We start from the raw sequence: 144,179 nt of genomic DNA on the forward strand, positions 1-144,179 counted from the left end.
AATTTTTACATAAAACCATGTGAATATATTTTTTTAGTCAGTACTTGATTTTTTTCAAGGGCTTGACAGTATGTATTGAAAACCTAATAGTTACAATAAGCGTAGAGTACATGCAAAACAAAACGCAACATGGAAATAGTCAAAGTCTTCTTGTTTTGTAAATATATGTATATTTTTTTGTTTTCTTTATTTCTTGGACTTCATACAGTCTGTGAGTTGTTTCTGGGGGAGTGCAAGCCTCTGGGGTTAGCATCCCACTATCAGTGACTGCATATTATGTCTGTTCTTTTGTGACTGGGTTATCTCACTCAGGATGATATTCTCTAGATGCAGCCATTTTCTTAAGAATTTGGTTAAGTCATTGTTTCTGGTGGCTGAGTAGTATTCCATTGTGTATATGTACCACAATTTTTGTATCCATTCATCTTCTGAAGGACATCTGGGTTCCTTCCAGCTTCTGGCTATTATAAATAGAGCTGCTATGAACATTGTGGTGCATGTATCTTTGTTGTGTATTAAAGTGTCTCTGGGGTATATGCCCAGAAGTGGAATAGCTGGGTCTTCAGGTAGTACTATATCCAATTTTCTGAGGTATTGCCAGACAGATTTCCAGAGTGGTTGTATTAGCTTGCAACCCCACCAACAGTGGAGAAGTGTTCCTCTTTCTCCGCAGCCTCGCCAGCATCTGCTGTCATCTGAGTTTTGGATCTTGGCCAATTTGACTGGTGTGAGGTGGAATCTCAGGGTTGTTTTGATTTGCATTTCCCTGATGGCTAAAAATGTCGAGCACTTCCTCAGATGTTTCTCAGCCATTCGGTGTTCCTCAACTGAAAACATTTTGTTTAGCTCTGTACCCCATTTTTTAATAGGGTTATTGATTCTCTGGTGTCTAGCTTTTTGAGTTCCTTGTACACCTTGGATATTAGGCCTCTATCTGATGTGGTGTTGGTAAAGATCTTTTCCCATTCTGTTGGTTGCCATTTTGTTTTCTTGACGATGTCTTTAGCCTTACAGAAACTTTGCAATCTCATTAAGTCCCATTTGTTAATCTTTGACCTTAGAGCTTGAGCCATTGGTGTTTTGTTCAGGAAATTTTCTCCTGTACCTATGTGTTCTAAGGTTTTCCCTACTTTCTCATCTAATAGTTTCAGTGTATCTGGTTTAATGTGGAGATCTTTGATCCACTTACACTTGCGCTTTGTACAAGGAGATAAGAACGGGTCTATTTTCATTCTTTTGCATGCTGAGTGCCAGTTGGACCAGCACCATTTGTTGAATAGGCTGTCCTTTTTCCATTGAATGTTTACTGCTCCTTTGTCAAAAATCAGGTGACCATATACATGAGGGCTCATTTCTGGATCTTCTATTCTATTCCATTGATCCACATGCCTATTTCTGTACCAGTACCATGCAGTTTTCAGCACAATTGCCTTGTAATAAAGCTTGAGGTCAGGGATAGTGATTCCCACAGATGTTTTTTTGTTGTTGAGGATGGATTTCGCTATTCTAGGTCTTTTGTTATTCCATATGAAATTGCACATTGATCTTTCCAATTCCATGAAGAACTGGGTTGGAATTTTGATGGGGATTGCATTGAATCTGTAGATTGCTTTTGGTAGGATGGCCATTTTTAAGATGTTGATTTTTCCAATCCATGAGCATGGGAGATCTTTCCATTTTCTGAGATCCTCCTCAATTTCTTTCTTTAGAGGTTTGAAGTTCTTGTCATATAGGTCCTTCACTTGCTTAGTTAGAGTCACACCAAGGTATTTCATAGTTTTTGTAACGATTGTGAAGGGTACGTTTTTCCTAATTTCTTTCTCCACATGTTTGTCCTTTGAGTACAGGAAGGCTACTGATTTGTTTGAGTTAATTTTGTTTCCAGCCACTTTGCTGAACTTGTTTATCAGCTGTAGGAGTTCTCTGGTGGAATTTTTGGGGTCACTCAAGTACACTATCATGTCATCGGTAAAGAGTGATGTTTTTATCTCTTCCTTTCCGATTTGTATCCCCTTGATCTCCTTTTGCTGTCTAATTGCTCCAGCCAGGACTTCCAGTACTATGTTGAATAGGTAGGGGGAGAGTGGGCAGCCTTGTCGAGTCCCTGATTTTAGTGGGATTGCTTCAAGTTTCTCGCCATTAAGTTTGATGTTGGCTGTTGGTTTGCTGTATATTGCTTTTATTATGTTTAAGTATGGGCCATGGATTCCTGTCCTTTCCAGGACTTTTAATATGAAGGGGTGTTGAATTTTGTCGAATGCTTTCTCAGCGTCTAGTGATATGACCATGTGATTTTGGTCTTTGAGTTTGTTTATATGGTGGATTACGTTGATGGATTTCCTTATGTTAAACCATGCCTGCATCCCAGGGATGAAGCCTACTTGGTCATGATGAATGATCGTTTTGATGTGTTCTTGGATTCTGTTTGCAAGGATTTTGTTGAGTATTTTTGCATCAATGTTCATAAGTGAGATTGGTCTGAAGTTCTCTTTCCTTGTAGGGTCTTTGTGTGGCTTAGGTACGAGGGTTATTGTAGTCTCAAAAAATGAGTTGGGTAATATTCCATCTGATTCTATCTTTTGGAATAGTTTGGCGAGTATTGGTGTTATATCCTCAATAAAAGTCTGATAAAATTCTGCACTGAACCCGTCTGGACCTGGGCTTTTTTTGGTTGGGAGGCTTTTGATGACTTCTTCTATTTCTTTAGGTGTTATAGGGTTATTTAGATGGTTTACTTGGTCTTGGTTTAACTTTGGGACCTTGTATCTTTCTAGGAATTCATCCATTTCCTCCAGATTTTCCAATTTTGTGGAGTATAAGTTTTTGTAGTAGGATCTGATGATTCCTTGAATTTCCTCAGTTTCAGTTGTTATGTCACCACTTTCCTTTCTGATTTTGTTAATTTGGATACTCTCTCTTTGCCCTCTAGTTAGTCTGGCTAGGGGTTTATCAATCTTGTTGATTTTCTCAAAGAACCAACTCTTGGTTTTGTTGATTTTTTCAATGGTTCTTTTTGTTTCTATTTGGTCTATTTCTGCCCTAATTTTGATTATTTCTTGCCGTCTACTCTTTTTGGGTATATCTGCTTCCTTTTGTTCTAGGGCTTTTAGCTGTGCTGTCAGGTTGCTGATGTGAGCTCTCTCCAGTTTCTTTTTGGAAGCCCTTAGGGCTATGAGTTTTCCTCTCAATACTGCTTTCATTGCATCCCATAGGTTTGGGTATGTTGTGTTTTCGTTTTCGTTGAATTCTAGAAAATCCTTAATTTCTTTCTTTATTTCTTCTTTGACCCTGCTATCCTTTAACAGAGCATTGTTTAGTTTCCATGTGTATGTGGGCTTTTTGTTGTCTTTGTTGTTGTTAAAGACCAGCCGTAGACCATGGTGATCTGAGAGGATGCATGGGAGTATTTCAATCTTCTTATATCGATGGAGGCTCGTTCTGTGTCCAATTATGTGGTCAATTTTCGAGAAGGTGCCTTGGGGTGGTGAGAAGAAGGTGTATTCTTTTACTTTGGGATAGTATGTTCTGTATATATCTATTAATTCTAGTTGGTTCAAAGTCTCTGCTAGTTTTGCAGTGTCCTTGTTCAGTTTCTGTTTCCCTGATCTGTCCATTGGTGAGAGTGGGGTATTAAAGTCTCCCACTATTATTGTGTGAGGTGAAATGTATTTTTTGAGCTTTAGTAGGGTTTTTTTTATGAATGTGGGTGATTTTTTATTTGGAGCATATATGTTAAGGATTGAGAGTTCCTCCTGACAGATTTCCCCAGTAATGAGTAAAAAGTGTCCTTCCTTATCTTTTTTGATAACTTTTGGTTGGAAATTTACTTTATTCGATATTAGAATAGCCACTCCAGCTTGCTTCTTGGAGCTGTTTGCTTGGAAGTTTTTTTCCCACCCTTTTACTCTGAGATAGTGTCTGTCTCTGTCTCTGAGATGAGTTTCCTGTATGCAGCAAAAGGCTGGATTTTGTTTATGTATCCAGTCTGATAGTCTATGTCTCTTTATTGGGGAGTTGAGACCATTTATGTTAATAGATATCAAGGAATAGTTGTTTCTGTTTCCTGCCATTATTGCTTTTTTGGGTTGAGTTGTGTCTGTGTTTTTTTCTTCTTTTAGTTTTCTTGTTTAGGAGTTTCCTTGTTCTTACTAGGCTGTATTTTCCCTCATTGTATTGGGTTTTCCACCTATAATTCGTTAGGATACCTGTTCCTCCCCCCGCCGCCAAGTTAGGTCTCGGTGGAACCATAGCTTTAGGTTCCAGAACTACACCCGCCCCGTGTCATGATTTCTTAGAGCATGTGCTGTGGTTTGAACGAGCAATGCCCCCATATCCTCAAGCCTTTGGACACTTAGTCCCCAGTAGGTGGCTCTGTTTGGGAAGGTTATGGAACCTTTGGGACGTAGTTCCTCGCCAGGGGAAGTACATCACTGTGAGGCAGGCTTTGAACGCTCATAGCTTTGCCTCTCTTCCAGGTGGATGGACATGTGATCTCTCTGCCACCTACATCCTGCCTCCTCTACCGTGACTGACCTTCACTGTCAGGGTCTTTATCACAGTAACAAGAAAATTAACTAATACAACATATCTGGCAGTCAAATATTAAAATGAGAAATCTCTGCCAACCCCCCCCCCCTTGTTTGTTTTGGACAGGATCTCATGTAACCCAGGTTGGTTTCAAACTTCTTATGGTGTAGACGAGGCTATCACTCCTGACTGTTCTGCCTTCTCTCTCAAGTGCTGGAGTTACTATCAGACTTGCTTGGTTTTATGATTAAAATAAAGAACATTTAAAAAGTTCCTTTAAAAAAATTTAAGTATTTGTATGTGTGTGCAAGTGGCCGAGGTGGCTGGGAAAGAATGTCACCTTCCCCGGAGCCACCTGACATGAGTTCTGGGAGTCAAACCCAAGTCCTCTGCAGGGACAGGAAACACCTTTCACCTCTGAGCCATCCCTCCAGCCCCTAAACCAGGAATGAATATTCTTAATGCCTGAAACTCACCCCAGACCCTTTGAGTCATGAAAGCTTGAAAATACACATGTTCAAAACCTATTCTGTTAATTATTTGAGACTTTCAAATAATGCTTTGAAGTCATTATTGTTATTATTGTATGCAGGTGTATTGTACGCACGTCCGGCCTTTGTTTGTCTGTACACCATGTGCCTGTCTGCTATGTGCAGCGACCAGAAGAGATTGTTGGATCCCCTTAAAGTATTCTTGCAGACAGTTGTGAGCAGTTCTGTGGATGCTGGGAATTGAACCTGGGTCCTCTGGAAGAGCAACACATGCTCTTAACCGGTGAACCATCGGTCCAGCCCTAAGCCATACATTTTCTGAGTTACTATATGGTTCTCTTATACTCAAATACTAGAGAATGGATGATCTAACCAACTTTGATTTTCTTCTACAGGTTAGGGCCACAAACATCTAAGACGTCGGAGGACTCTTCGAGTGACGGTAAATCGTCAGAATCATCCCACTTCTTTTCCTTTAAGGTAAACAACAAAGTAAAAAGTGCCTCTTCACCCTTAAAGGTGACATTTTAAAAGAATAGTCAGCCAGGGGACAAGTTGGAACTTGGATGAGAGGGTATTGTGTGTGTGTAGTTTCTAGTCAATATGCCCCAACCCAGCCGCAAATGAGTGAGGTTGCTTTAAATTGCTAATGTGAACATCTTAACTCTGTATTTTTGAAGTCACTGGTTTTACCCACTCTGTTTTCTTTTCTCTGGTTTCCCAAGGTTACTCTTTTGCAAATGCTTTTAGAAACCTAATTATAACTCTGGTTTCAGACTTCTGAACGAAGTAATCAAACACAGGCTGGTTACAGTAGAAAGCATTTGGGGGGTTTTTGTTGCTGTTTTTTTCATAAAGCTCTGTCTACTTTAAGGAGGAGGTTAGATGACAGCTACCCCCTCCCCCCCCCAAAAAAAAACCCATCTCCTATCCAACCTGTGGTAGCTTGTTAAAACAGCACCTAACTATCATACAAGCCAGCACTTGGGTGGTTCGAGATAAGAGATCAGGAGTTTAAGGCTAGTCTCAGATATATAGTGAGTTTGAGGTCAGCCTGGGCTACATGAGACCCTGTCTTAAAAATAGCATCTGTGCTGCTGTGGGTGATGTAGACACATCGATTCGAAGCTAACCTCCCTGCTAATTGTCTTGGCAATCTATTTGTACACTTTATTTGCTTGAGGGAGAGTCTCATTATTTAGCTCAGGCTAGCCTCAAGCTCGGTATCTTCCCGATTCAGGCTCTTGAGTGCTGGGGCGACAGGTAGGCACCAGCATGACTTTATGCTCCCTTAAAATCGTATTTGGATGTTTGTACGTTCCTCATTTATTACTGCATATGTGAGGTTGTCCAAGGAGGCCAGCTATCAGATCCCTTGGAGCAGGAGAGGCAGGCAGCTGTGATCCCCTGTTGTACGTGTTGGGAATTGAACGTAGGTACTCTGCCAGAGTATGATTCGCTCTTCACTGTGAAGCCATTTCTCCAGCCCCTGAAACGGTGATGTTTATTTTATTTTTGAAATTCCCAAGATGAGCTTTCTCCAGCTGCTGCCCTCCTTGGTTTACATTTGCTCCCTGCAAGTGTGACAGACACTTTTTAGCTGCCTCCACCCAGAGCCAGTGATGCTCTGTGGCTTCTACATCTGTCTGGCTGGTTATGATTTCTCAGGGGTGGGGGTGGGGTGGGTGGGGTGTGGTAGCCATGTCTGCCACAGGTCAGCTTTTGTAGGCAGCGGTCCTCCTGAGAGCCACAGAGGTCACACAACCGGTTATCCTGCTGACAGCCCTTTCTAAGCAGTTGGGTTCCCTGAGTCCTCTAGATGCTTCTGAGACTAAGAAGTCAGGAGAAGGTGCTTCCATTGTACCGGACTCCAGTTTTTCAAATAGAATGAAATTATTTATAGATCTGGAGTCCTTTCCAGGTGACAGGCTTTAGTCAGGACAGGGTATTATTAGACAGCGGAGAAGGCAGCATCTGAAGAAAAATGTCCCACATGAAACATCCCCCGGCTGCCATACTCAATGGATTATTTATTCAGATCCGTGCTGATATTAAATGGCAACCCTTGTAAAGTAACATCTGCTGCAGATGTTGCTCCAAAGAATACAAAACCGGCCAAGAGTGGCCATTAAACCCATGGTTTTGTACGTTTGCAGTCACGTTGTGAAAGGGAAGACAATATCACGTATCAGTGACAGCTTTTCCTCCATTGCAGGGTTGGATCGCAATCCTTTGTCCAACTCATGAGCAGAGTCTTGTTTGTTTTTTCAGGGTGTCACAGAAGATGAGTGGTCCTGCTTGCAAAGGGCACCGTCTTGGTCTTGCCTCCTCTCTCTCTCTTTTCCCCTAGAAGGGTTCTGGAGTGGGTCTGAATACAATTACATCAAAATCACCTATAAATCAAAATACAGTGTTCTGATTCCTAGTCGGACCTTGCTGTAGCCGAGATCAAAACCCTTAAGTTTCCACTATTGCAGCAGCGATGTCCAGGAAAGAAGGCGAGCAGCGGGTTGCTTCTCACCCCCACCCCACATTCTGAATGCATCCAGGTGGAAATCAAAGGTTCTGCTAACAACCCACAAGAATGTGTTTTCTACAGGGATGGTCCTGGGTCGTGCTTCCCTCTCGTTGACCACAGCTTTCCTAAGCCACAGTCTTAGCTGTCATTCCACCTGCGTGGTCCCTGGAGCCATTTGGCTTTGGACGTGGCTCTGAGCCAAGGAATAAAGCCAGCATCCCTGGCAGCTGCTCCGCCTCTGCCCGGCCTCCTGGCTCCCGCTCCCCTGGGCGGGCAGTGCAGCGCGCAGAGCCGTCGCGTCGCCGCTGTCCTCTGGGTGGCCCCAGCGCGCACCGTTCATTGAGCCCTGGAAGGTGAGGCGAGAGGAGGCTGGTGCTGAGCTCGCCAACTCCACCCGGGGCCCGGGCAGACAAAAGAGGCCGGCGGTTCAGCTCGCGGGGACGCGATGGCCGGGCGCGGAGGACGAGTGCTTCTGGCGCTGTGTGCCGCACTGGTGGCCGGCGGGTGGCTGCTGGCGGCTGAAGCCCAGGAGCCCGGGGCGCCAGCGGCTGGCATGCGGCGGCGCCGGCGGCTGCAGCAGGAGGACGGCATCTCCTTCGAGTACCACCGCTATCCCGAGCTGCGCGAGGCGCTGGTGTCCGTATGGCTGCAGTGCACCGCCATCAGCAGGATCTACACGGTGGGACGCAGCTTCGAGGGCCGGGAGCTCCTGGTCATCGAGCTGTCTGACAACCCCGGGGTCCATGAGCCCGGTAAGTGCGCTGCCCGCTGCGGGGGTCTCCGGGGAAGGAAAGGAGGAGAGGCGGGCCCCGAGTTGCTTCCCGGTGGAGGATGCCTGGATGTAAGGTGGGAAGTGGGAAGGAACCGAGCTTCAGCTTCTCCCCATCATTCCCATCTCCGACCCGTTTTTTATTTTAGTGAACATAGGCTTAGGGTGGGGGTAGGGGCTCGAGGCACGGAGACAGGAATAACAGACAAGCAAATCCCAGAGCTGAGCCCCCGGGTGCTCCCCCTTCACAGATGGGTCAAACTAAACTGAATAAAATTGTGAGTTCTCAGGAAGGTATACATCTTCCCCGCAGACACCAGTAAAAAAACAAGGTGCAGAAGGCGGGGTCTCAGAGGAGCAGGGAGAGTCTTTTATCATTAGCGAATTTCCGAAGAACCAGCTTATTGGGCGCTGCAGGCTCTGCGGACCCACCTCTGCGTTTGTGTGAGCATTAGGTGAACTCTCCACTGGGGATGCTGGCCAATTTCAAAAAGCATACTGATGATCTAGATGTCGTGTGGTGTGCATACATGTAGATCTTCCTACCAGGGTAGAAAATGGTTTCTAAAAGGCATACAGATTCTAAAACCATGCATGGCCTTACTAAGGGAACCCCCCCCCCGCCCCCGCCTCCACCCCTCTTACCGGCTTTAACCACTCTGAGATGGGTAGTTCATGGTCTCCAGCAACTGTCGGGTTAGGCATTTTCTGTCGGGATTTGATTTGTGTTAAAGGCTTAGTATTAAAAGGATATTTTAAGCAATGTTTTGGGAACTTTTGGGTTATGTTTATGCGCTTTAGAAAGAATTCAGGCCTGGCCTTTCTGCTGGTAATAAAGGCCTTGCTAAAGCACCCAAATCAGTATGGGATGCTTTTTATTCCTTTAACGACGAAGACAACACAAAAGCCAGGCCAAAAATTCTCAGTGCAGGACATGAAAAGCCCCCCTTCCTGCGCATCTCCTTCCCCCACCCCCTTCGCTTCCTCCCTGCGTTTCTGGTTGATTAGATTGGCCTTGAATTCTTCTCCAGCTCCTGATCCGTCTGCTTCTGAATCCTAAAGCTGGATGTTTCCCCACCATTCCTGACTTTTTCCTATCTCCATTTTAATTTTTATTTATTATTATTTTTTTATTTTTGCCGTGGTAGGATACACTCCATGAAGGCTGAGTAAACCTCTGTCACCGAGCCATGCGATCGTTCATTTACCTGCATAGTATTGGAGAAGGGACTAAATAGGGGCTAATAGAGAAACTTTGATCTTGAAACATGGAGTGTAGGGGTGAAGAAGTCCCCAGAAAGCATTTCTTGCCTGTGACTAAGGTAAATGAAAGGGTGTGCATGAATTTGCTGAAGGCTTAGTATTGGGGTGAGAACCTTCAGAGAAGGTTCTAGAAAACATTCATAAAGAGTTCCAGCAGGGCTCATCGTGTAAAGCAGAGACTTGACTGTTAGTGCTTGTGCAGCTATTGGGAAATTAAGGAAACGAAGCTGACGTGGAGACCCGTTTTCAGCCAACTCACACCACGAGCTGGCCAGCCCGACAGTGAAGCTATTCGATTATGCAGTCAACCCTTTGTTCTGTTTTCTGTTAGAGTCTTCCCGTGGGCTTTCCCGGTTATTGTAAGAGATGATATGGAAGCCATGGTTTCATGTTATTTTGTCTTGTTTCAAATGTAAAGATAAATTGATGGTATTGCAGGAGTCTGGTGTGTTTTGGAAAGGAAGACACATTTCGGTTGAATATCTGCAAATCCGGCTGAAGAATGATCACTTTTTAAAAAGTCTTCCAAATTCCTATTAGGATAAACACATAAAAGGGCACACCTGTACCTCTTCTGTGGTAGAAATGGGTACATTCAGTGTTACTCTGTGTCAGTTTGAAATCCTACACCTCCAGGATGAACCACGTTCTACACCATATGCACAGGTTGTTCCTGCCCCAGGGAGATGGTGAATGGGACATAAAGGTTAGGAGACAGTAAGTGTCTGTGCCAACACTTGGAAAAGAATCCTGGGGACTTTAGGTCAGGGGGTTGGAGAGTGCCTCACAAGAGGCCGGAAATGCACAAATTCTGCGAATTTCCAAACTCCAATGTTGAACTAGACTACTTACCTTAACTAATTTCACTGAGGAAGTATTTTGGGGATTTGTTTGTAAAGCCTTTATTACTTTTTTATCTCTGTGTGTATGTGCTTGAGTGTGTGCACGTCATGGCGTATGGAAGGCAGGGGTTGACTTTCAAATGTTGGCTCTCTTCTCCACCCTGTAGATCCTTGAAACAAAAGCCAGGCTCTCAGGGTTGACCATAAGTACCTTTACTCACGGGCTCGGAAGCAATGCTCTGGATTCTGCTTTAAATTCCCTGACTTGATTGAAGGTTTCCATGAAAATGTTTTTATAGTCATTTTGTTTTCCGGCATGAAAAAAGAGTCAAGTTTGTTTTCTTAGCCTAGGTAATTTTTTTATGAACGTTTGCCCAAATGCCATGGATAGGGCAGCGGTGGAGTGGTAGAGTACCCACTTAGGGCCTTGTGTTGGGTCCTCAGGACAGAAAAAAATATGGTTATTTTTAGTCAATGGATGTAATAGAACCTTAACAAGACAACATATCCCCCAACAGGAATGGCAGCAACAATGGAAGCTTTCTTTGGTTAGATTAGCACGTTCTGAACAGATACTTCTTAAAAATGAACAGCTTTCTTTCTGGCCAGAAGGAAGTGGCCTTTGTATTTTGTCTGGTACAGCCTGTGGGCTGAATTTGAACTCTTCCAAATAATTCCTTAGGTTTTCACCATTGGAATTCATCAAAAGGGAAAGGGGCTGGGAGATGTCTCTGGGGAGACAGTTTCATCAGTAAAGTGCTTGCCTCCCAAGCGTGAAGACATGATCCTTCAGATGTCACGGACGATGCTGAGCCGAGCACACTTGTACGCTCAGTGCTGGTAAGGCACTGAGGGGACACTTGGGGCCCGCTGGCCAATCCAACGGATCTGACAAGCCCCAGGTTCAGCAAGACACTCTGTTTCAGAGTGAGGTTGAGAATGATTGAGGAAGGTACCCAATTGGCTTCCTACCATCTCATGTACATGCTAATAAGCAAGAAAGCACACACACACACACACACACACACACACTTTCTCTCATACACACACCACACACACACTCACATACACCACACACACACTCTCACATATACACACACCATACATACTTTCTCTTTTTCTCTTTCTCTCACATGCACACACCACAAATGCACACACCACAATACTCTCTCACACATACACTTACATATTCTCACACACACCATACATACATACACAGAAACTCACACGCACACACACACATACACACACTCTCATACATGCACACACCATATATCTTTCTTTCTCCCTCTTTCACATGCACACACCACAAATGCACACACCACAATACTCTCTCTCTTTCACACACACACACACTTACACATCCTCACACACACCATACATACTCTCTCTCTCTCTCTCTCTCTCTCTCTCACACACACACACACACACACACACACACACTTACACATCCTTACATACACAAACTCACACATACCACACACACACACACACACACACACAGGAAATTATTTTTTGAATTCATCAGTAAGGGTTATCTATATATATTCTGTGATGATTCAGCAGGAAACAGCTTGATTTTTGATTTGCTAAAATGTGTATGAAAGAAACCTTTATTTGTATCTGAGGAGTAGAAGCCAAATAATCAGACCATTCTTTCCAGGGTTAAAAATCCATATGTTTGGAACAATAACTGTTTACATGCTTGCTTTGGGAATTCACCCTGACTCACAGCTGATACGCCATCTTAAATACAGTCTTGAGAGCAAGGATTTTCTTGATTACTGGCTGGAATGATTGTTTTGGAACCATTTCCCTCCAATCTGTAAAGATTTAAAATGCATGAGTGCCAGTACGTATTTGCCAAATATTTTGATAAAACATTGTTACGCCTACAAAATACCTACACAGCTTGACAAAACACAGAAAAACATAAAATAAGAAAAAATCCCATATAAAACAAACAAAAGCAAAAAAAAAAATCTAACCCAAATCAAACCAAACAAAAACAAAAACCCCAAATCAAAACAAACAAATAAAAACAAAAAGCAACCCCCAACAAAGCAATCAATAAAACAAACAAAAAACAAAACAAATAAACCTCAAAACAAAACAAAAAACAAGTCGAGATTTTGATGGCATGTGTGGGTTTTTTGTTTGTTTTGTTTTGTTTTCTTTTCTTTTTTTTTTTTTGGTCTAATAAATTTTGTATAAATTAGGGTGAACCAAATGCAATCAAGTAGGAGTTAACAGGCGGAGAAGATGGATGTCAGATTCTGGCGCAGAATCTGAACCAAATTACACAAGGTCAAGAGTTATTTTTAGCCTGGATGAGTCAACACCACTTCTGCCAGAAGTTACAGTCTCGATTGACCTGTGATTGGCTAGTGGAAGAGCCCAGAAACTGGTCTGGCCTATACCCTTCTATGCTATGCTCAGATTGACTTGCCCTCCGTAGAACCCAGGGCTGGTGTATGCTGGGCCAGCACATCCCCAGCCCAGAGAGACAGCTTGTTATGCAAACCGACTCGAGAGGTAGCAAGGGATCTCTGCCAAGTACCACACTGGTTTATCTAAGGGATAAGGGCCCCACCCTTTATACTGGCATCTTTTAGAAAGATATTAAGAAATAGAAAGGAGCCTTAGAAAGGGAAACACATCACCCCAGAATTTCCCAAGTGCACTCAGTGCAATATTGATGAATGGTTTGACAGGCATTAGATGAATAAGAAAGACAGGCTTGTGCAGTTTGTAACTAGCCAGCACGGTTAAAACTTGAATCTCTAGATTAGCTGTGTACAATGCGAGAACACCCTCACCTTTGGCAGTACTGGGGAATTGATCTAGAGGCTCACACACATCAGCTGCACATCCCCAGTCCTGTTGGGTGCATACAATACAGTTTGGGTACTCATTTCACCAGTAAGGGTTCATTTTCTAGGTCTTCAACAGAGCGCCTCGTAAGGAACACTCACCAGGAGGGGCACATGCCTTTACCTTTTGTGTAATGGTTGTTCATAAGTGACTAGCATAGTGATTTATGTAATCACTTCTTACTTATTACATATGCTTACTGAAACAGGACATGATCCCAAGGGGATAATTTTGATGAGGAAAGTTAGCGAGACAGGGCCATTGCAATCTGTTTTTTCTTATTAGGCTGCTTCATGGTTTTAAAATTTAATTTTTGAAATTATTATTATGTCTGTGTTTATTTGTGTTATTGCCTTTGTGAGAGCCATGCCTGAGGAGGTCAGAAGGTGGAGACAGATTTCATGGATCAGGAGTTAAACATGGTTTTGAACCATCCATCACGGGTGCTGGGAAGTGAACTCAGGTCCTCAGCAAGAGCAACCAGTGCTCAGAGCTGCTCAACCATCTTTTTATTCCTGTGCTTCTTTTTCTTCATCACCACCACCACCACCATCATCATCACCACCATCACCACCACCACCACCACCATCACCACCATCACCACCACCATCACCACCATCACCATCACCACCACCACCACCACCATCACCACCATCACCACCATCACCACCACCATCACCACCATCACCACCATCACCACCATCACTACCACCATCACCACCATCACCATCACCACCACCACCACCACCATCACCACCATCACCACCATCACCATCACCATCACCACCACCACCACCACCACCACCACCACCACCATCACCATCACCATCACCACCACCACCATCACCACCACCACCACCACCACCACCACCATCACCACCACCACCACCACCACCACCATCACCACCATCACCACCATCACCACCACCATCACCACCATCACCACCATCACCACCACCATTACCACCATCACCACCACCATTACCACCATCACCACCACCATCACCATCACCACCACCATCACCACTACCACCACCACCACCACCATCATCATCACACAGGAATGCCTTGAGACCAGAGGAGTGTGGTCTATAGAAAATAATTTCCTGAGGCTGCTTGTGTCTAGTTGTTTAGAAGATGGGCTAATCTGTAAGAATTTCCCTTTGGGGCTGGAGAGATGGCTCAGTGGTTAAGAGCACTGACTGCTCCTCCAGAGGTCCTGAGTTCAATTCTCAGCAACCGCATAGTGGCTCACAACCATCAGTAGTGGGACCCAATGCCCTCTTCTCGTGTATCTGAAAACAGCAACAGTGTACTCACATGCATAAAATAAATAAAATATTTTTTAAAACAGGCTACCTGTCTCTAAGGGAAATTTGTCTGGGTGTGCTTTAAACATTTTTCCCTTTCACCCAGCGGCTCTGAGACCTGTGCTGGGCACACGGACTGAGACTTCTCAGGACGGCTGTCTACCTCCTGTTGCTGGTGTTACACAGGCCTGGTTGACTTTTCTGAAGCCCTTAAAATTTTCTTCTTCATATGTGTTTGCCTTTTACTGATTTTTAAAGTGTGGGGTGTTGATTTTGTTTCTTTCAGTCTGACAGACGTCTTTATTCACTCAGAACGCTCAATCTCTGAGACTAACCTCATGGCTGTGAAGAAATCCATCTGGGCAAATCGGGTGTTCTCCTTGGTGATCTAACTTGTTTTCCGAAAAATTTATGAACTTGGTAAAGGTCCTGACCTGTCTGTCTGTCTGTCTGTTTTAGTCACAGTGAAAACTATTTAGAACTGGCTTTTTCATGCCTTCCCAGTAGTTGCATTTGGGGTTCTTTCTTCGTGTTTCCACAATTCTTTGGAAAATATGGGGTAAAGATTATGTGATGATAATTTTGATGTTTGGGGACTCAAGTTCGAAGCCCGGCTATTGTTTTCAGTTGAGCACTCTTCGGAAAGCCAATCGACTACCATTTTACCACGTTCACCCACCACCTGGGAAGTGATACTAGAGAGATAGCTGCTAATTCAATGTCACCTTCAAGGTGGCACTTCCTGCTCTGTCCTATGTATTCTTCTAGTAATTACATGCTTAGAGGTTTTACTCCGTTCATTTGTTTTTCTTAAGTGTCTAGCACAGCTGTTTTGTTGTGCTTTGGATATGAAGCATTCCCTGTAGGCGCATGGGTTCAAACACCAGCGCACTGGTGCTAGCTAGGCTGTGGGAGGTGGAGCATGAGGAGGCAGGTCATTGGGAGGCGGGGACAAGGGTAAGCCTGGAGGGTTTACACTTCAACTCTGTTCCTAGTTCCCTCCCTGGTCCTTGACTGCTAAGGCCCCATGACCTCTAGTTTCTTCCATATCTCCTTCCCCACCATGACAGACTAGATCTCCAAATGGGAGCCACAGGAAACCCTTCTTGCTTTAATGGACTCTGATGGCCAAAGCAGCAAAGGAATGCAGCACCGCTTCAGGCATGGTGGCCACTCACTGGATGTCCACTGGATAAATACATAATGTCTCAAACAGGCAAAGGGCCAAACAAAGTCGTGATGAAGGTCACAACAATGCATGGGAGCACGCCAGAAGTGTGCTAGCCAAGAGTCATGGGGGCGTGTATAATTTTTTTTTATTACATACGGTGTTTCGATGGAGAAATCGACCAGCTACTGTCATTTCAAGGTACAAGGACATCCTTGCTGAACTGGAAACCCTTCACCCTTGGCTTCCTCTATTTTATAAAACAAAGCTGCCTTTTTAGAAGAAATGGTAAATTAAAGTCTAAAACATAATCAACCAGAATTTCTTTAGTGAATGTTGAGCTTTAGAAAAAAAAAAAATCTCAAATGGCTGGTGAGATGGCTTAGTGGTGGAGAGACAGCCAACTTGATCAATTCAGTCTCCAGGTCCTATGGTAGAGGCAGAGAACCAACGCCCCCAGGTTTTACTCTGCCCTCTGCATTCAAGCGATACCATGCATGCCAATGCACACATACACTCACAAAATAAACATAAAAAAGCACCAGGAATTAGCGTTCCATAGAAAGCAATGTATGGCTGTTTTAAAAAACTGAAGCCAGCCATCTCCGGGGCTTAATTTTAATTTTCTCCATGAAGGGATATTCAAGGCACATGCTCGGCAGTGTTACAAGAAGAGTGTGTGGAAGCTAGTTGGTAAGATGTTTAAGTGTGTTCCTCCTGTCCCAGGTATGACTGGAACTGTGTGAATCCATCCTTCTGAGAATGCTTCTTTCTTTTAAAATCCACAATATGGCTCTTTCTATCAAAATCTGGCCAAAGAGAAGAACCGGCTTCTGTTGCTAGAGCTTTTGATTATTTTCAGATTATTTACGTACATTTAAGTTGACCCTGAATGAGTTATCCTAAAAGAAGACAGTGGTGTGTGTAGAATATTACAGGCAGGGAGTTGCTTGTGACAGTGCACTCAGGAATAACGTTCTGAGGCTAGTACATAGTTTGCTTTTTATAGGAACTTGTCTACTGTAAGACCACAGTCCGCACCCTGGCTTTACAGCGGTCACCTAAAGATTTTCACCTAAGCATATTTCATTTCAAGTGGCCACTTCTTTTCTTTTTGGATGGCAATCATGTATTTTTAAATGAGCCGAAATAAAAAAAAAAAAATTAAGTTAAATTTAGGTCACTAGAAAATGCCTGGCTGTGGTTTTGAATGGCAGGGGAATTGGGACAAACCCATAATTTATCTGATTTGCTTGCTCATGGCAGCCCCTTCATGTTCTGGTCCAGAAGGGATGCTGGCTTAGTGAACTTCTCCAGTCCTTCTTCCTACATCACAGTCACTATGTAAGTCACTTTTACCCTGCAGTGTTGCTTACAATTCCACTACCCACCCACTACTTCTTGGATTTAAAATCAAGCTCAGATTATACAGTTGATAATATTTAGGGCAATAAACATTTTTGATGAATATATTTGGTTGTCTCCTCTCTGAGCAGTATATTTTTAAAAAGTAAATGTTTTTATTTTATGTGTTTGAGTAAAGTTTTGCCGGTATGAGCACTTGTGTGTGCCTGTTCCCTGAGGGTGTCAGAAGAGGGCGCTATATCCCCTGGAACTGGGATTTCAGAGGGTTGTAACCCCCTAGTGGGTGCTGAGAACTTGGTTCAGTCCCGGAGCTAAGTTTCTAGCTTCTTCTCATAATTTTAATAGCACTTTTTTGTTTTGCCACTAATGACTTTTGAAACTTTTAACTATAACTCATTTCACACCGAAATGAATTTCTCAAACATGAAAAGAAATACAAATAATGATAATACAAATAATGCTTCCACTTTAGAGATTATTTAATAAGTGCTCTTCAATACACGGTGTTTATTATATTTACAAAATACTTCTATTTTACATTTATGTATTTACTGTGTGTGTGCACACATGTGTGTGCGGGCAGCACAGCATCATGTAGAGGTCAGAGCACAGCTTGTACAGCCTTTCCTTCCTTTCTCATGAATCTCTGGGACTGAGCACTGTTTTTCAGACTTGGTAGCAAGTGTCTTAACCAGCTAAGCCACCTAGCATACCTCTCCCTTTATCCTCCCCTCCTCCCCACAGCAGGAGTATATGTTTCATCACATAGCTAGAAGAGCCTCTAATCTTCTGTGAACACAACAGGCTGGCCTCAGATTGGCAGTTATCCTGTCTCAGTCTCCAGTCCAGGTGCTGAGACTAGAGACATGAGCCTCTGCATCCGGCCCTTTGCTTATGCTGCCTTGGGTTTACCCTCTCACAGAATATGAAGCTCATTTCACATTCAATTCTGGAAAACATCTGCTCTAGTACTACCTGAGGACGTAGCTATTCCACTCCTGGGTATATACCCAAAAGAAGCTCCAACATCTAACAAGAACACATGTTCCAACATGTTCATAGCAGCCTTATTTATAATAGCCAGAGCTGGAAAGAACCCAGATGTCCTTCGACAGAGGAATGGATACATAAATTGTGGTACATTTACAAAATGGAGTACTACCCAGCTATTAGAAACAATGACTTCATGAAATTCCTAGGCAAATAAATGGAACTAGAAAATATCATCCTGAGTGAGGTAACCCAATCACAAAAGAAAACACATTATGTGCACTCACTGGTAAGTAGATACTAGCCCCAAAAGCTCGGAATGCCCAAGAAACAATCACAGACCTTATGAAGTTCAAAGAGAAGAAAGACCAAAAGCTGACGAGACCTCAGTCCTTCTTAGAAGGGAGAACAAAATGCTTATGGGAGGAAATTAAGAGAAATACAGGAGCAGGGATTGGAGAAAAGATCATCCAGAGACGGCCTCACCTGGGGATCCATCCCATATGCAGCCACAAAACCCAGTCACTATTGCTGATGCCAAGTAGTGCTTACTGGCAGGAATATGATTTGGATGCCTCCTCAGAGGTTCTGCCAGAGCCATACTGATACAGAGGACGATGCTTGCAGCTAATCATCGAACTGAACATGAAGACCCCAGTGAAGGAGCCAGAGAAAGGACTGAAGGAGCTGAAAGGGTCTACAACTCATGAGAAGAGCAACATTATCAACTAACCAAACCCACCACAGTTCCCAGGGACTAAAATACCAACCATTGAGTTTGAATGGAGAGACCCATAGCTCTAGGTGCATATACAGCAGAAGATAGTATTGTCTGGCATCAATGGGAGGAGAGGCCTTTGGTCCAGGGAAGGCTCTTTTTCCCAGTGTAGGGGATTGCCAAGGTGCTGAGGTGGGAGAGGGGGGTTGAGAGAGGGAGCACCTTCATGGAGGCAATGGGAGGGGGAGGGGGATGGAATTGGTGAAAAGGAGATAATATTTGAAATGTAAATGCAGAGACTATCCAATAAAAAATTAAAAAAGCAATTTTTGCAAAGAAAGAAGAAAGAAAGAAAAAAATATGGCTACAAATAGATCCAGAGGTGTGGCCTTGGCCATCCTATCTTGGATGTTTTAGATAACAGACAAAAGAGAAGCTACTAAAAATGCTAAAGGCATTTACAAACATAAAATGCTTTGTGTTCTAAGTTGCAGAATCCAATTTCTGGTTTTAAGGTGGAGAGGTCCTAACAAAATAGTTTGATTTGTGATGTTACTGGGAGAAACCAGTCTTGCTACTGTGGGAACTCAGTGCATGGTAACCCAGATGCTGGGCTTTGCTAGCCTGTGGGATTAGGTCCTACCCTTTTGGAAACAGTTATGAACTGGCATAATCCACAAGCCATCACACAATCCCACAAGGAGAAATCAGCTAGTTAAATCGATTTTCTGAAGTCTCAAATCCACTTGTGGAAACTAACAAAAGAACATGGAAGTAATTCTTATATGTCCACTGATACAATCCATGGTACTAATCATAAGCTCTCTTTCTCACACACATGGAGATTCTGCTTAAGTTTTGATGATTTAAGCAAGGTGATTGCTTAAAATTTCCAATTGGTATTCAATATCTGTAGATGTCTCATACTTTGTCCGCTAATATAAAAAGAAAAAGAAAGACATTTCTAAACTGCTCTTTCAGGAAGTTCTTTGGCTCCTGTCCTCTTAAAATGTGGCCACGTATTCTCCCAATGTTTCTAAGCATGTGATCCAAATTTGCCTTTGCTTTTGTGTGACTACTTGTCACCAAGTGCCTCTGTCATCTGTCTAGAGAGGTCAGTGAATATTAGTGTGTCATCATGTTCTCTTTTCCTTCCTTCAAGCTTTGGGTGTCAAATGGAGAAAGAAGAGCAGTCCTTTCTGTCTTTAAAAATTTTTTAAAAAGATGTATTGATTTTTTTATTCTATGTGAATGACTGTTTGTCTGCATGTATGTAAGCACATATCTTGTGCCTTTGCGGGTTAGGGGCATGTTTAAAAGAGGATCCCTAGTTATACATGACTGTGAGCTACTGTTGGGTGCTAGGAAAAGAACTTGGGTCCTCTGCAAGAGCAATAAGTGCTTTTAACTGTTGAGCAAACTCTCTAGACCCTAGTTTGTGGCTTTCATCTGATTAATCTGAACCATGAACATTTAGGCATGTGTCACCATGTCCAACCACATGTGAGTCTGTGGACACATTTACCATCCATAGTTTATCCATGGCTGTCACTCTCTGTGGATGTCTCCAAGTTCAGTCCTGAGTTAGTAACATCTTTGTGTCTAAGGCACGCAGATTACTATTAGTAATTATCGTCATCAGGACTGTGTAGGGTTGTCCTGTTGTTGAAATGTTTAAGAGAAAAGTCAGGGGCTGAGGATACAGTTCGGTCAGTCCTGGGATGCTTGGTCCTAGTGTCTCTGTCCAGTCATACACAGTGGAGAAAAAAGAAAACAAAGAAAATAGCCAAATCCTCTTCTCTTTTAAAAATATTGTCATGTAATCTCATTCCCTCCAAGAGGCATGCCTTTTCACTTTATAGCTAAATGCACACCCACACATGCGGGCAAAAACATGTAAAATGCAATAAACTAGTCTTTAAAAATTATTAATAGTTTTATTTTAAGAAAGGCAAGTGATTCAAGGTGTTTATTTTTCCAGAGAGGATTTATGGAGATCCATGTCTTAAAATAGGCATATTTTGGTTAAGTCGATGTTGGTTTTTCTAAGACAAGGATAGCCTGTGGCAGGTTACATAAAGGAGCCCTATTCCCTCTCATCCTTGCTCTCCCTGTCCCTTTATGATGGAAACCAGAGCCGTGAAGTGAGACTTCAAGAATGTGTCTGTAAAACCCGTCCCGAGCCCATGGGTTCTAAGGCTTGTGTGTGCTGGGGTTTTCTTCTCTCTGGAGGGCTATCCATTCCCTTAATTCCTAAGTCAAACATATTAAACTTGCCAGAAGGCTGTTTGACTTATGAGCATTTATAAATTAAGTTTTCTAAAATTTCTGAAGATAAACATGATTAAAATGTCACTAAAATAATAAATGAACAAGCCCAAACACCTAATGAAAATTCTGTTTTCAGCTTAAGACATTCTTCTGTCCGTTTTTATATTTTCCCATTGCCAAGTTGTATATTGTATGTCTCTCATTTATGTTTTTAAACTTTGTGCGTGTGTGTGCATGTGTGCGTGTGTGCGTGCATGCAGGCCATGACACACATGGAGGCCAGCAGGCCCCTTGCTGTAGTCAGTCCTCTCTGACTACCATGTGAGTTCTGGAGATTGATCTCAGGTCATCCAGCTGTTCACAAACAGTCCTACTGGAGATTGATCTCAGGTCATCCAGCTGTTCACAGTTTTACTTGCTGGACCAGCTTGCTGGCCCCTTCCCAGTTTTTAAAAGAGGTTTTTTTGTTTTTGTTTTTGTTTTTTTAACTGATCTGTTATTTTCTGGATCCAGGACTATACTTTTGGGGGTGGACTACTCAAGGTGTCTGTTGGGTCTGTATTAGATTCTCAACAGATTAGTGAATGAATTAAATGAGCAATAAACACAGATGCACATGCTTTTCCAGCCATGATTTGTGCAAGCAAATTCTGTCAATGCACAGCCTTGCTTTCCTTCCCCCATTCCTGTGGAGAACTGAGCCACCTCTGAGTTTTATTGTTATATTCATAGTGTCTGGCTTAAGTCATTTTGTCGATAGCAGGGTCCTGTGTTAATGCCCTAGGCTGGCCCTATTTCTTATCCTGGTCTTTCATACATAAATGCCTCACAATACATGGGCCTTCAGATCAGATTGTTCTTTAGCTGTGGTTCTGGGTAGAGATGGTTCAGCAGGTAAATGTGCCCACCACCAAGCCTGAGGGTCTGAGGTTGGTTCCTGGAACCCATATCATGGAAGAACAGAACCAGCACCCGCTGAGTACAGTCTGCTGACACCACACACCCATACCTACCCATACTGCACAGCACCCCCATCCCAACACATCTACTCGTTCCTGCACGCAGGACCAACAAGCAAACACGTGTTAAAACAACAACAACAACAGAAGCCAGCTCCTCTATGCTGGGTGTTGCATCTCGGATGCTTTCTTAAATCAGAATCAAAATACAAAAAGGCCTCTAAGTCCCCTGGCAAACAACCCAGGGGACTGAAGCAAGGACTACAGACAGCCACATGTGAAGTTAAACTTTCTTTAAACACCATCTTAATATTTGTTAAGAGTAATGTGGGGCTCTGGAGAGATGGCTCAGAGTTCAGCAGTACCGGCTGCTCTTCCAGCATCCCTACAGTAGCTCACAGCCTCCTATAACTCCCTCTGCTGACTTCCACTGAGGTCAAGCACACACACACACACACACACACACACACACACACACACACGGTAAACAGATCTAACAGAAAAAGCACCTACACAATAAAAGTAAATATATAACATAATAATTAAAATATGGCCCTATCAGACAGTCTGACAACGAGCAGAAAGTCTTTGCAACAAGGTGGAAAATACTTTAAGAACCAAATATTCTGGGGCTGGAGAGATGGCTCAGTGGTTATAAACACTGGCTGCTCTTCCCAAGGTATTAAGGGATCCCAGCAAACACATGGTAGCTCACAACCATCTGTAATGGGATCTGATAAACTCTTCTGGTGTGTGTCCGAAGACAGCTACAGTATAAATAAATAAACAATATTAAAAAAGAGCCAAGTATTCTCACTTGGGAAGAATTGGAAATTCTAATTCATGTTCAAAATTAAGTCACAATGGGACATAAACCTGTTAAGGAGGACTGAGTCACAAGCACTCACCCATGTAGACCCTGATCTATTATGTGCTTGGCAGGCTGGGAGAATATTTGTCTTGCCGGGGGCTTCAGGAGTCACATTTGGTCAGTTGGCATGGCCTCTTCCTGAGCACTCCTGGCCTTCCATGCAAGCATAAATATCTCTAACACGGAATGTCTTGACATACTGTTTTCCTTCGGAGGAAGAATCTTTATCTTCAAGGAAATTTAGAAAAAACATATGTCTACTTATTAATTTGAGTATATTCAAACCTTAGGATATCTAGTGAAGTCTGGTACATTTCAGTGTCTAAAAGTTAACATAATTCTTATAAAACCCAAGTAATTAATTATTTGTGTGTGTGTAAGTGTGTATGTGTGTGTATGTGTGTGTATGTGTGTGTATGTGTATGTGTGTGTATGTGTGTCTATGTTTGTGTGTGTGTTTATGTGTGTGTGTATATGTGTGTGTATGTGTGTGTGTGTGTGTGTGTGTGTGTGTGTGTGAATCTTAGGTAGCTCAGAAGAACCTCCAGCTCTGCTCTCTATGCAGTTGACGATGGCCTTGTCTCTACATCCAAGAGTTCAAAGTACAGGTCTGGACTGCACCTCTGGTCTTTGCTGTCCTAGAGACTGAACCAGGGCTTTGTGCATTCGGGCACACACTCTACCAACTCAGCTGCATCTCCCGGCTGATTCTTTTCTTTCTGAGACAATATTTATCTTTTTAGCTCAGGATAGTCTAGAACTTGCTTTGTAGCCCAGGCTGGCCTCAAACTCATGATCTTCCTTCACCAGTATTCAGTGTCAGCGTTATGGGCACAGAGCACTGTGCCTACCAACTTGTGTGATTTTTTTTTTGCTTTTGTTGAGACAAGATGTCTCTATCACATATCCCTGTTACTTGCAATAGAAGCCAGACTGGCCTCAAACGGACGGATACCCACCCACCTCTGCACCCCAGGTCCTGGGAGTGAAGGTGCTATCACACCTGGTTTCAGTTCTGTGGGCTCTGTAATTTGGGAAACTTGAACAGTCTCTTAAGTGGCAAGGCTTTCTCTAGGCTCTCCTGCGGCAGTGCTATCCATGAGCTGTAACAATTATTTAAATGGAGTGAGGCCTTTTCTATTATGGCCAGGCTTCTGAGTGTGCTGGTAATCCTTGCTTCAGGGAACAAGTGAGACGTTCTCGGATACAGGTGCCTGCCCCCGAGACTGAGGCCCTGAGTTCACTTTTTGAAACCTACTTGGTAGGAGGAGAGAACCAGATGTGCCCCCAGCACACACACAAAATAAACAAAACAACCATGAAAAAAGTCATTGATTCGGGTTGCTGGAGAGGAGCTTGGCACATAATAGTTTTAAACTCTGTAAACGTTTCCTTCCCCTTTAACTCAATTGCAGGTTGTTTAAACTGTCCTTTCAGAACTCATGCAGTGTGCAGGAGTGTGAGTCAGTGTGGGTTTGAAGCTACTTTCCCCAAGCATTTAGAGCTCTTTTATTGGTCGTATTCCTTTAATGTTGAAGTTATGCTCACTTGGTTGCTGTGATCCCATGACCTCTGCACACCAGGGGAGGGGATGGATGACCACGTGTTTCTTAAGTGAGCGCACACAAGGGTGGGGCTTGCTGGTATGTTCTCAAAAATTCATTGGCAAAGTTTATGTGTTTGTGGATACTATGCAGACAGAGGCATAGGGAACGAATTCATACCTCCGCCAACATTTGCACAAGTTAAGAGGCTCTCTTTTGTAGACCAAGTAACACTTTCCACGATGTTCTCAGACCCAGGTCACATGCTATGGTATTAAAGGGCCCCGATAACAATGTTTAGATATAAACATCCTAATAGGATAGATCGCCACGGAGGAAATAATGACTTTCATTAATGAGATGCTCGGACATGCCAGAAAGAACCACACTGAAACCTGTTCCCATTGGGAAATCAGGCCTGAGGCCTGGAGGGCCCTGCAGCATCTCTGTGTTGCTACATCCAACATCCCATGCCGCAGCAACAATGACCTGCCTGTGCGAGTGGCAGTCTGCAAGCCAGACAGATGTTTCCACAGACATGGACAGAACCGGTTGGCATGGTGGCTCCTGCATGTTATTCCAGCACTCAGAAGGCAGAAGACTGCTCCGAGTTTGGGGCCAGCTTGGGCTACCTAGCAAGACCTCGGAAATAAAACCAATATTAGTGTATTACTAAGTAATCAATAGTAGGAGCTGCGGGGAGAAAGGGAGGTGAAGGAGGGAAAAGAAGGGGAATTAAGGGATACATATCTGATTTTATATCTACTAATATGTATATTAGCTATATGGATATTATATCATATGGTTATGTACATATGTATATATATGGTTATGGGCATTGAGGAAAGGAGCAAAAGGAAGGAGGGAGGAAAAGGGGAGCTGGATACTATAATGGGTAGTGAGAACACAGCTGTTTTGTGTTTTCTCCTAGGGCAGCATTTAACTGCATATTTAAACACTCAAGCAGAAGAAACTGTCTCTGATGAAGGAGGAAATCAGGGAGGAGATGGAGAAGGGACACGGGAGGACAGGAAGGACAGGAGGGGCAGCAGTGAGGAAGATAAGCAAGTGCAATGGTATGTGCACCTGGAATGTAGAAGGAGATTATTTTACATGCTAACTGAAGCAATTAGAAAAATGGACAAGTCTTTTTGCAAGGTAGATTCTTTTAAAAGGAGGTTGGGGTTTAAATAGGGTTAAAAAGCTAAATTAAAATTTTTTATTATGTATTTATGTATGTATGTATTTGTGTATGTACGTATGTATGTATGTGTGTGTGTATTATTGAGACAAAGTTTCTCACTGTGTAGTTCTGGGAATTCAGGCTGGCCTTTTACTCATAGAGATCTGCCTGTTTCTGCCTCCTAAGTGCTAGGATTAAAGATGTGCACCAGTATGCCTGGTTTAAAACCTTGAAAATAGAAGAAATGATTAATTCTAAACCTGTAAAAGAGTATTATACTTTTCTAAAAGATTATTTTTATTTTAGTGTATGGGTGTTTTGCCTGCGTATGTGTATGCATCATTTGTGCTGGTGCCTGAGAAGGCCAGAAGAGGGCGCTGGATTCTTAGGGACTGGAGCTACAGACAGGTATGAGCTGCCTTTTGGATGCTGGGAATCAAACATGGGTCCTTTGGGAAAGAATCCTTTGCTTTTAATCATAGAGCCATCTTTCCATCCCCCTTTACTACACTTCTTACATACTGACCTCCTTGTCCCCAGTTAGGTGACATCACTGTCATACTTTCATTTTATCTGTGAATACAGTTTGGGAGCTGTATTGTCCTTTGGAGTCTGTGTCGTCTGTCAAGGGAATAATACGATCTGGGGTAGAGAGTACATACACTAACACTTTATATGTACAAAAATTAGGCATATAAAATGGTTGTGTGATTATTTAGATTTTCCTATATTATACAGTTAGAAGCATAATAATTAGCTAATAATACATGGTAATATGTGGTAGTTGATCATTATTTTCCTCAGTGTCTATTGTATACTTTTCTCTTTTTGTGGTAGAGTCTGACTATTTGCAACCTTGGCTAGCCTCTCACTATGTAGACCAGGCTGCCCTTGCGCTTACAGGCATGACTCTCTTTGCCTCCTGAGTGCTGGGCTTAAAGCAGACCTACCACGTCCAGCTTTCTAGTACTTTCTAGTAATTCATAGCATAAAAACATGTTAGATAATTTTGATCTTTCTAAGCCAATTCCCATCAGTTAAAAATAGCACAATCAGCATTCTGTTTTCACCACGCAATTAAAAATGTGTGTGTATGTGTGTGTGTGTGTGTGTGTGTGTGTTGGGCACAGTGGCTTTGGTTTCAGGTCTAGATACTCAGGCCACTGAGATGCCAGGATATCTTAAAGCCTGGGATTTAAGATCAGTCTGGATAACATACCATACCTGGTCTCAAAAACAACATGGTGAACATGCTTAAAAACAAAGTACCCAATATAGAAACAACAGGAGGGATGTAGTCGCAGAGCCGAGGGAGCCCAGCCGGCGCAGCCTCTGCTTTCTGATCGGCAGCTGCTCTTGGACACTTTTCACCCAGCTGCAACTCAGGCTCGACTAACGAGCATGCAGGCCGTCAGGTGATTTAGAGAGTGATTCACTATTCGGAAACATTTAGCATTTAACTAATTTTTCTAATTATAGGTTTCTGATTAGGGGAAATTTATTTTGATCACTCATACTGTTGAACCCAATCTTCATTAGTGTTCCTTAGAACTGTGGAACTATAGAACTGTAGCTACCCCTCCCACTCCTGGACTGTGACATTCTCTTCTCGTAGAATTGATTGTATTGGAGCTTCACAGAGAAATTAAACAACCTGTGCTATGTGGTGAAGCCTCAGAGCCCAGGGCTCATTTCCTGAGATAGCTGGGTAACAGGAACAGCTATGTCTTGTTCCTGTGAACTGTTTGAGTGGACTAGTCTGCAGAGTTTACGGGAACATGGCTTATCACTCATTGTGCCTGCAGATCCTTAGAGCAGGGCTTCCTGAGTCCGTGCAAGGGAGTGCTTCTGTGTGCCAAAGGTGGGAGAGAGTCAGGAAAGGACTGAAATACATCACTCTAGTGCAGCATAAGCAAGTGCAGAAGATGTTATTTTCCTTGGCTGTAAAATACACACTCTGGGAAGAAACATGCTTTTGTTGGAGGACTTCTCTGAACTTGTGGAAGGGCTGGGCTTCCAGGACAGAGAAAAGAGCTAAAATAAACACACATTTGGAGGAGAGAGAGAGAGAGAGAGAGAGAGAGAGAGAGAGAGAGAGAGAGAGAGGAAGAAGAAGAAGAAGAAGAAGAAGAGGAGGAGGAGGAGGAGGAGGAGGAGGAGGAGGAGGAGGAGGAGGAGGAGAGTCTAGGATTTAGGAAAACAATGGGAATTAGCAGATGTGGAAAAGGGATTTACTTTATTCCCAGCACCATGTTCGGTGGAACGGATGACTTCAGAAGATGGGATGAAGGATTTAATCTTGCTTCAAGATACACACTGGCAGTAGCTGTGGATGATGCTGAGTAGTAGATACGCATGCTTAGAAGCATATAGTAGGTTCAATACCAAGCAACTCAACAATATAAAAGGCACTGATCTGACAGAAGAAAGAGTTGGGGAAGAGCCTTGAACACTGGAGCAGGAGACAACTCCCTGAACAGAACACCAGTGACTCAGGCTCTAAGACCAACAGTTAGTAAACGTGATCTCAAGGAACTGAAAACTTGTGTAAGGCAAAGGACACTGTCAAAAGGACAAAAAGGCAGCCTCCATACTGGGAGAGAGCCCAAGCCAGAACAACAACTGGATGCTGGACAGTCTAGAGACCTAGAGTAGAACCAAACACAACTGGACAAAACAGCAACAAAACGAAACAAAATCAATGGGATGATTCCTAATGATGTTCTGCTGTATTTGTAGGTTGGTTCCCAGTTCAGTTGTATTCAGGGAAAATGCTCTGGCAGCTGATGTGAGTGGATGCTGGAGATCCACAGGCAAACATTAGGTGGAGAGAGAGCCCAGGTTGGAGGTCTTCACCTAGTTTCTCTCCTTGGTCCTCAGGGAACCCCACAGAAGAAAGGGAGGAGAAATATGTGGGAGCAAGAAAGGCCCAGTACACCAGGAGAACATGGTTTAGAATCAACTAAGGAGGGTCATGGGAGCTCACAGAGACTGAGTCAGCAATCTGAATCAGAGTTTATATAGGCCTGTGCTAAGTCCTTAGCCTATATGTTGTGGCTGTTGGCTGGGTGTTTTTTGGTGGGGTGGACACTGCTGACAGTGTAAGTGGGGGTGTTGACTCTCTTGCCTGTTCTTGGGACCTTTTTCATTCTACTGGGTTGCCTTTTCCAGTCTTGATGTGAGGGTTGGTGCCTGGCCTTATTATATCTTCTTGTGCCATGCTTGGTTGATGTCCCTTGGAGGCCTGGTCTTTTTCTGAGGGGATGGATCTAGGGGAGGTTAGTGGAGCTGAAAGTAATGGTGGGAGGGGAAGCTGCAGTCTGGATGAGTTTTATGAGAGAAGATTAAAGGAAAATAAAAATAAAAGCACTGATAAAATTTAATTTGAGGCCAAGCAGTGTTGGTGTACTCCTTTAATCCCAAGACTTGTGAGGAAGAAGCAGGTGGATCTCTGTGAGTTCGAGAGTAGCCTGGTCTACAGAGTGAGTTTCAGGATAGCCATGACTACACAAAGGAGCCCTGTCTTGAAAGCCAAAAACTGAAAAACAACAGCAAAACTCAAACAAACAAAATCCCCAAAAGAAAAACAAAATAAAACCAACCAAAAACCTTAATTTTGCCCAATTTTTATGTTTATGCCAATTGTAAATACTGACAAGATCTAGAAACACCAAGAAGACAGGCCTCTATGCCTGCTTATGAGGCATAATGTAGGCTCAGTTAGCCTTAACGCATGAGGCTAATTAAGGTAGGATAATCCACCCAGATTACACCATTTCATAGACTGGGGTTTCAGACTTGATAAGACTGAGAAAACTCACTGAACACAAGCATTCATCTCTTTCTGCCCACACCCCCCACGCACTATGGACTGTATCCTCAAACTGTGAGCCAAAAGAAACATTGTTTCCCTTAAGAAGCTTTTGTCAAGTATTTTGTTATAGCAACAAGACAAGTGACTAAGGCAACAAAGGAGGATAGTTATTTATCAGTAGTAACAGTTACGACACCCACCATACGGGAGATAATCCTCTTCCTCCCTCCCTCCCTCCCTCCCTCCCTCCCTCCCTCCCTTCTTCCTTCCTTCCTTCCTTCCTTCCTTCCTTCCTTCCTTCCTTCCTTCCTTCCTTCCTTCCTTCCTTCCTTTCTTTCTTTCTTTCTTTCTTTCTTTCTTTCTTTCTTTCTTTCTCTTCCCTTCTCCTCTCCCCCTCCACCTCCTTTTTCATCTTCTTGAGCTAGAGTTTGTGTACGTAGCCTTGGCTGACTGGAACTCATTCTGCATACCAGGATGGCCTGAGACTCAGAGATCTGCTGGCCCCTACCTCCTGGGTACTGGGGTTAAAGGTGTGTGGCACCATTGTGTGGCTGAAATAATTCTTACAGGTTCCTGATTTGTGTTTTCCAGGGTAGAGTCCTGGTCTCAGGGGAAAGAGAAGAGTGGGAGAGGCCCTTTGGGATGGCTGCTGTGGGGATTGCTCTAGAGGAGTGCAGACTAAGCCGTGTGCTGTGTTATTAGAGGCTAGATAGAAGAGAATAAATAACCCTAATTGAGCGCAGTTTCCACTGAGAAAACCTGTATTGACCTGTTCATAGGTTCATAGTAAATGGTAATTCAGGAGATTTTTAGGCTAAAGAGAATCACCTGATTGTTGATAATATTTTCCAAACTAAAAATTAGCCACGGTGTCTTAAAGAATGTTGTTTCTATTTTGTGACTGTTGTTTTCTGCTGAAGTATCTGCTGATCATAGCTTAAGGGACCTGAAACTTTCAGATGGACGGCTTGTCTTGAAAACCTGAATTCTTGCTTGTAGTGTTGCCATGGTGAGAGAACAGCATAGCAACTGAAGACTGATTTCATTGGTTGAGTCTTGGCTCATAGCACCCGTATATTTCCTCCTGTTAATTGAGGAATTGTAAATTGAGGAGACCATCTGGCACTAGCTATATTAAACATATAGTTCTGTTGTTAAGGAGTCCTAGGTGATTCACACCTCATTGTTAGGCACAGACTTGGCAGACATTCAGTGTTTTAACCAGTCAGTATTCCATCATTGCCACAGCTAATTAATTCATACATCTAAGCTTTGGCATTAGGTATCAAAGGGCTTCACTTTTGTCCTTATTTAGATTATAAAATTGAGTTGCCCAAATATTCTTCATTATGTGATCATGTTAATCTTGATGTACCTAGAAATAGGTTCACTTGGGACACTATTCTTTTACACCATATGTCCATAAGCCAAATGATTATTTATGTCCCTTTAAAAAGGACAGGGTCCCATGTTTGACTGATATCCCTGGGAGGCTTGTTCTTTTTTGGTGGAAGTGGATTTGAGGGAAGGAGGACTTGGAGGAGTTGGGGGAGGGGAAAGCACATTGCAATCTATTATATAAGAGAAGAATAAATAAAATTTAAAAAGAGAAAAGGCAGGGTCTCATTGTGTAGCTCTAGCTGTCCTAGAAGGCACTTTGTAGTCCAGGCTGGCCTTGAACTTACAGAAATCCACCTGCCTCTGCCTTCCAAGTGCTGGGATTAAAGGCATCCAACTCTACTCCCAGTTATGTATGCACTTTTAAATTAAATTTATTTTGTTTTGTTTTTTGAAACAAGGTCTCACTATGTAGTCCAGGCTAGCCTTCTTGATATTCCTGCCTCACTCTCCAACATGCTGGAATTATAGGCATGTGCCGTCCCAGTTGTCACCGAGTATTGTTTTAATTGATACAGAAAATATCTGTATATATTAATGGAGGGAAATGTGGGATATTTTATACATATATACATTGTATTATGGTTACATGTATATATTTAAGATAATGATGATTATTATGGTTAATGTATCGAATATAAATAGGTATTAGTGTTTTGGATTTGCCAATGATAAAAATGGACTTTAAGAAAGATTTGTAAAGGTAATAACTATTGATTGTAAATTTAAAAAAATATATATAAACTACCATTTTGAGAAAACTTCTGTTATAGAACTAGATAGATTAAGACCTGTGGATGTAAAAGGAAATCCAATGAAAAGAAAGTTTTTTGTTTAATTGATAAAAGCACATGTGTTCCATCTTTAAACTGAATTTATTTTGGATAACCTCTAATTAATTGTATTTTGTGTTTATTCCTATTACTGTATAAGTAGATGTCTCATGGTCCATATTTTTTATTAAACTGAAACCATAGGTTTAATATAATAATAAAAGACATTTTAGAAAAAAAAAAGACCTGTGGATGTATTACGATAATAAAGACCTGACATATCAGGTACATTAAAAGTAATTGAAGCCGGGCAGTGGTGGCACACACCTTTAATGCCAACGCTCAGGAGGCAGAGGCATGTAGATCTCTATAAGTTCAAGTCTAGCCTGGTCTACAGAGTGAGTTCCAGGACAGCCAAAGCTACACAGAGAAACCCTGTCTTGAAAAGCAAACAAACAAACAAGCAAACCCAGTAATTGAAAGTTCCAGGATATAGAAATGAAGGATATACATTTAATAGGGGCAGGGAGGAGGAACTGAAGTGAAAGAAATGATGTTTATCCAGTTGATTTTTGACCAGAATTCTAGAAGAAGGACTGTTCTCTTCCAAATTATAACTCTATCATCTCTAGGAGTGGTTACAAGATCCTCTCGGGGACTAGCCAGAGAGAAAGGGCTGTGTGAACTGAGCTTGCAGAACAGGGAGGGGATGTACAACCTCAAGAGGTAGACTTCACCTATATTGTGAACGTCCTCGAATGCCAGGCTGAGGATTTAACCTAGCTGTTGGCTTGTGCAGATTTACCTGGAATGGTGTATGATCATTACTTTGAAATGAAGGTCTTTATTTCAGCCAAGAACCTATTTTGGAATTCTTTGCAAAACTGGTGAAGGTAAAATGGTGACAGTAGATTGGACCACTAAGGAGAGAGATTGGCTAGAGAGATTAGCATGGGTATCTCAGGACAAAATGTTAGCCTCATCATCACCTTAGAGACTGTAAGGATCAGAAGAGAGCAGAGAGGGACAGACAGAGAAAGACAGAGGATACATCAGTACCACAGAAATTGTGGAGCCTCATGAAGACACAGGCACCTGTGATGACCATTACCAGCTGAGCCAGTCTCTTTGCAATACAAAGGGAAAATCTGGTTTTACTAATGGTGGCAAACATTTCCTGCTCAATTCTACTCAGCAGCTCCTTTATGTCTCTCTCTTTCTCCCTCTCTCTTCACTGAAGAAGATACAGTAGACAAGAAAACCCTAAAACAAAATTGTGAGGTAGAAAATAGAAAGGAAAAAACTAAGTTCTAAAAATCATACTAAAGAATTTTTTTGGTATAAAATCATTTTGTTTGGGGGAAGATTTTGTGTGTGTGTGTGTGTGTGTGTGTGTGTGTGTGTGTTCATGAACATCATCTACCTTGTTTTGAAATGGGTCTTTTACAGGGAACTGGGAGTCAATGATGAGACTCAGCTCACTGGACAATGATCCCTGGAACTTTCTGTTTCCACCTCTCAGCACTTGGGGTACGGGCACACATGGACACGCCCATAAATGCTTTTATATGAGCCTTTAGGGATAGAGCTCAAGTCTTTGATCTTGCATAGCAGTTATCATGTGAACAGGGCTATCACCACAGGCTAGACTGTTTTGAAATTTGGAATAAGAAATTCTAGAGTCTTGTGCCCTTTTTTAGGGATTTGAGGTTTGTAATGGTGAACCATATTTGACAAGCCAATTTGAGATAAGGTTTTAAAGGTTAACCCTAGAAATCTACTGTGAGTCAACCGTAATTATAAAAATTATCTTGGCTGCTACAGTCAGTCTTTCATGGCTCCACAGAACTATTGAGCAAAGAGGAAAAAAAGATAACTCACCAGTCAAGAATGAATACTGCTCTTAACTGTCTGCTTTGGCTTGTCTTCCAGAGGACCCAGGTTCAAATTCCAGCACCCACATGTCTGTAATTCCAGTTTTGGGGGTTCTGACACCCTCACATAGACATACACGGAGGCAGAATACCAATGTAAATAAAGTTTTAAAACAAAGTAGGAAAAAAAAAAAACCCACTATGGATACTGCTCTTGCAAAGGACCAAGACCTGTGTTTGAAAGTTTGTGTGTTCTTCTTGCTCTATCCTGCTCTGCTGAAGTCACTTACAAATAGCATGGAGGGTGAGGTGTTTCTTCATGCTGACTATATATCAAGGATGAAGGAAGACATTGTAAAGGCAGTGGTGTTTATTAAAGAGTTCTTCTGTGCCAGGTTTCTGAATATTCCTTGATTTAAGAGATAAAACAAGCAGAGGAGACTCAGCTTAGACTGACTTGCTCCACGTTAACAGCTAAAAGGAAGTGTTGTAAGAGCTCAAAGCCGTCTGTGTTCTGTTTCAAAGCTCCACGTTTAAGATGTCAGTGTCTCCCAATCTGAAGTCCCTGTCATTGTCCTGAGCAGGTTGATGGAACCTCACTATAAGTTTCTGATTTAAGTAGGCCAGAAGTGCATTCTGAAGTTTTTTTTTTAGGTGTCTTTAAGGACCATGACAAAGGTAACTCTTATCAAGGAAAACACTTCATTGGGGCTGGCTTACAGTTTCAGAGGTTTAGTTCATTATCATCGAGGTAGTATGCAAGACAGCATGCAGGCAGAAACGCTATTGGAGGAGCAAAGAGTTCTACATCTTGATTCAAAGGCTGGCAGGAAGAGACTGACATCCCACATAGGGTGTAGACTGAAGAGCTTAGGAGACCTCAAAGCCTGCCTACACAATGATGCACTTCTTCCAACAAGGCTCCTCCAATAATGCCATACCTTCTAATAGTGCTACTCCCTATGGCCAAGCATTGAAACACATTGATCTATGGAGGTCAATCCTATTGAAACCACAGTGCCAGGGATGCTGATCTTGTAGACTCAGGGATAATTGTAGGTTTCTGAATCAACCAGTACACTGTATTTATTTTCTTATGTATCATTTCCAGTAGTCAGAAAACGTTTTGATTAATGGTGTTAAGAGTGGATACAGGAGGAACAACAATTCCCTGCAAGAGACACTGTGGAAACAGATTGTTAACATCAGCTACTGTCTCTTCTTACATTTGTCATGTCACAAGTATGCCTACTGTAGGTATGTTCTTGAGCATGTATGCTATCCTATTCTGGAATGGCTAGTGCAAAGGGAGACAGAGAGAGCAAACAGATTATTAGATGGGGTGCAAAGGTATAACATGAGGAAGACTTGTTAGAATCTTCTAGCTATCCCTAGATACTATTAGCGTCAGGAAAGTTGATGTTCCTTAGAGGACAGAGTAAGATTACATGATAGGTTTGAATATGTTGATTGTTCTTGAGACAGGATCTCATGTACCCAAGGCTGGTCCTCCAACTCTTTTTGTAGCCAAGGATGCCTTTGAACTTCTGATCCTCCTGCTTTTACTTCTAGAGTGCTGGGATTATAATTGCTTGTCACTGTGCTTGAATTATTCAGTTGTAAGGACTAGAAAAACACAGAGCTTTGTGTGTACTAACCAAGCACCCTGTCAACTGAGCAACATCCCTGTGTCTGGGCAAGTTTTTTTCTATCACGGGTCTTCCAGGATACTTACATACATATGTATATATAAAAACTCTTGGTTTAAAACAAAGAAACAAACAAAACTTAGCAGGGTTTGAATATGTCAACGAATACCCAAGATTCTATGAAACTCCATGTTTTTACCATCTGGGAAGAAATGTGATGAGCCAGCCGCGATTTATTTTACACTATGGTTGATTAGTGCTTTATGGCCACCTGGAACTCTTCCTTAACCTTGGCTTCTGTGTAATATCATTGCAGAGCCAGTGTCCATGAGATTGGCAGGATCTTAGGACTGTGTAGCAGCTGTTCTTCCTTCTGAAGTTGCCTTGTGTGTCAGTCACACAGGACTCCTACCCTCACACCCACATTAGAGATCCTGACAGACCTGCATTTCAAAAAATATAATCTTATTAAAATTTAAACATTTGTTTATTGTGTGTGTGTATCACAGCACACATGTGAGGTCAGAGGACAACTTGTAGGGTATGATTCTTTCCTTCCATCATGTAAGTTCTGAGGCTCAAACTCAGGTTGTCAGGCTTGTTGGCAACTACCTATATATCTCTGAGGCATTTCACTGTTCCAAAATTTAATCTAAAATTGGTATGCAAAGAATTAGGTACCATTATGGTATTTTCAAATAAGGTATGCTTTAGTAAAATGTCCTCTCAACCCTTCCCCCTGTCCTTCCATGGGTGACATTTTTTTTCCACCTTCATGTCTCATGCTCTTTTGTCCTTTCTCAAAATCTCTTTTTAACTTCCCTCAATATTCTTTCTAAATTTAGATTTAACTGCATTTGTGCGGGTCTATATAAATCTACACATTTACAGCTCGGCTACACACGTAAGAGAGAAGGAGGTTTTCGTCTTTCTGACTTTGGGCCACTGCGCCCAAACTAAGCCTTTCCAGATCTATGCATATTTCTTGAAATTTTTGTTTTGGTCAGAGAGTGCTCCAGGACCCACTCACTCATGCGAATAAGTTCCATTTGTAGCAGGTCAGGAGGAAAGCCACCGAGCCCCAGAGCTCTGAGCTGCCTCGTTGTGCAGGTTTGTCATCTGGGCTCTTATTCATACCTGTGCCCAAACGGGAAGGTCACACAGGCTGGCTGGGCAATGACAGAGGTCAGAGTTCCCTCGGTGGCCAAACACCCAGCTATTAATGGCAACTTATTTTTGTCACACATTTGCAGTCTCATCCTAGAAAACACTGAAATAGAAACTCATTAATACGTAAGAGGCAAATGGTTTACAACTTTGTGGCTTTACTGGAAAAGATAAAGGAAGGATGATGTTTGCTTCACTTTTTTTCCTCTTCTATTTAGCAGAGGAAGGAAAAAAATTCCATTAGAAGGTATTTAAAGATCTCATGGGAATGTCGAGTTTGGGTTGGAGAATAAAGACATCTACCGCCCAACTGATTTACTTCTTTTCCATTGTATGTCCTGGAACTAGGGAGGGAAGGACAGTGTGTGTGTGTACATTCATGTGGGGGGCAGTGTGTGAGTGTACATTAGTGTGAGCCTGGGGGAGGACAGTGTGTGAGTGTACATGCGTGTGAGCCTGTGGAGGGAGGACAGTGTGTGAGTGTACATTAGTGTGAGCCTGGGGGAGGACAGTGTGTGAGTGTACATGCGTGTGAGCCTGTGGAGGGGCAGTGTGTGAATATACATGCATGTGAGCCTGTGGGAGGACAGTGTGTGTGTATACATGCATGTGAGCCTGTGGGAGGACAGTGTGTGTGTGTACATGCGTGTGAGCCTGTGGGAGGACAGTGTGTGTGTACATGCGTGTGAGCCTGTGGAGGACAGTGTGTGAGTGTACATTAGTGTGAGCCTGGGGGAGGACAGTGTGTGAGTGTACATGCGTGTGAGCCTGTGGGAGGACAGTGTGTGAGTGTACATGCGTGTGAGCCTGTGGGAGGACAGTGTGTAAGTGTACATGCATGTGAGCCTGTGGAGGACAGTGTGTGAGTGTACATGGATGTGAGCCTGTGGAGGGAGGACAGTGTGTGAATGTACATGCGTGTGAGCCTGTGGGAGGACAGTGTGTTAGTGTACATGAGTGTGAGCCTGTGGGAGGACAGTGTGTGAATATACATGCATGTGAGCCTGTAGGGGGAGGACAGTGTGTGAGTGTACATGCGTGTGAGCCTGTGGGAGGACAGTGTGTGAGTGTACATGCATGTGAGCCTGTGGAGGACAGTGTGTGAGTGTACATGGATGTGAGCCTGTGGAGGGAGGACAGTGTGTGAGTGTACATGCGTGTGAGCCTGTGGAGGGAGGACAGTGTGTGAGTGTACACGCGTGTGAACCTGTAGGGGGAGGACAGTGTGTGAGTGTACATGGGTGTGAGCCTGTGGGAGGACAGTGTGTAAGTGTACATGCGTGTGAGCCTGTGGGAGGACAGTGTGTGAGTGTACATTAGTGTGAGCCTGTAGGGGGAGGACAGTGTGTGTGTACATTAGTGTGAGCCTGTGGGAGGACAGTGTGTGAGTGTACTTGCGTGTGAGCCTGTGGGAGGACAGTGTGTGAGTGTACTTGCGTGTGAGCCTGTGGCTCCGTTCTGTGCATGATTTCAGGACCACAGAGCAGGAACTTTAGTTTCAGAGCCTCACGTTCATGCGCAGAGCACAGGCGCTATGAAGAGTAAGAGCTGAAGTCGTCATGTCCAAAACCAGGACCGAAGCTGCTTCTGCTGATTTCTACCTTCATCCAGCAGTGAGTTTGAAGGGAAAGATGCATCAGCTCATCAGAGCTGTTCTAAGCCAATCATGTGGGACTGATGAACCAACTGCACACAAAGTGAGTTGTGCCTGACAGATGGCTGGACTTCAGCTCTACTGCATAAGATAAAGTGGGTAGACCAGGAACCAGGGAGGGGGAAGCCTCACATTTTCTGGGTTGCTTGGTTGACAAATTCAGTTGTGTGTGTGTGTGTGTGTGTGTGTGTGTGTGTGTGTGTGAGTGTGTGTTAGGTGTGTGTGTCTGTGTGTGACCTTATCTTCCCAGCCCCTAATGAAACAGCAGAAGTGATGATGTCAGAATTACCTTAGAGGTGCTGACCATACTATCGCCCTAGGATTACATAAGATAAAAGTCTAGCTTCTTTTAGTTCCCCATTTTCTCTTCACCAAAAGAATTGTTTTTCCTTCTTGTCCATGGGAGAAATTAGGAAGGCATGGAGAAGTTGCTGGAAAGGCCCTTTAGCAGTGTGAGAGGGGTGATGGTTCTTATCTGAAAGTAAAGTTTCCTTTGAAAACGCTTGTGCTATTCTTCCTGTTCCTGTCTTCATTTCCTCCCTTCTCTTGCCCTGCTCCCCACCCCACCCTTCCTCTTTCCCTTACTCCCCACTCCTCCCCTCTTCTTTCCCCTGCTCTCCACCCCTCCCACCTGCAGCCTTCCCTCCTTCCCACTCCCCTTTCTATTTAGTTTATGTTATGAAAAACATCTCACAGTCTGTGGGAACACAGAGGAGCCACTGACGGATCTTAAGGAGTTCATAAAGATGCCATTAAAACCCTGCCTTCATCTTTCTCAGTCACTTGGCATCAGGTGCCCGGAGAAAGTAGCTTGGTTTTCATCTTTTCTCCAAGTCTCTTTTCTACCCCCCTGCTGGGTAACAAGACAAGCAAAGCCCATGGAGAATTTTGCACTTTCAAAGCTATGCGATCCTGTTTTAGGCTTTTCTGATTCCAAGTTATTAAAATAACCAAAGAGACTGTCATTTGGAGGGAGTCACAACGGATCGAACGGAGCAGATCCCATTTATCCTGAAAGAGTTCTGTATCTTTCAATAACATCACGTTTTAAGTCAGGTTAAAAAAAATAAGGTCTGATGTTTCAGAATCTACAGTGAAATCTGCTTCAGAGAAAGGCAAGGTGAATTCACATGTGAATATTTGTGCACACCTGAGAGTCATCTGTGCTTTTCAGAATAGCTTTTAACGCAAGAACCAACCAACCAACCAACAAGAAAGCAAGGGGTGTAACCAGGAGGCTCGGACTGGGTTTCTAGTGTGTATTAGATTTGTTTCTCGGTTTTGTTTTCCTTTTGGCTGTTACAGAATATCTTGCTGTAACAGAAACATTTTGTTAACCCCAAAAAGACCACCAAGGGGTCCCCGCCAACCCTGACACAGCAGGAAGGCGGAGCCCTGAACTTAGTTTTAGGCATTTATAGAGGCAAAAAGGGGGAAATATAGTCTGGTGCACATCTGATTGGGAGACCATTATGGCCTTTAACATAATTGGCTGGTGCTGGGAGCCAAGCCATAAACTTAACTTCTGCTTTCCTCCTGATTGGAGATCGTTAGGAAGGGAAGTGTCAGGGACAGGCCTGTAACCTGGGGATGCACATTTGTCGGGGAATAACCTGGAAACTGGTACTGGATACCGGTCTGTTAAATTGAGTTTAAGCTTAGGCCAGTTTCTCAAAGATGGAGTCTGAAGCCAATAGATTTGGTCTCTCAATCTGACGGAGGCAATTTAGAGGGCAGAAGCACTTGTTATCAGATACAGAAGACTTATCTTGGCTTCCAGCTGGGGACAGTCTATCAAGGCATGGCTGAGGAGCATATTGGTGTGTGGCACCAACCAGGAAACAGATGGTTAAGTCTGAATCGGTAGGTCAGGCTACAGTCCTCCAAGGCCTGTCCCCAGCTATGCCTCCAATCCTAAAGAATCCATCTTTTCTACCATACCCCAAGAAGTACCATTAACTGAGGACCAGGTGTTCAAACACATGAGCCTGGGGGTGGGGAGTGCATTTCACACAGGCTAACACATCATCATTAGTGACAATTGTCACCATCAAAGTAGTTTGGTGAGTACCAACTGTCTGGAGTAAGGTGAAGACATTTTGAATATAACATACATATATAAGTAAATAATTTTCAAGAAGAATTCATTTGGAAATGAAATTGAGTTTGAAAAGTGGCGTGCCACAGGGAGGCTGGCTGTTTTCTTAGTAGATACTTGTACCTCCAAGGGAAGTATGGAGGCTTTGAAACATGCTAGCATGGAAGAGCAGGAAGACGGCCTCTTCTGTCGTTTAAAATGTTTCCAGCACTGCAGAAGTGGGTTTTCTCATTATTCCACACTCAAATGATTGTGTTTGAATTAGATACTGGTGTCGTTGTAGCCTTAGTTTATTTGACACTTAGCTTTGGTACTCCCAAACTCTTCAATAGAGAAAAGTATTAAACATATTACTAATGCCAACCTGGGAGTGTCTCTGGATAATAGGGAAACCCTGCTGGGAAAGGCATTTCCCAGGTTCCTATGGCTGGGAGTTAATCTGTCTTTTGTCTCCAATATGAGGCAGCAGAGGCTACATGTCTTCTATTATTTTCTGGGGACCAATTTTGTAGAAAAGAACTGGCATTATCTTTAGAACCTGATGCTGCAGAGGGTAATTTCCGTGGTTTCTGACATCATTTGGGTTAAGAACATCAAAGGAGGACACTATCATTCAGCAGAGCTGTCAGCACCATCATAAGTGTTTTCTGAGTATTATTTTTTCTTAAGGTATGCTTTGGGGCAAATAATGACCAGTAGGACATAACTTTTCACCCAGAGCTAAACCTTCTTTGATAAACATTTATATTCCTGTGTTTCTCTTATCTCCAATCATTCTCCAGTTCCTTCACAAGTGAAACACCGGTAGCTTCAGGTGTGTAGACACACACCGATCACAGTCAATGCAAGCACAGCTAGAGACGTGCGTTGTGTGATATTTGTCATCTTTTTTAGAAGTGCATTCTGTTTCTCAAGCAAAATGGACCTTTTTGGTTTTAATTTATTTTTGTTTTGTTATTTTTTTTGTTTTTTTAAAGAATGTATGGCTACTATGGTTAAACACTGTATTAGTCAGAGTTCTTAGAGTCACAGCACAGAATTTATAGAATGTCTCTCTCTATATATATAAGGGAATTTACTGGAATGTCTTACAGTCTGAAGTCCAACTAACCCAACAATGGGCAGCTGTGAGTGGGAAGACCAGGAGTCTAGTAATTGCTTAGTCCCACTGTTTCAGCTGGCCTTCTGTATAAGCTGGAATCCTGAAGAAATGGGTTTACACAGATGTGCTGGCAATTAAGTTCAAGCAGCTAAAGAAGAACAAACCTTTCCTTTTCTCTTTGTCCTTATGTAGGCCTCCAGAAGAAAGTATGGCCCAGATTAAAGGTGTGTACCACCGCAGGTGGACTTGGAACTATCTGGTCCAAGGTTGACCACGAACTCAGAGATCTGCTTGCCTCTGTCTCCTTCGATTAAAGGTGTGCACTACCCTGCCTTGGCCTAGGGTTTTCAAGGCCACTAGGTCTCAAGATCTGCCTTAAAAGCATGTGCTATCCCATGTCAAGATTCAAATCAAAAGCTTGTGTCTTTTCTAACCTCAATATCTGGATCACAAGCGTGTCCTCCATTTCTGGATTTGTAGCTCATTCCAAATGTGGTCTAGATGAAAACCAGGGATATCTATCACCCGCACTGAATATAAATCATAGAGTTGGAAGCTAGGTTTCACTCTTCAGATCTGTACATTGCATTCTTCTTTCTTCCTGTCTTCCCTGTGCCTCTCCTGTCTCCTTCCCTTCCTCCACTCCCTTTCTTTCCTTCCATGCTATTTAGACAGGATTGCACTATAAAATCCAAGCTGGCCTCGAACTTGTCATCCACCCACCTTAGGCTCTTGAGTGCTGGATTTACAGGCATTTGTTGGAGGTGGGGGGTGAGGGTGGAGGGTGGGACAGCTTTTTGTGTTTTCAATTTTCAGCCCTGGGTTAGACAGAGAGTGTTCCTATCTATATTCTTCTATTAACTCAGCAATTTTCCATTCTCTCGTAAGCCTAAATTTAAATGAGACCGAGTCCTTGCCTTAAATGAAGGCATAAGGACATGTTCTGGTCTTAATAAAACTGAGCCAGATTTACTCAGCTTGGTAATGAAGGGAGACGATACATCAGGAAAATTTAACTTACCCTTTGGTCCCAGTGTTTGCCCAGTTTCCTTTAATTTCCTGCCCCAGGGAACATTTGTTACTGCAGCCACGTTAGCTGAGTTTGGGTGGAACAATTCCCCTTAATATGCTTCAGTTTGTAGAGGGAGTAAAATACTCTTTTATATTCCTGAAAGCACACCTCAAGGCAAGATGACACACTTACGTTACAGGGATGGGGAACGGGTGGTAAAGAGAAACCAGTCGAGGAGGTAATGCAGCAGAGACATTGAGCTGTTTGGTGTTATTTCCATAATCTCCAAATCACCACATTCTGCCACATTCCAGGCTCTCCACACACTCTTTGCTCCGTGTTCTCCAGGGAATCAGCATTGGCATTACTCTTCCGTATCTTTTCCTCATTAGACTGCACTGTGTTGTGCCTCGGTGTGTCCCCAGGCCCAGGTTAGCTCGCTCCTGCATAGTCTGCTATGTGCCTGCTGATCACCCTTTTCTTACCCTCGACTGGGTGAGATTGTCCCTGCACAGTCTGTGTGCCTGGGTTAGCTTGTCCCCGCAGTGCCCAGTGATCCCAGGTGTGCCTGCCCGACAACATTCTTGTTTGCTGTTTACCTATTCAGGTCACAGTAGTGATGCAGACCTTTGTCTTTTTCAGTAGTGCTATCAGCACCCTGGACAGCGCCAAACACACAGTGGGCTCTCAACAAATACTTTCCGATGATTAGTGAGTGCATCAAATCACACACACACACACACACACACACACACACACACACACACACACAAAATGAGTCAGATTTCTGACATTACTATAGGGTTCTTCTTTCTTCATAAACATTGAGGATTAGGACTGGGGAGAAGAAGGAGGAGGAGAAAGAGGAAGATAAGAATGAGAATGAGGAGGAGGAAGAGTAGAAGGGAGAAGAAGAGGAGGAAGATGATGAATAAGAATAAAATAATAATAAAATAATAATAATAATAATAAGAAGGAGGAGGAGTAGGAGGAGGAGGAGGAAGAGGAGGAGGAAGAGCAGTAGCAGCAGCAGCAGCACTACCCCCACCACCTGAAAGATTTTCTTCAGAGGCACAGATGTCCTACTGGCCAGGCCCAGGAATCAGAAGGAGCACTTTATCAGCATAGCAATCAATATGGATTGATTAGGGTGTAGAATGGAGCAAGTGAGCGTAGCGGAGAATCAGTGTCTAGCAGAGTGTGCTGCTGTTGCTTATTAAAATTTGGAAACTATCCAGTTTTCCTTCGCTTTCTTCTTTCCCTAGTGAGTTGTTTAGATGCCAAAGGTGCCACATGAAATCACCTGAGCTAAGATAAGTGTGACTTCTTTGATATTATAAAGTGACATATGACTTGGAGAAAAGGACACCTATTGTTGAGCTATTTCTGTGGGTGGTGTAGAGATTACAGTCTTTAAAAAAATAAACAAAGAATTACATTTCCATTATAGATAAGAAACATTGCTCAGAAGGACTAATTAATTTTGTGAAACTAATGAATTGAACTGAAAGGCATTTACTCATCCCCTTCACAAATATTTACTGGCAGTAAAATGGTTTTCACTATGCCTTCTTTTTTGGTGGGAACACAAAGAAATCTGTGTAGGCAAAGATACTGAATTAAGTAGGTTTTTTTTTTTCAGCATAAATGGGAAACTTCCTGATTTTTCCAAGTCACAAGTGCCTGGGCTTTGGCTGGGGAGATCAGTCTATCAGAAAAGAGTTTTCCACCCAAGTTCTCATCTCCAGCTTCCGTGCAGAAGCTGGCCATAGTGGCATGCACTAGGACCAGGGATATAGACAGTCAGATCCTGGAGCTACCAGCCAGCCAGTCTATCTGAACCAGCGAGCCTCAAATAAGTGAGACGGAGCAACTCTGGAAGGTATCTGATGCTAACCTCTGGCCTGTATATACGTATGTTCAGAGAGGTCAAACCTGTAGACTCACATATATCGTCATACACACATTAATGTATAGGACTTCAGTTCCTTCTTTATTAGAAATGTGATATCTCCTCTATATTTTAAATGTTTTTTAGACTTACATATTTTATGTGTATGAGAGCTTTGCCTGCTTATATGTGTGTGCACCACACTCATTACTCCTGGAGGTCAGAAGAGGATAGCATCTCTCGGAACCAGAGTTACAGGTGGATCTGAGCATCACTATATGGGTTCAGGGACCTAAACCCCAGTCCTTGAAAAGAGCAACAAGCCCTCTTAACCACTGAAGCATCTCTCCAGCCCTTGTTTTGTTTGTTTGCTTGTTTGTTTTTGTTCTACTAAATCACTGAATTTCCAGTGGCTGGAGCCGTACTTAAAACGTGGTGAACACCTAATGGATAATTTCCAGCAAGTGGGCGAGTTGAGTTTCTTGATTCATTTAGTGCTCAGTATTAATAGAACTTGACAGTTTTGGTTGCTTTCTTATGCAAGGAGTACTTCATCAAGTGCTGGTTATGAAAGACATCAAGGATCAAATTCCAGAGAAGCTGATATATGAAGCATTGGGCATGAGTTCTAAGGGACCTGAGAGTTTGCTCTGTAAGCCTGTCCTAAAATCGATGAGCGATAGTGTGAAGGTGATGTTTTAAACACATAGGTTGGAGAGATGGCCCAGTAGGTAAAGTATTTGCTGTGCTGTGAGGACCTGAGTTTGGACCCCTAACGCCCAAAGACATCTATTGCTGGAGAGACAGAGACAGGAGGATCTCTGGGGAGAGCTCCTAATCCAGTGAGAGACTATGGAGAGAGAGAGGAGGTGGGAAGATAACATCAGGTAAGGATGTTGCAAACATTGTAATTGTATGAATGAGAAACAGGCCTGTTGGTTGGCGTTCCAGACTAGTTGGAAGAATTAGGACATGCAGGAGTGGGAACAGCTTAGAGTGAATCAGACTGAAGCAGCTATCCAAAATCCCAGAAGGCCAGAGAAAATGCCAGACAGCAGACTGGTGAGAGAAAAGCCAGGAAAAGTGCATGCTGGCCCTCAGAGAGACAGATGGTAACAGGAAGTGCTCAGAGAGGGGTGCCTGTGATAAAAATCACACACTAGGAAATCACCTATTTGTAGTTTGAGGCTTTGCAGAGAAAATAAACCTCTCGGCTAGCAAGGCAAGAAAGGATTATAACAAGGCAGCAGCATGTTAAATACCAATGGATTTGTGTCTGAAGAAAGAAATGTGGTCTGGACCATTCCATTAGCTTGGACATTTTGCTTAGAGATTGTGACCAAGATTGTGGACAGTGCTGTGCATAAAAGCTATTGGGTTTGCATTAAATGTGCATCTTAAACATCTTTATGCAATAAAGCATCCTCCTTGACGTCTAAGGTAGAAATAATAGGTTTCTAACTGTAGGGAGAAAAGTTTTACACATTCATGGTTGTTTTCTACCCTGTCTCATTCATCATCAGAAAGGTTTGTTAGAATAGGATGTAGGAAATGCTAGTTAAGGTTGCTTGTGCCTTTAATCATGAGACTAATTTTTCTTTCTCAATTATTTTGAGTGAAAATATACTAAAGTATGAGTTTAGGAAAGGGAAAAGATTTTATATTTTTCTTTCTAAAAAATGATATCAAGTTTGCTAAATGTGGCAGTGTAGAGCTCAGTCATTCCTATACAAATAATTTGATTGCTACTCTAGATGCATTCTTTCACGCCTCCCCAGCACACAATTGTGTATGAAATAGGTCCTTGCCGTGTAACTTAGATGGAATTTGAAGTCGGTATGTAGCCCAAACTTGCCTCACCCTTCCTGCTGGGTTGCCCAAGGATGCAGGCCTCAGCACACCTGACATATTTTTAACATGCAAAAGATCAAGAGGAGTTTCTCTGGATGGGATGCCGTGGTCTTCTGTGGCCCTGTGCTGAGCTCCTCTGTAGTTCTTTCTATCCACATTAGTACCCACACCCACAGCAGGCCTTCCTCCACCACCGAGCAGCAAGAGCAGAGCCTTCACTTGCTTAGAAGCTGTTGAAATGCCAGCCATCTGGCGCTTCTCTGGGCTCCACACTTTCTGCGGTTCCCACGCATTTGCAGGTTGCCCCGCAGCTGTTTCTGTTAACTTGTCTGTCCTCCATTAGTTTTATGGATTCAACAAGGCACTTTGAGGGTCTGGGAGGAAGGTTCTCTTGCCTGGCTTCCCAGGCTGGGATCTGGAGACTCCACAGCTGAACTGCATCTTTTGATCTGCCTTCTCTTCCCACTTAGTATTCTGTCAGAAGTGGGGCACACTCTGTAACTGGAGGACCTGTTTCCTTGGACGGTATCTCGCGCCTAAAACCATCTGTACTTCCGAGTAGCCTCACCTTATAAGTTATTTCCCTCAATTTATAATTTCCACGTTCTGGTTTCTAACCTAGTTCACTATTTCTGTTTTTCTTTCTTTTCTTTCTTTTGTACTCTTGTAAGAGGATTATCTAGCTCAGCTCCCCACAAGCTGTTCTCTGCTGAATACTAAAACATTGGTGCAAATTAGCTTGGGAAATTGTACTAAATACCCAACTTGGGGATTCAAAGTACACATTAGCATGAGAAAAGATCTGAGAAGGGTTTGAGTGAAAGGGAAAGAACATTTGAGGTCCACTTAGTGATTCCAAGAACAGTCACATGTAAGAGGTTACTTGTGTGGAGGAAGACACTTTCCTCCGGGCAACTTGATTTTCTTCTTTACTAGCAGCTAGAGGCTAGCCTCTCCTCTTTGTTCTTTGAGTTGAGGAGTTTTGCAGTTTGTTTATTCAGGCCATTGTTTTATGTTCTGATTGTTTGCCACATATATTTTAATCATGACTCACCTTTAAAGGGGGCTCTTCCATCTTTTATATTATGAGAGTGGTTTGGTTCATTTACTTTTATATTCAATTTGCAAAGGCAACTGAGGCTATGACATTGTCTTTGAATATTGTTCCTTTAAAACTTCATTACTACTGTTTTCTAAAAGATTTTAATTTTCTCTTTGACTTTATTTGGAGACAGAGTCTCACTATGTAGCCCTGGCTAGCCTGGAACTAGCTCTGTAGATCATACTGGTCTCGCACTCCTAGGTATCTGTCTACCTCTGTCTCTTGAGTGCTGGGATCAAAGGCAAGCACCTCATATTGGGGTGTGTGTGTATGTGTGTGTATGTGTGTGTGTGTGTGTGTGTGTGCACGCGGGTGTAAGGGCTGGTGAGATGACTCAGTGGATAAAGGTATTTGCTTCCCAGGACCAATGACTTGAGTTCAGTCCTTGAAACATCCACAGTGAAGGCAAAACCAAGCTCCTAAAAGCTGTCCTCTGGCTTTCACATGTCCTGGGTCTCTTGTAGGCCCTCTTCCCAAGTAAACAAATTATATATAAATTTACAACATTAAAATGTCTAACTAAATCTTCTTTTATATTCTCTCTGTCTCTCTGTCTCTCTCTCTCTCTCTCTCTCTCTCTCTCTCTCTCTCTCTCTCTCTCTCTCTCTCTCTTTCTCTCTCTCTCTTTGAGACAGGGTTTTACATTGTAGCTATGGCTGGTCTGGAAGGTATCACGTAGGCCCTGGCCTACATGATCATAGAGATCTCCTTACCTCTTCCTCCGGAGTACTAGAGTGTAGACCTCTTCATGAGAACCTTGAAGATGGCAGCAGCGAGCTTTTACAGAAAAGCTTCTGTGTATTTGGAGGACTCCCAAATGCTCAGCCAAAAGTTACTTCCTGCCTCTGCCTCCTGGGTGCTGGGATTATTGGTGGGTCCTCATGCCTGGCCACAGCATCTCTGGCATTACTCTCAGCACTTTGTTTAGACGCTGGCTATTCCCAGACGGTCTCTGTGCCCTGCATCTTGTACTGACTGGCAGGTGAACTACACTAAGACTCAGAAAGGTGTCCTTGGAGAATGTTTGTGGGCGATCTCCTGCCCGGTTTCAGTTTCAGTAGTGTTGCCAACCTGAGTTATACAAAGTATCCCTACAAATGGCAGAATGTTTCTTTCAAACACAGTTTTAAAACTAGAAGCTTAAATAGAGAACGCAAAATGTAAAAGAAGAAAAAAAAACAGAAAAAAATCCCGATAACCAGTCAAGCAAAGAGTCATTGTCACCATAAGCTTTTGATAATCCCATGTCTGTGATTCAGGGCTTGCTTTTACCTAACTAATAGACAGGTAAGAAACACCTGAGCCTTGTTGAAATCATTCCCTTACCAGTCATGGCTGGTTCAGAGGCTTCTCTGCTGATAATTTTCATGTACCTAGAAAAACGTTTTTTGATTATTTGAAAACTGAATGTAAAAAAAAAAAAAAAAAAAAAAAAAAAAAGAAAACTGAATGTAAACAGGAGAAAGGAAAAGAGATATAATGTTACAATTGTTATTGGGCAGCTCTTTAAAATGTGTTGGATACCCCTTCTGCACTGCTTCACTCCTCCTGCCCCCAACACTGTTTGGTGTTGAGGACCAAGACCCAGGACTTTGAGCTCACTAAGTAATTTTGTCCCCAGTTAAATCTCTAATGCAGAGTCTTTGTCTTTAAAAATCACTATCTCACAGTTGCAGAAATCACATATTCTAGGGATGGTTTTCATCCTACAAGAATCACTGCTTGTAAGTAATAAGCTACCATCTGTGGCTAAATTGATGGGGTGTGTTGACTCAGTTTTTGGAAGAAATAGTCTCAGTCATATTTGCTACAAGGGCGTCTTGTTCTCCAAGGAAAATATCACACTGGGAACTTTGCACAAAGTTTCTTGGGGTAGTAGAAAACAAACTGTGCAGCAAAACAACATAAAATTGGGTTTTTATTGGGGGGGGACGTTGACTTTTTCAATATAAGGGCTTGTGTGGGTCTCAGAGTGAAGTTTACATTGACACCCCTGAGATTCTATTTCAGGGGCACTTTGAAACGAACACATTTAACTTGGGCGAATTAATATGTAAGCTACAACCTTTCTGGTGTCTATTCCCATAGGAAGAGAACAAGAACTTTCTGAAGCTAATAGTCAATGGTGGAGATTTTTAGGTATTAAAATAATAGTTTTAATTTCTATATTGTGTTTGGAAAAAATATGAGCCTGAGGGCTGGGTCTGTAGCTCAGTTGGTAGGGTGCTTGCCTAACACATACAAAGCTCTGGGTTTGATCCCTAGCATTCCTTAAAACTGGGAGAGGTGACAAGTTCAAGGCTAGCTGGGGATACTTGAGACACTATCTCAAAAATTATATGTATATGTTCATGTATAGATGTATTTGCATATGTATAGAAATACCTCTTATATTTAATAACTTTCCTTTAAATGAATCTTTTCCACAATAATCTAAAAATGAGTTACTAAATGATACATACTTTCCAAGCCTATAAAGGGAGAGAGAAAAAGGGAGAGATTTAGGCCTCATCTCCATAACTGCCTATCTGAAGCCTGTCATGGAATCAGCCTAGCCTTCTCACCACACAATTCCACAGTTATAATAATACTTATATTTTGAGACAGGACCTCACTATTATGTAGCCCTGGCAGTTGTGGAACCTACAATGAAGACCAGGTTGGCCTGGAACACACAGAGATCCACCTGTCTCTGCCTTCCGAGTTCTGGGATGGAAAGTGCACACTATTCCACCTGGCTCAGTTCCACTTAATTTTCCTCAACTGTGCCATTGCTCTTCTTTAGCCGTTTCCCAGGGCTTGCTGACTCATTCTTCTTAACATCATCTTAAGCTCTCTGATGAATTCCTCAGGCCAGAAGTCATCAAATGTCTTCTGCACAGAGATGGACAAGGCTTTCTAGCTTTGATAGCCATATTATCTCAAAACTTCCCTCTCCTACTGGCAAGCCATAGCTGACAACAAGCAGGCAAGGCTGCATCCTAATACAACTTTGTTTACAAAACAGACCGTGTGGGATTCGGTGCTGTAGCCATGATTTGCTGTAGATCCCTACTCCCTGATAGAGCTCATGGTCCCTCTGACTTACACACGGCTGTCAGGCTATTGTTTAAAGCTAACTCATTGCTTCAAGTTGTTCAGGGGAATGACATTCCTTGTGCCTGCTTCTCCTGACCCCTTCCCTTTTGCTGTTTGTACAAATCCTATCCTTACTTCCTGCATATCCTGCTGTCCTTACTTCCTGCATATCCTGCTGTCCTTACTTCCTGCATATCCTGCTGTCCTTACTTCCTGGATATCCTGCTGTCCTTACTTCCTGCATATCCTGCTGTCCTTACTTCCTGCATATCCTGCTGTCCTTACTTCCTGCATATCCTGCTGTCCTTACTTCCTGCATAATCTGCTGTCCTTACTTCCTGCATAACCTGCTGTCCTTATTTCCTGCATATCCTGCTGTCCTTACTTCCTGGATATCCTGCTGTCCTTACTTCCTGCATATCCTGCTGTCCTTACTTCCTGCATAACCTGCTGTCCTTACTTCCTGCATAACCTGCTGTCCTTAACTTCCTGCATATCCTGCTGTCCTTACTTCCTGCATATTCTGCTGTCCTTACTTCCTGCATAATCTGCTGTCCTTACTTCCTGCATATCCTGCTGTCCTTACTTCGTGCATATCTTGCTGTCCTTACTTCCTGCATATCTGCTGGCCTTACTTCCTGCACATTCTGCTGGCCTTATTTTTTCAGATCCTTGAAAGTTCTGCCTTTATGTTTGAAGTTGGCTGTTTTCCTCTCCCTGAAAACCTTCCTTGCCTAACTCCCACTCGATCGTCTGTTCTCAGCTGAAATGCCATCGTCTCAGAGAAACTCCCCCTATCCTTCCATGCTGGTCTAGAGTGCTTTCTTCTATAGCCATAGTTTTGTGACTTTTACTTCCATGATGTGCTGAATAGTTCTATGCCAACTTGACACAAGCCGGGGACATTGAAGAGGAGAAAATCTCCACTGAGTGAATGGATCTGTAAGATAAGGCTGTGGGCAAGTCTGTCAGACATTTTATTACTTAGTGATTGATGGGGGAGGGCTTGGACATTGAGTATGGTGGTTCTGGGTTCTGAGAAAGCCATAGGGAACAAGCCACTAAGCTGCACTGCTCCATGGCCTCTGAATTAACTCCTGCCTCTAGGTTCCTGCCCTGCATGAGTTCCTGCCTGGCTTCCTTTGATGGTGAACAGCAATGTGGAAGTGTAAGCCAAATAAACTCTTTCCTTCCCAACTTGCTTTTTGTCATGGTGTTTCATTGCATCAATAGAAAATAGAAGTAGACAAGTTGGTTCCAGGAGTGGGGTATTTGTGTGACATATCTGACCATGTTATTTTGGAGAGGACTGTGGAAGGACTTTGAAATTTTGTGCAAGAAAACCCATTGAGTGTTCAATGTTTGGTGAGACGTTCTGTAGGAACTTGGGAGATAAGACTGTTGAGGGCAATTCAGAAGATGGATTCCTGGCTTGTAAAGTTTCAGAGGGAAATTAAAAGACTCTACTGGGACCATTTGCTATTTTAAGATTCTGTGGTTCTGGTTAACCGGGGCTAATGAGCTAGCGGTGATTAATAAGATACCAGAACTACTAAAGTGAAACCTCTGCTTCACTGTGATACTTGATGTTCATTCGATGGAACCCGAGAAACTAGTGGTGATTAAGAGGAGACCAGCATGACTGAGGTGAAATCTCCTGGAAGGTGTTCCCTGAGAGTCGGCACATGGAAGCTGTTTTCCAGAGGAAGCCAACACTATACATCACACTGGCAGCTGGACTCGGTAGTTGGGAGTCATCCGGGTGGTGCAGGTTCTGAAGGTGTAGAGGACTTCAAGGAGAACCCGAGTGGAGGCAACCTCGGCTAAGAAAATGCTTCAATAAGATTGGGTTGTAGCCTGGCCTGTAAGGCATTTTCTTAATTAGTGACTGATGGGGAAGCTGCTAACCCACTGTTACCCATCCCTGGGCTGGTAGTCTTGGGTTATTATAAGAAAGCAGGCTGAGCAAGCTCAGGGAACAAGCCAGTAAGCAGCACCTCTCTAAGGACTCTGCATCAGCTCCTGCCTATAGGCTTCTGTCCTCAGTCTCCACTTCCCCCGATGATGAACAGTGATGTGGAAGCATAAGCCAAACAAACGCTTCCCTCCCCAGCTGGCTTCTTTTGGGCATGGCGCTTCATCACAGCAAGAGTAACTGTTGTTAAATGATGAGGTCCCTGGTTTCGGCACCAATGTTGGGAAAAGGATGAAGAGAGTGGGGGGGGTGGGTGGTAATGGCCCATGGAGGTGTGGTGAGGCCTGGGGGCAAGGGACATGCCTCTGGGGACCCATGTTGGGAATCCCTTCCCCTGAGGGACCAGCCACATATAGTACAGAATAGAGTTTATTTAGGTCATGGAGGAGTTAAGAGGGTAGTAGAGGCAGAGAGAGAGAGAGAGAGAGAGAGAGAGAGAGAGAGAGAGAGAGAGAGAGAGAGCAAGAGAACAAGAGAGAGAGAGGAGGGGGCAAGCAGTGCCTTTTATAGTGTCAGGTCACTGGGGCAGGAGCTTACCTGGGTATTGCCAGGTAACTGAGGGGTGGGGTATACCTGGCTGTTGCTAGGTAACTGAGGGCTGGGGTTTACAAAATCCCAACAGTAACCCTAACTAACACAAATGATAATGAAGTCAATATTTTGGATAATTTAACAATATGTAGTCTCTTGTTAGACTGGCAGCTCTCGGGGTTCAGGAATATGCCTGAATCTCCAGCACTGATTTCAGTACCCATGCATTCTGAAGTAGGTTCAAGTTTCACAAACAGATAAACGTAGGCCTATATTTAATATTTGTAAGATTGATGCTAAAAATCACATGTGGTGGTGCATGCCACGCCCGTAAACTCAGCATTTCAGAAGGAGAAGCAGGAAAATCAAGATTTTAAGGCTGACCTCAGCTATCTAGCAAGTTTGAGAGTAATGTGGGCAAAACAGAGGCCCTGGGTCAAAATACACAGACCAAAACAAAACCCAACAAAACCCAAACTGATTGGTATGGGGAAACAGGTGCAAGCTGTTTGGAGAGTGGTGGTGAAAATAGAGATGGAGTTTCGACTAGAAGCCAAAGAGGACACATGTATTTTGTAAGAACATATCTTACGCTGATCCACACACAGTTCATATTTGACTATTTGAGATCTACATATGTCACCATTGTCATTTGCTTCAACTCTAGATATTAAGTTTTCTGTGTTTTTTTTTTTTTTTTTGTATCTTTATTTCCATTACCTAAAGAGCTTCAAGGGATGAGAAACATGGCTCCTTCCCAGCACATGTTTCCCTGAATCCTGGGTTTAAATGTTATTTACTATTATGGCACGTGAGTAGGTGTGCTTGATGTGTATGTGTGTGGGATGTATGGTATGTGTGCATTGTTTATGTGTGCTATGTTTAAAAGACAGAGGACAACTTCGGGGAGTCAGTTTCCTTTTTTCACCTTTTTGTGGCTTCTGGGGATCCAGCTCAGTCTGTCAGGCTTGGGCATCAAGCACTTTGGCCCACTTACCAACCTTGACAGCCCTGAATTATGAATCTAACGACCTGTTGACAGCTATGAGGCACTACCAGCCAAGAAGCTGTGCGTAGAAGGGTAGCAGTGGACACACTTGACATCTGAGTGTGTTTTAGCCAGATCTTCGGCACTGGTTAGCTGTGCTTGTTCGGAGAGTTCACACATCCATCACAGAGTCAATAATGCGATGATATGAAAGGAGGGTGGCTTTGCATATAGCATCTTTCAGAGAGGACAAAAATGTCAGCATCTTTTAGGCTAATGATAAAACAACAACAAACAAAGGTAAAAAAACAAAGCAAGAAACCTTGAGAAAGAGCAGAGGAGAGGAGACAAGAGTTCTTTGTGTAAATCCCAGATTTCTTGTGTTAAAGTACAAACAACTGAACATTGCTCGCATTAGTAAAAACCTCTTTATATTAGATTGTCATTAAAATAGACTACATAGGAAACAGCTGGTTCTGAAAAACTATGGCCCAATCATGCACAGTAATGTTATTCTCAAACTGTATTCTTACAGTAAATTGACCACATGTCTAGGGAAATTCATTTCAACAGAATGAAGGCACTTCAGTGACTTGGTGGATGGACTTTAAAGATGAAGTTATATGTTAATACAAAATTCTCAAATACTGAGCCATGATTCTTGCAATTATAGGCACCTGTGTTCACAGGGTCTGTGGAGGGTCTGGCTTAACATCCTTCCTCTGTGGTCTCCAGCTGACCATGGGTGGATGAAGGCTTGGGCTGAGGACAAAGCAGGGCCTCTTCTCCTTAGCTTAGAAAAGCCAACTCTTTTGAGATTCATCTGTAGCCACTTGGGTAAATCCCAACTGGAGCACAGACAAATGGAAGACTTTGCCAAGTACGAAGGAAGCGGGTAGGAGAGGGGACCCTGCTGGAGGGTAGAGACCAAACTCAGCTACATATCCACACATTTTCCCATACACGACAACACCAGATACACCCTACTTGAGTTGGCTTTACTCAGAATGCAAGTGCATAGTTCTTAGCATATTAGTAACCTGTAGAGAAAGTTAGATGGAATTACTGCATCAAGCACATAGATCCAGGGAGGCCAATAGAGTAAAAAGCCCACCCATTTGAGGATGTAGGGTTTATGGAAGGTTTTAAAGCCATTGCTCTGGTATTCGATCATCAACATTTTCTTGCCATGACCTCTCATTGTGAAGACCTGCTGTTAATCCGTTAATGACCTCATCTGATAGAAGACAGCACTAATCGAGTTGTTCAGGATTGTTTTGTTCCCAAGGAGCATTTAACACTGGGGTCCTGATGTGGATTCAGTCGAGATGCACTTCCCTATATGGAACTGCATCTTTGAAAAATCGATGCCGCACATTCACAGGACAGCACACTCACTTAACATGGCCCTTTTCCAAAGCATCCCTTTCATTTCTGACATGCAACTACTAATTATTATCACTTGTTTTGGCATATAATCAGGATTAGAGGACCAAAGAACCCCTTGGGAACTCAGAGGGGATGTAGAAAAAGTCACAGAGCTTATTTTATGCTGGGAGAATGAATATTATTACAAAAGAATGCAGTTGTTTTCCTTCCAGGACAAAAGCCAGGAAAATGACTTAATAACATTTTCTATAATGCAGAGTAACATTGAACAGGGGAAGGATTCACAGAAGGGAGGAGAAAAGCTGGCCTTCTGCTGTGTACTTCCTTCAGCAATGCTGGTTACTGAGGCACCTCAGCACCCAGGCAGGGCACCAGCTAGTTCTCTCATCTCTGTTTCAAGATACCCAACAGAAGCAACGGAAGGCAGGAAGGATTTATTTCAGCTTACAGTGTCAAAGGGAATCCAGCTTGTTAGTGTGGGAAAGGAAGCGGGAGTGGCTGGGCCCATGGCAACAGAGAGTGCAGTAGAATTCCTTACACGGTGATGGGACCTGGACCATAAGGAGGACCAGAATGTAACCTCCCAATGTCCAAGTGCTGCTGGGAAGGCTACATCTCCCAAAGGTTCCATGGCATCTCCCAACATTGCCATCAGCTGAATCCAAGTGCTCAGAGATGGGCTCGTGCAGCTCATTTCGCATTCAGACCGTGAATATTATAATTCAGGTCCTAGATACAATAATATAAAGAGAAAAATGACAGTGGTGGATCCTGAGGCCACTGTCTAATATTGAACAAATGCTGTAAACACTCAGAATACAAAACAACACACACATATGGAGGCACTCCTGCTAAATGTCCTGACAACAGAGTTTACTGATGGCAGAACTGAGTACCTGGGTGTAACCTGGTGCTCACACCAATCAGAAGCAGGATGAGATAAACGTTTGAATGGTTCTAAGACTCCCTGGCTCTAAGACCTGGCTCCTAAGAGCTCTGCAGACGCTGGTCCAATGTACCTCAACAAGGGACCCTTCTGTTTGATCCCTGGCCTGATTTTGGTGACTGTTGAGTGTCCAGCACCATGGTTGATCCGGCTAAGCTGACGGATGCTAGGACCAGATAGCCTGCATCCATCTCAAAGAACATGGCTCTCAGGAGCATCTGCTCCAGAGCTAATATCTTCTCACTGTCCTTTCTCACAGGAGGACATGTGGCTTGCTGTGCACACATTGGGCATGGGGCTTGTAACCTACTGGCCACCTCTGCCTGCTGTGAGTGAACTCTGGCTCCAGACATTGGTGGCATCTCTTTGCTAACTTGTTAGAGTCTGTTTGCTGTCATTTGTTTCCCTTCCCCTGACGTGCTCTCAGCCGCCTGCCTCTGTAACCTGTAAGTCACCTTTCCGACAACATGTAAACAGGTAAACACTACCCAAAACCATACTAGCAATGTTATCTGCATCCACTGCATATTGTGGGAGCAGAATGTGGGGTGTGGGGAGAATTCAAAGAAGTGTGTTTTCCACCCTTGGAGCAGCTGACACTTGAGCAATGTGAGGGAGAGATTCCTCCTGCACGAAGTAGGGGAATAAGGCAGAGGCAGTGTGGAGCATGCAGGCGGTGGCGGGGCAGAGCTCTACATGATTTTACGTGGGTAAAATGACTTCACTCTAGAGGGTGACGAGTGAGTCAGGAGAGGTGTTAGTTGAGGGACAGATGTTGGGAACCAACCAGACTCTGCACCACTGCATGAGTTCAACAGGAGGATTTAGACATTGTCTTCTGAGAGAGGAGCTTCGCCAGGAGTGTTCCTTAGGAGAAGGGCATAGTCTGGTGTGTGTTTTAGAAAACAATCCCTCTGATTGCTTGGAAGAGAGGGGTTGGCTGGCTCGCTCCTGTAGGCAGAAGACTAGAAGACTGTTTTATAAGCTCATGAGAGATAACGAGGTGGGGCATGGAGAAAGAACAGATCTTAGAAACATTCCAAAGTTTGAAAATGAGAACTGTGTGTGGGTGTCATTTCATAACCCAGGGCTTCTCCAAGATATAAGTGCACAGCATCAGAAGGTGCTTTGGTCAAAGCACAAACAGGCCCTTCATCCAGCACATCGACACATGTCTTTCAAGCATCCATCTGATTGTCTTTAAATGAAGGCAGTAGAGATGAGGAGTGAACAACCCCTGTCCCCACGGTACCCACACTATCTAGAGGGGGACAAATGATGAATCTGAAGGCATAATGTCAAACATGATGGGTGTTATAAGTGACTAAAGTCAAATGGTTTGAGAAGGAGATAGTTCTATAAGGGTATAAGGTCTCCTATGGGGTATAAGGTCTCCTATGGGGTATAAGGTCTCCTATGGGGTATAAGGTCTCCTATGGGGTATAAGGTCTCCTATGGGGTATAAGGTCTCCTATGGGGTATAAGGTCTACTCTGGCTTAAGGATGAGCAAGTGCTAAAGAGTAAAGGTTACTGTCCTGGGGCCAAGTGTGGAAACACCCCATGACTTCTTGGAAACTGTAAGTGGAAGAATTCAGAGTTTCGAGAAGCTTAAGTATCAGTGGTCGAAAGGATGGGTGAAGAGCCTTAGCTCGCATCTAGCACAAAAAGGTCCCTCTGATGCCGAGTAGCCTGGTGCAAAGGCGGACCTGATGCCAGGGCCTTCTTGACTAGAATGTGTCCTGGCCTGTTATGAGCCTTGTTTTCACAAGTGTCTGATTTGTAGTCAGCAAGAGGCTTAAGCCTAAGAGACTCTGGCTCCCGTGATTATGCTTTAGAGAAGAAATAACAAGAAAGCCATCATGTGCCAAGCTCAGTGAAGATGGTCTCGGATAAACAGCCGTGTTTAGGTTTGAAAGCAACAACCTCCACTGTTAACACCAACAGCAGGACCAACCCAGAAATAACATAAGACCCGGTTGCCTGGCAATATCCCAAAGGTGGCTTGCGTTTGTGCCAGCTTTAAAACCCGGTTAAGGCAACACCAGGATCATGAGAAAGAAAAATGGATAAAGGAGAAAAAAGAAGGGAGGTGAAATCAGTGGAGGGGAGAGGCAGCCAGCCTGTTGTTATTTATTATTCTGACTTATAAGTCAAAAGAAAGTTCATTTACTCATGACACTGTGAGAAATAAATAAATTATTCATGGAAAAGCCATCTGGGCTCTCCAGTGTCAGCCCTCCACATCCAAGGCACCGCGTTTTGTAGCGGAAGAGCAGCAGAGCAACTTTTAAAATGTGACTCTTGTCACTTTAAAGATTCGATTCAGCTTCAGACTTGTCACATGCCTCAGTGTCATCGGAGGATCATCTGTGTCTCTGACGCTCAGAAACCCCCAGGGAAACAGGTAATCCAAGAAGGGCCTGTTAACTGCTGATGTAAGTCGCTCGTAGTCCTCTATACGAAGATGCTGGGGCTGAAATCTGACTAGAGAGCCATTTGAGGCAATGCCAGAGCTCTAGGTAAAAGATCATTGGTGAGACAAGAGAGCAGAGCAGCTAGCCTTTCAGGGATCACATTTACAGTTGCTAACAGAGCAAGTCTCTAAACGATCCTGTCTTAATAAGAGTAATGTGAAGTGTTGCCCTGGGTAGGAAGTTTGCCAATTCCATGGCATGTTCTGACAGAGGAGAGTGGGGGAGGGTCAGGAATTGACATTTTCCCTGGCTCTGAACCAACTATGAGGGCCTAGAGGTCTTCTCAGGTCAGCTCATTACCCAGATGAAAGAACACAGGCCAGTCACTTGTTGGTGAAGTTTGCTTCCTGAGGGCCTAGCATCCTTTGACTCAAAGACCATCCATTGCCCAGTGCAGCTTCACATAAGACTCACCCGTCAGCTGTCCCAGAGTAGTAAGGGTTTTGTTTTTGTTTTATTTTTTCTGCCCTAAACAGGAAAGTGCATTTGTTACTCCATTTCTCCTCTGTGTGTACCTGCTCCAAGGTCTCAACATGCCTGTTGTGCAGAGAACGCTTAAACCAAAGGGCTGGTGGTGTTCTTTGGCCAGTGATGAGCCATGGGCAGGCAGGAAGAATGGTGGCTTTGAAGTTAACATTCACCACTATGTAAAATAACTCCTATTTGTTTAGTTTTCTTTTTCCTTGTAAAATTTGAAGACAGGGTGTGTCCATGGAGCCCAGGTTGGCCTTGGACTGAACTTGAACTGTTGGTCCTTCTATCTGCTGAGATCATAGGTCAGACAACTATCAACTTCATCTCCTTTAATTATATGAGATTCTAACCAGTTGATGCTGAGTCCTTTTATTGAGCATCTGCTGCTGTGATGTTGTGATGTAGAAAGTGGATGGGTTACCCAGGTTCGTTTGCAACAGAAAAAAAAAAAAAAAAAAACCCAAATGTCAGTTTCAGAATCTCCCTTCCAACTGCTGAACCCCTTTCCAAGTGACGGTTTCTGGGGTAGTGGCCTGATGTGAAGGATTTTGGGAAAGGATACTGATTTTATAATTCAAAGAAGCTTCATGGGCATGCACAAGAGAAAGCGTCTGTAATAATTTAGGTGCTTTGAGGCTAATCTATCTTATGAGATTTCTTTCCTGTACCCTCCCAACAATTTTCAGCTCCTAACCATCACCAGGGTCCATGCTGGGATGGTTCCAAGCAGTGGTCTGGAAAATCCTGTCTCTGCCTTATGTCTCAAAGTTGGAAACATTTGCCTTGGAGGGTCTTCCTCTGCAGCATATGCATTCTTTATGGGCACTGGTTCATTAGTGTTGGAAAATTCCCAAGAGATTTGCAGATGTTGGAGTGTTTCTTTTTCCATATACAACATGAGCAAATGCTAAAGGGATGGAAATGGTTTAACCATCTAATCTTAATATCAATAATACAAATGCTGCTTTTTATTTCCCTGAATGCCCCCAGATAGAAAATATTCCAGTGCCAAGCATATCCTGAGGGAAGGAAAGGAGGAGACTTGAGAAGTGAAATGTCTCCTTGGCCTCTACTTGGCATGTACATGGTACCCAGTGTTCCCAGAAATGCCCGTAGAACGAATCTGAAAACTTTATGACTATTTCTCATTCTCAAAATATTGACACTCTGCTGATTGGTGATTAGGTTTGTAATCCAAAGATGACTAAATGGCTCCAGTTAATTGTAAATATGGAGAATTGGATGGTATGAAAAGGTGGCTCGTGTAGACGCGTGCTTGCAGAAGAGGCCACGTTATCATCACTTGACATTGGCTGTGATTAATTTGTCATTAACTCCAGTAGATTTGGAATCATCTTGAAGACATACCTCTAATTGTTATTTTCTGACAGGGTCTCGAGTAATTCAGGCTGGCCTTGAACTCTCTACGTAGCCGAGGATAATGTGAACTCCTAATGTCCCTGCCTCTACTTCCTGAGTGTGTATGTAAGTTCACACCACCACACTTGGCTTTTCTGGTTCTGGGATTGAAACTAGGACCTGTGTATGTGAGGCCAATCACTCTATTGACTGCACGATATACCCAACCACTGAGTATATCCTTTAAGTGATTTCCAGAAGGGAGACCCACCCTGCATGTGGGTGTCACCACACCCTGGGCTAGAGTCTGGGCTGAGGAGAAAGTGAGGATGGAAAAGAGAACAGGCTCCAAGATGTCCTAATGCTCTGCCTCCTGACTGCAGACAGAAGGGACAAGAGGCTCTGTGCCATGGCAGAGACATCCTTCCATCTGTCAGCAAGAAGACTCTCTTCTCCTCAGGTTACTTTTGTCAGAGCAATGAGAAAAGTGACCAATGAACTGAATTTTTGTGACACGAGCCACCACAGGGATTCAGCTCCAGTTTGCCACAGAGCATGTGGCTGCCTTTGATACAGCCTGTGACAGCACTAGAGGTTTGGGGTTTGCTTTATTTTGTCTTCCTTCCTTCCTTCCTTCCTTCCTTCCTTCCTTCCTTCCTTCCTTCCTTCCTTTCCTTCCTTCCTTCCTTCCTTCCTTTCTTCCCTTCCTTCCTTCCTTCCTTCCTTCCTTCCTTCCTTCCTTCCTTCCTTCCTTCCTTCCTTCCTTCCTCCCTGTTCATCCATCCACCCTATCACCTATCTATCTATGTTGTTTCCTTAAGCCATCCATGGACTCATCAGATTAACCAGGCTGCATCCTAGAACTCTAATGTTGAGAGTAGGTGTCTCCTACACCATCTTGGTTTGGATGACTTTATATTTGTATTTGGGTTTCTGTTTTCTCTTGGCTCTCATGCTACTGGAAATGTTGATTCTGACTTTCCTTCCCAGCCCACAGGTGTGGGTAATAGTTAAGGAGACACTGGGCATTTTGACCAAAACCCAAATGACCACTTGTTCCAGTTGTAGCTTGCTGAGTTCCAGTTGTAGCTTGCTGAGTTTCAGTTGTAGCTGGCTGAGTTTGTGAGCCACTTGTGTATAAGATCTTTTCAGGTTCATCACCTTTTCTGCTGCCAAGTAGAGTAAAGGTACATTCTGTATTTTTTATAGAAGAAAGAATTCTTGCTGTAAACTCTTCATATTTAAATAGTGCTTGGGGTTGTGCAGAGCCCTTTTTCCAGTGAGAAAGATTTCTTCCTACAGTAAAATAATTCATTTTTCTATAGAAATAACATGAGCTGATGTTAATATGTGTACAGCTCTACTCCCGGGTTTTATTCTGAAAACCCCCAGTCCCTCCTTTTGGAACGCAAATGAACTCATTAGAAGGGAAGAGTTTGTGTGTAAGAGCTGACTTCAGTTTCCAGATTCCAACGGCAACAGCGATAGCAGCAACTTCTACAAGTGCATATGTAAGGAACCACTAAACTACATTACTGTAGTCCCTTACCGCTATCCACATTGAAGTTACTCACACTGACAGATCTAAATCCAGCCCCTTTATTGTATTAGATCCATTTTCAGGGCTCAAATATCAATGCGCTGGGCAGACTTAATTCAATGTGTTTGCATCTCTAAATTTTTAGTAGTGTTATTCATCCTATGTACTTCATTTAAACGTTTCTAACATCAAATTGCCTTTAGCTTTTAAAACCCACACTCCCAACTTCTTTTCCCTGGCTTTGGCATTCTCTTTGCACTTGCAAAGAGGAAAGAGAAGAAGAGCTTTAACAGCTTTTAAAAATACAGGCAAGAATGAGCTCGATATGTTAGTGGAAGAGAGTTCCTTTCACAGCTGTGCTGCCAGGAGTAGATTCCACAGAGAAGTAAGTGTTAATCTGGAGATTCACTAGAAAAGACCAACTTTACCATTGTGGGCCAAATTTCAAGCAAGCTTTACTAATTTTTTAAGTACTGATCAAGAGGTGGATGTTTATCAGGTCTCTGGGATGTCCCAGCTGGGAATGGCTAAGGCACCTGCTGCCGGGGCTTCTAAGGACAAACCTATAGGCCACCGTACTTTCCCACGAAGCATTGTTATTTTCCAAGCATTACAGTTTCTAGAATTCTAGAAAATTACCTGGTTCCTGGGAAGGTGGGGCTTACAGGTTAATTTTTGGCATTACACAAGTTCTTTGTAAAGAGTTATATGCTTCATTCATATACATGAAGAAATGGAAATTTAGTTCACAGTCAGGCTTAAAACCATGAAAATTGCAATTTTTCTAATATGGTCACAATAAAAATTCAGGCTTGCATGCTTTCATTTGTTAAAAATATTTTCATGTGCATCTGAAATGACAAATAAAACAGAATTTTAAAGAAAAAAATTACAACAAAGGGTGCTTATAATGAAGTACTAATCCTGTGAGCTATTAAAGTGTACTTAGATTCTTTTGTTGTAGACTTGAAGAGAAAGCTCAGTGGTTAGGGGCATTTGCTCTTCTTCCAGAGGACGCAAGTTCAGTTCCCAGCATCAGTATCAACAGTTCATATTGGACTATAACTCCAGCTCCAGAAGAACTAAAACCCTCTTCTGGTCTCTGGAATTTGACATTGAATATATATATATATATATATATATATATATATATATATATATATATATATATATATATATATATATATATATTCATTATTGTCTTATCTTTATTTCTTTCTCTCTCTCTCTCTCTCTCTCTCTCTCTCTCTTTCTCTTAAGAAATAGAAAAATATTAAAATATCAAATGCCAGGGTCACATTTTTTTGTTTTAAAGCAGTATCTTGTAGCATTAGATCTAGAAACAGACTGAAGTATATGTAAAAATCTAATTCATGGTAAAAGGAAATCTATGTGTCGGTATAGATACATGAAATCTCAGTACTTGGGAGGCAGAGGCAGGAGAATGGGGAGTTCAAGCCCTTCTTTAGCTGGATAGTGAGTTTGAGGCCAGTCTAAACCATATAAAAGACTGTATAAACTGTCCCCTCACTCTGAAAAAAATCAGGAAAATTAAAGTTGGCACAACAGACTTCCAGCTGCCCCCACCCACACACATACATGCTGGCACAAAATTGTGAATTTAAAAATTAAAATACAATAAAATTTTGTTTGTGTTTGATTAATATTTCTTTTAAAGAGAGAAAAGACCCAGATGCCACTTAAGAAACAAGTTGGATGGTTTTCATTAACAAATTATGAGCGTCTATGTGGAAAAATGCATGACAAAAGAAAAATAAGTTTAGAGAAAACATTTGAAGACTGTATGACGAACAGAAATGTAATGCTCTTACTGTGGAACAAGATTTTACAAAACATTAACAAACATAGGCCAGACATGGTGGTTAACACTTGGGTGGTTAAGACAGGAGGATAGCTTTGAGTTTGAGGCCAACCTGGGCTATAAAGTGAATTCCTGATTGATTGGGTTTCCAGAATGAGTCTCTGTCTCATGAGGAAAAAAAAACCAAAAAAGAAAAACAAAACAAACATATTTTCCAGGAGTTGTGGGTTTAAGGCCCACCACATGGTGAGTTTGAGCCTGAACTACAAAGTGAGTCTTGTCTCAAGACACAGAAGCCAACCAAACCAAAGAGTTAAGTTCTATTTTCTGTGTGTCCACAGCATCTGGGATCCTGCTACTACATCTCTGATGGCTGGGCATGGGGAGGATGGGATGTTAATTTCAAGGCACCTTGTAGGGTCCTTGAGTTGCTCACCTGTGAAATGTAAATGATGTAAATGAGATAGTTTCTAACTATGAGGTGTGTGTGTGTGTGTGTGTGTGTGTGTGTGTGTGTGTGTGTGTGTGTGTTTGTTTGTGTTCACGCCCAAGTATGTGCACCATGCTCAATAAATGAGTAAATCTCTGAATATTTCCTAACATAGTGAGTGCTGCATTCACTTAGCCATTAGGACAATGACACCAAGTCCTAGATGCTAGATTCCAGATGACAGCGCCCCTTTGCAAGGGCAGAACTGCACTGAGTTTTGGCCATCAGTTTAAAGAGGAGGAAGATGAGACAGAGATTAAGGAATACTCGGATATTGAGATGTCTGTAATGTGTGCTAGCGTGACCATCTTCTTTCAAGAATACTCATCTCCTTTAGGAAAGACGAAGAATCAGCAGAAGACCGAGTTCGTTGACGTTGATGGCTTTTCTATCGCCCTGTTGGGGACAGGGATGTACGTGCGAAGTGCTGCTGGAGACAGCCAGGGTTTGCTGACTGGTGCAAAGGGAGGGGGTGTCAGGCTTCCCTATTCTCAGAGTTCTGACATGACATGGCTTTCTGTTTGTTTCTTTTGGCTTACAGAACTTTCCTGAACATTTCTATCTTTTGATTATCTCCCCAGGTGAGGAATTCTTATCTCATGTTGAACTCTAGCTATTTTATTTCCCAAACAGCTAAAAGGCAGTTAGAACATACAAATAGGAAGCTTTTAATATCTGTTTGGTGATTTTTTTTATTATTAAGCTTGAAACCAGGAAGCTATTAATTAATTAGCTAATTGATTAATTATTTTAAAAGATATTTTAAACAAGGCTATGGAGATGGCTCTGTTAGGAAAGTACATGATTTCCAAACTTGAGGAACTGACTTCAGTCCTCAGCGCTCACCCGAAACACTCGTGGCCTGCGCCTATAATCACAGTTCCAAGCACGAGATGGGAGACGTGTGGGGCTTCCTGCCTAGGTAGTCTGGGTGAGACTTCAGGTTCCGATTCAGTGAGAGACATTCAGTCAAATTAGGTGGCTGGAGATAGAAAAAGGAACTGCATACCCATGTCTGGATTCTACTCATGCACATATATACACTGTGTGCGTGTACACACACACACACACACACACACACACACACATACACTCTCTCTCTCTCTCTCTCTCTCTCTCACACACACACATACACACACACACACACACACACACACACACACACACACACACACAGATACTTTAAAGCTGGAATGCAGACAGCTTGCTACTGGTGATGAGCCTGAGTCCCTGGGGAGCACTATAAAAAGACAAAGAGAAGAAACACTTCAAGAAGAGTGTTTTGATGCCACATCTCAAATCATTCCAACAGAGAACCTCAAGTAGCCTTAAAGCAAAAATAGTGATTTCTATGTAACCACTTTAGGTCTGGGGACAATGTTGATTTCAGGGAGACATAAAATTGCAAACAATTAATATTTAGTTTTAGTAATTTTTTCACAGAGGTCGTTTATGTTTCAGTTAGCAAAACATTTCAGTATCCTCTATTTTTCTTTGTAATTTACGTTAAATTACAATTGTAAGATCCTTAAAGGAAGGGACAGGGGAAATGCTTATGCAATGTCAGGAACCATGAGCTTTTGTTAATGCTACCATGAATCTGTTTAGCTATGTACTAGGCCTTGTGTGAGATTTCGTTTTGCATTGTACTACTTACTCTTCCTTGGAAAAACAGTTCTCTAGAGGTCTTGTCTTCCTCTCTGAAGAAATAAAGAGGAAGATGGGTACTGAGAGAGAACATTGGAGCCCCGTGATAAGTGAGAAACCCTGAGAGCACCTCAGCGAGAGAACAGAGAAAATATGAGCGCCCATGTCCTGTGAGGACCCGCACTCGCCCGTAGCATATTTACAAGCCCAATGTGATGCTGTGCATGATTATCTAATGTATGTTTAAGTTTCAAACACCAAATCAAAAATTGAGAAGAGAGTGTGTTTGCCCTCTTGCCTGGATAGTTCAGGGGCACTGTAGGGGGCTCAGTAAATGCCTTCTGGTGGGTGGATGCTCAGGGTTGTTGGGCTCGCCAATAATAAGAACAAGTGTTGGACTTCTTTGGTTTTGTGCTTCTCTTTCCTGCCTGACTTCTTCCCACCTCCCTCCTTTCCCTTCTGTTCGAAAATCCTCTTCTGCTCTCTGTCTTGCTCTTGTCTCGATTTCAGAAGGCTCAGATGCACTCAGTAGCAACATGCCAAGATCCTCTGAGAGCTCATTTCTGTTTGGTTTTGGAGTACAGGGTCTTATGTAACCCTGGTTGGCCCTGAACTAAGTGTAAAGAAGAGGGTTACCTTGGGCATACAGGACCCCTGGGAGCTCAGGCTGTAGGCCTTCAGGTATTGTTGTATTCCTGTTTCAATATTTTGCTCATCTTTACCGGCAGAGATGGCAAGAGGTAGCTTCCCGTCTGTTTAGGATTGAAAAGAAGCACATGTATAACACTTGCCTCTGGAAAGTCATGGGTGGCCACGGTGGCTTCTCCTTCATTCTGCTGGGTAAACATCTCGAATACATTTCTTAAAAGTGTAAAATCTTCATATACTGTAATTTTGGGAGAACAGATATGAAGGAATTCTTACTTTTGTTCAAATCAAAAACTTTGAACAGTGAATAGCATCTTCCTCAGCTTTCATCCTAACGATTCTCAGATGCTGAAACTCCCACTTGCTAGCTGCCATCTTGGAAGTCTTCATCCCTACACACTTCAGGTGTGGATCCCCAAATCCCTCCTTGTCAACCCCAGCAGCCATCATGATCATCTCTAGACCCTTTATAGAATGTTGGCACTTAGGCCCCTGCCTTCTCCAACCTTCTCAAGGATGGTATTTGGGGGCAGAGCTGGGAAGTCTGTACATATAACAGTATACACAGACAATTTTACCTCAGTACTGTCAGCAAGTTTGAACTTTGACCAAGTTCACAAAAGGGTGTTTCTGTATGAATTGACCTGCTGTGCTGAGGAATGGGCAGCTGAAGAGAGGTGGCCACCAGTTGGCTCAGCCTTCCCGGGGGCTACTCATTACTAGCCAGTGGTCACATGTGCAACATGACCCAGAAAACTCTATTTGACCTTTGTCCACCCCTCCCTGTTTTAGCCATGATCTCTGTATGCAGTCCAAGCTGGCCTTGCTGTGCTCTTGTTTCCTCAGCCTCCCATGTGCTGGCGTCATGGGTGTATAGCCTCATACCCAATGGCTCTTTACTGCCTAGTGCTTCTGGAGCCGTCCTGATATTTAACACTGGGAGGTTTTAGTTATAATGTTGAGAAAGTTACATCCTGAAAATATTTTACAAATCAATTTGACTTATCTATTATCTTCTGAGGATCAATTGAGAAGCAATTCAGACAAGCTTTTACACATTGAACTCGGTGGTTAATCTCATTCCTTCTTCATCAGGGTATCAGCAAATGGAACATTTTATCCTGGTTTGTCCCTGTCTGCCTGGATTGTTCTCCACCCACACAGGTGCTGATGATGTCAGTTTTGCTCATCTTCCGGTCTGTCCTCTTTGCAGTGGCTGAGCTGTTCATTCATGGCCATAAAGAGAGGCAGGGAAGAGTGGGAATAAACTGGGGTTTTTCCATTGCGTCTTAAGAACTGTGTCTTAATTCCCTACACTGACCTGTAGCTTTATTCTGGAAAACTATCCAATTCATCTGCAATGTCTACAGATGGCCACGATTGGTAAAGGACAGCATTAGAAGCTTGACTGCCAATAGTTCATCAAAAAGGATTTAGAACCCGCTTTTACAGACTCTGAAAGATCATTTAATCCAAACTCCAAAGAATGTTTCCTAGAGAACTTTCTGTCGCTGTGGGAATTAATCACTTCCCAGTGTTCCCTCTGCCTTCCAATTGCTGTAGCTGAAAGGAAGTTTGTTCTTCAACTGTGCTAACTGCTGTCTCTGACGCTCCTGGTTGCCAATTCTAGCTTTGTCCTCTGGGGCTCTGTGGGATGAATCAAATCCTTAGCCACAAAACAACTTCAAAAGCAGGAAGAACTTTCAGTCTTTAGAAACTTGATAGCATCTCTCAAGCTTCTCATTGAAAGCCACAAAATAAATACTCATGAAATTATTTTCTAAAATAGATGTACAAAGTCACACACACACACACACACACACACACACACACACACACACCCCTAACAAAAACTAATCAACCAACCCCCCCCCCAAAAAAAAATCCAAAAATCCCATGCCAGTAAGCAGATTAGCAAATACCCAAATCCATATTCCTAGATGTGGTCTACCCATGTGTCTCTCCCACACACATTTTAACAATGGCGAATTTCGTTTTATCTAGATCTCCCTCTCTCTGTGTACAGTGTCTACAAGGCCAACCGGAGGGAATTGCATTCTCTGGAGTTGGAGTTGCAGTCCACTGGGAGCCATATGACTTAGGTGCTGACCTTGACCTCTGTAAAACTCTAGCAGTCCCTCCAACTCTGTGTGGGGAGTTTTATTTTTTAAACCATGTTTTATGTTCGAAGAGACAGAAAGAGGAAGAGAATCAAGGAGTGAGGAGTAGGTGGAAGAAAGAGAGGGGAGTGGGGAGAGAATCCAGACCTCACAGGAGGGAAGCCTAAAGTGACCTGGCTTCCCAGATAAATGAGAACAATGAACTTCCGTGCCTTTTAGGGTGGCTTCGAAGGTTGTTTTGTTGTTGTTGTTGTTTGTTTGTTTGTTTTGTATGAGCTACTAATAAATGTTGACTCTGCACGTGGTATATACTGGATAAATGTTAATGCTGCTTTTCTTCTCATAAGTGCTAAACAAACATCTCTTCGTATAAACAAAGGAAGTGAATGTTTAGAGTCAGTGACTCCTACTCTTTTAAAATTCTTTATTATTTGATAATCTCATACATGTATATATTGACCACATCCATCTCCAACTTCCATCTTCCATCCCCCTGGGACATCGCTAACACCTTTGCCTTTATGCCTTCTCCACTTTTTTCCCTCACTGAGTCCGATCAATGCTGTGTACTGAAATACTGACTGGTCTTATGGGCTTGATCTTCTGTAGGTGACCACAGTGTCAAGCTCATGAGTTCCGGCCCTGTTGCCACGTTATGTCCAGAAGACAGTATTTTATATCATTCCTCACCATACTCTTGCTCTTATGTTCTTTCATAAACCTTGTGTTGACATGGAGGTCTCATTTAGGGACAAGCTCTCAAGAGACACTTATTCTCAGGACTTCAATCAGTTGAGATTCTGTAGGTCAAAGGTTTATTTGGGTCAGGGACAGGGGTTGGTAGGGGGACAAACTAGAGAAATGGTGAGGGTGGGCTAACCGAAATTAAGGATGCATTTAAAAGCCATAAGGAAACGCATGACTTTGTAAGCGAATTTAAAAACAAAATGTAAAGAAAAGGGGGTTTGATCCCAGGCCTCTCTCCCTCTTCCTAAAGCCAGCTTGTTTAATTCAGCTTTGTTCTTGGCCTCTCTGATGTATTTATCTTTCCATTGTGTATTTTGTATTTGCTTTGTAAGAACATTCCCAAAGGACAGCAGACTCCTCCAGGAGAGTTATCGAAAGTGGTTAGGAATTGAGAGTTTGAAAAGATGTGTCAAGATCCAGAAGGGCTCTTAGCAAACCTATTCATATGGGCATTCCAACCAGTGCTTGGGGTAGTCACAAGATGTCCCTATACTTATGGACTCCTACTTCTGTGGGACAGCTATCTACAGAAAAGTTTCCAATCGTCAGACTTTGTCAGTAAGACAACTTGCATCCTACCTGACTTGCACTCGAAAGCATCTGCCCAAGACATTCTTAGACAAGTCTTTGTCTTCTTAGGGTTTTCAGAGGCTGCTTCTCCTTGGACACCAATAATAAGGTGTTTTGCATGTACTATTGAAGCACTTATTTTTAAGTAAACTTATGTGACTTATGACACGTACCTTATGAATGTCAGTGAATGGGCTGTTACTGTGTTTTCCGTCATGAGAATAGTTTTGCCAGTAAGAAAAGGGGGAGATATTTTGGACACCCGATGTTACTGCAAATATATATTAAAACAAAATCTTAACAGGTTATTTTAATCCCGAGGGAGATTCTCAAGAGAAAAACCAGTTCCATAATTTTGAGCTAAAATCGAAGCAAGCATTGATTAAATACTGACCAGTATAGACTCTGGTCAGCTCCACTCCTTGGAATCCCAGTGAGTTGTCAAGAGTCACTTGTCGTAGGGGCTTTTAAAGGGCAAATCCACAGGGTCATCATATTTCCCATATGGCTTTTGCTATTTTCTAAGAGCTACAACTCCCCACACACACTCCAGGAAGTTATGTGGTCCTTGAGCAGGTGGGGCTTACAGGTTGAATTTGGCTCCTATGGTTAGACAATAACGTTTTACGTGAGTTTGTAGCTAATGTTTTGCCAAAGGACAGCAGTATGTGGTGAAGCAGAAACTGCTGGATTAACTGGCTTAGTCAAAAACAACCACAGAAATTTTCCTAGGCCTGTACCTTTCCCCTACATTGAAGCAAAAATACTGCAATGTTTTAAAATACATGTCTATGAATCCAACAGAAATCAAAATCAAGACTCCTAATTTTCCCAGCATAATAATTTAATGTATTAATTAATTAATTATTACAATAATTAATGTGCACAGCTGGCAAGTGCTCTTCCACTGAGCTGCAGCCCAGCCCTGTGGACGTGAAAGGGGGCGAAACATACAAAACCCAGGGAAGAGTCTAGCCTGTTTGTCTTTCTTACATGTTGGAAATTTTTCAGATTTCTTAGGTTTCAATTTCATCTGGTGGGGAACCAGTAGAAAACTCAGAAGCTACCCATTCCCAGTTCCTGCTCTGCCTATACTGTGCTATACTGCAGTACTGCCTTGTGAGAGCCCATATTGAGTCTTCAGTGAAATGATCCAGCCTTGGTAGTTACAAGTTGGCAAGGGGTGGAAGCATTTACACACTACAAACAGGCGATGTTACACACTTGGCTGATTGTTAAAACACATATCTGCATACTTCTGAGGATGGACATGTATGATTTGCCAGTGTCTTCTGTAAAGACACCAAATGACTTCATTTGAGAAGACCAAGGTCATTTCAGACAATGTTTGAATCTCAGCTTATTTTACGAGCTGTCGAAGAAGAGAAGACCTTCGTTGTTGGGGTCAGCCTTTTTTGTTCAACGAGGAACTAACTAGAAACACTCTTGAAGTCATATGTAAATAAGTTATAAAGCAATGCCAATAGCTAATACATATCTAACATTTTCAAAACTGGGGCTGGAGAGCCGGCTCGGTGGTTAGGGATACTAACCTGGGTTCGCTTCACTGCATCCACAGTGAACAGCTCAGAAGTGCCTGTACCTTCAGTGTCAGGGGATCCAGTGCCTTCTTCAGGTCCTCTTGCATTTACACTTGCATATCTATCCCCACAGGGTCACAACCCTGTCTGCACACAGAACTGAAAAGAGCAGTAATCCTTTCTGGGTTTGGTGGCCACATATGGGATGGATCCCTAGGTGGGGCCATCTCTGGATGCCTTTCCTTCAGTCACTGCTCCATACTCTGTCCCTGCATTTTCTTTAGACAGAAACAATTCTGGGTTGAAATTTTTGAGATGGGTAGGTGGCCCCATCCCTCAACCAGAGGCTGTGCCTATCCACTGGATATGGTCTGTACAGGTTCTCTCTCCCCTTTGTTGGGTATTTTGGCTAGTATCACCCCCATTGGGTCCTGGGAACCTCTTTTTTCCCTGGCATCTGACACTTTCTAGTGGCTCCCCCCACTTCCTCATTACATACTGTTTTATACCTCCTTTTAATTTCCTGACTCTCCTCACCAATCCCAGACACTATTGCTGATGCCAAGAAACACTTGCTAACAGGAACCTGGTATAGATGTCTCCTGAGAGGCTCTGCCAGTACCTGACCAATACAGAAGCAGATGCTCACAGCCAACCATTGGAGTGAGCATGGGGACCCCAATGGGAGAGTTAGGACAAGGACTGAAGGAGCCAAAAGGGATTGCAACCCCATAGGAAGAACAACAATATTAACTAACCAGACTCCCCAGAGCTCCCAAGGACTAAACTATCAACCAAAGAGTACTAAACTACCCAGGACTAAACTACCAACTACATGGACAGACCCATGGCTCCAGCGCAAATGTAGCAAAGATGATCTTGTCTGGCGTCAGTGGGAGGAGAAGCTCTTGGCCCTGTGGAGGCTTCATGCCCCAGCATAGGTAAATGCCAGGGTGGTGAGATGGGAGTGGGTTGGTAGGGAGTGGGGGGTGGGGAGAGGGAACACCCTCATAGAGACAGGAGGAGAGGGGATGGAGGTTTTTCGGAGGGGAAACTGAGAAGAGAGGCAACATTTGAAATGTAAATAAATAAGATAACCAATTAAAAAATAAAGCATCAACTAAAGTTTTAAAGAAACAATCTGTATCTGATAGAAATAGCTACACAATGTGTTCTATTTTCAGTGGCCATTAAGAAAATCAGATTAAGTAAGACTGCACTTTAAGATGCTAAGTTAATTGGGTTGTTTTTTGAATATGGTTTTAAAGGCAGTAAAAAAACAAAGTAGGAGGCTACAGGGCTTCCTAGGTCTGTAATTTCTTTATTCTGCACTACGTGTTTGTTTGTCTGTCTTTTCCATCTTTATTTTTCCATTGTTTATTATGTAGAAGACAGACCGATTCTTATGAGTAAACTCACTTCTTCCGTTGCTAATCTGACTCTTGGTGCTTTGAATTTCCTTCACAAATATGCTCAGCATTAGAAAAAAGAAGCCTGCTAACATTGTGCTAAAGCAGGAGCCAATTAATGACGTTTTTATTGATGTTCCAGTAACTCACTGCAGGGTTTTGCTCCTGCGAGAATGATTTATGGCTGTTACAGTGCTGACTGTCAAATAAATGGAAGCCATTTGCAGCCCTAATGGGCTTAGGCCATCCTTACCACAGGCAGGAGAGGACCCATTGATGAAAGGGCCCATCTGTTCCAGGGTTCTACTACCTGCAAGCAGTTTGTGAGTCAGATCAGCTTAATGACTGGGATGCTATTATGGCCTTTGTCCATTTCTCAAGGTCATTGTTTTACTGTAGTGTCCTTGAGAAATGGCATCTTGTTTACAGATGTGCTGTTCAACAGTATTAATTTTTTAAGAATTATTTTATTATCTTTAAATGTGTGTGTGTGTGTGTGTGTGTGTGTGTGTGTGTGTGTGTGTCTGAGTGTTTACCATGTGCTTATAAGTGTCCATAGAGGTCAGAGGTACCCAATTCTTTGGAGCTGGTTGTACAGGCAGTTGTGGGGGCTGGGAACCAGAGAGCAATCTGTGCTCTGAACCATTGAACTATTTCTTTTCTCCCCTCAAAAGTATTTAAAAATCCATCCACACTGAACACATACAGATGTTTTCTGCTTGTTACCCCAATTGAAACACTCCATAAACGGTCATTTGCATGGTATTTTCTCTGTGTTAAACATTACCTGTAGTCCTGATGGTGTCAAGTGTTAGATTTCATAGAAACGAGGGCCTTGAGCTTCCTCATGTGTTGCTAGCTTTGGGGTGTTCTAGAGCCATCCTTCTTGTGAAACTGGGCAGTGAGTGTACCCCCAGTGTGAACAGGGGTTTATTTATAATATAATGTTGGTAGATGAATAGATTCATCTTGGTGTGTTCTTCATCTGAATCACAGGAGGGTTCCATTACTATTACTCAAGCTTCTTTCTGTCTTTATACCCTTATTGTTCCTAAACACATATATATGGTGCTCTGATAGCTGGTACAGAGTCTCACAATTCATCCCTTACCTTCAAATTCAGTACCTGTCTTAGTTAGGGTTTTACTGCTGTGAGCAGACACTATGACCAAGGCAACTCTTATAAGAACAACATTTAATTGGGGCTGGCTCATAGGTTCAGAGGTTCAGTCCATTATCATCAATGTGAGAGCATGGCAGCTTCCAGGCAGACATGGTGCAGGCAGAGCAGAGAGTTCTACATCTTCATCTGAAGACTGATAGTGGAAGACAGGCTTCCAAGCAGCTAGGACGAGGGTCGTAAAGCCTATACCCACAGTGACACACCTGCTCCAAAGGGCACACCTTCTAATAGTGCCATTCCCTGGGCTGAGCATATACAAACTGTCCCAGTATCTCATTTTCCAACAGTCATTGTCTTCAAACTTTGATGGCTCTACCTTGTGTCGAGTTGACACACAGCAGTACACTTGTGTTACTTGTATTAAAGAGAATGACAGTCTTATCAGGTAGATTAGTTATTCTATGCTATAGATGACAAAAGAAACTTGATATTGTATAGAGAATTTATAGAGAACTGTATTAAATAGGGTTCTCTATGTATGAAGACTGCCTTTAATGACCTCTTGATTGAGGACTATTACCTTGTTGGGAAATAAAACAAAACAAAACAAAACAAAACAAAATAAAAAACCCTCAATACTGATAGCTCAGAAAGAACTGTGTGGTAATTGGTGGGGTGTGGAAGGCAAGCTTTCTGAGCACGCCCCTGTGCAGTCTGCCTGTTCCTGTGCTAATCTTCAAATGCCAACCCTAGAACTTGGGTTGGGTCTATTACCCAAAGATAAAATGAGTTTGATAGTGAGCCAAGAAATTGTGCTTTGGAGAATTGTGCTTCGTGAGGCCCTTTGCTTTCCGGTTGCTAGGAGATAAGGGAGCCCCCGTGGGCGTGTGCAGCAACAGCTCATCCACAAGGAGTGCTGCACCTGGCAGCCTTAGCCCTGGAGAACCCGGGCTTGTTCTTTCCTGAACACAACTTAAACAGGAAGACAAATGCCACCACCTGTCCCCGAGACTCCCTCAGCCCCCAAATGAACTGAAGACTGGCTGGCACTGTGAGGACCATTCATCCCACCCTGGAAGTCTTCAACTCAGTGTCTGTTTTGGGATTAAGGGTTCTGAAAGCAGTTTCTTCAGAATCTGTTGCTGAACCTCAACAACAAAAACAGTGGTTAGAGAACTCTTGCCCGGCAAGGGCTCGTAGTGACCATGGAGATTAATCTCCTTCTTGGGAACTCAGCTGTTTGCAACTCTTCTGCCTAGGACCGGAAAGCAATGGTGGCTTCTAAATACTCTCCATGGGATTCAGAGTTTCTTTATGACGCTTCAAGTTCCCTTCAGTTTTTCACTGTGTAGGAAGATGGGATTTGGATGTTTAACTTAACACTTACTCAAGATTTTCCTGGATTACTATTTATTACTATTTATTAGGGTCTTTTCATATTGCAGGTACCTGGCACAGTATGGTTGACAGGTCAACAACCCTAGGCTAACGACACATGCAGGCATAGAGAGGGGAGGGAACCTAGTCACAGTGATTAATAGATAATTCCAAACTGAGGTGTTGGCAATGCCAGGGCCTGCTTACTTGTTTCCCGGGGGTTGTTTGTAATTGGAAGGATGTGAAGATAAAAAATTATGCTCCTGTGTTAATTCGAACATTCCAGGCAACAGCGCCTTGGCTGTAGTTTGACTGAAAAAGAAAAGGCCTCTCTTGTCAATCTGCTGGATTGGTCAAATCCAGGCCACGCAGAGAATTTTGGTATGTATACTAGGAGAAAATGTGTAGTTACGGATAGGTTCTTAAGAGAGTTGTAATTTTAAAAGATAACTTGGGTACAGCAAGATGTCCCAGCAGGTAAGGCATTTGCTTCACAAACCTGATGATCCGAGTTCAATCCCCGGAGCCCTGAGAAGGCTGGAGAGAACTGCTCCGGAGACTTGCTCTCTGGCGCCCACACATCTATGTGTCTCACACACCATCCACACATAGGCATATGTACAGTAATAATGAAAAGTCATTCTTAACAAAAAGTTCTCTCTGGCTTTAGGTGGGATCAGAGCTGGGTCAGCCTCTGAGGTACAGGAGATACTGTGGTTTCAAATCTTGAAGTCATGGTGTGGCTAGCACTCCCTGCTAACTGCTACATCTCTGACACAGCCCTGTTTTCAATCCCCACATTCCTAGAGTTTAGAAGTTTTTATTTGCTGTTTTATTTATTTGCTTCTGAGTTTCCTCTAGTCTCTTATGCAAAGGAGTTTATATGCCACCCAACAACTATGTCTAATAATCATGACTCCATCTCCTATGTCATGCTGGCCTGCTGAAAAGCATCGAGCTTTTCATATTCTGGAGCTAGCATTGTGTAACGGCTCAATTTCTCTCTGAGGTCAGAGGTAACTTTCCTTATTTTGTGCAGTCACAAATACCTTGATTTTTAAATTTCAATATATTATTATGTTCATTATAATGATGTATGTTGTCATGTTTACCTAAAATGTTTTTTTTTATCTACTCATAAGTATGATAAACATTTTTATTTTATGGGGAGAGTTGCTATGGAAGGAATTTCCTGCACAGACAAGAACCAGAAGCAATAGTGAAATATTTTTGGCCATGATATCGAGAGTCACAAGCAAGTGTGGCATAGGGAATGGTGACACCCATAGTGGAAACACAGAGAATCTGTACAACCCGGAAGCATTTGTGTTCTAATGCAAAAAAGGAACGGAAGCAGATGGGCCAATTTGGCTAAGGGACCGTCTCTCCTGTTATATTTGGGAATTAGTTACAAAGGATAAATTAGGTTATGTCTGACAAAGACTCTCACAGTGACAAGATAATGTAGCAGGAAACTGGTAGTGTTTCCCTTTTAAAAAGAATTAATTAAAAAAGTTCAGTTTAGTTACTGTCTCTTCAAGACATGGGGAAAGTTTACACAGTGGTAAAGCTTCTGGCTGCTGGGCGTGGGGGACCATGGCGCCCAGCCAGCCAGTCTTCTCCAACAACACGAGATGGCTTCTCACCTTTACCAATGCACTGTCTCCCTGTTCTTCTTTCTCCATCCTCTCCCACCTCTCTTCTCATGATCTCATCTCTCCTCTCCCTCTCTAATCATTCTTGTCTGTGGTTATCATCTCTCTCCATTCTCTATCTTTGTCCTCCCCTCTAATCTCTGCTCTCTCACCCCCTTTTACCTTGATTTATCCTCTCCCCTCTTCCCTTCTTATCTCTCTCCAGTATCTTATCTGTTGTAAGGATCCACGATTCACTGAAGGATGAAACCATAGAATCAAACAGTGTGTAAACACAGAGTGTTTTCTTCTGCAGAAGTCCAACATGCTGGGGTCTCTCATTACCAAGATAGAGAGACCCTCCCCAAGTAAGGCTTGCAGGCCTGATTTTAAAGCACATTAAGGAATTCTAGGGTAGGTGACCTCTGTATTAATCTGTTGGGTCCATCTCTATGGACACCCCATTACCAGGGGGTGAAGGCTGGAGTCTGGGATATTTTCTATTAGTAACTGGCTATTTTACTAATCCAGAATTTAGGCCTAGTCTCTTAATTGGCAATTTGAAGTCTACCATGGAATCAGCCTAGGCTTCTCACTATAAACTTTTTTCCCTTCCCTCTTTCTGCAATAGTTTCTCCTTTTTACCCACCATATGTTACACACAGTAAGGGAAGGTGTCAGGTGCAGATGTTACTCACAGTAAGGGAAGGTGTCTACTGCAGATGTTATACACAGTAAGAGAAGGTGTCCAGTGCAGATGTTACACACAGTAAGGGAAGGTGTCCAGTGCAGATGTTACACACAGTAAGGGAAGGTGTCCAGTGCAGATGTTACTCACAGTAAGGGAAGGTGTCCAGTGCAGATGTTACTCACAGTATGGGAAGGTGTCAGGTGCAGATGTTACTCACAGTAAGGAAAGGTATCCAGTGCAGATGTTACTCACAGTAAGGGAAGGTGTCCAGTGCAGATGTTATACTCACTAAGGGACAGAGATAAGGGCACATCCTCACAGAAAGAAAAACCAGGTGTGATTTGAGGCCAGAATCGAAGGGCACATCCTTCACCCTTCCTATCTTCTTTCTTGACCCTTGAGCAGTCCCCGGGCTAGAGGCTCTTCCCTAAATGAAAACCAGTGAGTTGGATATAAATAGCAATGACCCATTTCCCACCTGATCCTGAGATTAAGATTAGCGTAAACTCAGGAGAACACACAAGGACACCCAAGAACAGGCTTCCATGTGAGCAGCCACTAAACTCAGAGCTCTCCAGTCTCAGGCAAAGAATACTTCGGTAATATATCTGAGGGTCAGGAGCGGGGAGAAGACCGTGCTGTGTCTTTTGATACTCAGAGGAGCCGTCTCGTGGCTTTATAAGTGGGGGCAGACTTTCCTCTAAGGAAACAGGTAGATGATGCAGAAAGGAGCAGACTCGGGGAGACCATTTGTCCACCATGCTCTGGAGCATCAGGATTTGTCCCAGAATGCATCTGAGAGCAGTAGAAATGGGCAGCTGCATCCCATCTCAAAGCCTTTCAGCAACACTCTCTCTCCCTGGGCTTCCTTAGTGGCATCTTGATAACAGAAACAACTTTCCTGTTTCCCCGGGGAATTAGTTACAGAGGATACTTTAGGTTGCCTCTGACGCGGACTCTCCCATTGACCAGATAATAGCAGCAATCACGATACTGTTAGGAGTAAGGACAGCAGTAGCTATTCCCAGGTCTAGGCGTTTGCTGCCATTATTCACCTTCTCTACGAGGTTCCACCGGTTGCTTTCTCTACTTTTAAGATGTAAAGCAGAGGCAATGTGAGCCGAAACGTTAGAAAAGGCCAGCCAGCCAGAACTGGTACGGGGCTTTGATCCTATGTTGTTCTTCTCCTTTTAACTTTTATAGCTCGGTGGGGTAAAAAGTCTAGACTTTAACTAGTGCAGGAGGCCAGGACTTCCGTGCTAGGCTAACAAGCTGTACAATCAAGGCCTGGTTTCTTACGAAGTGTGGATTTCAGCCCATCCATCTATAAGATAGAGTTGGGTAGCAGTGTTTACCTTGAAAATGTTTTCTGAGGATTACGTAAGAAAGTGAAGTATAGGGTGTAACCTACAGGCACGTGTAGCTTCTTATCAGTATTAAAATGTGGGCCTAGTTGGGCTGTCATTGCAAAAACTGCTCTGTAAGACATTGTATCAGCTAGGACCCCCAAGGCCAAGTTCTCCGCACAAAAAAGGCATATTTGCTTCAGGGAAACAAAGGACAGGAGATGAGAGACCAAGACAGGAGACAGAGGATGTAGAAGAAGGAGAAGGTGATGGGGGGGGAGGAAGGAGGAATATTTGTCCTGGAGTACGACAAAGGACTGCCTCTGGACAGAGGGGAGGCAGATGGGGCCCATAGGAAAATGGTGGTTGACAAAGGTGAAAGGGAAGCCCTGTGTTAAGGTGGGGTGCTTAATTTAAATTGGGCTTGTTAATTGGGTGAGCCCAAAGGATCTTTTGAGTGCTGGACTTCAATCCTTTGCTAGCTGGACCTTGGCCTCAGGAGGAGGAAGAAATGATCAGATAAGAGGATGATCTCTAGTGTCTAGCTTTAGGAATTTAAATTAAGATTTTAGCTAGATAGAGGGGATGGGGGGGGGAGGGTAAGACCGTCAGAGTCACGCTTGTGAGCTTGGCTAGAGTCCCTTCTCTCTGTGTGGTTTAAGCGACAGAGGTCCCTCCCTCCAGGAGTTCTGGAGAAACATGGGATGGAGGTGGAGCAGAAGACTTGGTTTGTGATCAACCCTCTCTTCCTGGCATGCAGGTGGACACCTCTGTAACATGTTCATTTTCACAGGGTCTTTCCTCAGTGAGGAGAGACAATTCCTGATCTTGTCTTCCTGTTAGGATGACAGGTCTTTTCCAGACAGAATCTTGGGATTTCAGTGAACCTAAATTACTTCCTTGATGATCCTACTTCCTAATGTCCTAATGCAGGAGGCGCCTCAAGCCTTCACACCAGAACTGTGTGTGGGCACCATTTTGCAAGAGGTCATCACCGGGGAGTGAGGACAGGCAGGATAGAGCTATGGGATTCTTGGGGAAACTAACATCCCAGGGAGATTTCTCAGACTTCCTCTTTATAGGGAGAAGTTGTTGGTTATTCACAAAAATTTAGTAGGTAATAATATATATATATATTTTGGTCAGTCACCTTAGCTTCTTTTCTATGGGTGTGATAAAAAGCAGGACCAAAACCAGCTTGGGTGGGGACGCGGTGTTTATGAGGCTTTTACTTTCTCATTACTGTCCATCACTGAAGGAAGTCAGGGCAAGAACTCAAGGCAGGACCCTGGAGGCAGGAGCCTGCTGCTCTCCACAGCTTGCTCAGCCTGTTTCCAGGGGTGGCCCAGCCCCCAGTGAGCTGGGCTCTCCCACATCAACCTTTTGTTGAGGAAATGTCCTACAGATTTGCCTACAGACCAGTCTCACAGGAAGGAAGCATTTCTCCATTAAGATAGGTTTTTGTCACATTGATTAGAGCTTAGCGTGAGGGTGCCCTGATGTCATTTTTGTTGAATTAGAAAGTTCATCGGACCATGCATTTTTTTTTTTTTTTTTTTTTTTGTCGTCTTCTAGGTGAACCTGAATTTAAATACATTGGGAACATGCACGGTAACGAGGCGGTTGGACGGGAACTGCTCATTTTCTTGGCCCAGTACCTGTGCAACGAGTACCAGAAAGGAAACGAGACCATTGTCAACCTGATCCACAGCGCCCGAATTCATATCATGCCCTCCTTGAACCCAGACGGCTTTGAGAAAGCAGCATCTCAGGTGAGTGCCTGGCGGGGGTGGGGGAGGGGAGGGGTGGCCTGCCTTCCTCGTCTTTCTGACCTGATGCGGTATCAATGCTCAGGGTCAGGGTTCGGAGTGTGAGACACATAGTCCAGCTTTCTGGTAAGGAAAAAAGTTTCCAAGATAAAACATGAGCGCTCTCCAGCAGAAGCTTTAACGAGAAATCTGTGAACAAGTTAATACTTTATTAGTGTTTTACTGAACTGTCTATTCATAGTTATGACCAGACAAGTTTGCCTTTAAAGCAGTGGTTCTCAATCTAAGACCGTCGAAGAACACAGATATCTTTATTACGATACATAGCAGTAGCAAAATTACAGCTGTGAAGTGGCAACAAAAGGGATTTTATGGCTGAGGGGTCACCACAACGCGAGGAACTGCACTAAAGGCTCTCAGCAGGGAAGGCTGGGAACACCTGATTCCCGCAGCTATGCCCTCAGCTGGGACACTGGCGTCCTCGCGCCCTCTGCTGGACGGAAGGAGAATGACTTGTAATTAGGTTATGATTTTACAGAGGTTGAGTTGCTTTAATTGCTGGTTTTATGGACGATCAGTAAAGACGCTGCATCCGCCACCCCCACCCCCACCCCCGCCAAACCACAACCAAAATTAAAACCAAACCCAAATTCTCATGTTTACAAGAAAAATAATTGTATACATTTAAAATGTCATGCTAAAAACTGATGGCCTTTCTCTCTCTGTCTCTGTCTCTGTCTCTCTCTGTCTCTCTCTCTCTCTCTCTCTCTCTCTCTCTCTCTCTCTCTCTCTCTCTTTCTTTCGAGACAGGGTTTCACTATTTAACCCAGGTGGCTTGGAACTTGCTTTGTAGACCAGGCTGGTCTTGAACTCACAAAGGTTCTGCTTCTGCCTCTTGAGTGCTGATGTTAAAGGCGTGCATGTATAATATGTGGGCTTGTTTGGACAAGATTTTGGACATTATAGTTGTTGTGTGTTCTGTTTACTATGCAAAATATAAAGTTTTGATACATGCTGTAGAAGAACTAAACATTATAAACACATTCATCTTTTTCATGCTAACTATTTTATTATAAGGATATTTAGAATCTTTCCGTCAAGATTTTGAAACAGAACACCCATTGTTAAAAAAGAAACCTGTAAAAGGCATTGAAGTTATTAACACATAAGAGACTCGTGTCCAGGCTCTTAGGATAATTTGTTTGTAGATTTAAAAATCAGACTTCTGTGATTCACAGGCAATTTTACTTGATGCTAATTGTTTGTGGTGTGATTTTTTTTTAAATAGGTCACCTATAATTAGTGAGTTTGTACTGACAATTACTGAAATCTGCTAAATATCTTACATATAATTATTATTAGTTTAAAAATATTCATCAAAACTACTTTTCAAAATGCTTATGTCAAATATTTTCATTTGGGCACCTTCGTGAGTGTGCCAACAATAGTGAGAACAGTAGTATTGGGAGGTTATAGTAACAGACAATCTCAGTAATCAAATTTTGAGTGCAATGGTGGGGACGTTAAGTCGGTATCGATTGTTCTGGTAAGCAATGGCGGCCTTTCTGTTGTGTCTCTTAGCCCGGTGAGCTGAAGGACTGGTTCGTGGGCCGCAGCAATGCCCAGGGAATAGATCTGAACCGCAACTTTCCAGACTTGGATAGGATCGTGTACGTTAATGAGAAAGAAGGCGGTCCCAACAATCACCTGCTGAAGAATCTGAAGAAAATTGTGGACCAAAATGCGAAGGTAGCTCATGTGCGGCTTTCCCCGGGGCTGTCCCTTAGCTGGGGAAATATGCTCGCGTGTCTTCATTACAGTGAACACGGTGTGAACCTGCTCTTGCTTTCTCTGCCTCTGCCACCCTGAGTGCTGGGCTGAACTGTGCCATCACCACCTGGCTTTGGAATGGCATAAATCTTGAGTGGGACAGTTACGTTTGACTCTCCAGGGCGAGGCTGGAGGGGCTGGAGTCTGGGACTTAGCTTGCCTCTGAGGACTACAGATAAAATGTGGAAAAGGAAGGGGATGGGAAGCAGAGAACACAGTTGCAAGTCTTGGCCAGAGGAAGCTCTTCCCTCATCTGACCACCAAGTTCCGAGGGACTCCATGGTGTTGATCTTGGTCTTTTTTTCATAAACTTTCTCCTGTAAAATTCCACATCACCTACTGTCTTAGTTAGGGTCTCACGGCTGTGATCAGACACTATAACAAAGGCAACTCTTGAAAGGACAACATTTAACTGGGGCTTTCAAGTTTAGAGGTTCAGTCCGTTATCACCAAGGCGGGAACATGGCAGCATCCAGGCAGGCATGGTGCAGGAGGAGCTGAGAGTTCTACATCTTTGTCTGAAGGCTGCCAGAAGATTGGCTTCCAGGCAGTTAGGATGAGTCTTGAAGCCCACACACATAGTGACACATGTACTCCAACAAGGCCACACTTAGTTCAATAAGGTCACACCTCCAAGTAGTCAAACCAGCATGCCTACTGTTTCCATTGCTCCTCAAGTCTGCCGAGTTTCCGTTGATACCCTGTCTGTCTGGAGGAGACACAGCCTTCCTCTGGGTCCCACCTTGCGTTTACCTGCTTCCCAGTGCTCATATCCTTGCCTGCTGCGTTGTTTCCCTTGCTCACTGGGTCCCCTATCAGGTGGTACCAAGAACCCTACGCTCCACTGATCTAAAAGGAAGTGTTTCCTCTTAGAACAGGTCGTTCACTCCCTGTGTCTGTCGCTGCTCACCGCCGTTAACCCCATTTCCCAAAGGCTTGACCACCTGACCCCATTCATTTCCATCTCAGTGCCTGCTTGACTTCAGCCCCGGCCTCTCCTCTTCCTTCTTTTTTTATTTATTTTGGTGTTTTGGAGATAGTGTCTTGGTACTTGGCTCAGGATAGCCTTGACTTTGAAATCCTACTTCCACCCCCAAGAGCCACTGAGTTGACCCCGTGGTATCCACCACTACTTCTCGGATGTTTTTAAGTGACATTTCGGAATGTAGAATCTCATTATGGCTCCGGGACCCTTCAGACGCCCTGTGGACACTGTGGTTGCTGGCTGACTTGTTCCTTAATCTGCCTTTGGTGGTCGTCTAATCTAGTTGTACCCCCAAGTGTACCATGGCTAATAATACAGTCCTCATATCGGCTGCTGTTCTAATTGTCTAGACTATTCTTCCCTTCCACTTTGAGTTACTTCCCCCATGTGACCTTCTGCTCTCTGCGACAGCTCCTGTTTGACGTTCCTTGTGTTCTATGAATGCGTGTGCAGTGGGGGTGCTGTTCTTCTATAGAGCTGCATATGTCTGAGAGCCTACTTCATTATTTATAGGGTTGTTTGCTCTTTGACTTCAGACTTCAGTCCACTGCTTGCTATGATTCATAGCTGAGCCTGACACACAGTCAGCTGAGGGCCTCATGAGTAAGTATAAACCAGGCTCACCAGGGAATGGCCGTATCTGAAAAAACGCTTCCAACAAAAATCAAAGCTGGAGTTGAGACAGGCCTCCCTCATGTGTACAGACGCTAGGAGGAGGCTCCGGGAGGTAGGGAGTTCCAGATTTTTGGCTCAAAGTTCTATATTAGGATTCTGCACTTAGGATACAGGCCGAGCCTACTGGAGTTGCCAGTTTGAGACATGGACTTCGCATAGAGGAGTCTCACAGTATCTGGTATTAAGAGACCCAACCCCCCGCCCTCCGTCTGAGTCGTAGATATCTTTACAGTTTCCTGTCCTAAAAATGCCTTTCAGAAGGGCGAGCTGAGAAGCAGTGGGGCTGGATGGAAGCAGGCAAGCACAGTGTAATCAGCTGTAAGGCGTAAGATGGGAAGGAGGCCGTGGAGGCTGGCTCGGCTGGCAGTGGGGTTTGCCCACACACGTTCTCTAGCGCATGCTTTAATACGTCTCTGGCTCTGGGAAAGGAGGAAAATAATTCCTGTTGCCCCTCGCAGAAAAACTGTGAGAACCTCTTGTTCACGGGAGGACTGACAACTTGGTGCACAAGAGATTGTTTCCAGCCAGTATGGACGGTTCCCCGTCCAGTTAAACCCAACTCATGCTTGCGTGATCGTTCTACAGTGTTTGCAGACATTGGCTTTGGGCAATCTCATTAAGAGATGCCCGTGGAGCCTGAGGAGATGGCTCACTGGTGAAGAGCCCTTGCTGCACCCACGTCGGGAAGATCACAACCACTGTAACACCAGTGCCATAGGATCTGGCGCCCTCTTCTGGCCTCTGGAGGCATCTGCACTCACGCGCACATACCCACAGACACACATAATTACAAATAAAGATACACTTAAAAAAAAAAAGTCATGGTTATGTACATTTAAAACTAGAGCTCTCATTTGAAAAACCCCAATGCCACTTTTACATTAAAGAAAAGGATACCATAATTCTACTCTAATTCATTATCAGAGACATGAGCAACTTTTATTTGTTATAGTAAATCTTTAGTGGTTTGGATAATGATGTCCCTCACTGACCCATGTATTTGAATACTTAGTCCTCAGTTGGTGAAACTGTTTTGGATTAGGGAATGTTGAGGGGGTGTCACACCCCTGCCATGCTGATCATGAACTCTAGCCCTCTGAAACTGTAAGACCTATGTAAATTATTTCTTCTATAAGTTGCCTCGGTTCTGTTGATAAATCACAGCAACACAGCAACAGAAAAGTAACTAATTAAAAAGTAACTAATAATTTGTGTCTTGTTCTCTCCTCCTTCACTTTTGATGTTAAGAACGGCACAGCATTTAGACTCAGAACAAGCGTTTCATTAATGGTCTCAGGCAGTCTTCATTTTCAGGTTCCTATTTCTCAACCTAGAATCTTTACCCCTAAAAAGGGCTTTGCTTTTCAGGGTTTATTTTGTTTTGTGTGTCAAGAATCATGGTTTAGGATGCAGTGTTCCCTGGATACAGATTCAGGGTCTGTGGGATATGTTCATGACAGATGGCAGAGAAAAAAAAATTCTTTTCTCCTAGGAAGCTCTGCAGAGAGACACCTTTAGGGACCAATACTCTCCCCATTTTCCAGACATTAGGAATAGAAATGTTCTCTCACTTTCCCAGTTTTGTTCCTAAGTCATTTCTCATCTGGCCCCGAGCTTCTTAGCCTGGCTGCCTCCATGGTTGCTTGAGTTCGGTACGTGAGTCTTGGCCTGGACAGCTCGAGCACAGCGGGGCTTAAAATACATCCGATAATTTATTAGTGTTATGCTTTTCTTTGCTGGCTGGAGCTGTGAAGGAATCTGAATAAATATAGCTCTAACATACTTTAAATGCCAAAACCATCTAATTATAGAATATGTCACTGAGCTAGATTTAGAGTCTTGAAAATGGAAAAGTTTAGAAGTTTTAAAAAATCTTATTTATTTACTTATTTGTGTGTGTGTGTGTGTGTGTGTGTGTGTGTTGGGGGGGTTATAAGTGTACATGGAGGTCAGAGGGCAAACTTGGGAGCCAATTTTCTCCTGCCTTGTGGGTCCTTTGGATAGACTCTGATTATCAGGCTTAGCAACAAGCCCCCTAACCCCCTGAGCCACCTTGCCAGGAGTTTTAAAGTTTGAAAATCATAAATGGTTGTGTAGTTTTCCAGGGTCTTGCTTTTGGGGGTTCTTCACAGAATGGGTCAGTTAGATAGGTAGCTATAGCAACCAGGGACTCCCAGCAATGATGAAAGACTGTTCACAAAACAAAACAAAACAAAACCCCTCTATTGTGTCCACTCATAGAATTCACTTGGTTGGTTTTGAAAACAGTAACATGCACATTATCAATATGTATGTATGAAAGCGAACTAACAGACAAAAGCTAAGAGCTGCATGAAAGTTTGTGTACTCAGGACTATACTTGAGCTTGTTCCAAAACAGGTTTTATTAAACTTTAAGTTTCAAATAAATATACTGTTAGAAACAGAGGATAAATCAGATATAAGTAAGCAGATGTTGCAGTAAATATTAAAAAACTGATGGCTTATCTCTTTATCGGCCCCCGTGGTCTCACTCCGTGGGCGCCATTTTTAGTGTGGAGCCGTGTGCTCTGTCACTAGGTTCACATGACGCCCCCTCCACACGATTCCCTTCCCAGGCGGTTCACTCCGCCTGCCCTGCTGCCTCCATTCCGGGTGGAATTACTGCCCCGTGTCTTCTTTCCTCCACTGCCCATCACAGACATCACTTCAAAGCCCGGTAACTCTTCAAACGGGTTTATATAATAGGTTCTCAGTTCACAAACCCTCTACACAATAAGATTTCATCTGATAGACAACAATAAAAACTGCCTTTCCATAGGAGATAAAGACCTATAGAATCTCTTTAAATATTTATATCTACCTAGTGTCCGAATACAGACACCGTGATCTAAGTCTGCTTTCCCCGGCTCCATCTTGATTATTTTTCACTTTTCCTGTTCCTCTTCCGTTTTCCTACCTTTTCTCTGCCTACCTTCACGGTCCAATCACGTATAGACTTAACATAAATCTACAGGTAGATGTGTTTATGGGACAAAATTATGAAGTCATTTACACTTCTTTGAGCTTGTTATCCTTACTCTGTATTCTGTATCCAGCACTGATTAGTATAAAACCAACCAGAGAAATAATGAAAATAGTGCACAGCTCTTTTTGTTTTTGATTGACAGGTAACTTTGCATTTGTGGGATTCGATGTGGTCTATCCATACATATGGGAGGGCGTGACCATCAATTAGGGTGATCAGCATTTCCAGCTCCCTAGACATTCATTATTTCTTTGTACTGAGAAACCTTAAACTTCTTTTTTTCCAATTCCTTTATTGTTTTAAATTAATTAATTAATTAGTGTGTGTTGTGTGTGTGTGTGTGTGTGTGTGTGTGTGTGAGAGAGAGAGAGAGAGAGAGAGAGAGAGAGAGAGAGAGAGAGAGAGACAGACAGACAGACAGACAGACACAGAAAGAGAGACATGCATGTAGTGTCTGCAGAATCCAGAAGAGTTTTGTTAGATTTTCTGAAGCTGGAGATATAGGTGGGTGTGAGCTGCCTGATATGGATGCTGGAAAGTAAAGTTAGGCTTTCCAGAAGAGCAATGAGTTCCTTTGGTGTCTGAGCCATCTCTCTAGTCTTCTAGTCTTTGTGAACGAAGAGTTACCCTGCTGCATTGTGGAACACCAGAACTTCTTTGTCCTGTAAACCTGCCTTTGGAGACAGTGAACTGTACCCTCTTCTAAACCGCACTTTCTCACACGTGGGGGATCGCTCACATCCTATGGGAAATCAGAACATGTTTAGCACTGAACAGCTGATAATCTAAAGTCAGTGTGCACCATAAACCTTGTAGCCTTTATAAACTTGGATGCCACTCAACTGCAGTTGGCCTTTGGACTCTGCTCTAGGAAACAGCAGCGAATACCTGTCAATCCAGGGAGGGCGCAGCAGTGCTGAGTAGAAACACCGTGTGTAGGACCTGGTCACAAACAGCACAGATGCTCTTACGTATTCTGACCTGACAAGGCAGGGTAGCTCTCATTTCAGGGAACCTTTCCTTTTCCTCAGACGTGAAGAGATTTGAGGTCCTTCCTACTTGCTATGAAAGGCTCATCACACAGAAGAATCTAAGTTGTTTTCCCCTTTGTTATGATTTTTTTTCTCGTTATTTACCTCCGAGAAAGACGACGAGCCATTGAAAAGACAGCATGAATTCCTAAAGCCTGTGCTTCTGTTTAAAACTTAAAATGGCCGCTCCAAAGTAAACCCATTTTCTGAGTGAGACCTGATCTATTTTCTTCATAACAGCAATGTCTCAGGTAGTTGAAGGGAAATGGAAAAATAGTAAGAAATAATGGAAAATATAATCTGCCGTGTGTTTTGAACCTACACGGAGGAAAAACATTTAAGGAAATTTAAGGGTTTAAATGATCTGTTTACATAACAGATCCTGATATGTTGAGTATCGTTCCTAAGAAAATGCTTTCCCCTCCAAACCCAACCTGTCTGAACCGTGAGCAGTACTGTGTCTCTTTCCTGTGTTGTCACCGACGGCAGTTCTGACTCTTGGGATCTTTACTCTTTGGAACAGCTTGCCCCCGAGACCAAGGCTGTCATTCATTGGATCATGGACATTCCGTTCGTGCTTTCTGCCAATCTGCACGGAGGAGACCTGGTGGCTAATTACCCGTACGACGAGACACGGAGCGGTAGGTAGTCCCCTGCCCCTTAAGTGGCCTGACTTTTAGGTCAAGAATGACAGCGTGGTTTCTGGATCAGCTGCTGTTGTTTGTGTTGGTTTGTTTTCTAAAACAACGTCTTACTCTGCAGACTGAAGTGGCCTTGAGTTCACAATTCCCGTGCTTCAGCCTCCCAAGTGCTGGGATTCCAGCTGTGTGCCTCGATCCCCGCTTGCAGTGTTGTCTTAGGGAGCCAGGGCGTACAAATGCTCGCATTTGCAAGCATCCCCAGCTATTTCATGAGGTATTGGCACAGACAGGCGATCGATCAATCGGCAGAATGGCTTGTAGTACTTTGTTTTTAGAGGAAAATGGGAGCTCGATTAACTTCTGGGGAAGGTAAGAGAAAATGAAAGACCTAGGACAGTGGCTCTCAACCTGTGGGTCGGGACCCCTTGGGAGGTCGCACATCAGTAGGTCACAGTATGACTCACACAGGTCCCCGGCCCCCTCCCGCTGGTTTTAGAGACAGGGTTTTTCTGTGGAGCCTTGGCTGTCCTGGAACTCACTGTGTAGATCAGGCTGGCCTCGAACTCAGAGAACTATGTGCCTCTGCCACCAGAGCGCTGGGATTAAAGGAATATAGCACCAGTACGCTGTGATTCAGAGCACTAGCAAAATTACAGTTACGAAATAGCAACAAAATAATTTCATGACTGCGGTGTCTCCCCCCCCCCCCCCCGGCCACATAAGGAACTGTACACTATACATTCAGGCCAGTCCTGGTCGCAGACAGACATTGGAGAGCTTCAGTGTGCAGTGTTTTCTAAACGGAGGCAGCCTGAGAGGTTTCACCCTGCGAGCGGGAATCCCGATCTGCCCGCGGGTGCCCCCTGCTGGTGTCACACAGCGGAAGCCGAGTTTCAGTTAAGCTTCAGACAAAGCAAGCTAAAAAGAGAAATTCCTGCTTAGAATCCCCTCTCAGAGAACCCTGAAGGGCGGGATTGGTGTAAATAATTTTAGATACTGAAAACCCAGATTTGGAGAAAGTCGGGTTAGATACACTTTGAGATTCTGTGGTTCGCTGTCAGCTGGTCAACCAGGCGTGATTATAAAACGTCAGTAACAATACAGGGTATCAAAAGAAACACCCTTCCCTGCTGTAACACACGCAAGGAAAGCTTAGCAACAGCTGAGATTTAATGTCGGACAGTCTGTGTGCCAATACTTTATAGTGCTTATAAAATTGCTACTGGTGGATTTCTCAGATTGCATTTATCTATCTATCTATCTAACTATCTATCTATATCTATCTATCTATTTATTTATTTATTTATTTATTTGAGACAAGATTTCACATAGCCCAGACAGCCAAGAATGACCTTGGACTAGATCCTTTCCTCCAATCTCCCAAGTCTGGTGTCTTAGGCACCCACCCCTGTGCCCTACCGATGAACACACCTTATTAAACCAAACAATTTAAATAATGGACATACTTCTATCTTATCAGATCCAGCCGGCTGTGGCCTCACCAAGCCATCTATCCCTGTGAGGCTTTCGGTTTGTGAGTGGGGTGGGCGCTCCATCTAACCTCCCATTCAGGTCCGAACCAGCCCGAGCCTGCTTAGCCTCTGAGGCAGGGGCTTCCAGGCTGGTCCGGTCCTAGGCCATTCTGTCTAATTTTGACATTTTAGTGTTAGGGATGAGAGTCATGCAACCTAAAAACTAAGCATTTTTGTTTGATACTTTAACTTCCATCTTCCCTAAAATCTCACACCTTTCTAAAAGCTACCTCAGCAGGGGCTCAACCGCGAATGACTCCTCAGCAAGCAAAGTGATGCTTGTGGGTGGCGGCCTGTCCGTTTCCCCCAATCTTGTGAATTCATTTTCTAGGTACTGCTCACGAATACAGCTCCTGCCCCGATGATGCCATTTTCCAAAGCTTGGCTCGCGCATACTCTTCTTTCAACCCGGTCATGTCTGACCCCAATCGACCTCCCTGTCGCAAGAATGATGACGACAGCAGCTTCGTAGATGGAACGACCAACGGTGGTGCATGGTACAGTGTCCCCGGTGGTGAGTGTCCCCTTGGCTCTCTGATTCTGCAGACTCGGAAAATGACTGCCATCTCTAGGATTTCCACTCTTCCTCTGCCATCCTCAGTAAGAGGGCATCCTTATATTGGGCGAGCCATGCCTTTCGCGTAAGCAAACAAGCATTTCAGAGGCCGTGCAGCGGCATTTAGCAGACCTCATGGGGGTGATTTGAATGGGAACGGCCTCTATAAATTCATATATTTGAATGCTTACTTCCCAGTTCATGGAACTGTCGGGGACACCTTCCCCCCAGGATGAGGCGGCTCCTGTGGCGCCCCTGTACCGCTTTGCAGAACTCATATGCCAAATTGCCCCAGCTACTAAGAGATGTGTAATCTCAACCAGAGATGAAGAGCGAAATGTAAAACCATCAAGAACTTAAGGAATATTCTCTATGCCTCACCTGGTAACAGAGAGAGCAAGGGCTTTACATTTTGATTCATTATGCCTTAAGAAAAGGTTATTCATGCTTTCTATGGTACAAGTGCCTTCTGTTTTTACTCAGACTTTGTATTTGGACAGGGAAGATCTGAATACTTCCCCACTGTACATTGAAAAGTATGGTCTATGTGAGATTTAAGATTTAGAGTACCTTAAATTCATCTGTTGGAGAATAATGTATGTTCACCTTATATTAGAAAGTAATTTTGTACTTTGCCCCAAGACACTGGTTTTATTCATTATATAGCGAGTTGCTATAACTTAGAATCACCCAAGAAGAGAGCTTCAATTGAGAGACATTCCAGATCACACTGGTCTGGCCACATGTCTGTGGGGATTATCTTGACTGTTAATAGGTGTGGGAAATCCAGCCTGCTGTGGGTGGCACCATTCCCAAGGCAGGAAGTCCTGAGTTATGTGAGACGGGAGAAATGAGAACCAGCAGGTACCAGGGATTCATCTAGGATTAGACAAAGAGAAGATTTCAATGATTTCTTTGGGACAACTTCTTCAAGCAGGCAGTGTACCATCTGCATAATCTAAAGTGATAGGGATTAGCAAAGCATTGATAATGCTCATGGTAACCATAGCAACACCGTAGTCCATAGCAACACCTTAGTCAATCATGTCCCACTGTAAACAAAGAAAAACTCAGAAGATCTTTAGCTCCCGGTCATAATTTTATTTCTATTGCTGTGGCCGATACCCTGACCAAAAGCAGCAGAGGGGAAGGAGAGTTTATTTGGGTCTATTATTGTGGGAAGTTAAGGCAGGAGCTTCCAGTGCACATCCAGAGTCAGGGGCAGAGAGGTACATCAGTCTTGGCCAGATTTATTAGGTGAAGGTATATTATAATTATACCCAGATTATAAGTGACAGGGAAGTCTTCTGACAAAGAGGGTTGTCTTGGGTAGTTTCATTGACTCTGGGCTGCCAAGAAGTACTGGAGATATAACCTTCCAAGCCACATAGCTCTTAGCTATTCTATAGGAGTTGTGGGGTATGGGAGGCAATTGTGAACTCTTCCCAGACAACAGCAATTTAGATGTGGGTAGTCTGGCTCCAGGAAAGCAGTCTGCTGGGCAACAGCCTTCCCCGTGATGATAACCTAATTAACATGACTGAGTATCAAATCTACTCTGTGGTCTAGCTCACAGTATAATTAAAATTGCATCTAATATGAAGGAGATGTGTCATGTTTATTGCTTTAATGTTGATATAATTAAGAGGCTTACGTATCATATACTAAGAGACCAAATGTCCCAGGAACACACTTTGAGTTGGGTTTAGGAAAGAACACCATGTCATCTCAGCAGAAACCCCCAGTTCCTGCCTCATAGGAAGGCAGCTTAGATGGATAGAGGGATAAATTTTTCTTTACTAGGTCAAGGCATACAGTCTTTCAACTTGTCTTCTTGAAGTCTATTAAGCACTACGGGATGTTTTTCTTCCCATCCTACAAAGCGGATGCATTGAGCTAAATGGCTATTTAAGACATAGGATTTTGTGCTTTTAAAACGAGTCTCTTGAGAATGTTTTCTGTTCCCCATGGGAGGTCATCTCTGTGTAGATTCCTCCAGTGCACAGACTGGCCAGTCTTCTATGGAAGGACTTAGATCATCAGAAGGGCATGTGTAGACTTGTAACCGCTGTGTGTACATCCTGACTCTCTGGTGCTTGGGCAGGAATGCAGGACTTCAATTACCTGAGCAGCAACTGCTTCGAGATCACTGTGGAGCTTAGCTGTGAGAAGTTCCCACCTGAAGAGACTCTCAAAAGCTACTGGGAAGATAACAAAAACTCCCTCATCAGCTACCTGGAGCAGGTAAAACAAGGTGTCCAGCATAAACTAATGCAACAGTCTTTAACCCTGTAGTTTAATAGACTCATAAAGGGGTTTCCGTTTTGGGAGGGGGATCATCTGAATAAAGGTGCCAATATGGGAAACAGAAGAATTAACTTTTACTTGCTACAGGTCTTATGGTATGTGACTGCTCACTAAGAACTGTCAAATGAGACATCTTAGTTTCCTTTCTTCATGCTGTGCTAAGCAAGGTCAATCTTAAGACACTCTCTTAGCTGATCATCCCAGGTCTTTGAAGCGGCCCAGACAGGCCCAGGACATGAGCAAGGTGAACCAGTCATGCAGGACTGACACTAGCACCTGAGTGAGTCTCTTGGATTTTGTGCTCCAAGTGCTTCTTTTACCTCTCACTAGATTCATGTGGACCCCTAGTATTTCTCAGGGATTGTCCTGAATATGTTACACATACGTTTATGCGTTCTATCCTTACACCAATTCTAAAAATCACCCGGGACCATCATTACCATCCTCATCTACAAATTTGGGAGACAAAGAAGTCGATTGGTTTTGCTAGGCTATGCACCGAAGACTTCAATTCAGGAAGTCTTGTAAAATTTCCCTGTTGTAACTGTTTCTCAAGACCAGATCTTTGCCAGAGTCGCCTCCGTGGCCACTGCAATCAGTATGTTGGCGTAGGATTTCAGGGCATCTCACACTCTGTCAAAGTTAAATTTGACCTACCTGCTCAGACTTGGCCTTTTACACTATATATAGATGTTGGTGCCAGGGATAAATAGTGGACAGACGAAAGGACATCCCTTCTTGCCTGCAGTGACTCATCTGTTTTCAAATTCTATTCTGTATGTGGCCATTTTCACCCGAAGCCCACTAGAATATTTGTTTCATACCCCAAAGATAGCCTGGACTAATCAAACTGCTTACCATAAACAAATTTGTTCTTAAAAATTATTTAGCTACCATCCCAGTGTCATTTCTGTTGTTATGACGAAACACCCGGATACAAGCAACATAGGAGAGAGTTTATTTTGGCTCTGATTTCCAGATCATGGCAAACTAGTGTGAGAAAGTACGTGGGGCAGAAACTTGAAGTAGCTACTCACATCCACAGTAAAGAGCAGAGAAAGAATGGGTGCATGTGTTTGTATGTAGGTCAGGAGAATGGATGCGTCTGTATGTTGGTCAGGGAATGGATGCATGCATCTGTATGTAGGTCAGGAGAATGGATGCATCTGTATGTAGGTCAGGAGAATGGATGCATCTGTATGTAGGTCAGGAGAATGGGTGCATCTGTATGTAGGTCAGGAGAATGGATGCATCTGTATGTAGGTCAGGAGAATGGATGCATCTGTATGTAGGTCAGGAGAATGGGTGCATGTGTCTGGTCTGTATATAGGTCAGGAGAATGGGTGCATGTGTCTGGTCTGTATGTAGGTCAGGAGAATGGATGCGTCTGTATGTAGGTCAGGGAATGGATGCATGCATCTGTATGTAGGTCAGGAGAATGGGTGCATGCATCTGTATGTAGATCAGGAGAATGTATGCATGTGTCTGGTCTGTATATAGTTCAGGAGAATGGATGCATGTGTCTGTATGTAGGTCAGGGAATGGTTGCATACATCTGTATGTAGGTCAGGAGAATGGATGCATGTGTTTGTATGTAGGTCAGGAGAATGGATGCATACATCTGTATGTAGGTCAGGAGAATGGATGCATGTGTTTGTATGTAGGTCAGGAGAATGGATGCATGTGTTTGTATGTAGGTCAGGAGAATGGATGCATACATCTGTATGTAGGTAGGATGCATGTGTTTGTATGTAGGTCAGGAGAATGGATGCATCTGTATGTAGGTCGGGAGAATGGATGCATCTGTATGTAGGTCAGGAGAATGGATGCATGCATCTGTATGTAGGTCAGGAGAATGGATGCATGTGTTTGTATGTAGGTCAGGGAATGGATGCATACATCTGTATGTAGGTCAGCAGAATGGATGCATGCATCTGTATGTAGGTAGGATGCATGTGTTTGTATGTAGGTCAGGGAATGGATGCATGTGTTTGTATGTAGGTCAGGAGAATGGATGCATGCGTCTCTATGGAGCTCAGTTTCTCCATTCTTACTGAGACCGGGACCTAAACCTATTGCATAGTGTTTCCCACATTTAGACTGGGACTTCTTACATCAATATGATGAATTAATTAATATAATCCTGAAAAATCCAGTAGGCCAACCTGATCTGGGAAATTCCTCATTAAGACTCTTTCTGGCTCATACATTGTATCCAGTCGACAACTGAAGCTGACAATCACAATGGTTTATGAACACAAATACAAGTGAGAATGTACAATCAAACCAATACTTATTTTTGTTTGTTTTCTTGAAACAAGCTTTTACCCTGTAGGCTGGATAGCCTGAAATTCACTAAGCAGACCAGGCTATTCTGAAACGCAGAGATCTGTCTGCCTCTGCCTCCCAAGTGATAGGATTAGAGTTATGCACCATCATGCTCTAAAACAGAGGTTTTAAACATGTATGTCATGACCCCTTTGGGAGTGTTGAATGAGCTTTTCACAGGGGTTGCATATCAGAAATTTACATTATGATTAATATCAGTAACAAATTACAGTTATGAAATAGCAATTAAAATTTGAATTTTAATTTATTCTTTTGCTCATTCACTTTGCATCCTGCTCACTGTCCCCCTCCTTGTCACTCTTCAGTATACTTCCCCCACAGCCCCTTCCCTCTCCTCTGAGTGAGTGGGGCCCCCCTGCGTATTTCTCCATCCTGTCAATTCAAGTCTTTGTGAGGGTCGGAGGCGCTTCCTCTCCCACTGAGGCCAGACAAGGCAGCCCAGTGACAAGAACACATCCCACCGACCGGTAGCATCTTTTGGGAATAGCCCCAGTTGTTCAGGACTCACATAAAAACAAAGCTGCACATCTGCTACTTATGTGCAGGGAGGCCTAGGTCCAGCCCATGTATGTTGTTTGGTTGGCAGATCAGACTCTGAGAGCCCCAAGGGTCCAGGTTAGTTGACTCCGTTGGGTTTTCTGTAGAGTTCCTAGTCCTTTTGGTGTCACAGTCCTTTTCCTGTCCTTCCATGAGAGTCTCCAGGCGCCAGCCACTGTGGGTGTCTGTATTTGTCTGAAGCAGCTTCTCTGTGCATCCTCTCAGAGGACAGCATGTTCCTGGCTGCAAACATAAGATAATAGTGACCCCAATATTGTCAGGGATTGGTGCTTGCCCATGGGATGGGTCTGAAGTTGGGTCAGTTATTGGTTGGCCATTCCTTCAGTCTCTGCTCCATCCCACATGCCTTCATTTCTTTTAGACAGGATACATTTTGGGTCAAAGGTTTTGTGGGTGGGTTTGTGTCTCTATCTCTCCACAGGGTTCCTGTCTGGCTACAGGAGGTGGCTTCATCAGGTTCCACATCCCCAGTGTAGTCAGTCACAGCTAAGGTCACTCTCATTGATTCTTGGGCATCAGGTTTCTTTTTTGTCCTGGAGACATTAACATTTTTGGATAAATAAAGAATATTGAGCCATATTGACGCTAAAATAGCCCTAGTAGGAATACCTGTAGAGCATCTTCAGGAGAGTTGTGTCTAAGTGGATCTGACCTTACCCCTGTCAGTTGCAGATTTTCATTAATTTTCATGGCCATCTATGCATCTCTCCTGTCCTTCCCCACACCCGATCCTGAATCCTGAAAGTAACTTTATAGCTGGAGGTCACCACAGCATAAGGAACTGTCTTAAAGGGCCACATGTCTAGGAAGGTTGAGAACCACTCCTCTAAAATTAGTATTTTTTAAAAAGAAAATCCTTTGGGATTATTTGACACTTGTCATGTAGTATATAATACCTTGTCAAAAGGGATTCATAGACTAATACATTTATTAATGATGGATTTGAGTAACATACCCTACGGTGGTTGAATGCCTTACCCAGATTGTGGCACTATTTGAAAGTGTGACCTTTTTGGAAGAAGTGTGCCACTGTGCTTGTGGGATTTAAACCCTGTGGGAGCCAGTCCTCTCCTAGCTGCCTTTGGAGAAAGAGGGAGAACTCTCAGCTCCTCTGACCCCTTGCCTGCCTGAACACTGCCATATTCACCATCATGATAATGGACTGAACCTCTGAACCTGTGAGCCAGCCCCAACTGAATGTTGTCCTTTTGCTGTGGTTGTGGTATCTGCTCACAATGGTAAACCCTAACTAAGACAAACACCTATTCTATAAGACATTTTAAGGATCAAGATAGATTTATGCTGGATACAAACATTAACATTTTTGGGTAAATAAAGAGTATTGATCCATATTGACCCCAAAATAGCTCTAGTAGGAATACCTATAGAGCATCTTCAGGAGAGTTGTATCTAAGTGGATCTTATATGTCTATTTTTTTTTCTAACAGAAATATATAAAGCTAATTTTGTCTGCCAGGTACTCTGGGAGGTGTTGGTTTTAGAGAGCTTCTTTCAGAAGAGTCTGTAGTGGTATGGTTATAAACATGAGTCCCTAACCTGGGGAGGCTGTAACTGCTGAAATAAAGGTTAGCTACAAGGATAACTACAATGGTTAGGCACAGAAGGGTCCTGAACTCAGTCACAGGAGTTGAGAAAAACAGCCTCTTGAAGATGTGTATAAGATTTTCTGTGGTGAATATCAATAAGATCATCACCCTGACCAACAGTTAATAAACAGGCTCAGCTGATGGACGTTTGAAAAAAAAAAGCTAAATGATAATACATAAATTATTACATTGGGAAAGAGAATATTTGCCCTTTTGCTGATGCTGAGTCATTTGATGATAGAAAGGGGTTGAGAACAGAAAGGATGGAGTCCTGATTTCAGGCCATCTATCTGGCATCCGTGCTGTGGTGCAAGCCGGGTAAAAACAGGAAGAGGCCTTTATGATAAAAACACTCAGGCTGAGCCTCGAACACTCCAGCTTAGGAATCAAGAGCTGAGGAGAGCTCACAGATGTTGCCAGCAGTTCCCTGCTGCAATCGCTTGCTTGACACTTGTGTTGATTAAGGATTGAACATCTGGGCCTGAAATCTAAGGCCTAGATTCCACCTCCTGCCAAATAGCTGCTTAGGTTTAATTCTGTCACTGGTAGAGAGGACATCTCCTGCAGAGTTTTAGCTGGAACGTTAGCAGGGACTAGAATTGTAAAGCTAGTTAGACTCAGTGGTTGTTGAGAAATGCTCCCGCATTCAGTAGCTTTGGAAAAGTCTAGTTCTCAAAACTCCTCAAGGAATTCCCGAGACCACTTCTTGGGTGACCCGACACCCTAGGTGACAGAGGTGTTTAACGGTGTCTGGTCCAAACAGAGCATGCTGGGATTTCCATGGGAGGAGTCAACAGCAGGAAAGCAGCTCTCTAAGCTACAGTGAAATTTGAGCTTCTGGAAGAGACAAAGAAAGTGACAGAGGTTTCTAGCATGAACCCCTGTATTCACAGTTATGACTGCTCTTGACAGGTCTTCTGGTTATTTGTTTCCACAGCAGGAGTTTTCAAACAGAAAAGTTTCTAGACCAGAAAAACAATAATACATTTTAAAGAAAAGTAAAAACATCAACATACTAGAAAGTTACTCATAATTGATATATAAGAAGAAAATGTTTAGAGGCAGGAGGATATTTTGGGTCAGTGCTGACATGGTCTACATAGAGAGTTTCAAGTCACACAAAAAGAGTTCAATTAAATGTCATCCTCAGCTTTTAGGGTTGGAGAGGTGTCTCAGCAGTTACGAGTACTTGCTGCTCTTACAGAGGACCCAAGTTTCCTTTATCCATATGGCAGCTCATAACTGCAAAACTTTACACACACACACACATACATACATACACACACACACACACACACACTCACTCTCACACACATACTCACACACACTGACACACACACACTCACACACAAACACTCATACACACATACACACACACATGCACACACTAAATCTAAAAGGAGAAAGGCATTTATTATTTAAATATTTATTTCACTGCACATTCTTGGTCCCAAGTGGTATAAGTGGCAAAATCAGGAACTTTAACTCACCACATTTACAGACTAATCACATTTCTGTGCTGATTGCCGAATCCATGAAAATATTCATGATTTTTAAAACAATAAAGCAATTTAAAAGTTTCAGTTGTTTTTGTTTCAAGCTTCACAAAAATGAGTGATGATATGATTACAGTATCTTAAGATGAACAAAGTGGCCCTCCGAGAACACGCTAGGGGCATTTTGAATTTTGTTTATCAGCCCTTAACAAAAACCCCTCAGCCCAGTAAGAAAACTTCATATCTGTGATGTGTGGTACCTGGATCCCCGAGTCCATACCTCTGTCCGCAGTCCATCTGATCAGGAACGGTGTGCGGACTTCTCCTTTCCCTTCTTGCCTCCCACCGAGGGGCCTTCAGTGTGTTAGCTTTGGGTGGCTGGTTCAGAAGGCCCTAAACAAAAACCAAAGAATTCCTTCTCCTCTCACTAAACTAGCTGCTGTCAAAATGGTCACTCTTTATCTCTGACATGTACACCCTAGAAATTGCCCTTAGAGGAAAAAGAAAACAAAACAAAACAATACATACTATTATTTAGAGCCTCAAAGAAAAAAAATGCAAATATGATTATAGAAGCAGGTCATTTTTTAGAAAAAGTATGCATGACTGGCAAGTTTACTCTTCAGCAATAAAGGGGACGCCTGGGATTTATTCTATGCTCTCTGTAGGAAAATACTGAAATATCCCAGGAGCAGAAGGAAGTTCACTTTCTTTACTTGAGACAAGGTCTCCTTTTTGAGACAGCCTCTCTTGAGACAAGCTGGCCTTTTTGAATTCTCTGATTCTTAGCAGAGTTCTCCATCTGACTCCACCCCTTTGCCCCTGGACGACAGGTGTGTGCCAACCACTGTGTCCAGCTTATGCAGCGTTGGAGACTAAGATATCAAATGTAGTCAAGGATTTGCATTTGACACCCTGGAAGGTGTACTGCCTACAGATCTGAATTGGTCTGGGGAAACAGCAGTTGGCAAAATGTTGGGGAAGCATTATGCCCTGAGTTTGGATCTGCAGCGTCCGTGTCAAAGGCTAGGATGCTGGTACAGACAGGATGGTCCCCAGAGCTCACCGACGAACCACTGCAGCCCACTGGGAGATCCAGGTTTAGTGAGGAATTCAGTAGGGGAGGAAGACACTTGATGTAAACCTCTGGTCCCACAACTCGCTCGAGTGTGCGTGTGAGTGTGTGTGTTTGTGTGTGTGTGTGTGCGTGCACGAGTGTGCATGTGTGTGTGCTCACATGCGTCTGTACGAATGTACATACATATGAGCTTATAAGTTATAAAGATTATAAAAGAGCTGTTTTGTAGCTCAGTTCACAGTAATTAATTGCCGACAATTCAAAGACTATCCTCACAAGTGGCCCTTCCACTGCATTCTTAATTGGTACCCAGTTTTCAGTCTTGGAGATTCTTGATACGTCATGACCTTATTTTCAGTCCAAACCACATTGCTAATGAGCTGGATGTAGGTAGGCGCAGCTCAGACCTTTTCATCAGCGAGAGCCAGGATTGATAGGCTGTGACACACTGGTCAACTTGTAGCGCTACAAAACCGTTCTATAAATGACCTTGTTTGAAAGGAGGAGGAGGAGGGAAGGAGGGAGGAAGAGAGGATGCTAAAACTTCACAAACACAACAGGCTTTTTTGCTTTTCATTTCTGTAACTTGGAATGTCCTTCAAAATCCTTGTTATGCATAGAACACAGCGTTCATTCTCAGAAGGTGACTTCTCATTGAGAAAATCCCAGAAAAGAGTGCGCACAAACATTCACTGGTGGTTTGTGCCTGCCCCGTTTCTTACATAACGAGGATCTACAGTGTATTGCTAGAAAACAAGAAGATGAAACACATTTTAAATCCATTTCTATTATAATTTTTTTTGGCTGTCTTCGACCTTCACAGATACACCGAGGTGTTAAAGGGTTTGTCCGTGACCTTCAAGGTAACCCAATTGCCAATGCAACCATCTCCGTGGACGGGATAGACCATGATGTCACCTCGGGTGGGTATTATTTTATTTTAGTTTTCTTTCTCTTGATCTGGAGGCAAGAATTATGAAAATGAACATAACCACTAATTATGAAAATGAACATAACCAATAATTCTCATAATTAAAACTCGCATACTAATTCTAAGCATAGCAGTAATTGCCTCTTCTGCCTTTATATGGACTCTGCCCCCAATTCCACATTGTTCTGTGAGACAAACAGGAAGCCTAGGATGATTCGAGCCAGCAGGTGGCGCCCTTTACCCAGAGCGAGCGGTTGTCTGTCTGCTGCCCCGCTTCACTGTTGGGAGCAGCTGAGGTTAAACTCCCAGCATTTATTTGTGTGTCTGGGCATCCTCATACATTTCTATTGAGCTCATTTTATTTAACCACCACCCACTGGAATCCCCGCCGACAGATAATAAAAACAGTAACACGAACACCCTTCTTCGTCTTTAGAATTACTTAACATTGATTTGTTTTCTAAAGGCTTGTTGTCTTCTTCGACTCATTTATACACACATTCGGCCATATTCATCGCTGTCCCACCCAGTTTCAGGATGCTGCTCCAGCCAGCATTCTAGAACCCATGCCAAGATCCTTCCCCCTTTACCCCTGGGAAGGGTAGGACACAAGCCTGATGCCCCCTGGCCGTGGGACATTGTTCCCTAACTTCAGAAGCACAACTTTCTCTGTATCCCATAACTGGAAAAAAAAAAAAAAAAAAAAAAAAAAAAAAAGCGGGAGAACTCTAATCTGGAGAATGATTCCTGCACAGGAATAAAGCAGATTTGTGGAAGAGTTTCTGCTCTGACAGGAACGTTTTCCACAAGTGTTTGCAGCTCTCAGGGGAGAGTTTCCCCAAAGGAAAGTATTTCAGCTCTGAGGGGGAGGTTTCTCCCGTGTAAGTGTTGCAGCTCTCAGGGGAAAGGGGTCCTGACAGTCAGGAGACAAGGATCGCACTGCAGAGCGAACCACACAGGAGACGCTTACTGGGAAGGACACTAGAGGGTGGCTGCCTCCGCTTGGGCGATTATATAAAGTTTTGGGGGTTGGGGGAAGAGGAGTTTTTCAGGGTGGGAATTTAAAGCCCTGAGTTTGGGGCAAGTCCAGGGATTGGTGGATTTTGGTGGATTCTAAGACCTGCAAGGGAGCTTGGACCTTTTACCCAAGGGCTGTAAGGACGGTGTCCCCCCCACCCCCCAGGCAAAGGCCATAAGACTATAAAAAAACACTAGCACAGAAATAAACTGAAGCCCAGCGGGGCTTCCAGAGAGGGAGAGAGTGGTTAAAAGGGGCCAGTAAAATTACCCTCCTGAGTGAATGATTGGATTTGGCAGCATGGAGACTCTTGGCCAAATCTCTATCAGCCACTGGATTGTTGTGAGCAGAGGTAATCCAGGCACGACCAAGGGAGAGCCTTTAGTGCTGAAAAATACAGACACGTTAAGGAAATTTTGTTGTAAATCACAGGTGAGGGGTGTGTGTTAGAGGCACAAGCAAAATGGAGTGTGCAAACTGCTCACTAGGACCTTCGTCACTCAAAGTGTAAGGCCCAAAGCAGTAGGTAGAGGCTTCAGAGTCACTCCTCTCCCGGAGGATTAGGTCCGCAGAACCCAACGCCTCACTGCTGAGCTAGACGGGCCGAGCTTGTATTTATCCAGTTTTTCTATTTGATTGACACGGAGTATGGGAAGACGTGACGCAGGAAATGGGAGACTGATGGACCAGAGAGGCACAGAGGAAAGCGACCATGACCTACATGAGCCAGGAAGGTGTTTAGGACTGGAAACTGGTCACCGTGGGTATTTGCCCAAGCTTCCTAACAACCATATCGGCTGTTTAGCAGAGGGCAGAGTCCGAAAAAATATCCAAGGCTGGTAGTTTGCCATGAACCTTGGACCAAGGAAGACAAGTTAAGTAAAGCCCGTGCATGAACAAAATGCACTGCCCAGGTGATCCTGAAAGGTTGGGGTCTTATGTGACTGGGAGACTCCCATACTAAAGGGCTGATGTAATATTAGCATGGCTGCCTGTGACTGGGCTCTGAGACAGGAGGCTTGCGGAGAGTGAAGCATCTCATTCAAAGTCAACCGAGCTACTGATGGACAAGTCCTCAGACAGTGTAACCGTGCTTTCCAGCGTGTGCCTCGGTTTCACGTTCTGTTTCCTACAGCCAAGGATGGGGATTACTGGCGATTGCTTGCCCCTGGAAACTATAAACTCACAGCCTCAGCTCCCGGCTACCTGGCAATCACGAAGAAAGTGGCAGTTCCTTCCAGCCCTGCGGTTGGGGTAAGTGTTCATACACAGAGCTGAGAGTAGTAACTCAGCACTTGCTATTGTCAAACACATCAGAGAAATTTATATTCTTCACTGCAGCCTTACAAGGTAGGCACTGTGATTATCCCCACTCAACAAATAGAAAACTGAGGTCTAATCAAGTTAGGTGACTTGATTGTGATCTCTGCTTTTTGAAGAGATTCACAAGAATACAAAATTAGACCTAAAATGTTAAATTTTAATTTCTAACTTTGATTTCAATATAAAATGAGATTCTGTTCCAGTTATCTTTCCCCCAGTAGCACCCAGCACGGTGCCTTACTCAGTATATACGAGAAAAAAATTTCAGAATATAATCTTAGGCATCTAACTAAATATCTGTTAGAAATTCACAACGGCTGCTGGGGCCATCACGTACCAGGGAAGCACCTGTTCCCCAAGTGTGAGGGACAACCAGGGTTTGATCCCCTCACCTAAGAGAATGTCCCTCAGATGTGGCAGCCCACCTGGAATCTACAGGGCAGAGCTGGGGGACCCTTGGCGAGCATATCAGTCAACTCTGCCCTGCCCCAGAGGATAAGATGGAGAGCAATGGAAGTCTCCAGCCATCCACCCAGACCACATGCTAGCCTGTAGAATTCTAATGAAAAGGTTTGCTCGAGAAAACTTTACTTTAATGTCATACATCAGGGATTTACACACATGCACACATATGCACTTGCAAATGCATGAGCCCCTCATATGAATGCACAAACACACACACATTAACACAAACCAATAAAAAAGACAATGATGGGCAGTGAGCTGGCAGGGTGGGGTAGGGGGCAGTGCACATGCATGTGTGTGACGAGTATTCATGGAGATCCTGAATTTCACTCCGAGTGTCTTTCTCAGTTGCTTTATTCCTCGAGGCACTGTCTCTTGCTGAACTGGAGTTTGCCAATTCTGGCTCAACATTTTGTCCCCAAGATCACCCAGCTCTCTTTCCCTCCTGGGATTACGAGCGACCTCCCCACCTGTTTGGTGTTTATGTGGGTTCTGGCAATCTGAACTCATGGCAAATGCTTTATCCACCCAGTCATATCCCCAGCCCACCACAAAGTATTTTCAATTCTGTCAGGCAGGTAGTGAGAATATTAACATTTCTCTGGGAACAACGTTCCATTACAATTTTATATTATATTACTGGGACCATGAAGAAGCCTGAAGAATTTCTGATGAGAAGACTTGCTTAAGGAAACTTCACTGTAGTTTTATATACCAGGATTTCAAAGTATAAGTAGATGTGTGTGTGTGTGTGTGTGTGTGTGTGTGTGTGTGTGTGTGTGTGGCGCACACACATTGTGGCTATGTCCCAGACTTGCTGAGTGAGCAACAGCACTCACCACTGGGCAGTTCCACCATCTCCAAGCATTTTGGTTTTGCAAACAAAAGATCTTGGATTTCAGAGATGGTTTATTAAGTTTGATTGTGTTTATATGTACACGAGGCTGTGCACTGTGAAAGGCAGGAAGCAGATTTGGTCAGGGAAACCTGGAGAGAAGGTAGCTCTGGGCACAGGCTGAGGCAGGTTCAACTTTCCTCCCTCAGTATTTCAGAGCCTGAGGATGCAGTGCGTGTAATCTCATACCCAAAGAAGCAGGCATTGAAGCAAGCATTTAAAGGAACATTCAGTTCCAGCTAATGCGGGAGCCAGAGGACTGGGTCAGGGTTGAGGCTGCATCAGCCTTTTACGTAGGTATGTGTAGATTCTGTATAGACTAGAAGGATACCCCCACCCTCCCAAGCCCCTTGAGCTTACCAGGACAGGAACTTCCATATGTATTTTTGAGGGTCTCTAACAAATTCATCATCTGAAAAACAGCACTTTGTAGATGACTCACTAATACACCGAGCTGTAGTCTATTAGTCCAAACCCCCAACCAGGACAAAATTCATGGCTGAGAGGCAGAGCTCATGAGATAAAGGACTGTGCAGAGTTGGGTTGGGGTGAGATTGGGGGAGCAGGGGCGGGGATGGGGTAGGGATGGGAGCAGGGGTGTGGGTGGGGACAGAGGTGGGGGCAGGGATGGGGTAGGGATGGGAGCAGGGGTGTGGGTGGGGACAGAGGTGGGGGCAGGGATGGGGTAGGGATGGGAGCAGGGGTGTGGGTGGGGACAGAGGTGGGGGCAGGGATGGGGTAGGGATGGGAGCAGGGGTGTGGGTGGGGACAGAGGTGGGGGCAGGGATGGGGTAGGGATGGGAGCAGGGGTGTGGGTGGGGACAGAGGTGGGGGCAGGGATGGGGTACGGATGGGAGCAGTGGTGGGGCGGGCATGGGTTTTGCAGAACAGGAGCTGTTTTGGAGCTATTAGGTTTAATCACATTCCAAAGTGAACTGTCTTTCAAATTTTGTCCCTACAAAACTATATTTCATCAGTTACAGGTTTTTAAAAACTCCTTTAATTCAGGGGGCTCGATTGAGTCTTTTCTACTCTTAAAGCTTCTAACCACCTTTTTAGTTATAGAACTTGACAGCAATCCGTTGTCTTTTCCTCTTCAGGTGGACTTCGAGCTGGAGTCTTTCTCCGAAAGGAAGGAGGAGGAGAAGGAAGAATTGATGGAGTGGTGGAAAATGATGTCAGAGACTTTGAATTTTTAAGAAAGGCTTCTAACTCATTGCTTTAATCTATCCATAGACTGTAGTAAGATGCAGTGTGGCTCTTTTCTTTTAGGTCATGTGCAGTTAACACTTACCATTGGTTCATTTTTAATCATTTAGGTAGTAGTTCCCAGTCACTTACATACACTCGGACAGAAATACCATGTCCGGATGTGCTTCACTCTTTCACTGACATTCACCTTAAAATCTAGCAAAGCTCTTTAACGTAACCGGTGACAATGTCACATGACAGATGCCATGAAGAAGTCAACCGATGTAGCTTTGATCTGTGAACACTGTACAGTGAGAATCACATAGCTCCACATAGGTCGCCCTTAGTCTCCTGTGCTGATCCATTGTATAAGCATGGTCCTGTTGTTGCTCTTCTGATGGGAAGAAGACGTACGTGCTTTTCGAAGGGGCTCTGAACAGAATGAAAACCTAGTCCTTGCGTGTGCTTTGAAGAATGGAATTGTATTAGCCTCTTAATGCTAATTCAGAGTTTGGGGTTTTGTCTTGATTGCAGATTGGCCCAGAACTGCATTCTGAATGAATAAAAGTTAAAAAAAAAAAAAAAAAAAAAAAAAAAAAAACAACCATGGTGTGCATTTTCTCTATAAATTTTTTGGTCTAATATTTTAGTTTCATGGTGAAACCATATTTCCTGTACAATGGCTTCTTGTTTATTTAACCTCAACACTGGAAAAAGTTTATTGACAGCCGCATGCTCAGCAGCATGAGTGCCTTATGTTGAGTGAAAGGCTCTGCTTCCATGGAGTTTTAAACAGAGATGTTACAAGAGATAGATGATCGTTAAAAGTATTCAAATATATATAACCCCCTAAGAGGAGCTCCTAGAGTTAGAAGGAAAATAGACCCAAGCTGAACCCTAAAGAAATTCAAGAATTTGCTGTTCATGGTTTCTATCTAACAGGAAGTGCTAGATAGTTCTAGAAAAGAAACAGCCTTCAACATTGTTGCTAAAAACTTAGAGTAATGTGTAGATGGGAATGTAGCTCAATTGGTACAGTGCTTGCCTGGCACACATGAAGCCTTGTGTTCCTTCTCCAGCTAGATACAGACTGGGCGTGGCTGTGTAAATCTGTTATTCCAGCACTTCGTGCTGCATCCAATGACCAGTTGTGCTCAGTACCTCCACCCTGTGGTCCAGACGCCTGAACTGCCTCAGCACAAGCTTCCCTTTGTCCCAGTCACTTCTCACCAGAGCATCACTGACCAGCCCCGAAGCCTCGCTAAGCCACAGTGTTAGATAAACTCCACCATTGCTGCCATAATCTTCCCTCTTGCCTGCCAATGAAGCTGAAAACTCCTCTTTTTCTAAATATGGGATTTACACAAAAAGTATAACGACTTAGTCATCTTGACTGGGCCTTGAGCTTCTGTTGTGGATTATAAACTCTTCAGAGTTTCTGTCCAGGTGCACACATGACAAATCCTGGCCAGTATACCTAACACACGAATCCAACACACACCCAGATGACACTAGCAATACTCCCCTCTGAAGTGGTGAAGGATAAATGGAACGTGAGGTCTCGCACATGCATATTTTTTAAAGTTTCATGTTAAGTACACAACGTATTCTTATTATAGTAACTCGTTATTCACACCATTCAATTCCTCCTACTCTCCCCACCTTCTCCCACCTTCATGACTTCTTTTGTTTCTTGGTCGGTCCATCCGTCCGTCTGTCTGTGTGTACGTGTGTGTGTTTATCTTTCTTTTGTTATAACTCATTGAGTTTAGCTAGTGAAGCCACATCTGCACATGGGTATGTGACCATGCATTAGACCATGGCTAAACCATCAGGAGCCACATCCTTAAGATCTGACTCTCTCTCCTTAGCAGTCCTTAGGGTCAACATCCTCTCAGGGCAAAGGGCGGGGTTGGTGAGAACTCTACACCCACTTCCCTCGTCCAGGGCCCTCTGCTTGATCTTGGCTTGGTCTTATGAAGCAGCAGCAGGGGCTGTAAGTTCATGGGTGCATCTGTCCTGTCGTGTCCTAAAAGCAGTTTTGCCCCATGCTTCCTGACCTCTGGCTCTTCCAGCCTTTCTACCTTTTTGTTTCTGTGATGCTTTCTGTGTATTATGATACTGATGTTCCATGCTTAGACATTTTTTGTTAGTCCATTGTTCTTTTTTTAAATTAAATACTCTCTGCATTTACATTTCATATGTTATTCCCTTCCCCCAATTTCATCCTCCCTCCCCCCCCCATTGCCTCCATGAATGTGCTCCCTCTCCTAACCACCCTCTCCCACCTCAGCACACTGTCATTCCCCTACACTGGGAAAACGAGCCTTCACTGGACCAAAAACCTCTCCTCTCATTGATGCCAGACAATGCCATCCTCTGCTGCATATGTACCTGGAGCCATGGGTCTCTGCATGCCAACTCATTGGTTGGTGTTTTAGTCCCTGGGTGCTGTGGTGGGTTTGGTTAGTTGGTAATTTTGTTCTTCCCCTGGGGTTGCAGACCATGTCAGCTCCTTCAGTCCTTTCTATAGCTCCTTCATTGGGGTCCTTGTGTTCATTAGACAGACATTTTTATAGCCCACTGTTTTGAGGGTTGAAAATATTCCTGGGTTTTGAAATGATTTTGCCTTGTGGGAAAAAAATTTACCTTCTCTTTCTCCCCTTCGTTCTTCATGGTCTTAAATTTACTCTCTGGCACTCTTTTTCTCATCCACTTAGGACTTAGATTGGAAGAGGCTCAACCTTGCACACCCACAGAGACCAGATGGAACAGTCACCCATATATGGGGGACTAGGAGTTGATCCTGGGGTGGTCTTGACCTTTCAACCAAATGGGGTACCCAAGGATATAACTTGAACATAATTTTTGGGACATAGTGTTTGTTTATAACCTCTAAACTGCCCTTGATGTCAAAACAACCTTCCTGTCCCCACCTCCTGAGTGCTGGAATTACAGATGTCAGGATCTTTGTAGTCAATGTCTTAATGTCTTTCAGTTTCACCTAATGAGAGGTATGTTGTTGGAAGGAAACTTCTTCCTGGCACTGTATTGAAGTAGCTACATCTTATCTCCAATTCTAGCTCTCACTTGTTCCTTCCTAGAGAGAAATTCCTTATCTAACTGCTGAGCAATACCAGGTATGCTAATCAAATTGAACAGATTAATTTAAGGCCGGAAGCACTCCCCACCCCATCATCCTCTTATCCCTAGAGCTTGATGCAAGCTTTCCCTTCTGAAGCCTGTAGAGGCTTTGGTTACTTATGCTGGTCTGGTGAAGGAGGCTGACGAGAGCAGAGAAGTAATTCAGCCATTAGTGCATAGAGCCAACAATTTCTTTAAACAGTTTATCAGTAATAAAGTTGATCTCCACTTAGTCTACTTTCCAGCTGGTTCTGAATGAAGGAGTGAATGGAAGAGATAGGTCTTGCGTGTTGAACACCTGAACTCCTCAGGGACATGACATTTTAGGAGTTTTTGTATCATTTGCTTTTCAGAACTGAGCAGTGAACATTATCTTTCTTTCAAGTGTTGCACTTCTCTTTTTGTAGTCCTGGTGAGCTGGATATGGAGGTGCACATCTTTAATTCTAGCACCTGGGAGGCAGAGGCAGGTAGATTTTCAGACGTGTGATGCCAGCCTGGTCTGCATAACAAGTTCCAGGAGAGCCAGCAGACCCTGGATAGGGTTTAGAGAAACTGTTTCAAATACGAACAAACACAAAAAGTAAAGAAACAAAATGATAACAGCAACAAAACAAAACAAAAACAAACTCATAAAACAAAAATATAATCCCGGATGCCAAGACATTTTTGGAAAGTTTTTCAACAGTGTTGCTAAATAAAAAGTTGAACTAAGACATTTGATGTGTTTTTTAATGGAAGGTTAACACTGGAGATGTAGTGGAAGTGTGAAAAGCATGTGGGTTAGTAACAGCCAAGTTGTGCTGCTCTAGATAACAAAAATCAGAGCGAGAGGGGTCTGGGAAGTTGATTTTAATTCAATAACACAGATTGAACTTTTTCTCACGGACAATGAAAACCAGACACATCACTGTGCAGGGAATAGCTACATCGTCTGATTTCCAGTTCTTGACATAAACAAAGAGAAACAGTATCTGAAGAGATGAAACAATGAACTCTGGTATTCATGTTTTATTTACATAGACAGCCTCTGAAATCTTCCCATGATTTGGTGTGGGAAACTTAAAAAAAAAAAAAAAAACATTTAATCCAACATGTTGCAAAGTTTCTCTTTTCAAGGTTCTCATGAGGATTGTCTTCCATGGTTACAATTGGATGACATTTGGAATTTCTACGTCAAACATATCTAGATAAAATGTTTTTTTGACTAGGACTTCCATGCCTTACCTTGAAAATACACGACATCTTGGTTTTGATACTGTAAAATAAATGGTGGTCTGGGTCATTAAAAATGCTCCTCTCTCTGCCCCTCCCTCTTTACTCCCACCTGTCCTTAATCCAGATGATTCGTGTATGCAGGAATTGACTCAATTATGACTTGCTTTTCTAGGCATGTGTGTAGTTTTCTGTGATTAATTTTATATCACTGCAAAATTCCCCAGGAATCTGTGCTTATACAACAGGGCAAGTATCTGGCTTATGGAGGGTAAAGGTTACAGAGTGTTGCATATAATCTTCAATAATGATTCAGATAACAAAAATCACAACAATGAATTTCGTTGAAAGTTCTCTTAATGTCAGGAGGCACGAGACTCTAAAATGTTGGCAGGATCTGTGTTCTTTTGTTTTTGTTTTTGTTTTCTTCTTTTAGATTTTAAACTTCTTTGACTTCGTATTTTGTTCATTTCATCCTCTGTTTTTGAAGATTCATTCAGTAATTACAAGGTTCTGAGTTCTCTTCCTGGGGTTTGAAAATCACCTTGTAGTGGTATTACCACTGTTAACTAGGCCATAACTACTATAACTATGTAACTATGTAACTACACCAACACCATCACCCTTGAACAGCCTCACCATCTGCATCAGCCACTGTTTCTACCATCCTCACCACCACTGCCACCTCTGTCTCTACCATCCTCACCATTGCTGTCATCTCTGTCTCTATCATTTTCACCATCCCTGTCATCTCTGTCTCTACCATCCTCACCACCACTGTCATCTCTGTCTCTATCATCCTCACAACCACTGTCATCTCTGTCTCTACAATCCTCACCACCACTGTCATCTGTCTTTACCATCCTCACCACCACTGCCATCTCTGTCTCTATTATCCTCACCATCACTGCCACCTCTGTCTCCATCATCTTCACCGTCCCTGTCATCTTTGTCTCTATCATCCTCACCATCACAGCCACATCACTATCACCGTCATCTGTCTCTTTCACCTCTATTATCCTCCTCCTCCTCACTGTCATCTTCATCACCGGAGCGTCCTCATCACCACCTCCATCTGTCACTGTCTGCACCATCTTTATATTCTTCTCCGCAGCTTAGTATGCATCTTGTGGCACATCCATGTCACACAGTGAAACACACTACTTTCCCACCACCTCGTATGGTAAGAGTCCTCGAGAATTCTCATGCAACCAGTGAAGAAAATGATCGGGAGTTTCAAGTGAAACCCCCCCCCCACCTCATTGAGCTGGCAAATAGGAGTACAGGATGCAAAGTCCACCCAGCCTGACCTTTAGCCCACCATAATTATTTGGCATGGCTACCACCAGAGATTTTATGTTTCTAGTGAATGTATCTATTCAGTTGACATTTTCATAGATGCCAAAGAGTACACTTCAGGTTTCAGCAAACTTATTACCTATTCTGAAGATGTTTTAAAAACACCATTTCAGTCAGTGCAATGTCTTGTATTCTTGCCATGAGAATTTCTGTGAATCTAATTAGCTCAACTAATATCCCAGTGGAGATGGTGATGTTTGGCACAATGTCACACTTTCTGCAGACAGACATGTTTCAGTATTTACCAGGTCAGGTCAGGCACTTACATCATCTCAAGAGAGGAAGACCCAGCATCACACCCTCCCACTGTCTCCCAGCTTCCCAGGGGATTTCCTGGAAAGACAATGAGATGCTGGTCCTGGCTAATGTCTTGTCTTATAGTCACATTATAATCAGGGAAATCATACAGAGGTGGGCTGCACAGAATGAAGCTGGAAACTGATGCCAGCAAGACCCAGAGACAAAGTCAGACACACTCATGGGCGTGCACAGTGAAGCTTTTGCTCAGTGTATAGTCTAGAAGGAAGGCTGGCAGGAAGGGGTCTGTGCAGCACATGTTAAATACATCAGTGTATGCAAAGCACTTAGGAAACTGGCTGCATATCATGTGGTCAAAATGTTATTATTAGCACCTCTGTCTACCAGGATGTGTGACTATCACATAAAGATATGTTGTTTTCTACCTAGGGTGTGTATAGTGTATGTGTAAGTATGTGATTGTGTGTGTTTGCATCTCTGTGTGAGCATGAGTAGAGACCAGACGTTGGTGTCTTTCTCAGTCATTTCCCTCCATACATTTCTCACACCGAATGTTGAGCTTCCTGGTTGAGCTGTGCTAACTGAACAGCAATTCCCAGGGATTTGCCTATCTGTGTTGAAGATATGCACCACTTCCAGCTTCTCTATGTCTCCTATTCTGCCGCTGTGTCTCTCTTTGTGTCTCTCTGTCTCTGTCTCTGTCTCTCCCTCCTTCCCGCTCTCCCTCCTCCCTATCACAGGAGTGCTCAGGATATGATGTGTGCCAAGCACACTGTTGATTGAGCCAGTTCATTATCCCCTGATACACTATCATTTTTATGGTTACAAAATAAATGAAATAACTTGGTGCTGAGACACTGGGGCCTGACCCGAGAGAGCTTAAGGCCCACAGCTGGGTGTGCTTCGAATGAGGTAAAAGTTTCCTTATTGGAAAAGTAATGTGGTGTAATATTAGGCTATAAAGAGACCTTGATTCCCCTTAAATGTCCCCGTTGCAGATCAACTTGAGTCGAGTGATTTGTACATGAAGTGTGTCCACCAATAGGATTGAAGGATCAGCAGTGAGGGTGTTGTAAGGGAAGTGATGGAATTCCACATGGAAGAATAGCCTTTAGTCTTGCAGATCTGGGTACAGACTGCTCACTGTGGATTTGAGGTCAGCCTCAAGTCTGTATTGAGGTTTAGGCCAGCCTGGGCTATAGTGTACTTAAAACAAAACAAACCTATTTTTTCTCTCTTGCTTCTACTTAAATATCCTGGTTTCAGACCACACACACACACACACACACACACACACACACACAAACAGAGAGGGCAAGAAAGAGGAAGAGAGGAAGGGAAAAATGGAAGAAAATGTGAGGAGGAGACAAAGAGATAGGGAGAAGAGGGATGGGGAGGGAAGAAGGAAAAGGAGAAGAGGGAGAGAGAGAGAGAGAGAGAGAGAGAGAGAGAGAGAGAGAGAGAGAGAGAGAGAGAGAGAGAGAGAGAGAGAGAGAGAGAGAGAGAGAGGAGCAATATAAAAGCAAATTGTTAAAACCTGTTGGAAAGTGGGCACCAAAGCATCCACTGGAGACGAAATGGTGTAAGACAAGGAACTTTGTCCAGATGTTTGGGTCACAGGAATGTGGACGTCTATCTACAGGTGTTTGCTGAGGGACTGAGTCCTAGAGGAGTGTGTGGCAGGCGATGACCAGCACATGTCTAAACAAAGCCGTGCTGACATGAACTTGTAATAAAACCAGAGCCTTGTCAGACACTGACACAGCCTGTTCCCCTCACCAACACCTATGGACACCTAACATTTGTCTGGTATCATAAAATGGAGAGAAATGTAGCCTTTCCTTGTGCCTTTTCTCTATGCATGTTTTCCAAGTTAACTCATGACAGGCTCCCTCTCTTAGAATTATCCATGGACCCAGCTGACCAATTAGCACTGTATTTAATGAATTCCTAAGATGAATTCCTAAGAAGTCACGAGTTCATTGTCCTAGAACAACACATGTCTGGGAAAATGACAGGCCCTTTTATGGGTAGCTGAATCACTGGTTTGGGGGTCAGAGTTTGAGTAATAATACATTCCTTAGAATTTTCTAGTGCACCCTCTGACGATAGTTGCTCTTTCTGCTTACATCAGCACGCAGTCATTCTAAATATTTCTGAAAAAAAAAAAAAATCAGACCCATTGTGTCAGGCCTACTTCTGCCCCCTGGTCTTACCACACGCTCTCTGTGGCGGGGACTCCGTAGTCCACCTCATCAGCCACAAACTGCTTCCTTTTGCATAGAAACTTCACTCCAACTTTTGACCTTAAATTCAAAGAGTAAGATGGTGAGCAAACACTGGGTCTTACCAGGTCTTTGTGTATTTGTCAAGATGGCTTATCCTAAATCACTGCTGTGGGATTCAGGATTCTATGACAGCTGCAGGTGGTACAGCATCCTTTGCTTAAAACCCACTACGCACCACTGAGCTGTATGTATTAAACACACAGAACTGCTCTGAAGCCAAAGTGTGTCTGACATTAAGGTAAAGAGGGCCTCCAGATCTACTCCATTCTGCTGTGTGTGAAGCAGCCAGGAGTGTTCAGTAGACCGAGTGAACAAGAGCATATGGGGAGAGAGATTTCTTGCTGGAGTTTTCCGTTCAGTCCTTTTTAATGAGAGCTGTAGGACTGTGTTCACACCAACAACCACCTCCCATCATCAACCCATGCAGTGCTGAGGATTAAATGCCAGACTTCTCAAGCAAAGACACCCAACTGCTCTGCACCACAGAAACCATCCCGGCTCTACCAGCTTGATTTTCTTATTTCTTTCTTTTCATCAATACAAAAAGAATGATCTGGCTCTGGTACTAACAGCACAGGAATCTGAACTCCCACCTCTGTTCCTGGGGTGACAGGGCTGACTTCGGAGTGAGCTTCCTGTAGTCTGATTAATTAAGGCAGAATGCCTATGACAGACACCCTGGCTTCCCTGAGATCGCACACGGTTAACAACAGGGAGAAAAAAGGGAAAGGCAAGAGGTCATTATTTCCCTACCTAAGAGTGACTTTCAAACTCAGTCTCATGATATTTAAATTTGTTCTCCTTGCTATGACAAAAGTCCTGATGCTAGGTACTTTATTGTAAAAATCAGATTATTTATTAAACAGCTTGTGGGAGGGTGCGTGTGTGGGGTTTAAGGGCAAGATGTTGAAATCTGCTGAGATTTGATGAGGACCTTGTAGCAGATGACACCAGGGCAGCACTGTGTGTGTGTGTGTGTGTGTGTGTGTTTGTGTGACAGAAGCAGGAAGTCAGAGAGTAGGGTGAACATCATGAGAGCTCACTTGGCTTAGAGAGAGAGATAGATAGATAGAGAGAGAGAGAGAGAGAGAGAGAGAGAGAGAGAGAGAGAGAGAGAGAGAGAGAGATAGAGAGACCTTATTCCTTGTGAGGCACACTGCTGATATCTCATTGCATCCCTCCCCACTTTCTAAGGATCCAAGAATAAGCTTCTAGCACATGGAACCACATGTTTTCGCCTAACCCACATCCAAACCAGAACATGTTATTTGTGAGTTTTTGTAACTTGTGAGATGGTTTTGTTTGTACTTCTGTTTTTTCTTTTTTCCTTTCTCTTTATCTTTAATGATTTTTCAAGACAGGGTGTCTCTGTGTAATCTCCCTGTCTGTCCTGGACTCATCTTATAGAACAGGCTGACCTCAAACCCTCAAGGATCCACCTGCCTTTTTCTTCCGAGGGCTGGGATTAAGGAGCGCACCACCACACCCTATTTGAGTTTCTGTCTTTCTACGCATCTGGTCCTTGGGTGTATTTTTTTTTCTGTTAGAAAATTTCATACCTTCTCTTTGTCTCTCCTTCCCCTCTCCTCTGTCTCTGTCTTTTTTTCTCCTTGGCATCCTCTGCTTCTCTTGACTTTCCTAACCTATCTATCTATCTATCTATCTATCTATCTATCTATCTATCTATCTATCTATCTATCTCTCTATCTATCTATCTATCTTGCACCTCAGCCAGCTCCCCTCTGGAGAGGATGTTTCAGCAAAGAGGATTCCTTGGACCTCAATCTCTCTCAGCACAATTTATTTGCTAAAAACCACCTTGATTTGTCCATAACTTTCAAGAAGCTGCAACTCCAGGCTCTGACCTCCAGAGCTCCTGTCCTGACTCTTAGCTATGTTCTACCTAACTGAAATCCAGCCTCTAGAAATAAAACAGAAATCCAAGAGTTAGGATGCTTTCTTCACAATTGAGGAATTTGCAAAACTTCAACTAACCTATGAATGAATTAACTAATGACTTAATTAACTCATTAACTAGAACTCAGAGAGGATCAAGTCTGAATTTCAGTTGGCATGAGAAAGTCAGTGAGGTTCAGAAAAGCAGATCAGTGGCTAAACACAAGGAGCTCAGCTGGCTTTGTAAGCTCACCTGCTCCATGGATGACCTAAAGCCTAGGGTACTTATTAAAACGTCTTTCCTTGGTCATTGCCTAAGTCTACCTTGGCAATCTGTGTTATTTGTTGGACCAGGCCGTATCAAGCTCCTATACCCAGGACAGGAGGTGACTAGTCATCTAAATGGCCCTTACATCCATAGGCTATCCCAAGCTTCCACAACCAGGACCAGAGGTGGCTAATAGCCCTATGTTATCTGTGTGATGGAGACCAGGCCAGACCTTTAGGTCCTGAAGCTAGTTAGTATAGGTAGTATATCTTTAGAACCCGTCTTCTTGGAAGAGATGTCATAGACTCCAAGCTGAATTTCAATATAGCTATGTTTCTTGTCCACTGGGGGTTGTATTACACTAGGAAATTTTTTTCAAATATATTGGGAATAAATCAATTGTTATTGGACTTTTTTTTTTAACTTTTCAGGGTTTTTAATAGTCATATGCAGAGGTCTGGTTCATTTCAGCTCCTTCACTGCCAAACCTGGGGGTAGGGACTGCTTCAACTTCTCTGCCTTCTCCTTGTCTGTGATAACCAGGGTGTAAAGGTAGCGGCTTCAGCGGACCTTGAATTTCACATTATCCTTGTTCTTCTTGATCTTGACAGATTTGGCATCCTTCCGCCGGGCTGTGAGCAGAAAGTCCTTGATCTCCTCTATTTTCCGAGGCATGGCGACTGGCGCTCGGCTCTGGCGTCCGCACGGCAGCAAGAACCGAAGGGAAAGGAAAAAGGTTATTAGACTTTTCAAAATCTAATCTAGGTTGACAAAATCAATCTGCACTGGATTTTCATTCTTATCTCTTTGAGCAGTTTGAGTCCCTGTATGATATCTGCAGGGATCTCCTCAAAACGACTTGAAAATGCTAATGTACCCACACGTGCCAACAGTTAAGGTCCTTGAGAAAGACTGTGCTTAATTTCTTGGGGGAAGGGTTTCTTAGTTTTTAAGAGGGAATTTTCCTGGCTGATTACTTTGCTAAAAGACAAAAGCAAGAGTGTAGTGGTGTCCACACCGGCAAAGCACACGCGTGGTCACAAAGATTCTACATGGGAACGTGTCCTTTGTAGAATGTAGACCATGTAACCTTTTAGGTGTAAAAATATATCACTATTTATGTAAACTTCTGTTCATTTTTCAATGTCAGGATTTGTCTGGCATTCTTGCTAGGTTTCCCACTGGCCATAAATACTGCAGGCTGCCAATGTTAATCTCTGTGGATAGCAGGCCTTTGCTGGCAGCAGGTAGCTCTTAGCTCTTTGCAGTTGCTGAGAATCTCATTTCCTTCCTCTTACAGAGGAAGTGTTGATGGTCTTCACTGATGGTTTATGGACAGTGTTTAGCATGGTGATAGGCTCAGCAAATACTATTGGGCCAGTGGCTGGTTTCTCACAGTCCTTGGCAATTATTTTCATAGTGAATTATACTACATGAGAAAGAATGTATTATAAAACCCATGAGGGATATATTCAAAGGCCTAAAGGAATTAAGATGTGAGAGAATGACCAACACATCTTAGAGCACAAGGGAAGGAAGACAGGCATACCCTTCTGACGTCACTATTTGACTGGGATTTGTTTGGCTGGTTTCTTTGGAATCTTCGTTCTGAGCAGAGTCCACTTATCCAGTAGGCACTTTGAGAGAGGACTGAGGGTATGAAACAGAGGAGATATGAAAGAAGAGGCCAAGGAGCTGTGCAACCTGGATGGGGAGGGTTCAAACGTGTGTGTGTGTGTGTGTGTGTGTGCACGTGCCCGAGCTCATGAGCATACATGGGCTCATGTTCATGTGGGAGTGGGGAAACATGTACCTATGCATTCATGCTCCTCTGTATGTATGTACACATATGAATTCTTGACGGTGGCGGCCAGAGGTCAAGTTTGACTGACTTTCTCAGTCATTGTCCAACTTCTTTGTTAATACTTTTCATTGGATCTCACCAATTCTGTGAGACAGACTTTCCAATGAGCCTCAGGGATCTGACTACCTCTACAATGCTGGACTACAGTTACATGCCACGGGTCAGGCTGCCTCGTTCTCGTCTTCCTCCTACTTGTCCTCTTCTTTTTTCTCTCTTCTTCCTTTTCTTTTCTCCTTCCTCCTCATCCTCTTTCTAAAAGAAATTTTAAAGTTCATTTCCTGAAAATCTCACACATGTACATGAATTATCTTGATTGTGTGAAATAATGTCCCACTTTTCAAAAGATCCCCCAATACTGCCACCCCAACCTTTACTTTCTCTTTTTCTAAAAAATATTTTTAATTTTTTTATACCCTACTTTGACAAATTAATGCTGCCCAAATATGCATGTGTGTGGGGTCATCCACCAGAGCGTGATAAAGTTAGCAGTAGCCACAACACCGAAGAGGACTGACCCCTGTCTCTGCAGCCTCCAGGTGCTCTTAGCAAGGGCAAAGCTTTATGAGCACCTTCCTAGGTCTTGATGGAGTCCTGATTTTTCCAGGTCGCTTACTAGTGGGCTCTGTGGAACTGAATTCCTGTTTCCTGTTTGTGTGGCAAGCACTTTACTGACTGAGCCATTTCTCCTGCACCTCAAACAAGGTTTTCCTTTTAAGGCCCTATGAAAAGCATTAGCTGTCCCGGGACAGGCATCAGCTTTGGAGAGAGCCACACCTGGGTTGGAATCCAGCCTTGGCTACTTAGCTTACCTTCTGAAATGTCTGATGACTCAGCTGTTCTCTCAGACTTAATTTCATAAACAGCATCAATGTCATCAACATGAATAGAAACAACAACAACAACAAAATTAAAGACCCTTCCTTGACTGGTGATTCTGGAACTCCCTTGAGATCAGTCACACAAAATCTATTAGTGTCTTTTCCCTGGACAGAGTCACAATAAGGGACAGTAGACTTCCATGTTTTTAAAAGGCTTAGGATAATTTAAACACACTTAAATATGTTTATGTAATCATGAAAACAGCTTGTTTTATAGAAAATAGTAGAAATATTTCTCAGACACATGACTGGGTAGTGAGAAATTCAAACGAATTCTGGCAAAATGAAGATGAAGAGGCCAAATAAAATAAAGTAAAAGGTAGAGCTCCTCCATCTCTCTCTCTCTCTCTCTCTCTCTCTTTCTCTCCCACTCTCTCTCTCTCTCTCTACATATACATATACATAAACATACACATATACATATATATTGTATATATTAAACAGTCACTAGAAGCCTACCTGTCTGTGGTGTGTGTGTGTGTGTGTGTGTGCCTGAAGATACCAGAAGGCAGCACTGATTCCTTGGAATTCTAAGCTACTTGACATGGGAGCTTAGAAACAAACTCAGGTCCTCTGGAGAAGCAGCAACAAGCACTTTTAACTTTTGAGCCATATCTGCAGTCCCAAGAATGGTAGTTCTTAGTGATGTTGTCTCTCGTTATTTCTAAAGGGTAAATTATCCCTTTAGAGGTTACAGCACCTGGAGGGATTATTTCACGTGTGCTATTTGGTTCGATGAATGATTGAATGATGTAATGGTTCATCTTCATTGTCATCTTGACAGGATTTGGAATCACCTAGGAGACACATTCTGGTTGTATTCATGAGGGTGTTTCCAGAGAGGTTTACCTGAGATGACTCGCCCTGACTGTAGGAGGGACCATTTCACTGTCTAAGTCCTGGATCCAGTAAGCTGGAAAAAGGAAACAGCCAGCTGGGCAGCATCATCCGTCTTCCACTTCCGTGGGCACGGTATGACCATTGTTCACTGCTTCCCGCCAACTTTCCTGAGAGAGTAGAAGACTCTGCCTTCTCAAACTGTGGGCTCAAACCCTCAACCTTCTAAATTGCACTGTTGCCTCAGAGGAAAAGAAAAGCAATACATGTGGTAACATTTGTACGTTGATGCTGACGCAGATGTATTGTGACCACAGTCTTAATTTTCTAGGGCTCCTGTAAAAATTGACACAGACTTAGATAGTCTAAAGAAACAGAAGTTTGTCCTCCTACATTTCTGGAGATTAGAAGTCTAAAGTCAAGGTATTGGCTAAGCTGTGAACCCTTTACAGGCTCAAAGAGAGGGTCATTTTTCGATTTTTCTTAACCTCTGATTCTGGAAATCCCCTGACTTTTCTTGGCTTATAGACACATGGTTCCAACCTTTGCTTTTTAATCACATGGAAGTCTCTCCGATGGTGTCTGTCCAGATCTTCCTCTTTCTATAAAGAAGCCAGTCATTGGATTAGGACATACTTATTAGATATGACATCATTCTAAATTGATGACATCCACATAGACCCTATTTCCAAATAAGATCACAGTTCAGGCGTCAGAGGCTGGCACTTAGATTTATCTTTCTTTGGGACACAGTTCTTTTTATCACAGAGTAAATACTGCAAAGGTTTCTGGAGGCAGCAGTGATACTACGTTGTTCTTACTTCCTGCCATCTCTCCATCTCTGTACCTTCCTTCTCTTTTTCTATCTCTATAAGGATCTTTGTCACTGCATTTAGAGCCCCCTTGGTAATCCAGGAGAATCTTTTCATATCTAGGTTCCACATTTTCATAGATCTGCAAAGATGTTCTTTTCAAATAAGGTAACAGCAGTGAGTCCCACAGAAGACCCCATTTAATCTACTACAGAGGTGATGCAATTAAATATGGTAGATGTTCATATCTCTGAAATAGTTTGGGACAGTACTGTTGAAATAGAGTAAGTCAAATCTAATTAATTTTATAATTGTTTCATCAGTTAAATTTGTTCTTAGACAATTTGTGTATGTACGTAATACATTCTGATTATTTTCAGCTTACCTCCTCTCCCTCCCTCCCTCCCTCCCTCCTTCCCTCCCTCCCTCCCTTCCTCCTCCTGTGTCAGTGCCCATCCCCCATCCCCACAGGTTTCTTTCTATGTTCATTCTGTGTTTGTTTTGTTTTATAACCCACTGAGTTCAACCAGGATCTTTGCATAGGTTGTCTATGGAATCAGCTAATGGAGCCTGGTCTATCAGTATTTTCAAGGAGTCCTTTAAAGAGGAGGAAAAATCTCTAGGGAAATGGTAGACGAGTAAGTCAGCCAGAAGAGATTTCATTTTCAGGAGATTTAAATTCATAAAGTGTTTTTGTTATGTTCTGTTGTTGAAAAGGAAGATTTAAAAACATTTAGTATCTCAGCGACGACCCAGATTGTCACCAGGGTTGATATTCATGCAGCAGAAAGATTCTCGGTTCACTGTGCTGGGAAGGTTAGGCCTGGGCGATTAGAAGGCCAGGCCAAGGCCAGCGACAACACACAGAATGTCCCCCACAGTACTTGAACAGAGAAGGTCCTTGTGCTTTATACTTTCAGGCCTACTCTCCATTTTATATGCCCTGCTGGGCTGCCTCTTGTGTCTTCAGCGTTGTGTGTGTGTGTGAGGCCCATGGAGGGCACAGGCTAGAGGTAGGAGGTGAGGGGAAGGTGAGACATAGCATTTCCTGGGCTCCTGACCTGCCAGCCACTGAGTTAGCAAGTCATAGCAGCTGTCGGCTGGCCACGGACTGTGGCCTCTTCACTGTCCTCCGTAGGCACATCTGCGGCTTCGTTTCAGTTTCTCAGCCAGTCGTCCTCTGACCTCTGCTCCATCTTGACGGATACAAGTCTGAAACACAGGAATCCTTTGTTTAGAAACCACGTCTGTTTGTCTACTTATTGCAGGCAAAAACCATTTTTCAAATTCATGTTTCCTCCGTCTTGAATGCGCATGTGAGGTTTCTGACAGTTTGGCACCGGGCCACGCCCATGAAGACATGCAGTTGCTCTCTGCTTAGTCCTTGGGTTTCTTTTTAATGAAAACAGCCCCTGGCCTCAGGGAATAGTCTTTCCTTGCAGGAACTATTGTATGCTCCATCTCCCCTCTGTTTGCAAACTCACCCAGTCTCCTCGGCATTGGTACACAGGCGGGGACACTGACTTCCACGTAGAACTGGGATCACACCTCTCAGAATTTATACGCTGTTCATTAAAATGGAAATAGTTTGCATTTCTGGGTTGGCTGAAAGCAACCACATCAGCTGTCTGTGGTGGGAACATTCTCTCAAAGGAGAGACTCTGGGGCTCGGAATGGACAGAGAGGTGGTGCCTGCTTGAGCGCATGCGCTTCTTGTCCTGGGGACACCCACCCTGCCGACAGCAAAAGCAGCAGCAATACATATTCACTTTCTTCTTGCCAGGGTTGTAGGTATGGACTAGGGCTGGGACAAAAGGCAGGTCAGAAGACATCCCAGGAACTGAGAACAGTGCACACCTTGCTAAACTTTGGTGGTACAAAAAAAAAAAAAACCCAACTATTATTTAGTGTGTGTGTATGTGGTGTGCATGTGTATAAATGTGTGTGTGTATGTGGAGTGTATATGTCTGTATGTATATGTTTGTGTGCATGTGTGTATGTGTGTATTTATGTGCATGTATGTGCATTTATGTGTAGTTTACGCCTGTGTCTATGTGTATGTTTGTGAGGTGCGTGTGTATGTGACATATGTGTATGTGACATATGTAGTATGTATATATGTCTATATGTGTGGTCTGTCTGTGTGTATGAAACATGTGTGTATGTGTATATATGTGTGTGTCTTTTTCCATATTTGTATATGCATATATATGTGTATGTGTGTGTGTGTGTGCACATATATGTGTGCATATGTGAGGTGTATGTGCAGCCATGTATGGAGTCCAGAAGACAACTTTGAAAAGCCAGTCTTCTCCTCCAATCATGGGTTTTGGCAATTGAACTCTGGTGGGCAGGCTTGTCCCACAAGTGTTTTTTACTGAATGAGTCACGTTGGAAGCCCTGAGATATTTTGATTGTGTAGGGATTTGGGAGTATTGGGAAGGACATCAAGTGTACCCTCCCCCTTCCTTCTCCTTGTGTCTGTGGCTTTGTTTTGGCCTTGGTCCTGGTACACAGCATGTGAGCTAATCACTGGACGTAGTGTCAAGCACCCATGCTCCAGTGAACACTGCCTGAGACACCTGCGCTCAGCTCTGAAATTATTGGAAATTATGAATTGTAGTGGTTTTACTGTTCATACAAAGTTTTCTGCTCTTGTAGAAAGAAAATTTTGGTTAAATTATGGGAAACAAATATTTTAAATATTTTCCTATCTTCTTTCCTCAGCATGTAAGGGTCATATTTATTTATCTTTGGAGTGTATGAATTAGAATGTTTGATTTTAAGGATGGCTGAGTTCCTGATTAGTTTACAAAAGATCATTACATTTTGGTTTGGGATTAGAAACCAATGTATTTATATGGGCAGTGCTCTCAGAATTAATAATTCTAAAACTAAAATATTAATTATCTCAGAAAAACACTGAAGGTACTCCAATATTCAGCCAGGAGTTAATTCTTTCTGTAAAACTACACAAGCACATCATTTATTAGTATGCAACGTTTTTCATCTCTAATAAGTAGCAAATTTATATGTGTACCAAAGAATCATGTTGGATGATTTTTATTAGTAAATGTTTAATTTGTGTACCTATTGTATATACCTATATGTCGAGGTTGAATAAAATTGCACAGAAAGGGGCTATAAGAAAGAAAATTCAAGAAGCCTAGATGTGTGCTTTACATGGTAAGAATGTTTTTGTTTGTGGAAGGGACTAGCCATGACTTGGATTGTTGAGGTAGGATTTATTCACAGTAGAAAGACCAGCCAGCCTAGTCTTTTGTATCATGTATCAGCCTGGAGGTTAACTTTCTACTGTGTAATCAACTCATGCCGAACGCATCAGGCCCCAATAGAATTCTGCCCGTGGAGACTTGGGTCAGCTTGACTGGCTGGTACTTTGCTGTAAATTCAGCCTTGTATCAAAGCTGGACACAATGGAGGCTTCAGATCTGGAGCTCTCTGTACCCTTACACTGAGGTACAGCCTTGAGGGCCCTTCAGTGAAGACTCAGTCCTTCCTGTGAAGAAGCTGGGCTGAGGCGGCACTGGAAGCCATGCGGCCTTGGAGGTGAGAGCCAGTATGGACATCCTCTCCGGGATGGACATCCTGTTACTTGTGCAGAAGGAAGCGATGCACTTAGCAAGCTTACAAAACAGTTGGAAATGATTAGAGAGAAAACAAATATAGACTTTGGGTATAGTTAGCTTTGATGTATGTGTGTGTGTGTGTGTGTTTATTTGCAACTTTAAAAAACAATAAAAAGTCACCACTATCAAAAACAAAACAAATAACAGCCCCCCCCCAGCAACTCTGTATTTGTAACACAAATGCTACCAATCACTTACTGTAGTGAATATGTCATGTCAGGCTTGTCCCAACCAGGGTAGTTATTTTTTTTATTCAAAGTAGATTATTTTCATACAGTAGATTCTTATTGTGGTTTCTCCTCCTAGCCCCCTCAGTTCCTCCCTGCCTCTCCTTCCATCCTGATGATCCTTACCCTTCCTGTCTCTTGTTGAAAAGTAAACAGGCTGTGTACTCACTTATATGGATGCTAGTGTTAAGTCACCGATCAGCAAGCTACAATCTATAGGACTACTGAGGTTAGGCAAAGAGCAGGGGCCTGGGGAGCCGTGGATGTCCCTAGGAAAGGGAACTAGAAGAGACAGTTAAAGTGGGGAGAGGCACTGAAATGGAAAGATCAAATAAGAAGGTTGAGGGAAAAGGGAGGCAAGAGAGGAATCAGAAGAGGGACCGCTGAAACCAAGGGCCATCTGGAAAACTAATACACTAAAGCCTCCTATAACATGCACATATAGGAAGGCAATCTATATAAAATCAGCAAATAATGGGGGTGACAGAGACTCAGCTGGACTTCTCTCATCACTGAATGGAACTTCCCTACTGGGAATTACATCTAATTGACATCGTGGCCAAAGGGTCTCCTGGGAACCCCCAAACAATCCAGGTTGTTGCAAAGATTACAGATCGCCCTCCACAAACTAACAGCAGAAGACAACAGCTGTACAACTCGTTGAACTTGGAGAAGTCAAACTAGTGCCACGTATAGCTGTCACCTTGGAGAATGAGTGTTCACAGTATCAGAAGGTACTCTGCACACTGCCAAGGATCAGGTAAGCATAAACCGTCCATGTCACAATGTGTCTTGTCTGAAAGGGACGCTGATTCAGTAATGACACAAAGTTTGTGGGCTAGACCAACTAACATTTGGTTTGAAGCACATTGCTTGAGACGGAACCTAACTCTGCTTGGTTGACCAAGAACCTGAGGTTAGAGAGGCCAGGGACTAGGAGGAAAACCGAATGCCTTCTAGACACAACAGGGCTGGTGCACACGCTTTTACAGAGGCTGTAGCAGCATGCATGGGTCTGCACCAGCTGGGGTGACAGGTCTGAAAGGAGAAGTGGAGAGCCTAGTTCAGATGCTATTTCCAACTGATGTGCAAATGAAAACTTAGTTTTCTATAAGAAAGTCTCACTGGAGAAACAAACCACTCTTAAAGGAAGACCTTATGCCCACTAGTAGATTTCCAACACAAAACTAATTCAGCCACATTTCTGGAAGTTCTTGCCTCATAATCCTGAGTCACGCTGCCTCTTGCCATCCACCACTTTACCTGTCCATCATGGATATATTCTGGCTTCCGGTTTTGAGATTTTTATGGGGATTCTTATGTGTGTGTGTGTCTGTCTATATGTGTCTCTTATATTTTCCTTTGGCTCCTTTGCACATTTGGTTATATAGTCATATTTTCATATGTTTTTATTTATTTTATTTTAATTCATATCTTTATTACTCTGAGTAACCTTATTCAGGATTTTTTTCTAGTTCCATCATTTACCTGTGAATTTCATAATTTCACTCTTTTAGTATTGGGCAGGGTGGCAATGGGAGAAGTGGGATCTTCTGTGCACACTGTATCCTAAGCATTTCTTACTTCATTTGATTCCCATAATGACCTCTGACTCGTGTGAAATTATCTATGCTTTATACTTGACTTCACCACTCGGGGCCTTAAGTGACTTATCCAAAATTATAAAAACACACAAACAAACAAACAAACAAACAAACATAACCTCAGAGAACAATGATACTGGGGCTTTTCCGCTATGAAATCTTGTCTCCCTGCTATGTCATACTATTTGCCTACTATAAATACAATTCAGAACTATGTTACAGCATCAAATTATCCCAGGGAGCCATTATTTTAGAAATATGAGTTAGATTTCAGAGATATGGTCTACTCTACCTATGATTTATGAAAGCTTTGTGTGTGTGTGTGTGTGTGTGTGTGTGTGTTTAAAGCAAGTCAGCTAATTTCTACCTGATTTTTTAAGTGTCTAGAAACCAAGTAAGTTCAATATTCTCTAAAGATTTCTTTTCCCAGTTGGAAATATTGATCTTATCATCAGCCTTGTGACAGTGTTTTACCATCAATATATTTATTTCATAAACACCTTACGAGCTTCCGAACTCTAACTGTTGCCTTAATTCTATGTCCTAGAGCTGATACCTAGTTTTTTGCTGCCTCATCTTTTGATGCTATGCAACATGTCTCAGTAGTTTCTGTTGCAGGTGCAAAAGCAGAAAGTTTCTATTAAAATTTATATTTGTATCAGGGGTATCTGTGTAATGATTATGAAGAGGTGTGGATTGATGTGAAGAACAATGAAGGTGGGCCTTTGGGAAGTAAGGAGGGAAATGAGGGTGTGGCTCTCTGAAGTGTTTGTGCCTCCTCAGTGATGGTAGCCATTCCCTGCAATTGCCAATATGGCTTATAGTAGTAACTGTCTCCTAGACATGTGCGCATGCCCACAGACATTGCCAGCTTCCAGGAAGGTTCATGGTCACTGCATTGATAAATACTTTCATTGATAAAGTTGGGGAACCAGGTTTCTGACTTCTATCTACAGGGCATTGGAGGTCCTCGGCTTTCCCTGCCTCTTCTTTCAGCATCCCCGCCCAGGATTTCTGCATTGTTGTATGTGACCTGTACACTCTTAGAACATGCCGGCCCACCTTGGGGTGCAGTTGACGTCACTAATGCTTCCAACTAGAAATAATTAGCTGCTGATTTGGTGGCTGTTTTGTTGTTATTGTTTGTTTTTTAACCAGAATATTTCTATGTAGCCCAGGACAGTCTCAAACATGTCATCCTCCTGCCTCAGCCCTCCCAAATATTGGGGTTACAAGTGTTAATTATCTGTGCCTGGCTTCACATGGAAGATTTTCCTCATCCATTAGCTCTCAGTTTTCTGCTGTGCCTTCAGCAACTATACTCTGCACAAAATGCAAGCATTAAACAAATATTTGTAGAATTAATAAATAACAATGATTTATGGCAACTGAATGAGGAGAGTGTAAGAGGAAGTTTGACTTCTGAGTTACTGCTTTCCATAGTTAATGTCCAGAGTGGTTCAAAACAACCCTTAACCACAAATGAAAAGCCAGCTGTCTCGGTAACTGTAACACATGTAAGCTGTTGAATAACTGCAGTCTATTTATGGATTTTATCATGATTTAAGACAGAGACAGACAGACAGACAGAGAGAGAGAGAGAGAGAGAGAGAGAGAGAGAGAGAGAGAGAGAAGAGGAGGCATTTCTTTGTATTTGTAGGTTGGAGTTTTCAGAAATATTTGGTAGCTCTTAAAAGCATGACTGGAAAAATGACTGCTGACAAATACATATTGCATTTATGTCATCTATACATTTAATTTTTATTTTATGTGCATGCATGTTTTACCTGCATATATGCCTGTGCATCATTGGTGTGCATGCAGAGCCCGTGGAGCCCAAAAGGAGGTAGCAAATTTCCTGAGACTGGAGTTACGGATGATTATGAGCCTCCAGGAGGAAGCTTGGAATTAAACCCAGGTTCTTCAGTAAGAACAGTCAACAGATAACCCATAAGCTACAGCTCCACTCAACTGGTCATTATATAGTTTAAAATTTATTTATTTATTTATTTATTTATTGATCAATTGATTGCTTGGATATTTTCTTTACTTCCATTTCAAATGTTATCCCCTTTCCCAGTTTTCCTTCTGGACTCCTCTATCTCATGCCCGCTTCCCCTGCCTCTATGAGGATGCTCTCTCACCTCCTCCCTCCCTCCTACCTCCCCGCCCATACATTCCCTACACTGGGGCACTATATTTTTAAGTAGTTTTTCTGCCTTGAATTTATCTTAGTTATCAAGGATTTCAATTACTTGTTGTTTCCAAGGTTAATATTTTCTCTTAGATCTTTTCCATGTATTATACCCCATCCTAAATATGGTGATGTCCAACACACTAGAAGTATTCCTCACCTGTGGTGTGGTGTTTTCAATTGCTGTCTTTAGTTTGATAGTGAGTGATTTTTTATCTTATTCTTTTGGGTGCTGTATCACTTTCTTTCGTCAGGCACTGAATTATGTGTAACTGAAGATGCAGGGTGCAGGTGATTCGTATGGCTAGACGGAGTTGGCCTCCTTTCTGCAGCACTGTGTACTTTGGAGAGGAGCGTTGGACTTCTTTGGAGCTCTACTGCAAAACCATCGGATTCTTCAAGTGGGGTGGGTACAGCTGTGGCCTGTGTTTAGTATGAGGCAGGAAGACCCAGGTTCCTCTTGGGATTTTAGCTCCACCCTCTGATTTCCATAGCTGCTGCAAGAGTCTTCCACAAAGAGGGGCTTTCTCTATGGACCAATGGTAACTTATAGTTGTTCTTTGGTATTTGCTTTAAGACTTGTATTTGAAACCAGGAAGAATTCTTGGTTCTTCTATTCTAGCTTAATTTCTAGAAGGGTCATGAAGGACTGAATGCTAAGGATAGAAACTAAAAAATGCCCAGATCTACCCAATAGCAAATATCTTCTGAGTCCGATTTAGTGAAGGGTCTAGAGCACAGGTGGTATCCATGTCTTTTTAGGAGTAAAATGGCGCTGGTCTGCATCAGTGCAGGATTCTGGGTGGGTAGGTTTCTTGCCTCTTTCTCCTTCTACCACCATCAGATGCCTACTGTCATGGAAGTGGAGAAGAGCGATAAATTCCTTCCCTTCTTCCATTGGTAACAACTTCTATTTGCAGAAACTAGTCATCATTATCTTTTTGGGAGAAACCAGTGTGGATGATTTCAAAGGCTTCTCCCAGGAAAAATATTAAGGTATTGGGGCCTGCAATGGTCAATTAATTGTCAACTTGACACTATCTAGAATTAGCTGTGAAGGAAGTCTTAAGGAGGGGTTGTCTTGATCAGCACGGCTTGTGGTGATTGTCCTGATCATTCCATTTGATGTGGGAAGACACCACTTAAAAGTGGATGGTGGTACCACTATCTGGGCTCTGCCCCTGAGTTGTATTAGAATAGAGGAGGTGAGCTGAGCAGAAGGTGTGCATGTTTTTATTTCTTTCTGCTTTTGATTGTGAGTGTGATTAGTAACTTCCCTGCAAAGATGAAGAAACCCTCGCTCCTCTTAGTTGCGCTAAGACAGTATTTTATTATCGCCACTAGGTGGGAAGCTGATTTTGTACTTTTGGGAAAACAACCAGTTTTTAGGAATCCTCTCCACGGTTTCTGAAAACTAGATCCTCCTCCTGGATGCATCGCAGTTTATTTCTTCTCAGGTGTCCTTTAGCCACTTTGCGGCCTTTCATATGGAGTGTTAGCCAATGGTTCAGTGAAAAGGTATGAAAGCTGCCCCAAAGCACAGGAATGAACTGTACGACTCTCTGAACTTGGACTATGAAATGGGCATGTTTTACTTGACTTGTGTGAATAACAACTGAGTCAATGCTTTGCAGCTTTAAAATTAGAATCGTAGTAGAAACAAACGTGGGATGGGGAGACTTGAACTCTCTAAGTCTGATGCCTAGTTCTCTTGTGGAAGGAAGTAAGGTTCAGGGGATAAATATCCATCAGAGCCTCCATCTTAAAAATATGTTTCCATTATTTCATTGAGAATTTAAGCTCCTGCACCTTGGTCATTTTCACTCCTATCCCTTCCTCCATTGACTCCCAGATCCACCGTCACACGTTTATGCCCCAACTTCATGTCCTTAAAAAACCAAAACAACACATTGAGTCCTGTTTATGCTCCCCAAGTATTCCTGGGTGTAACGCCATCTGCTGGACCATGAGTGACCTACCAGAACCCACATCCTTACTGACACCTGACTTTCTCTACCTCTAAAGCCATGAACTGTTAGAAGCTCCCCAGCTGTGAGTAGGGGCTGCTGAAACCCCTTTTCTCTGTGCTAGAGTATTGACTGGCTTATCTTATATAAGTTTGACATTTCTAGGAGACACAGTCTCAGAGGAGGTGGTGGACCTGTGGCTCTTACAATCTTCACACCTACTTTTCTGTGATGTTCCCTAGTATAGGGGAATTTGGAAGAAATCTTCATGTTGTTATAAAAGTTATAATTTCTTACATTAATGCAAAATTTATTTTTGATACAGATTTAAGGTTTTCATTGACATAATTTTTTTCTATCGATACAAGAATTTAAAAATACAAAAGTTAGACCATGTCCTTTTGTAACTGCCATTCTAAACTGTTTTTAGATGACTAAACATACAACAACCAGATAACAAACTCAGGGTTCTGAATTAGTTATAAGGGTGTTTTTCAAGATATTTCCATTAGTAATAGCTAAAAATAGTCAAGACATAACAGTTCAGATATACTTTGGATCAATAATTTTCAAGGCGTCAGAAGTCCACAGAATGTGGTATTGATGGCCATTTCTTTAGTAAGGATCATTTGACTAGAGACACGTCTACTCCTGACAACACCCTTTTCTTAGATTCTGAGAAAAAAACTAACCATTTTTACTTCCATGCGAGGTTGTACATCACGACAAGGTAGCTATTGGGCAAAAGTTGCCTCCATCATTTACAGACCAATACTGTCCAGGGAAGAACAGTTTGTACAGAATAGTTAACTATTGACCTTGTGGAGATCTTGGTGAAAATCCTTAAACAACTTTCTGTCAGACAATCCTGGGCCAAAGGGCCACAGACTGATGTTACAGTTTGTGAGGACTGAGGCAGCTCTGCATTAGTGCAGAACCCTGTCTCTGTAATTGGTCAAATTTTTGAAAGCATTCTTGGTGCTCCTTACATTTTCAGGTTATATAGATAAATAGCTGTTAGATTTCTGGCGGGATTGAAGACTGACAGTAATCTCTTAACCAACCCAAGCTATTTAGCACTGAGAAATACAATGCATATATTTGGAGAAGTTAGTTTTCAGAGAGTATACAAGCTAAACCAGGACATAATTCAGGTGTAGGATTGGAAGCCTTTTAAGTAGATAGAAGATGATAGCTCTATCTTATCGTTAAGAGATAGTTGGTAGTGTGGTTTTCTAAATTGAAAATTGATGGACTAGATGTCATTTATACCCCGTACTACATAATTCACTTGTCATGATGGTTTAAAATTATATCTGGGAGAAGAATTGTTTTTTATTGGTCAGAAAGGGTGAGATGTAGGAGAATTTCCCCTAGTTATTTGATTGGCTGATGAACATAACAGGAAGCCAGTCACTAAGCGAAGATATGGAGGCGGGATCTTCCAGGCAGAACAGGAAGGGAAGGGGAGAAGGGGAGGACAGACGAAACAGAGGACAGAGAGGCCAAGATAGAGGGAGAAGAAGGTGAAGATGGCACTGACCCACATGGCCTGGAAGAGTCATTAGTAGCTATGGATTTCACAGACGGACAGAGTGGAGTAGGTACATTTGCCCAGTCTAGGTCTGCAGTTTCTGTCAATTGAATTTTGTGTTCTTTGCACGGGCATTTTGGGATTGGAGATTTGTCATTATAAATCTGGCTGATAGACGTCTCTAGTGCTATCATTTCACGGAGCTAAGCTGAGCTGCAGTAGCTGGCTTTCTGCAGGCCCCCCACAGGGCTGGACAGCCTGGGGCTGGGAGCAGCCACTCCAGGCATTTCAGGAAAGACTGGTTCAGTTTAACAAGCAGAGACCAAGAGCTTAGGAGGGGATTTTGACCTGAGCGGCTTGGCATCAGGCTAGCCACAGGAACCAGGGCAAGATGGCCACTTGGGTCTGGCCATCGGGTTGGGTGAGACTACCAATGCAAGTGCCTAGCCGGAGTTAACGTGGTTCCTGTTTTAAAACTACATGCTACACCCAAGCCTTAGGCATTGTGTTGTAGATGTATCCATTGGCGCTGCGTGCATGTTGACCATTTGTGGTTTTCTGTAATGGTCTCCATCTGCTTCTATGAGAAGCTTCTTGGATGAGGGGGTGAGAGTTACACTTGTCTGTAGTATTCAGTGTGCACTTGAGGACGATGCTGGCTTAGTAAGACTGAGGCAGAAGGTTTTCTCCTAGGACTCATGACAGCCACTGGAATGCTGGGTGCATTTACAGTGCTGAGTATGATGTGCCTCCTCTTGAGTAGGTGTTAAGTCCGCTTAGCTGTTAGTTACTACCTAGAGTTGAGTCCCACTATTGCACACATAGGGACAACCTGTCACACCACTCATTGTTCATAATCATCGTAGCTAGGACGTACTTTTGGTTGCTTCTCTTGCCTTGGAAGATCCCATGTGCCTCCTGGTACCGTGAAGCTAGTTCTCAGGAAGGGACTGCCATGTGGTGAGTGACGAGTCTGATGCCTTCAGCAGTAGGGACTTTCCTGACTCTCTAGAACACAACTGAAGGCAATAGCATCGGTGGGCATCACTTTTGGAGTCCTTTGGACTTCCCTGACCAACAACTTGAAAAGAGATTTCTTAAGCCCAGTAGCACTGAGTTATTAGTTTGTGGCTCTTTTAGGAGCATTGTGATGCCAAGTGACATAACTTTATGTACTATGTGTACACACACACACACACACACACACACACACACACACACACACACACAGTATATGCAATGTCTCTGCTGGAGAAGCTTCCATGAGAGGTTTAAAGTTGAAGACCTCCCTGCCTGTCTCCTATGTCCATTCCTCACCCTGTGACAGAGACCCAGGGTGACCTTCTAAGTGCACAGCAGCCGCGCTCCCTGTGAGAGAGGCAAGGAAGAGACCACATTAGGATTTTCATCCCATGCAGTGTCTTTCTCAGTTTTTCTAGAACAAATGCTGAAAGATATTGAGGAAAAGACAACACAGATTCAGCAAGAAGTCGTTTCCCTGACAGGAGGTCGGTGTGGTGAGAAACGAGGGGAGGTCTGAAGAAAGCTCTCCGTAGACTCTACGGTTTGGACGGATGTACTGGAGCCTACCCTCATCCTGAAGACGAGTCTTTCCACGATTCACAAAAGCTCAGTAGCCGTGTCCAGCATGGGAAGGTCAATTGAGTAAAATAATACATGAATTTCTCTGATATGAAATATTTCAATATATGAAAGAAAGTAAGCAGGAACACTTGTGCTCACAGACTCCTATCTGGGAAGAGATCACGCTCAGTTTGCCCTCCACGCTTGTCTCCCAGGTTCTTCATCCAATGGTGAGGAGACCGTGCTTCCCCTGGAGTCTCTGACTGCTGTGAAGAGTGTAGAGGAGAGGCAGGGACACCATCCCTTAACTAGAGAATCTCCTTTCTAAGACCAATTAAAGTGACCTATTACCAAATATATTCAAAAATTGACAGTTTGCTATGTAAACCTAAGACATTTTTAAAATGGTGGAATCTGCTGGAGTTTTCTGTCCACTAAGAGAAAAGAAGTAGACTTTTTTTTTTTTTTTTTTTTTTTTTTTTTTTTTTTTGCGGGGGTGGTGGGGTGGGGTGGGGTGGGAGGATTCTTAAGTATTTTGCATTAGTGGCATTTAGTTATCCAGCCGAGTCAAACATGCTATGACCACTAGATGGCAGCATAACATCGACGGAGAAACCATTTCTCCCTGCAACAAAGCAAGCTTCTACTTCTAAGAGAGGGACAGTTGGTTGTAAGTTAGAAACACAAACTATATAAACTTAGGTTTTCTTTTTAATGTACACCAGTGGATTACTCTCAAGAGAGAACAGTTCGTCAGCGTTTTGGCTCCCAAACAATTCAGTTTTTTTAAATTGGAATAAGCTGAAACCGTCCTGTAAAAGTGCCCCGCTACACTCACTCCCTGAAGAACTTACGCTCCCTCCCAGATGTGAGCAAGCCCGTAAAGAGAGACTGGAAGGATAAAAGCGATAGAGAGCCACGTCCAAGCCCAAACAAACAGTTGTCTCACGGTGATCAGTCAAAGCCAGCCTCCTGTGACCTTGGGCTGCGTTCTCAGCCAGCTTGTCAGTCTCTCACATGGAGATGGACTGACTACTGTCTCATCAGGACACTTGTCCAGAGGTAGTGAAAATCCTATTCTCGATCCTTCATGGTCTAGTTCCTCACTCAACAAACGTTAGTAAGCCTCTGCTTTGTAGCATGTACAGTTGCCAGAGAATCCGTGGGATGGGGACAGTCCCCGGTATTGAGCTAGTTGTCATCTCACACAGGACAGACAGATGCATTGAATAAATAATCCCGTGCTTAACAAAAGCTAATCAAATAAAATATGAGAAAGTGTGGAAAAGATGGAAGGTTAGGTGAGTTTTGTAGGAATGTTTGACTTGGTTATTTCTAAAGGTATCGATGGTTTGTATAAACCATCCACTCGGCACACATTTGCAACAGGTCCTAGTTTAGGAGGTTTGACGGCAGATCAAGCAGGGAGTGGCTCTTGACAGCATGGGGTATCTCAGTTGAAGCATCCTATGTTGATTTCATAGGAAAATAGAAGGCAAGGGCAATGGAGAAGTGGGAAGCGGGGGAGAAGAGGGGTAACACGGTGTGGGGAGGAAGGTTCGCGTGGAGACCTAGGAGTGACAGCTTGCAATAAGCAAAGAAAGTGCTGGGTGGGTGTTGGAGTATGTTGACTCTGGTCAAAGATGGCATCCTACAAAGAGCATCTCCTGGAGCAGAAACTGTGAGGAGTCCAGCCATCTGGAAAAGGGTTGATTGCCCATGGGATAGGACGGTTAGAGGTTAGACCCCGAGGGTGTCTTGGGGGCAGTCGATGAAAGAGCATGCAGGATCCTTGAAGTCTACTGAAGCATTTACTCAGAAAGAGCTGGGGAGCCACTGAACACCGAGAAGAGGTGTGATCTGTCAGGTATTAATATAACAGATTACTTTAAGGATCAAGAGAGGACCAGTGACCCAGGAGAAAGGCAATAACATTGTGTCTCAGGATAGCACAGAACAGACCCAAAGCAGTGGCAGGTAGGATCCAGGGAGAGTGTTGAGGCCAGGGGGATGTCCTCCTAGTTTATGTGCATCTTCAGACATAGAGGAGTCAGTGAGTGTGACTGTTGAAGATTCAGCCTGACCATCGGAAGGATGGAGGAACTGCCAAGAAAGGGAGGGAAGTGTGATGTGGGGCAGGCATGTTGGGCAAAGTACAGTTCTTTGAGAGGTGTATTAAGGTTCAAGTGTCCATTACCCACCCATAGGGAAACATTCTGTATCATCGGGAGTGCAAGGGAGAGGTCAATGTTGGAGGAACAGTTTTGGAAATTGATGGCATCCAGATGGCGATGTGAGCAGCAGGCTGGGTGCACGAATGGTGTGGGGTGTATGTGAAGAAAGGGATGCCCTTTGAGGAAGTGTGGCTGCAGAGATGTAAGGATGAGGAAACAGCAAAGCCATGCTGTTTGTCTCTTCAGTGGCAGGAAGAAGAGGCTTCAAAGAACTTGTGGAAGCTGGACATCATTCTTTGGGTAAAAAAAGCCATAGTTTTTTTGGCTTTCAAATTTAAAGTGACAGCCTAGAATTATGTTGTGAGAGTTCCTACAGATTCTTAATAAAAGAGGGGTGTGGTCTTTATGGTGGACAAACACGTCCTGACACCTCCATGTAATAGAGGTCTTGTATTGGATATTTTAGGAAGATGTTCTTAAAGGCATGCGTATCTTCCTCAGTGGGAGCTGAGGGATTAAGGGAACTCTCCTTGTTCTGTTGTTGGTTGGTGGCTGTGGAAGCCATAGCTGGTAATCACTGTGAGACGTGGGTGTGAATCTAGAGCCACCCCCTGTTAGCTTCAAAACTCCAGAACATTCTCATAACACTTCTCCCTCTTTATTTGTAGGGCTGGGGCTTGAACCCAGAATCCCATGTGTATTAGTTATGCATGCCATGGTCGAGCCACATCCTAAGCCCTTGCTTCAACATTTGGTGCTCAGCATCTTTCGCAGTAAGGTAGGAATAAAGCTAGTTTTGCCACAAGGAATCAGTGAGGCTAAAATTACTATATGTGACAAAAATCATATTAAGGCAGATGCTACCAGCTGTTTGTGGCTCCACAGCTGTAAACCACTACAGGCTTATTATCTATTCGTGTGGATTTGAGACAGAGTCTCCCCATATCCCATCTTGGTTTCAAATTCTTGATGTAGCTGAAGATAGCCACGCCTTTCTAACAGTTGCCTCTACCTTCCAAGTTCTGGGATTGCTGACAGCCATCTCCCTTGACCTCTGGTTTATGCAGTGCCAGGGTTGCAGCTGGGCTTTGTGCATTTTATGTGAGCACTCTTCCAACTGGGCTACCCCTCCCCTCACACCGTTATAAATTTTAAGGTAGGGAATATAGAAGCAGCAGATATGTTTCAGATTGAGGAAAATATGCTAGAATGGAAAAGAATCTTGTTATTTCCCATTGTTTTTGTCTAGCCTTCAAAAGACTGCTCTGTTGGGGTTATCCCCCCAATGGCTGTGGTACAGAGCTCACAAAACTGCTCTGTTGCTAAATAGATCACTTTGCTGTCCTACTGGGAAGACGCCAGTTGCTTCTGAACATGAGGTTAAAACTCTTGGAAGGTGCCTGGGGGTTAATTCTCAGTTTCTAGACAGTTTTCCAAAAGGCAGATTTGGGGCAAAGGGGAGAGGCTCTCAGTTCACATTTTTCTTCAAGAATTACATACTAAGTTGCTGTGTGTATGTTTCTTTCTTGACCACGATGTTTTAACACAAAAAGTTTAGAACCTTCCTATAGTTTCAGATGGTCAGAATCAGAATGTATCTGTCTACCATTCCCTCTGGAGTCAGTGCCCGCTAGACACTGGGTTGGTGCTGAATGACAGCTACATTCTACCCCTGAACTTACAATTAGAATTTACAGCTTGCCCACAGCATCTCTGGCTTTATTCAAAGAGGAAACGTATCATGTTACTTTTAATTTAAACTGTGTAAAGGTGGAACATTTTAAAATACAGCAGATAGGTCTTTACAACGTCCTCTATGAATCTCTTTCACCTTGTTCTGAATCAAACCTGCTGGGAGCATAGACTTGGCAAAACTCCCTGCCCCTTCCTGTATTTGTTTAGTGTGTACGATCTCTACTGACTTCTGTTAACTGTTTTGAGAGTCTAAATAAAGTGAATCAGATTTTATTCTTTCCTATGTATATAGGATATGCCCAAGAACACAATCCTATCTCTTATGTGTTTTTACAATTAGGTGTTTTTCACAGTTAGGGGGAAGGTTGACAGTCAGTGGACAGAAGGTTCTGAGTGTTCAAAATCCTTCTTTGTAACTATATGCCATATAAGTAGTTTTTCCTTCTTCCTGTCCACAACTTTCCTTCCCTCCCTCCCTCTCTCCCTCTATCCCTCCCTCCCTCCCTTCCTCTCTCCCTCCATCCCTCCCTCCCTCCCCCTCTCTCTTCCTCTTTCCCTCCCTTCCTCCATCCCTCCCTCCCCCTCTCTCTTCCTCTTTCTCTCCCTTCCTCCATCCCTCCCTCCCTCCCCCTCTCTCTCCTTCTTTCCTTCCCTCCCTCCTTCCTCCCTCCCTCCCTTCCTTCCCCCTCCCTCCTTCCCCTTCTCTCTCCCTCTTTCCCTCCCTCCCTTCCTCTATTCCTCCCTCCCTTCCTCCATTCCTCCCTCCCTTTCTCTCTCTCTCCCTTCCTTCCTCTCTTCCCCTCTCTCTCCCTGACTCTCTCTGTCTCTTTTTCTGTCTGCCACCCCCTCTCTTACTCCTCCACCCGTTTCCCTTTCTTCTTCCTCCAGCCAAGACTGTCCTCAGGTGGACAGTGCAGCTTAGGATGACGTCGACCTTATTATTCTACTGTTCCCACCCTCTGAGGGCTGAGATTACAGGCGTTTTCCACCACACCGAGGCTTATGCAGTGTTGTCAGCATTGGTTAATGCTACAACAGCAGTATACTCACTGAGTTAAATCCCTAGTCCACAAAGGAGTGATGCTATAAAATTAGAAATTAAGAAAAATAAGAATTTCATAAGACAGAATGTTAGGTGTTTTTCAGGAATTGAAAATAAATTTCTCAAAGAATGGAGTCATGACCAGAACAAATTCTTCTAGGAGGACCTGGATGGTGTTCAGTAGAGCTGTTCAGGTGAACTGAGAGAGGTGGGAGGGCCTGTGCAGCTGAGGTGGGAGGACTTGGAGGTGGGAGGACCTAGAGGTGGGAGGATCTGGAGGTGGGATGACCTGGAGATGAGAGGACCTGGGCATCTGAGGTAGGAGGATCTGTGCAGCTGATGTGGGAGGACCTGGGCAGCTGATGTGGGAGGACCTGGGCAGCTGAGGAGGGAGGACCTGGACAGCTGAGCAGGGAGGACCTGGGCAGCTGAGCAGGGAGGACCTGGGAAGCTGAGGAGGGAGGATCTGGACAGCTGAAGAGGAAGGATCTGGACAGCTGAGGAGGGAGGATCTGGACAGCTGAGGAGGGAGGATATGGACAGCTGAGGAGGGAGGACCTGGGCAGCTGAGGAGGGAGGACCTGGACAGCTAAGCAGGGAGGACCTGGGCCGCTGAGGAGGGAGGATCTATGCAGCTGAGGAGGGAGGACCTGGACAACTGAGGAGAGAGGACCTGGACAGCTGTCAGAAGGGGACTTTTTCACAGGGATAAGGTACAGCACGATGGGGAAAGTACCCCATATGGAGAGGCAGGGACTCAAATTTGGCTCAAGAAACTTCAGTCAGAGAGGGAAAGCAATAAACTGACAGGTTCACAGCTGTCCGAGGGTTGTCTGGATTCTGTTGCTTGTCTGTGGATCTTGTTCCCGTAACTGGGCTGCCTTGTCTGGCATCAGTGGGAGAGGATGTGCCTAGTCCTGCAAGAACTTTATGTTCCAGGGTGGGTTGTACCCAGGGGTGTCTTTGGGGTGAGGGGCTGTGTGAGGGATGGGTGGGAGGAGGGTATCCAATCGGTATGTAATGTGATTAAATTAATTAACGGAAAAGATAACTGCGTGGGAGGAAATACGGTGTTTTCCCACAGAGTAAGCCTGTAGAGAGTGTAAGTCACGGAGGCAGAAGTCCATGCGCAGTACATATATTTGCCCATTTTGTAAAGTATGCGTCACTGCTGTTCTCATTTACATGTAGAGAAGGTGAGGTACTGGGATGTTAAGAAGCTCATCCAGGGCCATGGACTAATATGATTAGTACTTCCTCTTTATGCATATGCTCCAAACTTCCAGAAATAATGTGTAGGCTGGAAGCTGTGTACCCTTCTCAGTGGGGCAAGGAGGTCCAGCACCATTGAACTTGGTGCTGCCTGGCATGTGGCCCAGTCCACTGTCCAGTGTATTTATGCTCCGTACACACACTGTCTCCCCAGTACTCATTCCAACATATGTGATCAGCTGTTGATGTCTGTGACACCTTTTTCCTTCCATTCGAGTCATCCTTACTAATCCCAGTAATGACCCCACGCACTGAAAGTAGTGGTACTTGCAGGTCAGGTGTGCCAGAGAAACCTCAAAATGCTACCTGAAGTGAGAATTGAAAGTTTTTCAGATGTGTGGTGTAGATTGTCCTGAAGCTGTTTGTATTTTAATGTTAATTCCACTTCCCCAAGAAGGGCTGCCAAGAGGTGGCTTCCTCTGAACCTGCTCATTTTAGTTAGTAAAATGAAGGAAAGCCAGTGACTGGGCGGGGGGTGGGGGGGAGAGAAGAGAGGTCAGAGGACAAGGGTCAAGGTCGCAACATGGAGTTTCCCAAGGTCCCAGTTAGACCCAGGTGGGATTGTTTGGTGTTAAAAAGCTATGAACATTAAGGACTTTACAGGTCTAATATCTCATATAGAAGTGCACTTTGTATCTTTGTCTATTTGATGCAATCTTGTTGTGTAGAGGGTTTGTGGATTGAGAGTTGAATATATAAACCTGAGTGAAAAGCAATCGGGCTGTAGAGTTGTGTTTGTGTTGAGTTTTGGGGTAAATGAACACCCGGGTCAGAGGTTAAAGGCAGGTGGAGGAAGACTGCCAAGGGAAGGAAATTGCACGGTCAGGGTTGGGCTGTGGGAGCTCGGACCTGGTGGCTCAAGCCAAACGATTTGGTGTCAGGGTCGGGCCTGAGAAGTGAGATCTCAGGGCTGGTAAAGAGATGTACCGATTTTTATTTTTTAATATTTACTGCAACAGAGTGGTTCATTCTGTATCCTACATTGTTTGCTCTTGGGTCTTGAAATGTATCCTGTGAATAGGGTCATTAGCTGTAGTAATTTTAAGACTAGTGTTGTGAACTTTACAACCTGGTTGCATGGTCCATCTTTTCAGTCATGTAGTATGTAAACCCTGGTGACACTGTGAGGTACTGGGGAGCTACGGAAGGTTTATGACCAACAGAGTGACAAGATCAAAGGCCCTTCTTTCCAACACCTTTAATGCCAGGATTTTATCACATAAAATCTGGAAACATACAGCTATTCAAAGCATGTAAAAGTAAGTCTTATTTACCAGTTGTAATTTTCATCTAGGAGGCTCACTGCTGAATAAGCTCACCCTTTCTAGTTCTTTCTGAATTCTGGCTGGGCTATTCAACTCAGCTGTTCTGGCCCAAAACTCCACACTGAACTGACTGATTCAAACTGGGTTCTCTTGGATTCTCACTGAATTGCTCTACTTGAGAAAATTGCTTTTGAGTTTCATGAACTGCACTTCACTGATGAGCTGAATTGGATGGATCTCCATTAACTCAAGTGAACTCAACTGCATTTGACTGAACTGCACTCAACCAAACTCCACAGCACTCACTGAAGTGCCCTCCACACCAGCTCACTCTGTGCTACTTTTGAAGTATCCTGTTTTTCCAGTCTGCTCTCATTAGAGTTGAGCATATTTTGTCTCTGACTCATTTGTCTCTGATTTGTGACTTTGTCTGTCCTTCAGTTACATGTCACTTTCAGACATGGCTGCTTCCTTGTACAAACTAACTTTACCTTCGTTGTTTGGGATTGAAGGCAGGTACTCAGGGCACGTCTGTAATACAGCCAGAGGGATTAAAGCTGTGTACTACGGGCATGTTTGTATTACAACCAGAGGGACTAAAAATGTGTCATTCCAGCCGGATCCCACAGTTTGGATGTGGCCCCTTGCAAGAGTAGCCATGTTGCTGAGTTGAAATTTCTCTACAAGAGCACATCTGTTCTATGCAGAGAGATGGAACCAGAGCAGTAAATTGTCCTGTTCTTTTTGTACAGATTTTAACTTTTCAAAATAAGAAAACGAACCATGGAAATCATCTGAAGGAAACATTGTCTTCTGCCTACTTTTCAAGTCCCTTTCCTTCCTTCCTGTGCTAATTCCATGAGGAGAATGTTTGCCCATTGTATAGAGTTTAGCTTTGAGCTCAGACTCACTCAGCTTCCCAGTAGGTGATCTGCACATCAGAACGAGGAGGTTACATTTTTAGGCTCTAGTTTCAGTTGTCTGTAATCTTTGATTACTATATAAAGTGACAGCAAGGGACTTCAGGACCATTTTGGTTCTCATTATTCCCTGCAGCTGCAAGAATGGGTTCCAGAGGACCAATGAAGAAAAGTGGTAAAGGCATGAAACATTCTTCATGGTTCAGGGGAAGGCTAGAAACATCTCTGGAATGAATATGAGAGAAATACCTTGAGACTTCTCCATGTGGGTCTGCTAAAGTCATCATGTCACAGTGTTTTACAGGGCTTGCTCTCTCTCTCTGTTGTTGGTAGGGTTTGGCAGCCTTGGCATCATAGTTATGCACTGTGAACAACTTTCAGGAAAAGATGCCTTCTTCAGTCATTCCACCCAAAGGATGGAGGAGCAGGAGGATTATTTTCTCATACATTTTATTTTTCCACAGATGGGTAGCACTCGACCTACAAGTTATGGTTGTCTCTGCTCATTTGAAAATTCAACAGAATGGCAAATATAATTTTATTACACAGTCATCCAGTGAAGGAAGAGAAAAATGTGACACTGTTAAATTCTCTGCTTAATGGAGTTTTTACATAGAAATTAAAGGTATTCATAATGATGACTTTATTGAGTACCTTTTGTGTGCTTTTATATAATACAGTAAGTTAATATTGCTAGTGTTTCTTCCAACTATACTTTTTGGTGGTTTTAAATAAAATGTCTCCATGAGATTTGGCTTTAGGTAAACCTGTAGGGCAATTTTTAATTAGCGATTGATGGGGGAGAGTTCAGTTCATTGCAGCTGGTGCCATCCCTGTGCCGGTGGCTGTTTCACAAGGAAACAGACAAAAAAGGCCACAGGGATCTAAGCCAGTAAGCAGCATCTCTCCATGGCCTCTGTATCAGATCCTGTCTCCACATTCCTGCTCTGTTTAAGTGCCAATTTTGACTTCCTTCAGTGATGAATATTTATGGATTTTCATCCTCTGACTTCTGCGTTATTGTTGCTGGCTCTGTAGAGCAGAGGAACTTTTCCTCTTCTGTGATCATGGGCACCCATGTCCTCACAAATCTCACAGGCACATCTAGAAAGTCCCAGTTAACATACTGTGCTTTTTCAGCTCAAAGGCCAGAATAATTAGAGTCTCTACTCACACTCACTGTAGTTAAGTAGTGGTCACAGGTTACTCAAAGGAAGGTCAGGCTTGAAACTCCAGCTGACCCTCAACTGGCTTCATGGAGACCTTTCCCAGTCTATAGATTCAAATGTTGATATCATCCAAAAAGACTTTCACAGACACACCCAGAGTTATTATTGACCAAAAGTTTGTATATACCCAGTCATCTTAACCACCACATTAACCATAAAGGGAAAGTTAGATAGAATCAACCACACTAAAATTAAGAACCCTTCATCCAAAAACAACACAAGCAGGATCAAAACAAGCCACAAACTGCAAAAGGACAATTGTAACTTAAGTAATGGTGTTAGTCATCTTGGGTTGCTATGACAGAATTCCAGTGACCAAGAAAATGCCCAACACTCATTTCTCACAGTTCAGAGATCAAGGTGCTGGCAGATTCTAGGTTTAGGGTCCTCCCTCCCCCGTTGTTAGTAGACAGTGCCTTCTTGTTGTTTGGTTGAGAAAGCAATCACTGCCCTCACTCTCTAAGGGTTTACATCTACTGTTAGGAGCCCCACAGTCATGACTCTGCCTAATCAAATTACAGTGGGATCTCCTGCTACCACTGTATGGGGTAAAAGTTTCAACATATAAATTTTAGGAGAATATAAACATGCAGAGATGACAGTGGCCAAGGGAGGATTAATATCCAGCACATGTAAGCAACTCTCATGAATCAACCTCACTCTTAATCAAAGAAATGAAATTAGAACCAGAAGAAGGAGATAGTATTTCCTCCCACAAATTTGCTGAGATAATGCCATGGGCTGGCAAAAATAAAGAGCAATAGTTATATAGTCTAGAGAGGAGGATAGATAG

At 43.3% G+C, this 144,179-nt stretch overlaps 1 protein-coding gene and 1 pseudogene across 2 annotated transcripts; one reads left to right on the top strand and one right to left on the bottom strand.

Annotated features, from left to right (window-relative positions):
- The first annotated feature begins 7,886 nt into the window (after positions 1-7,886).
- On the top strand, positions 7,887-106,749 carry CPE (carboxypeptidase E). Its single transcript, XM_080929025.1, has 9 exons — positions 7,887-8,288; positions 80,544-80,740; positions 82,319-82,486; positions 88,788-88,905; positions 90,769-90,951; positions 93,098-93,237; positions 101,212-101,311; positions 103,473-103,591; positions 106,121-106,749. The coding sequence occupies exons 1-9, from the start codon at positions 7,982-7,984 to the stop codon at positions 106,217-106,219; spliced, it is 1,431 nt and encodes a 476-aa protein (XP_080785151.1). The 5' UTR covers positions 7,887-7,981; the 3' UTR covers positions 106,220-106,749.
- A 10,300-nt stretch (positions 106,750-117,049) lies between these two features.
- Positions 117,050-117,366, bottom strand: LOC308429895 (large ribosomal subunit protein eL38-like; annotated as a pseudogene). The gene has a single exon. The product of its transcript is annotated as a large ribosomal subunit protein eL38-like (transcript).
- Positions 117,367-144,179: the final 26,813 nt, after the last annotated feature.

The sequence above is a fragment of the Micromys minutus genome (assembly GCF_963924665.1).
Source record: "Micromys minutus genome assembly, chromosome: 14".
Taxonomy (NCBI): Eukaryota; Metazoa; Chordata; class Mammalia; order Rodentia; family Muridae; genus Micromys; species Micromys minutus.

Excerpts from the sequence above, each read along its gene's own strand:
- CPE (XM_080929025.1), top strand. The coding sequence starts at position 7,982 with ATGGCCGGGCGCGGAGGACGAGTGCTTCTGGCGCTGTGTGCCGCACTG. Across the intron at positions 88,906-90,768 it reads GTACGACGAGACACGGAGCG|GTACTGCTCACGAATACAGC; the intron begins GTAGGTAGTCCC and ends TTCATTTTCTAG. Across the intron at positions 101,312-103,472 it reads AGACCATGATGTCACCTCGG|CCAAGGATGGGGATTACTGG; the intron begins GTGGGTATTATT and ends TGTTTCCTACAG.